This window comes from Electrophorus electricus, chromosome 4 (assembly GCF_013358815.1).
Source record: "Electrophorus electricus isolate fEleEle1 chromosome 4, fEleEle1.pri, whole genome shotgun sequence".
NCBI lineage: Eukaryota > Metazoa > Chordata > Actinopteri > Gymnotiformes > Gymnotidae > Electrophorus > Electrophorus electricus.
The window spans coordinates 21,993,060-22,097,769 of record NC_049538.1 but is presented as its reverse complement, the minus strand read 5'-3'; the positions used below and the strand labels follow the sequence as shown (position 1 = coordinate 22,097,769).

The 104,710-nt window shown below is 42.5% G+C and overlaps 8 protein-coding genes across 15 annotated transcripts; 5 read left to right on the top strand and 3 right to left on the bottom strand.

Moving 5' to 3' along the window:
* Nucleotides 1-596: 596 nt before the first annotated feature.
* klhl36 (kelch-like family member 36) lies at nucleotides 597-4,363 on the top strand. Its single transcript, XM_027009675.2, has 5 exons — nucleotides 597-698; nucleotides 1,278-1,361; nucleotides 1,468-2,541; nucleotides 2,728-2,885; nucleotides 3,045-4,363. Exons 1-5 carry the CDS (start codon nucleotides 696-698, stop codon nucleotides 3,625-3,627), a joined length of 1,902 nt encoding a protein of 633 aa, XP_026865476.2. The 5' UTR covers nucleotides 597-695; the 3' UTR covers nucleotides 3,628-4,363.
* zgc:56622 (uncharacterized protein LOC326033 homolog) lies at nucleotides 3,606-8,300 on the bottom strand. 3 transcript variants are annotated; one of them, XM_027009677.2, is made up of 10 exons: nucleotides 7,970-8,300; nucleotides 6,986-7,156; nucleotides 6,579-6,695; nucleotides 6,048-6,125; nucleotides 5,855-5,971; nucleotides 5,398-5,510; nucleotides 5,097-5,184; nucleotides 4,684-4,767; nucleotides 4,413-4,518; nucleotides 3,606-4,299 (listed from the first exon to the last, which is right to left on the bottom strand). In XM_027009677.2, the coding sequence occupies exons 1-9, from the start codon at nucleotides 8,057-8,059 to the stop codon at nucleotides 4,462-4,464; spliced, it is 915 nt and encodes a 304-aa protein (XP_026865478.1). In that variant the 5' UTR covers nucleotides 8,060-8,300; the 3' UTR covers nucleotides 3,606-4,299; nucleotides 4,413-4,461. The 3 variants fall into 3 exon arrangements, with proteins under 3 accessions (XP_026865478.1, XP_026865477.1, XP_026865479.1); XM_027009676.2 differs by having other exon boundaries at nucleotides 4,413-4,495; nucleotides 7,970-8,271; XM_027009678.2 differs by having other exon boundaries at nucleotides 4,413-4,495; nucleotides 6,986-7,131; nucleotides 7,970-8,069.
* A 1,899-nt stretch (nucleotides 8,301-10,199) lies between these two features.
* Nucleotides 10,200-15,026, bottom strand: tat (tyrosine aminotransferase). Its single transcript, XM_027009697.2, has 11 exons — nucleotides 14,759-15,026; nucleotides 14,548-14,652; nucleotides 14,341-14,408; nucleotides 14,078-14,236; nucleotides 13,002-13,140; nucleotides 12,767-12,819; nucleotides 11,132-11,284; nucleotides 10,910-11,038; nucleotides 10,736-10,819; nucleotides 10,434-10,532; nucleotides 10,200-10,340 (listed from the first exon to the last, which is right to left on the bottom strand). The coding sequence occupies exons 1-11, from the start codon at nucleotides 15,024-15,026 to the stop codon at nucleotides 10,200-10,202; spliced, it is 1,398 nt and encodes a 465-aa protein (XP_026865498.2).
* A 1,649-nt stretch (nucleotides 15,027-16,675) lies between these two features.
* LOC113577187 lies at nucleotides 16,676-22,539 on the bottom strand. 3 transcript variants are annotated; one of them, XM_027009688.2, is made up of 7 exons: nucleotides 22,033-22,539; nucleotides 21,187-21,410; nucleotides 20,012-20,110; nucleotides 19,770-19,871; nucleotides 19,520-19,633; nucleotides 19,307-19,415; nucleotides 16,676-19,218 (listed from the first exon to the last, which is right to left on the bottom strand). In XM_027009688.2, exons 1-7 carry the CDS (start codon nucleotides 22,184-22,186, stop codon nucleotides 17,879-17,881), a joined length of 2,142 nt encoding a protein of 713 aa, XP_026865489.2. In that variant the 5' UTR covers nucleotides 22,187-22,539; the 3' UTR covers nucleotides 16,676-17,878. The 3 variants fall into 3 exon arrangements, with proteins under 3 accessions (XP_026865489.2, XP_026865491.2, XP_026865490.2); XM_027009690.2 differs by having other exon boundaries at nucleotides 22,182-22,539; XM_027009689.2 differs by lacking the exon at nucleotides 20,012-20,110.
* Nucleotides 22,540-23,283: 744 nt separating this feature from the next.
* On the top strand, nucleotides 23,284-24,615 carry zgc:112052 (protein C19orf12 homolog). Its single transcript, XM_027009699.2, has 3 exons — nucleotides 23,284-23,459; nucleotides 23,689-23,881; nucleotides 23,969-24,615. Exons 2-3 carry the CDS (start codon nucleotides 23,722-23,724, stop codon nucleotides 24,232-24,234), a joined length of 426 nt encoding a protein of 141 aa, XP_026865500.1. The 5' UTR covers nucleotides 23,284-23,459; nucleotides 23,689-23,721; the 3' UTR covers nucleotides 24,235-24,615.
* Nucleotides 24,616-24,993: 378 nt separating this feature from the next.
* On the top strand, nucleotides 24,994-28,146 carry rxylt1 (ribitol xylosyltransferase 1). Its single transcript, XM_027009698.2, has 6 exons — nucleotides 24,994-25,298; nucleotides 25,757-25,927; nucleotides 26,212-26,314; nucleotides 26,561-26,875; nucleotides 27,125-27,295; nucleotides 27,463-28,146. The coding sequence occupies exons 1-6, from the start codon at nucleotides 25,154-25,156 to the stop codon at nucleotides 27,863-27,865; spliced, it is 1,308 nt and encodes a 435-aa protein (XP_026865499.1). The 5' UTR covers nucleotides 24,994-25,153; the 3' UTR covers nucleotides 27,866-28,146.
* Nucleotides 28,147-28,743: 597 nt separating this feature from the next.
* Nucleotides 28,744-91,981, top strand: srgap1a (SLIT-ROBO Rho GTPase activating protein 1a). 4 transcript variants are annotated; one of them, XM_035525295.1, is made up of 23 exons: nucleotides 28,744-29,329; nucleotides 47,177-47,372; nucleotides 52,951-53,113; nucleotides 57,306-57,368; nucleotides 59,596-59,664; nucleotides 59,851-60,033; nucleotides 60,878-61,006; nucleotides 63,233-63,454; nucleotides 64,263-64,364; nucleotides 68,708-68,905; nucleotides 69,177-69,261; nucleotides 69,831-69,858; nucleotides 71,722-71,755; nucleotides 72,929-72,989; nucleotides 73,671-73,748; nucleotides 74,140-74,274; nucleotides 76,816-76,921; nucleotides 77,542-77,766; nucleotides 79,561-79,640; nucleotides 84,063-84,243; nucleotides 85,810-85,944; nucleotides 87,803-88,157; nucleotides 89,069-91,981. In XM_035525295.1, the coding sequence occupies exons 1-23, from the start codon at nucleotides 29,260-29,262 to the stop codon at nucleotides 89,462-89,464; spliced, it is 3,294 nt and encodes a 1,097-aa protein (XP_035381188.1). In that variant the 5' UTR covers nucleotides 28,744-29,259; the 3' UTR covers nucleotides 89,465-91,981. The 4 variants fall into 4 exon arrangements, with proteins under 4 accessions (XP_035381188.1, XP_035381186.1, XP_026865483.2 ...); XM_035525293.1 differs by lacking the exon at nucleotides 71,722-71,755 and adding an exon at nucleotides 71,187-71,289; XM_027009682.2 differs by lacking the exon at nucleotides 59,596-59,664.
* A 992-nt stretch (nucleotides 91,982-92,973) lies between these two features.
* Nucleotides 92,974-99,590, top strand: LOC113577193 (protein mono-ADP-ribosyltransferase PARP12-like; the record flags this gene model as incomplete). Its single annotated transcript, XM_035525718.1, has 12 exons — nucleotides 92,974-93,287; nucleotides 93,383-93,518; nucleotides 93,617-93,914; nucleotides 94,023-94,124; nucleotides 94,449-94,581; nucleotides 94,676-94,844; nucleotides 94,955-95,075; nucleotides 95,188-95,284; nucleotides 97,378-97,450; nucleotides 97,611-97,741; nucleotides 98,113-98,264; nucleotides 98,673-99,590. Coding segments are annotated over 12 exons (2,004 nt in total), but the record flags the coding sequence as incomplete, so codon positions are not given.
* Nucleotides 99,591-104,710: the final 5,120 nt, after the last annotated feature.

Here is a 104,710-nt window from a genome sequence, read left to right as displayed (position 1 = left end):
TAGAGCGGAAAAGAGCTATGCATTATTGCCTTCCACTTATTTTGTCATGTGCCATAGTTTTCCTATCATACTCACTCCACTGAATAATTAAGCATGTCAAATTTGAATCTGAATGCACAATTGTGCTATTGAGGCCAAAACTGATTCTGATGCTATTGAACCATGGAACTCATGGCTGATGCAGATATTTAGCTGATGTAGAGACTTACAACCAAGGACTACCAGTTAAGCAAAGAAAGGTGAAAATAGAGGGGATTCAGTGTATGCCTTTTACTTACCATTAGTTTTGTGTGGTATAACCTTTATGTTTTTCATTGACCCTTTGTCTCAACCCTATTCCTCACCATGATTGTAAGACTTTATGCGCTGTGTTTGGAACTGACAGTAGAAGATTGAATATACAAAGACTAAAGATTTTTACATTTTGCCCAAAGTCAAATAAAACAAGTTTTATTTCTGTGAGTTTTATTATTAATTGAACAGTTATTGATGCAATTTCTTGGTCATTTATATGTCCATAGTGAATTTACATTCCAAGTATTATACTGATTTAACTTGGCCTTTTATTTTGAAAATAGGACATACTGTAGGTCACTCATTGACGTAAACTTCGTTTACTTTACACTCCATATTATTAATGCCATAATAATTATAAGGATTTAAAACAATAATTTCCACACGAACAATATGGCAGAATGGTACTGTGATTACTTTTCTTTTATGCTTTTATTGTCTTCAATGTGGTAGAGAAAACATCACCAGGTCTCTTCTATCTAGCTACCTAGCTAGCTGTTGAATTAGCTTGGTTACCTATTGTGACAGCTAGCTAACACCACTATACTAGCTTAGCTAGCTCGCTAATAATCTAAATAGTTAACTACATTTTGTTACGGTTATGGCTTGTCATTATTGTTTTTGCCTTAAGGTTGTGTATGATTAAACTATTTGCAATTGCCAGTTCGTTTGCTTCCAGGCTTCCTTACACCTCTAGCTGTTAGTTAGGTATCTAGCCAGCTAGCTCGGTACTTAACTCTATCTTGACTTTACAGAAAGCATGTTAAATGGCTATCTTAGCATAGTTAGCTTAGCTAGGCTAAATAAGTAGGTTAGCTCTTTAGTTGCAGGATTTGTAGCCTGCTAAATTAACGACAAACTTGAAGAGCATATTTGAGAACCATATAGAGCTATTTAAGTAGTATGTATAAAATATGTGTGTGTATATATGCATATGTGGTCAGTGCGTTTCAAACTTTTGGAATAATCCCATCATTTTATAGATAGTATTAGAGGGAGATGACACAATGGACGGTGGGAAGCAGGCCCGTCTTTCACGCCCACACCGAATCAGCGAGTCTTCAAAGGTATGCATTTATCCGCAAGGAGACAATGTTCAAACACCCGACGTTTAATTTAACAGTTATTTTCAAAAGGTATGCACCACCAGTATCACCCCTTTGCTTGTGGCAGGTATATCGATGGGCAGACCAAGCAAGCTACCTTCTGCAGGGTTTGAATGAACAGAGAGAGTGTGGTCAGCTATGTGATGTAATCTTGGTGGCTAACGAGCAGCGTGTACTTGCGCACCGGGCCCTACTAGCGGTCTCCAGCCCTTATTTCCAGGCCATGTTTACTTTGGGCATGCGAGAGGAGCGTCAGACTGAGGTGGAGCTGGTGGGCGCCTCCTACGTTGGTGTGAAAGCAGTTGTGGATTTCCTGTATAGTGGTGAGCTGCCTCTGGATGGCGGAAACATCGACTCCGTGCTGGAAACTGCTCACCTGTTGCAGATGTGGCGGGCTGTGGATTTCTGCTGCCAGTACTTGGAGAAGGAGGTGAATGAAGAGAACTACCTGTATCTGCAGGAGCTGGCCCTACTTTACAGCCTGGATAGGCTGGATACCTTCATAGATCGCTTCATCCTGGAGCGATTTGCCACACTCTCTTTCACGCCTGAGTTCATGAGGGCCATGCGCTTGTCTAAGCTGTGCTCTTATCTGTCAAGTGAGCATGTGCAGCATGAGAGCGAACAGACCCTGCTGCAGGCTGCACTGCAGTGGCTGAGCCACATACACGAGCGGCTGGCATTCGCCCACCAGCTCCTCTCCAATGTCCGTTTCGCCCTGATCCCACCAGAGGACCTGGCGGAACGTGTATTGCCGGCTATGCGTGCACTGCTGCCATTGGACTCCAGCTGTGAGGCCCTTGTGGAGGAGGCGCTGGGCTACCACGCCCGCATCAGTGCCCAGCCCGTGCTGCAGACTGTCCTCTCTGGCCTGAGAGGAGGAGTGGAGCGCCTCCTGCTGGTTGGAGGGGAGGTGTATGAACGCGGGGAGGAGCTGAGCACCGAAGTGTGCTGGCTGGACGCAGAAGCGGGTGCATGGTTGGTGGAGACCCAGCTGCCGGCTCAGAGGAGCCACCACTGTGTGACTGTGCTGGGAGGGTTCATCTTCATCGCTGGGGGAAGCTCTTCACGGGACAATGGGGGAGGGGCTGCAAGTAACCTTCTCTACAGATATGACCCCCGAAACAACACGTGGGTTAAGGTAATTGGTTCCTGACAGTCTCACAAGACATTCAGTTTAAATTGTCACAACAAAATGGGCAAGGTAGTACAAGATAGATACCTGCATGAAGAAGGTTTAAGATTTTGCTATAAAATGTCTAGCTGTTATTTGATTTCTAGAGTACATTACTTCAGTGTATAAGTCTTGTAAGTTCTTTTTCCATAGGGTGCTCCTATGAATCAGCGGCGGGTGGATTTCTATCTTGGCACCATGGGGCAGTTTCTGATTGCTGTTGGGGGCCGCAATGACAGTGGGGCACTGTCCTCTGTTGAAGTCTACCATCCTGTTGAGGATTACTGGACCTATGTAGCAGGATTGCCCAGGTTATCTCATTTTAAAATCATTGGTGAAAGCTCATTGAAAGAAACATAACAACCTAATAATAATTATTGTTGTTAATAGCATTTAATGATTGGACATTAATGACTGCATTTCCTTTGCAGCTATTACACAATTACACTCCGATTTTTTTGTCTCTTTAGATTCACATATGGCCATGCAGGTACCATGCACAAAGGTGTAGTGTATATCTCAGGAGGCCATGACTATCAGATCGGCCCTTACCGGCGTGACATGCTAAGTTATGATCCCAGTGCTGGGGACTCGTGGACAGAGAGGCAGGCCATGACCCTGGCTCGAGGGTGGCACTGCATGGCCTCACTACAGGACAAAATCTATGCTATTGGGGGCAGTGACGACCACGAGGACAGTATGGAACGCTTCGACGTGCTAGAGGTGGAGGCCTTTGACCCACAGACGGAGCAGTGGAGCAGGGTGGCCCCGCTGCGCATTCCCAACAGCGAGGCAGCGGTAGCGGTATGTGGCGGGAAGATCTATGTGATGGGAGGCTACACCTGGGAGCACATGGACTTCTCAGAGGACACTCAAGTGTTCATTCCAGAAAAGGGCCAGTGGGTGATTGGGCCTTGCCTGCCCAGGTACATTGCAGGGGCCTCAGCTTGTGTGTGCACTGTTCGGCCTCAGCAGTCCTGCAGCCCAGAACAGGACAGGACAAGACCGAAGGGGGGTGACAAGCAGAATGCCAGTCAAGGACAGGACAGGTGACTATAGGAGGACATTGGTATTTCATAAAGTGCCCTAAGGGTAGGTGTGTTTATCTACTCAACATGCAGATTGCAACAGTAAGGGCATAAGCTGACCAGTGTCTGTGAACTGCTGATTGAGAAGGTGGAATGGCTCAGAGTGCTATATTCAGTGATTTCTGAATGTACTGGCTGCAGTAATATACAGATCATCTCAATATGCAGCCATGTCAAAGGTGCCTTTCCAGTCCTTTAAAAGAGTACGGTGAACTATCCTATCTGTACGATTAATGCTTTGTTATGCCACTCAAGCTCCTGGTGAATTTTTCATAGCACAAAATTACTAATATGTAAAATGCTTGCTTGTGCATTTAGCTTTTCAGACAACTTGTTATATATGTGGACTAACATGGTCAGTCATTTTCAGTATAGTATTAAAAATGTGACAGATTGTTGTTAGAAAGGCTTTATTCACTCAGAATTCACACAGGGTCTCCAAGAGCCTCAGCTTTTCAGTCACAATCACAGTTTAGCACTAACATTAGGTAAATAGCTCTCTTCTGTGTCACTTAATTCCTTTTATTTGCCAAGCAGATCGTTAATTTGATTGGAGCAGTAGCAGTGTATATTCCCTTGCTACCACCCAGGGCTAACAACTTTTCACTTAAACGGGTAGAAAGGATGAGACTTCACCCTGAGGAACAAAATGCACCATTGACAACTATGTAAATAAACATGCTTTGCTCCTTTGGGCCACACTGTGGAAGTGGTTTAACTGCTGCATGTGTGAGAAGTGCATGCTCTTACTGTTCTAAGGTACAGGCCTTCCAGTCACGATTGAGTGACCTGAGAGCATTCATATCCTCCTCATCCAGGACGAAGTCAAAGATCTGCATTCATGCCATACATTACTCTGGACCAAAATGCAGGAGCTCACCAATACGTTTATTATGAACGTACCATGTAGTTAGCAGGGTGCTGTGGAAATAGTCTTACTGTACACAGTTATCTTTAGCCACATTACAGTACTCCGGGCTTTTTAATTTTCTGTGTTAATATAAAAGGGAAAATGAGTTACCTTGGTGTTTTCCAAAATGTGATTGGGTTTAACACTTTTGGGAATCACTGCAATATTCTGTTCAATATGATACCTCAGTAAAACCTGGAAACAAAACCCAAGGTTCAAGATATTTAGTCACTATTATGTGTACACTGGAATCCATATAGACATTAATACACCCAAACACATATCTTCTGTCTTTATGTTAGAGGCGATATGACCTGAACACTGGAATATGGAAATATGGAAATATGAAATATGGAAGGAAAAAAAAAGCATTTTATGTCTTCTTTCTGCCTTGACTGCTTGAGCTATATAGTATTCTTGACACTAACCTACTTAAGCCAGCATGAGGATATGTTTATGGTAGAGACTACAGAGCACCTCTGTAAGTCATTCTAGACAACGGCTGAATACCGTAAATGTATGACCTGGGCGGGAGTTCGCCTGTGTTTTACAGCAATCTCCCCAACCACAGGATCTGCCAGGAGCTTTTCAGGATCTTTGTCTCCTTTATGACTGCACGAAGGGGATTAGATAAGAGTTTGATTACTACAGAACCAGATCAGTGTGCAACGGTCATTATGCGTAAAGGTTATTAAGAAGATTCCAGCTTTACTGTTTGATAAGGTGGAGTGTGACATCGTGCAGCATCTTTCATCTTAGCCTTTATGATCAAATATCAATTCATATCAAATAATCAAGCCAATTGTTGTTAAATAATGAACTCACAGGTCTTGAGGTCTTCCTGGTGAGCCAAAGGGACTGTATGCTGTGAGGGAAATGTTCTTCGACTTACAGTATTTAATCAGGTCAGACTGCACGAGGTAAGGATGAAGTTCTACCTACAGATGAAACAATTCTACTGAAAGTTGAATTGGGCTGGTGTGGATAGTCATTGGTTATATATTGCATGGAAAAAAGATTTGCATATCATGCATGGACAATTTAAGAACAGCATCTTTTGCTAAAAAAAGAATTGTCTTAAAACACACAGTTGGTAGAGGTATAACACTCAGCTACTCTGACCAGCAATAAGTCTAGATTCTGTTTTAAATTTACATGTCATTTATAAAATGCATGACACCTATTGTTATTTGACATGTTCATACCAGTAGTTTTCATAAAAGGAAATTTGGACCCGTATGTGAGCCACAATAGTTTATTGTTCTCTAAAATGTTTTAGTACCTGATTTACGGCTGGCGGAACTTTAGCCACAGACAACAGCCTCTCAAGCTGTTGGACTGAGAAGTTGGACACACCAATACTCTTCACTTTTCCAGAGGCCTTCAGAGCCTCCATCCCCTGAAGTAAACATGCAGTCATTCTTAATGATTTATAAGCAGTTTGAGTTTTACTGTTTACAGGTACATCTTCTTACCTTCCACACATCCACGTAGTCAATGTCAGACATGACAATCTCTCCATCCTTCATTGGAAAAAGCTCATTACCAACTTTCTATGGGTGGAAAAAGAGCAAGCTAACCATTAACAACTTTATTCTAGTGTTTGAAGTAAACATGGTCACAAGCCATGGATTAACCTCTGGATAACAAATTATTTGTTACATATACATACACAGAAAGTTGAAGCGTTGATGCTCAACAATTAAACAAAGACTTTGTGACTACTGTTTATCTTGGGGTCAACCAATCACGAAGATTGATTTGTATTTGCAAACTTTATAATTAGAATGTTGCTGTGGTATTACTACAGATTGTTGGTAGAGTTCTTTAACACAAATTTAAATATTTGACCATTTTGAACTGAAATAAAATGTTGACATTTGGTATTCTTCCATCTATTGCTCCCATTCAGCTTGACGCAAAACATAAGGTTCTACCTAATAATGCTTTGCACTTAGTGATTTGCACTTGACCTCAGGTGATTGCATGCAGTGCTACTGTGTAACCTGGAGTCCCACAGGGAAGTGCACTAGGTACAGGTCCAGGTAGTCCAGCTGTAGATCACTGAGAGATTTATTCAGGCACAGAGGGATGTCCTCAGGGGCATGATGAGTGCACCACAGCTTCATGAAACAAAGTGGAGATTCTTCGTTAGTCTGCCTGCTTAGATGCTCCAGCTTTTACCAGGGGTCTCAAGGAGATATCAGGGATAATCAGACATTAATAACCCCGTGACTCACTCAGGATGCCAAAGGAGCAAGCAGTGTCTTGGTCGACTAGGTCAAAGGTGGTGCAGAGAGATATTTTTTCTAAGGTTTTTCTAATGTTAGGTGTGCTTTATCAACTCGGGCCTCCTTGGACTATAATAGGCATAGTATAGCCACCACAGCAGACCATTGGGAGGCTACCTCACCTTACTCACGATGAACATGTCCTGCCGGCGAATAATGCCCTGCTGCATCTTGGAGTGTAGGGCCCTACCCAGTTCCAGCTCGTTCTGATAGCTGTAGGCTGTGTCCAGGAGACGGTAGCCAGCCGCTATGGCTGTCTCAGCTGCTCCTTGACACAGATCGGAACTTGTGTTCTGATCATCATGCAATAAAACAGTGAGAGCCTCAGTTTCACTCTACATAGTAAGATATGGAGAGGAGCAAACTTCTATTACAGACTCGTACTTATATACTTCAAAGGTTACTTTGAGAATATACTCACTTACATAGCTACTCTACATACATTACTTATATTTTGAGTGACTAAAGCTCAACTGAATTTTTTCTTGGTACATGATGTGCATATTCAAAAACCTGTTTCTTTATCTATTAATTGGATTACTTGTCTTCAACATCAAACAAAACAACAGTTGTCATCTGTTGTTGCACAGACCAGAGGGAGTCCAGCAAGTGAATCCTTCAGGTTAGTCTATAATCCACTATTATATTTGACCAAAATGTTGTCTATATTCATGTCTGCATTCTTTCTCAAGTCACTTAGGGATAAGGGATAGTCTTACAGACTTATAAAAATAAGGAATATTACTTGATATGTACTTTTTTTCTGTTTACTTTTTCTACCATGACTTTCCCACAATTTTAGATTTTACTTTTCTAACTAAGGATGATCATTCACTTGCTTGTCACCAGGTGGGTAAAGTCCTTCAAGGTGGATTTTAAATGCCTTAGAGTTAGAGAGGTTTGCAAACTCATAAACTGCCCAGTTTGATGGATAACCGTGTATTGGCAAAACCATCGGCACACTCTGTTCTAAGAACAGAACCATCCACCAAGTTGAAAAACTAAATGAACTACATTACAGCAAGAATAGCAGAGATACATGATGGTTTGACATTAAATGTAAATGCAGAGTCTCGTAGAAAGAGGTTAGAAAAATGCAGTGTTACCTTTCCCCTCCATGTCCCCAGCCCCAGAAGAGGCATAAAGCTGCCATCATTTAGCTCTATTTTCCTGGGCTGTTCGCTGCGATAATCCATGTGGGAACGATTTTTGTAACTTCGAACAAATGCCAAATCAGTAGGCTGGCTTGTCCTTCCTATGTTTCCTCCAATATGTTTCTTTCTGTCTTTCACTTTCTTGCTCTTCTCTGCTTCACTGCACCTCCCTGCTGCCTAATCTTTCTTTATCTTTACAGTTAATCATTGAACCTTACTGTGTGCGTGAGCGTGTGTGTGCGCACCTATGTGCACTTGCATATGCATGTGTATTCCTGTGGGTACACGCATTCGTGTATGTGCAAGAGCCTGTGTGTTGTTTACCACTATTGTGGTATCGTCTGTTGATAAAACAGAGGAAAGTGACCTTAACATCAAAGCTCGTGTGACAAACACCCCCATTTCCTCAAAACAATAGTAAAATCAGGAAGTTAAGTTTTCTCTCTCTTTTTCTCTCACTCTCTCCAAAAACATATTTCAGCACAATTGTATGATTATTGCCAAAGACAAAATCTTAATCTTCTTAATCAAAACCCTTCCCATGTTTAAAACCCTCAGGTCTATTCTTTCTTTGCACAATTCCTAAATTAGTCAGCAGAGGGCACCAGAGTTCTTTGAAGTCACATGTTTTCTCTAATTTCAAAAACCAATGCCATATTTTGTCTTGTATGATACCATAACAAGAGACTTTATTGCAAAAATGTTTTGCCTAGAAAAGACACCGGCCATATTCTGGTTTAGTGATTTACAGCAGCTAGATCAAAATGTTTTAGACTAGACCTCTAGCAGCACAGCATGGCAATGCTGATCTAGTATACCTGTAACAACTACAAGACCATTGCATTTTCAGAAATCCAGGTTTTTCCTTTTACTGACTTGACAGAACTTCCAGACAGGTGCACACACAAATCACAAACTTATTAACTTCACTGAAAAGGTTACTGGCCACAAAGCCAAGTGCATCTGACTGCAGGGCATAGGGAATATGGGTAGAAGCCTTACATAATGATTTGTCAGCAAGTAGGTATATAGATGTTTTCAAGGCTGGGTGTCAGGTTAGCCTGAACATGTCAGAACCTAGTTAGTGATTCAAGGGATACATTTTTAATTAAGGAGAAATCTCAGTTGAAGATTTCTAACCCTTCCTGTTCATTGGCATATCCCTGATCATTTTTGATTGCCTTTACGTGTGTAGAATATACATGTGTACACTTACTGTCCTCAAGGATCCCAGGAGATTGGAACTTCCTAAATATTTACATTCTTGAGTAATTTAGGAGTAGTATTTGGGTTTTTTGCAAGAATATACAAATCCCAGATGTAATTATATATAATAAACCCATAATTAAAATAGATAAACATAATTACTATTAATATAAAGTTTCCAGCCAACCAAATATATGTATCATTGGTAATTGTGCATAATATCTGATATAGTAGCATAAAATATAACATAATAGTATCTAGTTATTCTGTGCTCAGATCTGCTTGTGTTCTCTCACAGTAGCACTTAAAATGACAGCAAAGACTTGATCCATTACTAAGGATTTCTCTTACAAAAACTTTATTTAAATAGTTGGTATATAATTATATAATTCCAGTATGTAGGTTATTTTATATATATATATATATATATATATATATATATAATTAATTCATACACACGCATGCACACTGGAATTGAACTGACTACAAAAGGCTGTTGTTATATGACTGAGCATGCAAAGAAAGTTATTACACTAATAATAATTTCAGTAAGTAATGTTCATAGAATCAGGTATAGGCACTCTGCATTGTAGAGGATATAGATAACACTATATCAAAACTAAAATCCAACAGGCGTGTTTGTAGCTTCCAGTGAGCTAACACAGTGACCGACTTTGAGTGCCATGTGTCCTCTCAGAATGGATTTGAAGCAACATAATGCTATATACAAGATAAATCAGCATAGTTTACAATGATTATAACAAGTTTTACACTAGATACTTTAACTGACCCATGCAAATATAAATATTGCCAAAAACATTCCTTAAAAGAAGGGATAACAATTCAAACCATCCTTAGGTTCTTCTCCCCTTTCTACATAAAACTTTGGTTTCTGTAAACACCCATGTTAACACCTAAATCTGTCCTCTTTCATTTTGCTTTTTTGTGGGGGTTGTTTGTTTGTTTATGTGTTTGTTCACTGGTCCAGGTCATTGCTGCCTTGGCTCAGATGTCTGTAGTGGTGCACACAGAACTCCTTGATTCGGCCACACGCCTCCAAAAGCATTTCCTCTGGAACAGTCACCACTATCCGGAAGAAGTTTGGGTATTCAAATGCCTGATGATGTAAGAGATATACATCATGTATATGAACAGACATCAAACTGATGGTAGTTTAGATAAATGTAGAACAGACTATGAAACGAGGTACCGTGGCAGGTAAGCAGAACACAGACTCCTCTGTGACCAGCCGCTCGGTAAATTCCACATCATTTTGGAATTCTGGAAAGTGTTCCATTTCAATTCCAACCTAAAGTTGGGCACAGATGCATACCATTAAGCTGCAAAGCACAAGTCGCTGTAAAACTGACAAGCTAACAATATGTAGAAATGAAATATAACTGATGACCAAGGTCAGTTTCACAGCCTTCTATAAATGGCTTAATTTTTATTCCCCAATTGTTAAGAAATTTATATTACCATTTACTGGAACACAAAGAATACAAAGCTTACCATGAGGTACATTGCTCCAGATGGCATCACTGGTGTCAGTCCAGGAATGGTTGACAACTCATAGAAACAAATCTCTGAGTTGGACTAGAGGAGGGGACAGTTGGACTATTAGAAAGCCATGTTCACACCTCAACACATCACCCATCTTCCAGTGAGACACATTGATTTTCATACCTTTAGAAAGCTGATGGTATTTTGGTAGAACTCTGCTGGGGTACTGTTTAATATGCTTTCTAGGGCCCCCTGGACAACAGTGCAGGCACCCAAAATGCGTTGGCTGAGCCTCACAAGAGCTTCTCGGATCTTAGGAGACAATCAGGTGGAAATATGGAAGGTGAAATTAGAATGCCATGTCTTTACTGTGACCAAATAAGGAAGTGGTGTGGATTAGCGTACCTCTGGTCCAAAGACATTATTACGATCATGGATGAGGATCCAGCCCATCCTCCAACCAGGCACAAGCCAGCGCTTAGCGAGCCCTCCACAGGACAGTATTGGCACATCTCTGGTCAGAGGGGCCAGAGAATGGAACTCACAATCAGGAAAGACCTGAGTGATTATAAAAACACATCATAGACATGTTCACTACAATATTTTGCAATACACATATCAGCATGCTTCTTGTCATAAGAAATGGACATCATATTACACAATATTAATAGAGAATATAACACTTTGTAATAAAAAAGCAATATGTAGCTAAATTTAAAATAAAAGAAACAATGTAACAACCTTTAGTTAGAGGAGAACACTTTTTTATTCAGAAAAAAATTATAGTCAAGATTTTAAAGGTTAATATTTTGTGGTCCCTTATCTACACTCATGGGTTTGCCATAGATGCAATAAGTGAGATATAATAAATAACAGAAGAGGAAAAGGGACACAGACAGAATGAGGAAAGGTAGCGAGAGAGAGAAGGCAACACATGGTTCATTCTTTTCATTCAGGCTTAATATAGTTTAAATAGTCCTGTTGATCTGTTAAGCAGAGAGAGAGGACCCTCAGCAGTACTGCATTATCACAGCATAACACTGGCAGTCATGGCACAGCATTCTGCAGCTTCGAGGCTGTGTACATGTGCACATGCGTCTGTGTTTCTGTGTCGTATATATTTGAGGTATGTATATGAGAAAGAGATATGTGCCTGCAGCTGTCTGCCTGGCTCTCATTAAAGCTGGACTTGATGTTGGGCGTGAGGATCGGCCCCACATCTCATTGGCTGAGACACCACAATTGCAGTTTTGGCAAGCTTCCTCCTCACATATGTGCTAATCACAAACATACGCAATGAAAACTGCACTGCCATTGTGGGAGGAAACTATAGGTTTCACAACAACAACAAATGGCCCCTGCTCTCCATGTTAAGCAGACCTGGATCAGAAATGTAAAAATATGGTAATAATTGTGCCTTCCTTTATTCTGAGCCTTCAAGAGCTCGAAAGCTGAACATGGCCACATAATTGAAGCTTATACATTTTACTGAGACTCACTGTAGTTAATACATTTGATTCAAGGTTAATAGGTGATGTTACTCAATATACTCCATCCCACCAGGATTTGATACAGGACTTGATGCCATAAATGTATATTTTAGGAACTCTCCTGTGCTTCTTTACTGAGGCACCAATAAGCTTTTCTCCAGTTTCCTGTGCTTTTTTTCATTCATTATTTTCCTGAAACCAAGACGTTAAGAGTGTCACAGGGAACGACCACATTCCTCTGACTCCTGGAGATACAGAGATGTTTATGCAGCCAGTGTTTCTACACTGTGGTGGGCAGAGCTAATGGCTGTCCACTATAGACCTGAGCACCTGGCCCTCTTCTAGCTCCCTTTCTCTGTCACTAAGAATAGGCCATGCTGGTATTATATGGTACTTGTGATGGCAGCACCTTGCAGCTCAGCCCTGAAGTTCCCACCTTACAAGTCAACTGATAGCCTACTGACTATGTATAAATGACAACAGTTACAAAGCAAACTAACACAAAGACTTAAAAATCCTATTGTAGTCAGTGTTTATGTGGATATCTCACCATGTCTCCATAAATCTCATCTGCAAGGATTGGGATGCAGTGTCTTGAGGCAACTAGACCACAGAGGAAATAAATGTGTTAGTATTATAGGACACATACTGTATATACATACTGTACATACAAATAAATACATCAATAGAGATGAGTACAAATACAAAGTGAGTTGCATAATCATATTGATTGAGTTGTAACAAAATGAACTGAACTGAATTGAACAGAATTGCATTGCACACACCGGAGAGAATATTACACAGGTGTGTTTTGGTAAATACAGAGCCGCAGGGGTTTGAAGGGTTGTTCATTATCAGGCAAGTTGTCTTGTCATCAATCAGACTCTCCAACTGCTGCAGATCAGTCTCCCAGGACTTCTCTGGCTAAAGGCACACAGAGGTACACAGAGTCATTCTAAAATGTATTTGATGTTTGAGATCATGTATAACACACCACACCTGATGTTAACCTGAATGTTCACTGTTAGATCACATTTTTACCATTCAGCACATTGTAGACATCTCTATTTACTTATAGAACACATTGTGTTTTAGCAAACTGCTATGATGTAACAGCGCTTTTCACACTACCTATTTATCCATGTCTTATAATTGACGTCAGTGCATACCCTATATGTGAAATATCACTGTTAACTGTGGTAAACTTTTGGAGATTGTGGTTTACCTCACAGAAAAACAACTGTCTAAAAAGCAAACTGGAGCTTACACGTAAGGTTAGTAAAAGAAAATAGCAGCACTCTTCTATAGGAACATCTGTTATCTTAAAACAGTACATTAAAAGGTATTGTTCCATTTCTATTTCATTGATTTAAAGAAAAATCTCAAATTAACCAAGTTGTATCTTATAATGAGGTATGTTGGCATAGCAACTCCATCACTTCCTGTTAGTACAAAGTGAAGTAGTATATATTTTATGTACTAAGCTGCCAAATCCTTACTATTTAGATTTGTGTGTGTGTGTACAATTGGGATACACCCATTACGTTCAGTATGGCTTTGTAGACTGGAATGTTCTTAATGACAATGACTCATAAACCTCAGAGTTTTCACATTGACATGCACACACTGGCCTTTATGAACCCTGCCTAACATGACCCCTCCAGCATTCATTTCCTAGAATTAAAGGCATAAAGTATTAGTGCAGAAAGACAAGCTCCCTGACTGAATATTGCTAAACATTTTTACTTCTTCCCCAATGTACACCATGGTCCTTTTCATCACTTTGCTTCTTCTGTCCAACCCTCTGCAAAATTCATCTGCAGTTAAACACTCCAGGATTTTGTCATTTGGAGTTACTCACCAGGAGGTTGTACAGCTTGACATGGATGCCCATAGACACTGCCATGGTTTTGTAGAGGGAGAATCCAGGGCAAGGAACCAGGATGTTGTCTCCTGGGTTACATAATGCACTAATGGCCAGCTCTATAGCCTGGCTACAGCCACTGGTCAAGACCACATCCTGTAGTTGATACAAGACAGAATTAGGAACAGTTTTGTATTTGTTGACACTTTGATAAATATACATCCAAATAATAGCCAATTAGACTGGCACAGGGAGTTCACCTTAGCCTCCAGAGGAGCACCTGGTTGGCTGTAGAAGTTTGCCACAGCCTCTCTGCTTTTCTGGTAACCTGATCAATGTTTAGACGGGAGATATTACCAATAGCATTTTGCCATGTTAGCAGCCTACTATAATATTTGGGTTTCTGAACTGCTTGGCTATTTATATAATGAATCCATCCTGTGGCTGATCAAGTTGTATTGTCTCACCTACTGAGGGGGCATATCCATTATATTTATGGGAATCTATAGCATCCTTCATTGCTTGTAGAACACTTTCACTTGTAGGCAAGTTTCCAAATACAGTAGGATCACCTGGTGGCCAAAAAATACGGGAGAAACACATATAAGAAATGACAGACGAGTAATTAACCTTATTTTATCACTTTCTATTCAGTGGGAGTGTATTACGCGGTTATACCAATGGATAGGGCGATCATGGATTTGTGAGGGTTTGGAGTTAGTTTCATGCCATCGACAATAGCACGGATGGGATTAAGCGTGTTCTTCGACATTTCGGAGGGTCTGACGTTCCATCGCTGCCTGCGAGACTTTAGCTTTGTAGGGCTGACAGAAGGCTGTGCGCTGATGAGATGGACAGCGTTCAGATTTACACCGTTCTCACTGACTGCGTGCGCGTTGGCGGAATCTTCATAAAAGTCATTGCTCAGAACCCCGTTGCCAGTCATCTTAACGACTTTTCTTTTGGTAAAAGCGAATAAAAATACAAATTAATGATTAAACAAACATTACACACAACATAAAATAAACACATAAAGCACCGAATAAATAACTGGTACTATTAAAATATTTACAATAATCCCAAAGATTTTCTAATAATTTTGTTTTCATCAAATTATTCTGCACTTCTGTGGATCGTTATGACACAAACAAATGGCAAAATAGAAAGCTAAAAAAATTGAAAAAGGACCGTTTTCTATGTACAAAAGATGAACAGATTTGACGCATGCTGAGTCCAGCCACGCCAGTCAAATCATAGAGAGGTCATAGGGGCTTCAAAATCTACTGTACAGGCGTAACTTGAAGAATATCTTATATTAACTTCCGTAAAACTATAATAATAATAATAATAATAATAATAATAATAATAATAATAATAATAATAATGAAACTCAAATATAATCATTCAATAGTACGATAAAATGAGAACTAATTGAAAGGAATGAAGTGTAAAAATATCAATCATTTCAAAAGAACATTAAAATATACAGTACTAAATGCTAATGTCAAAAACGAACGAGCCTACCTATTGCATCAGAAAACACTATTTTGTCTAAAAGTTAATCTAAAAATATTAAATTGTTCTATATTTTTATCATTGATAAATGTATCAAAAGTGACTGTGAATAACCAGAATAGATAAATACCTCTACAAGTGGCTGAAAAGAATTTCACCTTGCAAAGGCACGGATTTGTATATACAAAATTTGCACTAAAATGTGTGCCTAAGCCGGCTTTATAGTGAGACCCCAAAATGGGTGTCGATCTCTGCACTTTTTTCCATTGGTGGAGCCTGAGGGCTGCCCCAACCCAGTTACATCACGTTCAAAAATCACGTCTTCAAACAGCACCTGGGCAAGTAACGCTTTTCAGCCTTCTGATTTTGTGCGTAAAAGCCCACAACCCCCCTCGCTAATATGGTGGAGACTGACTTCTCTTGTTGAAACGAGTGAGATTAAAACAAGTATCTTGTGGGGCAGCAGCTCTTCCATCAATCTCAATACACCATTTCTTACATGGCATATTAATAAATCCCCACACTTTATTTTTATAATTCCCATTGTCCAAGTTGAACAGACTATTTCAAGCAGTAAGCAATAACTGATCATTCAATAGTAATGTTTGCTATTTTACACTTTTTAGTATGTCCGATGAGCATTCATTAAACTGAGTCTAAACAAACAATCTGATGCCAAATCTTTTATTTCTGGATTAAGTGAACAAAATAGAGATGATCCAAGGCAGATGTGTAGATATTATGCTGATCTGTGCAGTGAAGAGTGAATGTCTTGAGCACCACTTCACACAATGTCAGTGATAACTGTCAGAGAACAAGAGACAGAGACAAAAGGTTAACTGTGGGGCTCATCCAGCACTACAAATACAAAACATCTGCCCTGCATGAGCAACACTTACGTCAGCTGATGTTATGTTCTACGGAATTACGGATGCTATACCCATGTAAACAGTGCAGTTCTTGTATCTTACACAGATAAAACCTTGGGTTAGGTGCTTGTATGAAGGCCAACTTAAAACACTCAACCTGGCAAACACATTTAAAAAACACAGGACAAAATAGTGAAAGTACCAAATAAAATACAAATAAAGCATTTTATTATTTCTATCACAGAATGAAAGTGTTTCAATTGTGATTGCTAAAATCAGAATTTTCTGCAATTAAGGGGAATAGTGGTTGAAAGTGGAATTGAAGTTGAAGATAAAAAATAAATAAAAGCAGTGAATGGTGAGAGAACTCAATTTATTAAAGTTACTGAGTGTTTAAAGGCTGTTTCCAATCTGGGATATGTGCTATTTATTATAACCATTGTTTAAAAATAATACTCATCAAATAATTACTCATCAAATTTTCATTAAAAGAAACAGCTATATTAGGGAGTAAATATATATGAATGATGCAGCACCTAACGAGAATTGCATCATGCCCTTCATCAGAATACATTAGAATAAAAGTTTGCTCTAAAAGCAGATAAGTGAACATCAAAATAACACTGCTTTAGAGATCCAACACACCCAAATAACCTTTACCATTCTGTCCTACACACTCCCATTCAAACACACTAACCCTTTCCTTGTTTATTCTGGCTTGATTAAAGGTTGACAAAATAACATCCACAAGTCAACATCACACATCAAATGACCAAATCTGAAATTGGTTAAGATGTGAAACTGTAACATTCAATATAAACTTTTACTATGTTTCATTGGGTCACATAATTTCTCTTCCTGCCATGAAGATATTCACATAATGCACGCCACTAATAGAACAATGACAACATGACACATGGATTATGTGGTGACTTTCTGTCACCTAAAGACAAATGTACACATCACTAAACTGGCAGCAAATAGGCTCCAGCATAGGATGCGTGCAGTTTGCTCACAATGTTGACACGGTGCTACCAGAGTACATACATGCTGAACCATGACTTAGCAAAAAAGGTAGAACCATGTCAGTAAGAAGTCAATACAAATGAGCCAGGTACAACAGGGTTTCAGCCCTTTCCTCCGAAGAGTTAACCAGATAAAATTTCAGTAAAGTATCCTAAAATCTGCACTGCCTTGTCAGCTTGCCTTCATATTATCTTGTTAAAATTGTAATGTTTGAACATGACATACAACTTAATGTGCAATGTAATCTAAACTATAACTTAAGTCTACTGTCTGTGGAATAGTACGGAAAGCTGGTAGAACCACAAACTTGTGGTTAATATTTAACCTGATCTCAGCTTGTTACATAACTGCACGTGTCATGCACCAAGGTCTCTTTCTGGCAGTCAACCTATGCCTTGAGTCTCTTGGATGGAACATAATCCGGATCATCTGAGTCATGCGTGTCCGATTCAGAGTAAGAGTCCGAATACAGTAAATTCATATCAAACGACACATTTTCCTCCCCTTCTTCCTCCTCTATGTCCAGCTCACGCAGGTTGGACACCTGGCCCATGGCTGTCCTTGCTAACAAGACTGAGGCGCACTCCTCTTGGCTTAGTCTACAGAGTCGCACGTGTGGCTGCAACCATCTGCACAACAGGAGGATGGCCTGTGTCTCAGAGGACAGCTTCAGCTCCCCAACCAAGACTCGGCTCGGCTCCGAGACAATGGCCATGTCCGAAGAATGAAGCACTGCACCTCGTGCCTGTTCTGCGCTGGCTGCTGCCAATGAACCTGAGAAAGAGGACGATGATGAGCAGGGCTCAGGACCTAAGGATGGTGGTGAACCGATGTGATGGAAGGAAAATGTCGAGGAGGAAGACTGAGGATAGACTGAGGACTGAGACGTTGCTGAAGGTGAGATGTGATGGGCTGTGATCTGCTTCGCTGGAATTACTGAAGGGCAGGCTGAAGATGAAGACTGTACAGAAGCTGGGATTTGTGGGCTTGAAATTGCTGAAGATGGAGAGACCTGACAGGGTGAAAACGACAATGCTGATGACACATTGGGCTGTGGGACTGGGGATGTTCTAGAAGTATTTTGCTGCACCGAGGAAGAACCCAGGTCTGGTAAGGATGCTTGTGAAAGGCTGGCCTGATTGGCTTCAGCCCCTGAGAGATTTGTGGTGGGGGAGTCTGGGTGTGAAGAAAAGGATATGTTTTTAGATGACGAGTCTGGGAATATAGATGCAGAGGCCTGTGTCAGCCTGTGTGGCGTGGACTGGAGAAGAGGTGTGGGAGGCGCCAGAGGAGTACATTCTGCCTGTGTAACAGGAGTGTACCTATCCTGAGCCTGAAGCTCCTCAGAACATTCCAGAAGGATGCTCTTCATTCTTTTGCCATGTCTGGAGCACAAGTGCTCTGCTGAGTCATCCTCAGCTTCCTGCTGTTGTGAAGCCTGTCCATTGGCCACCTCCTGAGGAGCCTCCTCTTCTGGCACACATGGATACATTGTTTGGTCTATTTCCGCCCTCAGACTTGGCTTCTGCCTCAACCTTATAACCGGTCCATCTAAATAGGTCTCTGAGCTTTTCTGCAGCAATGAGCATCTATCCAGCCATGTGCCCTGGAGGTTTGCCTTTGACAGAGTCTCATTTTCTGGCATTTCTTGAGATAGCCTAAAAGCTATGGAGAAAGGCTCAAGGCCTGGTCTCACAACTCTGGCACTACTGAAGTAGTCTGTCATGGCTGGAAGAAGGGGAAAATGATTAATTCATCGTGTCTTAAGATTCTCTAGTTTATTTGTCACATACTATAGTAAGACCTAATACCTTACCACATCTCAGTAGTCTCTTTAAAGATGTGTGTATTGATGCAGTGTTACAGGTAAGCAATTGCTGCAGTAATTCCTCTTTCTCCCCCAGTGCCCATGGCTGCTTTAGAACCTATGTGGGTATCATACACAAAAGAACATGTAAATAGATAGACTGAAAACAATGCAATCTCTTACTATGTGCTCACAAATACATATGTTAACACATGCACCTACCTTCTCAATATAAGTGGGTTGTGGAAGGGCTTTGTCCAATTCTTGAAGATAATGAAATAATCTCTCCTCCAACTTTAGGGCATAGCACTCACCATACTGCTCTTCCATTAAATCCTTTAAAACATGATAACACACACAAAAAAAAAAAACCTTACAAATTTACTAATAAAAATCCATCTTTATTTTAGGACAAAGAAAAAAGACCTAAGAATACATTGCATTTAGAACAAGGAAGACATTTTCCACTTACTCTAATATAGACTTTGCGCATGTCTGGGTTGCTGGCCAGAGACTGAGCAAAATTCCTAAAGTCCTGGTGAGTCCTTTGCATCAGCTCCATATGTCTGTGACTCTAAGCAATGCAAAAAAAGAACTGATTTAATGTTTTCTATATAACAGACATTGAAGGTGTGTAGTATTTTTGCCTACCATCCTTGTTTTTCTCTGTAGATTTAGTGCCCCCTAGAGGAGCGAGTTTCAACCTTTACTTACACTTCTGTAATACTGCGGGAGGCTGTCAGGAAAGAATTTTATAATCTTGTCAATGATGCTAGCCACATCCTGGTCACCCCACAACATCCACATAATAACCTGAGACACACATGGTTGTGCAAAGTTCAGAAGTACACTGGATAAGCCTTAACATAATGCTATGAGCTGGTTCAACGTCTACAGTCACCTTGTCAGTAATGAGCAATGCCAATATTTATCATAAGAGTCAGTTCATATAGTGCAGATAGTAACTAAATAGTAACATATTTGTAATTGTTTTGGCTAGGTACACTTGTTTTGAAATCAAACAATGAATGAGGGTAATGTGCAGAGTGTCATTTGGATTAGAGTATATACGTCAACACTGGGTATGTCACTTAGGAATCTTATGGCCATGAAAAGCATATTTGCTTTAATAATTGCACACTTCAGACTGTCCCACTGCAATAAAAAAGTGCCTCCCTATGACATTTTAAGCAAACTGGTCACACTGACTAGTACAGATGCCTCTGTTCACTTTATATTTTATTATACTGGTTTTGGATTGTGAGCAATTCATTTTCTCTACACATTCCTCATTCCATCACACTTATACGGGTTAATCTTTGTCTTAGAATGTATTTTCAGGAAAACAAGATTTTATGTTCATGACGTTTAACACTCTGCACCTTGTGTAAATGTCATGTAGGTGCACTCTTCTCTTTATTGTAGTTTTTGACATATCTAAGCCTACTTGTAGAGTTATTGATCTGATCAAAAGTTTCTTCCTCACTGAAAATACTGAAAGTAGTGGGTTTTGGTCAACTCACTAGTCTGGTCTTCCATCATGTGCCACGATGTTTGCACATAAGCCCTTTCTTGCTTTTGACATCATTATTTTCAAATATAGTTCTGATTGTTTATTCTGTTTGTTTCAGTCTCATTCATTTTCTAGAATTCTTGTAGAATTACTCTGAACATGAATATACAAATTCACCCCATCAAAGCTGACTGAAAATGTATTTTAGCTTTAAAATCATGGTTTTAACTTAAAATCTAATATTCTAGAACACAAAGCCAAAGCAATATCTCTGTATCAGAGAATTCAGGTTCTGCACTGCACATATAGAGTAGACTGAATGTATATTAACCACCTCGTGCCTCCCTAACCTAATCAGAGTCCCAAAATGTCTTACCAAAGTCTTCAGGCCAAACATTATCTTCATGTGTTTAATTGAGGTCACTAGGTGAGGCAGTAAAATCTGAGTGACATCCAGGAACTCCATCAGTCTTTCAAAGTGTTTGATATCTCTGGTCTGTATGACCATCCAGGCTTCAGCTGACACCGCACGGATGCTGCATGGATCCTGAAGAGTCAGGAGGCCCAAGTCCCCCTCAAACCACAGAGGGGGGCCTAAAACTTTGACAAGTCACAACAATAAGGCTTAAGGACTGCAGGAGCATTAGTCTTCCTTAACCAAAAGTGTCTAAATCTTCAACATCACAAAGACATACCCCACACCAATTTCGTAAAATGAATACCGACGGAGTACAGTGTCTGTACTCAATGAATAGTGATAACTAATAGCAAATGAAGCAGTGTATATCATTAGCTGTTATTCATAGTAAAGTATCACATCATACAAATAAAGTAAATTAAACATGGATTGGTTTTGACAACAACAAAAAAAACCTTGTCACATATATTAGTGTGTCTTATAAGCTAATCATTTAGTTAGAATATAGCCAATAAAGTAGCGCAAGAATAATTTTGTTTTCAATAATGGAACCACTTTATAACATCTTAACAACACATGACATAACACAATAGGTGAAACGGAGCCTAACTGGTGTAATGCTGTATTTACATAGCTGTTAGGTTAGCTATCTAACTAGCTTAGCTAGCACAGCACCTTTGTGAGAAAGTAATATTAGTATGAAACTTTCGTGAGGCCATGAAGAAACAGTAAAGAAAAACAGGTCCACGGGTTAAAACGGCTAAAAAAGAAATAGAAAAGGAAATAAAACAGACATGATGTTACCTTCTAAAACGTCCACCATTCTTTTACTCCAAGCATATTCAATTATCCATAAGGGTAAAGCTGATATTGGGTTGGAGGTATTTTCGGACAACAAACTTTCTTCCATATCAAAGAAAAGCTCAAACTTGGCTTTTAAGGTTACTTCATACCTCATTTGTCGGATCCTAGCTTCGTGTCATCATTTGGTATGATGACACTCAAAGGAAATCTGGTGCAGTAGGGTAGTAAATGTAGGTTTGGGTCTACCATTCTTAAACGACATTTCGGGAAATATGTTCTGGCAAGTTTAACCAGTTGAGTCAAAAGAACGATACCCAAAATTAGCTACGAAAATTATACAGGGTTAGCTAAGATACCTAGGTTAGTTCATTTATCTTTCACCAAAACGATTTCTAATTTGTTCGAACTTATTCTGCGTGCCCTACTCGCTACTTGAGCTCAGAAACAGTATCTTTAAATGATATTTCAGAGCGAAACTGGTAGCTAGCTAACTAGCATTAACCAGCTTTAAATAGATTTAAATATGACTTTTTAGAAATGGCCACCAATGACGTAGCGAAAAGCCTTTTCACCGTAAAAGTATCTTAAATGGCATTTAGAAATTAAGTACTATTAAAGAAAAGTTTTAAGAACTGATACGAGTTGGTGAGTCAAATAAACTTTAATAAAATGTTATGAAATTATATAAGTTCAAGAATTCAAGTATGGTATTTCATGTTATCTATCTATCTATCTATCTATCTATCTATCTATCTATCTATCTATCTATCTATCTATCTATCTATCTATCTATCTATGTCTTTCTGTCTGTCTGTCTGTCTGTCTGTCTCTCTGTCCTTACCTTTTTAATAATAAAAACAAAACAAAAGCAAAAGGACAAACAAAGACAGAAAACAGTAATCTATACCCCAGCTACATTACTCTCAGAAATAGCTGCCTCTTTAATAAATGTAACAATGGCGCAAATAGGAAGGGAAGCCACTACATTTTTACTGTATGACTATTGGATGAAGAAAACAAGATATTTTTATTTAAAGAGAGGGAAAATCATTAGAGATATCATCTTATGGTCTTTTACCCAATCCTATGGGAGGACTTTAATACTTTTCAAAAACTACATTTCACTCAAGCTTTCGTAATAATTATGATTACTTTTTAAATCTTAGCTACTGAGAAAACTTAATGTTTTAATGCACTTGAAGGGGGGCGGGACACGACTTTTATTTTGACTTTTATATTGCCTCGTCACTGTCGCCATACCTTTATATGGACATCATGCTATTGGGCTTATATACTTGTTTATCTTATTTCTAGTACACCACTATTTCTAGTTTTTTGATGTATCTAGCTTAACGGAATGGATGTAACGGTTACTCCCTTGCCCATTTAACGCTCTACAGATCTAGGTCTGAAGTTTGAATTCTAAAGTGAGTAGGCTATTTTTGTGTTATGCTATGTAACAATGAATTGCTTATACGATGGGCCAACAATACATCCAATACAGTAGAAATCATGTTGAGTCACATTGCCCTGTATATATTTTTAAATGACCTATTTACTTGTTAAGCTTTAGGATTTAATTTAATGATATATAATGTTTATAATGGTTTATAACTTTCAGTGCATATCACTCACTGGCCGTCTTTTCCACAACAGAAAGCAAAATATCAAGGACATTGATTGTCCAAAATGTCACCACGCATTGATGATGTGATGAAGCTGTGCTGTGAACTGTCTGCAAATCAACAAATAAAGACTACAGTGAAGCATTCTGGGAAGGGGGCATTAACGGCCGGAGGACTTGCTTTTGCAGGAGGATTAGTAGGGGGACCGTTGGGTATTGCTGTAGGTAAATATCCTTATTGGAAAATTGCAGAAATACAAAACATCTCACAGCTGTTTATGAATTCATATGTGTTCTATACCTCATTGAAAGGTGGGGCTGTTGGAGGACTTCTGGGATGCTGGATGACAAGTGGTCAGTTTAAACCACTGCCTCAGGTTATCATGGAAATGACAACAGAACAACAGCAACACCTCTATGAGGAGATCATGGTCATCTTGGGTTCAATAAATTGGACTGATGCAGTTCAAATAACTGCCATAGTAATGGGGGATGCATCACTACAGAAGCAGGTGACTGCTGCTTTACTGAACTATGTTCATAGAGAGCTTCAAGCTGAGGTACATTATGTGGATTGACATCAGAATTTAAAAAAAACGTATCGAGACTATTTTACAGAGATGTATAAGAATTGTTATTCAGAACTGTTTAAGGTCAAATAAGCCTAGGGAAAATGCTGCATTTCTAGTCTGGACCGATAAAGGAATGGATCACAGGAACAGAGAATTGATCTGTTTCTATTTAAAATGCTCTGTACTAGCCATTCTGAGAATATGAGGAATGCCTGTGGATTATAATACTGATTGTGAGGATAAATAAAATGAATTACTGGATATTTGAAAGATAAATGTATTTTGTTAGGTGTTTTTAAAGCCTCTAAACTGATCTCAACATGAGTTCACCTGTGACATTATGTGGATTAAACAGTTTTACTGTGAAATTAACCAAAGTGATATCAGTTGTTCACTATACACAAAGGGAAATGATATATATTCTGATTCACTGTTTTGTAATATTTGACTAGACAATGAGTAGCTTGTATTTGAAACTTCCCCTACTTCCAAACATTTCCTCCAGTTTTGTGGAAATTGGGGCTAAACACCTCTCTGAATCATTTTCTTGAGAAATCAGATTTATCGCATATATTATGCGATATATGGCCCAAAAATGTCACGTTTGATTGGTTAACAACAATCGGGAGGGGACACTGCTGGCTCCGACACATTTTGGAGCAGACTATGGTAGGGCTGGATCATATTTTGGCATAAAATGCACATTAAATAATTCACTATTTGGATTGTATATATAATTGTAACTATAAACATTATTGAGAATAATTATGTGACCTATAGCCAGCAAACGATAAACCTATAGAGAATTTCCGGTTCTGATAGCTGTTTGACTTTTGTTTCCGGGTTCTGTTTCAATACATGTAAACAGTCGTACTAATATTACGCAAAAGTCTGCAAAGAATGGGTGCGCAACTGATATTTAATAATGAGATTAATCCGTAAAAAAATAGCGATAGTTGTTGTGTTGGTTTATGTGTTCTTTTCACTGTATGCTGCATACAATGTGTTTTTTAATAAGAAGGTTATTTCTCGCGTACACCGAGTGGTGAAAAAGGGTTCTGCAACTTCAGGTACGATAGCCAATATTAGCTAGCAAGCGTTCTGGCTAGTTAACTGCTAGCTAGTTGGCTAGCTAGCATGTTTAACGTCGACCTGTGATCTGTGGCTTATATGATTTGTTAAAAAAGCTTGGCTACTAAGTCGAAATCAAGCCAGTGAATGCAAGAATGTAGCTAGCGTCCTTTAACAAATGTTTCATATAGCGATAAAGATTGATACAGCAAAACTTTCTGGGTGCTTGATAACTCATTTTTTGTATTCCACACATTACATATTCATAAACTCAGTTGTAAGTTAGTTTGCCAACGATGTGTTCCAGAGGGAGGAGTCCACTGCATGCTAGATGAAAATGTGTAGAAAAGTAACGTGCCTGTCTAGTTAATTGCAGGTATGATTATTGTATTATTGACTTCCCAGGAATTTGTTCGCACGATGTTTTACGTTTGTTTAATATTTTGCATATTTCTAGACAGTGCCAACGTGGCAGAGGAGGAATGGAACCCATGGGAGGAGGATGAGCGAGTAGATTCTATCAATGTGCTGCAGAAACGAAGAGAGGCTTATAGATCATATCAAGAGCACATTGCTAAAAGTAGGCCCAAAAGATACAAAGTTCAGATCTGGGGCAAAGCAGCTATAGGTAAGTGCCTACCTATCTTACTGACCTTTCTATGGTAGAGGTTACTAGTACTGTGTGATTGTTCAACAGTTAATTCAATAGAGTAAATGTTTCTGAAGCAATCTGATTTAGACTACATAAAGTGACTGTTTCAGTCATTGACATGTTTTGATTTTAATCTGAAGATTAGCCCATGATGAATAACATTTCTGTTTCTGGGTCTATAAGAAATGTATTTAAGATGAAGTGAAAAAAGTTTTCTTCAATCCATAACAGATATGTGATCTCTATTTTCTTGCTTTTAGGACTTTACTTGTGGGAACACATTTTAGAGGGGCCTCTGAACCCTACTGTCAAAACAGGACATTGGAGAGAAGGAGAGATCCAGTCAGGGAAGATTAATTTCAGGTATCAGCTGTCAGCTATTTACTTAACAAGGTTGTTTCCAAATAGAATAACCATCTACCATCTATTAAGTTTGTGCTTCCATAACTCAACAGGAATTGGACTGAAGAACTCTAAGTTTGGTTCTTTCTTTATGAAGCATCTTTCCTCAGTTGAAATGTCAATGATTGATACCACATTTGTAAGCATCCTGATATTTAGAGCAATGTTTAAAAACATCCATCAACCTAAGATAATCTTTTCTTACAGTTTCTACACAGGGCCAGCTGTGGTGCAGGGTCATGTTCCCCTGGACACAGACAGTGTAGTTTTGGTGTTGAATGGACGTGAACAGCAGAAGATCTCCTACTCTCTCCAGTGGTTACAGCATGCACAGGCTCTAGTGCAGGCTCACACAATCTCTAGAGTGGCTGTAGTCTTGCTGGGCAGTGAGCAGTGCACAAATGACTGGATTAGTCCATATCTGAAGAGACAGGGGGGATTTGTGGATCTCCTTTTTCTTGTGTATGATAGCCCCTGGGTCAATGACAAGGATGTCTTCCAGTGGCCACTTGGTGTAGCCACGTAAGATCCTTTCATACATTTTTCAGTTATAAATTGTTTGGTCTTGCTAATTAATTCATACTGTTTTACTTCACTAATTCCTCAAATTACTTTAATACCAGACAAAATGAGGGATATTATTAGCATATTTTATAGTCAATTTATAATGACATTAGAGATTAGCTAAATGATGAAAAAAATCATACTATTAATTCCCTTCCTTTTTTGTAACAAATGATGATTAAACAGGCTTTTTTTCTTGGCTATCAGGTACAGGGACTTCCCAGTTGTAACACCTAACACACAGATGGTAAGCTCTGCAAGACCCTATGTTTGCAACTTCTTGGGTACGGTCTATAAGAACTCCTCTCGGGAAATTCTCATGGGCATCCTGAAGCAAAATGACATGGAAAAACAATGTCTCACAAATGCTAGAGAGAAGTATGCATATTTTTTTTCTTTCTTTCATGATCAAAATAGAAGGCTTATGAAGCATACCAGTCAAAATAGTACTATAATAATGTTTCCTAGCTCATTAAACATATACTTATTAGCTTTCTATGGCTTTATGCTAGGTGATCTGATTTTGATCTGTCTCTTGTGTTTAGGTGGCTTCCTCAAGAGACAGCAGAAACTTCCAGACAGTACCACACAGCTCTGGCTCAGAGTGACCTGACCTTGTGCCCGGTTGGAGTCAATAGCGAGTGCTACCGCATCTATGAGGCCTGTGCCTATGGCTCTGTACCCGTGGTGGAGGATGTCCTGACTCCAGGGTCCTGTGCAGATGGCCGCAGTTCCCCTCTCCGCCTGCTCAAAGATGCGGGGGCACCCTTCATCTTCCTCAAGGATTGGAACGAGCTGCCTGCTCTCTTGAAGAAGGAGCATGTAATGACCCAGGCAGAGAAAACTGAGAGGAGAATGAGGCTGCTAGAGTGGTACGCTGGGTTCCGTCAACAGATGAAGGACAAGTTCACGGAAGTCCTGGAGGAGGGCTTCTTTAAACTGAGCTAAGGAGAGAGAAATAATCTAGGACAAAAAAAGAGATCGGTCAACAGAAATACTTGATTTTGTGACTAGGTATGTTGGTCACTGATTTAAGTGTGTCATGCCAACTTGCTGCTTGTTCACAGAATTTTATTTATTTAGATGGTAAATACATATTTGTGTTGTTATGTAAGATGCTGCCTACTAATTGCTAATGTGCAATAATGCCTCTTTATGGTGTTTTTTTTTTCACTTTGTACACTGATCTATCAAGGTGCTGTGGAATTAAAGTAATTTTATGAAAAGTTCTTATTTGTATCTGGGTTATTTGAAATAAATGAATAAATAAACAATTATCATGTTTTTATATATATATATATATATATATGTGTGTAAAGAAAAAAGTTAATTATAACACCAATGACAAAGTAAACGGAGCTCTGCACACATTTGTTCCAGTAGATGTCCGATTGTGCCCACATGCAAGGTCGTCACCAGGGGTCGTAACGAGTTAAAAGATACGATTCACGCGGGTGTATCAGTGCATGAGAATAGTAGAGATGAGTGACTTCAGAAAATTGAATTTGAATTTTTATATATCTTGGGATTTTCTTGGTCTATTCGCTTATACTGGAAATAATCTCTAACGATTAATTTAGTTAAGTGAAATTCTATACATTTGTAAGGTTACTTTTTCTTCGTAGAAATATATTTAAAGGCATTTTATTAAGCGGTTCCCTATCTATAACTGACATTATCCAAAGACTTGTAGGTAAAAGTTGTAAAGTAGCTAGCTAGTTTGCTGCTTTGGGTTTTCGGACGACTAATCGTGTAAGTTGTCGATCCGTTCAGCATTTCCGCTCCGGAGCCCTTCGATCCCTCCCATTCCCAACGAGTCGCTCCAACAGCTGCGCTGCGCTCAAATCTGGGAATGAACTAGAAGTCGAGGCAAAGCAGTGTGCTAGCTATTACGCCGATACCGCTAAAATGATATTTTAATCGTCTTTTTTCTAATAGGTTGCTGATGAGGATGTTCGAATGGTTTGTACTACCTAAACCAACTGTAAATTTTTGCCAGTAGCTAAGTTGGCTAACCATAGCTAGGTCACTTACGGGCGATTCGTATGTTGTTTCGTGGTTGGAAACAACATTTCTGGCACATAGAACCTCAAACGTTTTTCAGGGGTCTCATTGGACGCAGATCCCCTTCGATTTGAACCGCTTACGTTATTTCAGTTGGAGCTGCAGCACCGCAAGTGTATTTGCAGTTTTCTGCTCTCCCGATTTCAGTCAGAATACGTGAAAATCTACGGGATGCTTCGGCTGTAGGCGAACTTCGGACGGACTGAGCAGTTTACAAATAAACCAGTTAACTGCTGGACTACAAGTAAATCATCATCTATCCGGAGGACGAGCCGAAGATGTCGCATCCTCCATCGAAGTTTAAAAAGGATAAAGAGATTATCGCAGAGTATGAGAGTCAAGTGAAAGGTAAGCAACAAATGCAAGAGCGGAAACCTTTCACTCTCCGAGTTTAAACAGATCTGTCAGCGAGCAGCGTCTGAAGAATCCCTTGCTTCTTCTTCTTATTATACGTAGCCTATAGCGCTGTAGTTCTACAGCGCCAAACAATTAAAGTTGTTTTAGAGTGCTGTTTTTGTGTTCAGCCTGGTGTGCGTGGTGTCTTAAAAATTTGGAACACATTTTTTTAGCAAGGCAAACGCATAATTTCAGGCTCTCATTATCTCTTTAGAACATTTCTTTCCCGGTGTGTCGCGTGCGATCATGACCCACAGTCCAAGTCCCACATGCGCACACTTTCAAATCATCTTCCACGAGTGCTCTGGTCTTTGGCTGATATCGTAAAACCCGGCATTGCTGACGCATCAGAAAACTGGATTTTGCAAGTGGCTAGATTATTCAGATATAGCTGGAGAACATGGTTATCAAAAGTTTCCCCAGCATTCTGTCCTACTTCCTTGCAAACCGAGGTGCCTGTTTCTTTCTTTTCTCCCTCTGTGGCTAGCACAGGAAAGAGGCAGCTGCTACACTGTAGTAACCATGGGGATTTGGCCACAGGCCAGAGGCTGCGTTCTCTGTGGCTGTTTGCAGGATGAAATCCGTATTATTCATGTTTCTATAGAAGGAAAGAGAGAGACACGGAGGAAGAAAGGGGGAGATGTATAGTCATGACTTGTTGTTTGCTCAGCAGTCATGTACCAGATATGTGCTGCCCCCTTTTCCGGTGATGACTAAGGCCTTTAATAGTAGCGTCATGCATTCAGAAATTCATTATCCATACACTGCCAGCGAAATAAAAGCATGACACTTTGTAGATGGACATAACATTCTACATAGCTGCAGTACATAACTACTGTGTAAAAAATAAAAGGGTTGTAACAACATGTGCTTTCTAAGTGTAGATGAAGCCTGATTATTATCCAAGTATCCAATTAAGATACTGATTTTGTCCAAATGAGGCTGTATTGATTAGTTATTTGTTAACACCTCTTTTTTGGACAACGTTAAACTGCTCTGTTAACAGCATTGTAAATAATCTCTAACATCTTCACTGTAGCTTTTGTTCAGTTTATTTACTTTGTGTCCCATAATCATCTATTTCTCGACATGTACTGGGAAAGGGACTGATACTGAGTGTGTCTGTAACACTGTGGCAATACACAAGTATTATACAGCTATACAGCACAGTAAGGGCAGCCAAGGGGATGAATGGAATCTGGCTTTATCAGCTTATGTACAACCAAGATTGGCCTGAGAGCTGTGAGGGGGGGTTGGACTTCAGTTGCTATGCGCACACTCTCACTGGTCTCCTTGCTCTGGTCATGGCCTAGTTATGGCCTTAGTTCAAGAAGCTTGACACGTCTCTTTATGCGTGTTTTTGATTTTGCATGGTGGAGCTATCCTCTGAGATGAACATCCTAGCCTTATCAGTGCACAATATGATAAAGGGACAGGTGGTCATGTGTTTCCAGATGCTTCAGAAAGGTCATTGCATGCCTGCTGCTCATATTGTCCTGGAATACTATTATTTCCCACTGTCTCATCATGATGAATTTAAAATGGAGACATATAATTTTAGAATCTGTCCCTAAGGTCTCTGTCCAGTAAAAGGTGGGACTTGTGCAGACATTGACTGTATGGTAAGAAACAACTCAGTACTCTTGCCGGACATGGCAGTGTTATGTTTGACTTGCTCGCAAGGGGTACAATTCCGTCCCAGGACGGCACACGGCATAGTGGCCACATATGAGCCTGGGCTCCTGGAGTGTCCCAGCCCAGTGCACTGAGCTGCAGAAGGATCCAGGCACCCCACCTCTCCAGCACAGCGCCTTGCCGTCCCAATCACCCGCGTTCTGCACAGCATCCACCGCAACCGGTCACTCTAGAGAAAAGTAAAGGGAAAAAAAGGCTATTTTGAGTGCTTGCTTACCACTTCAAATTGATTGTGTGTGAATAAATGAATGAGTGAATACATATGAATGCATATGCAATTAGCTAGTCTAATTCTGCATCCTTGTGCAAAATAAAAGTGTAGTTTGTAGTCATGCTGTTCCTTTTAACATAAAGTTCAGAGAGGGTAGTGTTAGGGTGAAGAAGAGTAGACTGAAGCACAGCATGCCTCATGCCTAAAACAAGTGAGAGAGAATTACTCCATATTGGCTATGAACAAAATGTCCCTGCAGCTCTATGGGATGGTAAGTTCTGATTCATCAAAGCCTTATACATTATTTTTCTAAACAATGATAAAATCAAAATTTGCATGATTAAATCTTTTTGCCCATTGGAAAAGCTGTTCTAATGAGTTATTCCGTTCACGCTGAGAGCTACTTGCATCATCACCCAGGAAGGTTTCACCTTTCGTTGAGCGTGGTCGCTTTCCACTGCAGCATGTGCATAAGTGGGGGAAGCGTGTGGTGCGGTAGGCTGCCTGGGCCCGCCTGTGTTTTGTCTTGGCCGGGCGCCGGCTTGGATTTCACCATGGTGGCATTCCATTTGTGACCGGGGGTCATGGTTTGCTGGCTTGCCCCTACCAGCCTGTCTGCTGACAGGGGAGGAGCCCCCAGCTGTGACGGGACCGGCCCAACCCCGAAGTGTACTTGATGCTTGCTTCTGCAGGTTGCTGGAAAGCTTCACCCACAGGCAGGTTCGAACCCTGGTTTTATTTTGCTGACTTCCAGGAATTGCAGATGTTTTTGCACTTAATGCAATAATTGGAGATAGAGGAGTCTTATGTTCAGAATAACCTGATATGTGTGGGAGCTTTCCCTGCCAGGATGGTAGCAAACTGAACTTTCAGGGCATGTCACCAGCTACTCCTGGGCCTCATCATTCTGAAGTGAGCCACTCTGAATCATGACCATATCATGAGTGCTTTCTTTAAATATGGCTCAAGATGTGTACCAGATAAGGGGATCCACTCTGTGCACATTAGTCATTGGTGATGCGTCTGTTCTGATATAATTTTATTTGCAGTGTCTCTGCAGGGTTCAGATCATTGTCACATCATTATCGTGGCATGTTAGTAATTTGTAGTCCTACTATATCGACGCCCTCCCCAAATTTCTTCATTGCATGGAAGCCTTCAAAGATGCGTCTTCTTTGCCACTGTGTAGACACACAGCTAAAAAGTAGGTAACTATGAAAATGTCAAAATGCAACAATACAGTTTTTTGTATGTTTTAATGCTGCTGATTTCACCTACCACTGTCTTATCATTGGGATTATCTTACCTACAGGTGAAGACTTACTATGATGTAATAATTCACATGATAAATTTTTATGCATATGCTGAGCAACTGTTAATTTGCATATTTTATCCTGTGAATATTATTGTCAAATTATGATATGAATTGGACAACGTTAGAAACTTAAAATGCAGTCATTTATTTCACATGGAAAATACACTGAGGGAGACATAATGTGCAATCCTGAGGTATAATAAAACCTAAACACAAACACACTGTCTTACCTTCAGGCTAAATTTGGAATACTCTGATCTGTCAGTAACCTAATTAGAAGCAATTAGGCTGATGTTTGACTGACATCACTTCTTGACAACTGTCTTCATCATTCATTAATTTCAGCTCCCAAGTGCTCTGGAGTCTCTCTCTCTCTCTCTCTCTCTCTCTCTGTCTCTCTCTCTCCCTTTCTCATCAGCTCAATAATTCCTGCTGTTGACACTTTAGATTGCAACTCTCTGCTGTCACACAAACACACACAAACACACACACACATGCACGCAGCTACCTACCATCTGCCCTAGTCAAGCCCCTTAGCTTTCACGCTACACTCAAGTACTCTCAGGGTGTGTCTATGTATGTGTGCATATTCCCTCCTGGTGGCATTGTGAAGGGTTTGGGGTTTATTGACGGCACCATCTGGGACCCCTGTCGCTCTGTGGTGTTTGATGGACTAGGCTGAGCTCATGCTTGGCTTTGCTGTGCACACTGGCATTTTAACCCAGCTAATAAAGCTGAGTCACCTCCATAACCCAAAGCCAGACAATAGCAGTATCATTTAGGTAGCATTGTTACAGGATGCTGACACTAACCTACATACAAACCTTTGTTGACAATGCAGCTGGCACTACATTTAAAATGTTCTGCATGTAGTAAGTCTTGGAGGTAATAAATTAAGCGACTGTATTATCTGAGTATACATAGTATACAGTGGTTATGTCCTCAGAGTGTCATCTGTAAGTATAAATCGCATTGTATCAGGTGTAGTTACAAATAAATAAACTTTGAATATGTTTTTCCACTTCTTTCAGCTTTATATATTGCTTGGTTGATGCATAGTGGACCTGAACTGCTGGAGGTTTGCACTTTTGGATTCTGCAGTGAGGACAAAGATGTGTTAATGGAATTGGCCCACATTGTGATTGGGTGCAGGTGTCTTCTTCTCTGCATCCTGTGAACGGTGGTACCTCCTAGTATTTTCTACTGAGAGGGACAGCAGAGAGAGCTTGGAAGTGAGAGGTTTCTCCTGGGGGCACCGAGAGGGCTGCTTACTGCTCTAGTTTCAGCTGCCTTTCTTTAATCTCCCATGTCCTCTGTTCTTCAGCCAAGCAAGCTCTTCCTGTGAAGTTGAGGTATTTGTGTGTTATGTGGTGGAGGGCTTCTTTAAAAGTTTGACTGCACGCAGTCTGAAAGTGTAGGCCTTCCTGATTTCCTCCATTTTTTTAAACAATGTGACATCTGCCACGTTGGCTTCCTTTTCCATTTTTAAAGCCTGACTGACCACTACAGTATGTCCCCAAGCTGTTACTCTTCCATCCAGGTAGGCAGTCGTACAGTCTGCAAGGTTTTACCTAAAAGGAAAGGCAGTTTACAAGAAAACCATGAGGCTGTCTAAAAGAAAATTATGTCTAAAGATCTTATACCTTTTGGACACTTAAGTTTCAGTGTGGTCAGAATGTCATGGTGAAGTTATATTGGTGGTAGAGTTGCAGTGTTAATCATACACACCAAGAGTCCAGCCTTTAAAAATACTTTTTTGTTGCTATGCTTCAGAACTCTCTGGTTTTGCTGAACACTCAGGGAAGTCACAGGCTGTCTGAGAGAATCATGCATCATGCCTGTGTATTGAAAAGTGCTAATCACCAAATCGATTAATAATCACTGTCACAGAATTGCTCAGTATATTCCTTCTCACTATTTGCAAAATGGTGTGGCCCCAATTGCTATTTATGTAATTATCACAGTAAAATACATGCTGTGACTCTAAACACATGATTAAAGGTGATGTTGCATTACATTTGTACATTTGTCTGGCTACACAAGTATCTTTTTCTTTCCAGACATATCTCTTTTAGGGAATATCTGAGACTAGTTCATCTGCTTTCTATATATGAAATTAATGAGACTTTAATTAATGAGAATGCTTTGAAGTTGCTGGTATGATCTATCACTGTATGAAATGTTTAAATCAGCATTGTGATGTTTTATTTCCCCCATTGTGCATTATGCTTTCCTCATGCTTTATGCAGTCCCACATTTGTATTTACGAGGAATCTGACAGACGTAACCATCTTGACATTGACAAAATGCACCCCCCCATATACCATCAACATGAAGGGTGTTTCAATAAGATAAAAATTTACAACTGATTGAGTCACTCACACTCTAACTGTGTGTCATTTATACGATGTACTGTTTGATATAAATGAGTCATTGGTTTTGATCATCTTTGATTAGCTAAATTATTCGCCATTATGACGAGCAGTGGAGAGTCAGCCTAATCTGGGTGCTTTATTAGGTTTGGCAAACACACTTCCTACCACTGACCACCCCATGTCTCCCTCTCTCCATGGCACAGAAGCAGGTGCTTATGGTTGTGAACATTCCTACCTGTGCTGATCCTGCCCCCAGCACAAAATGATTAGATGACACTGGTGTTTGAAGGTTCTTTCCTTTAGAAGGTATTTTTACTTGTTTGTGCAAACATATGTCCTTCGGTGTAGTTGTCAGTCAGTGCAGTGTCAGTGTGTGAGTCAGCCAACTCCACTTACCTTGCTGTGCTTCCAGTCTCCTGGCATTCTGCCCAGTCTGCCTCTGTCTATTCCTCTGACACAGTAAGTAAATGGGATTTCAAACAGTCCAACAGTTGGCAGAGACAGTGGCCTGGCAGGTTTTATTGTGCTAACATTACTGCCTTTATCAAATAGCTGGTCATATTTCGTCTGTGACAGTCAGGCTGAGGACACACTGAATTCTCAAGCAGTTTGCACTTTTTATTGCTTTAACATTCAAATGAGACTTCCAGAGGACTCACTTGCATCACCCAGAGTTGATTAAAACCAGGCACTGAAAATAGCAGTTTTGTTTCTCCTTTGAAATATAGTCAAACCTGCTGAGACACAGGAGTTTACAGTAGGGTGACTGTAAAATATATTTTTTCCACAGTTACATCTGATCTCTGCCTCCTTGATTGATATATCCAATATCCATCTTTCCAGTTTCAAATTTCCACTGTATTTCATTCTGCTGCCTTTTTGAAGAAACTCTTTGCTTTTATGTGGATTTGGGTAACCAGGGAAAGTCCCACTGATTTAAACAGAGATGTATATTTTTTTGTCATGAAGGTATTGTGCCGGTGCTGCTATTTTTCTCCTCAGTTTATGAATTGAAACGTAGCATAAATCATATGAATAAAGCATTGTACAAAAGGCAAAAATAATTGGAAGTGTTTGGATCTGTGTGCAGTGGTTAGGCGTGTTTCCCAAGAACCTTAGAATGTCCTGGTCCAGGCTAAGAGTTCCCTTCAGATGCAACTCCCATGATTAATCTTTGCCCCTGGGACAACTCTGACCCCCCTCCCCTTTCTCCTACCTTGACCTTTTGAACCTTAAAGGGGGCAGTGCGCTTAGGTCCAGCATAATCAATAGCCGAAGGCCATCCATTCAGCATGATTGCCTTTAGAAGACGTTAGTGGCCAGTGCACTGGGTAAATGGCGGAGCGGATCTTTTCAAATGCAGTGGTCAGTGAAATGGCAGGCCAGTGTCCCTTCCCCCGACATCTCCCTTTGTCTGTTTTAGGCCTGATTGATTGTGACCAGAGGCAGAGGTGTGGCCCTGGCCGTTATATATGCACACCGGACAATATGGCGCTGCCCCTGGGTAGCCAGCAGTAAGTCCCCCATGTTTCCAGTGGCTGCCTTCGCCTGCGGTGATGTGGCGAAGTGTTGGCCATGGGATCTCTCTATTTTACGCACAACAAAGCGTTTCTTTGTGGTCCTGGGTTGGGGGGTAGCCACAGTGTTTGGCTGAGATCGGCTACACCCTCGCCACAGGCCAAAAGCGGAGCTGGAGTTCGGTTTCAGCTGCAAACATAAGGGGCACTCCCATATAAGCGCCCATTATAAAGGCCCATTTGCAGATAGAGATCAGCGCCCCATGCTCATATCCTCAGTGCTACATCCAGCAGGGCCACATATGGAGCTTTAATGTGGTGTCTCTGTTTTCCATTGTTTTCTTGTCTTTTTTAATATAAGAAAAAACCTGCCTATTTCAGAATTCTTAACTTTTATTTAGGATGTGCCGCTGTCAATTTGGAATAGTTATTTTTGAAGTCATTTTGGAATATGGAGAATGTTAGGTTGTTGGTTATCCTTAATTCCCAGGAGGTTCCTATTAGAGATGTATCTTTACAATTCCAGTCCTCCATAGACAGAGCCAGTCCTCCTATAGTCTACTCTGAGCTGCAGATGGCCCATCCAGCCTCCTGCCATTAGACGGATTGGTAATCTGTCCCCATAACTAGGAATCCAGGAAAGTCCACACAAGAGGCCAAGCACAAAGAGCCAGATCACGATCATATTTTAAATGTTGGAGTCTCTCCTAGTCTGCAAAATTGAGTCAATTTTTCCATGATGCCTTCAGTGGATTCCCCCCATCAATTTGAACCTGCTGACTTTGCTTATTCTTAAATAAGTGAGATTTTTTGGCTGCCTAACAATGAATTCTCCTTTCAATAACTGCATGCAAAAAAGCTTTGTCTAGCTTTCAGCCTCATTGCACTTTGTACTTTTCATTTCTTCACTATTTATTTGGAACTAGAAATCTAAAATGACCAACTAGGCACAAGATTATCATTTGCTTTGCTATGTTCTTCCCACAAGCAGTCAAACTTCTCGGTTTTCTAGGGTCCAACTCAGAGGTTTTTTATGCCACTGCTCAGTCTGGAGTGCATTTTAGTTCAAATGCAGTTTGCTTTGTCTCCAGACATAATTATGACTGGAATGGGAACTGTATAATTCAGTAATGTCTTGTCTACAACCATGTAGTACCTTTGTCCTTATTTCACTCTGGTTCAGTTTCCCTCAGGCTGGCTGTCCATTGCTGTGGTTGTTATGTTTGCCTCCTGCTCCATGGGTGCGGCCTCGGGCATGGACAGCTGTTACTTTGGATATCTTGTGGCCGTTCCCATGTATTATTTATCCTTTACATCAGGTTTGGCACTTATCCCATAAGTGCAAGAAATTCCTGCTTTCTCCCAAGCCTTTGGTCAGGAAAGTTCCGCAGGAAGCTATCAGACGGCCTCCCTAATCATCGCTTTCCCCCCTTCGTCTCCTTTTCTGCTGATTGAAGGGTAAAACAACCCGGAGCACCCCCCCCCCCGGCAGCACGAGGAGCAGAAGTGGGCAGGCGCTACTCGTAGCTCCAGTGTCTTCTCTGTGTTTATGTAGGTCTGCACTTACCAGGTCTGTGCAGCTCCTTCCTGCCAGTGTTCCCAGAAGGCACAAGTCATATCTGTAATAGTTTTGAGGCGTGCGGGTGAGGGCAGCGGCGGGGCAGCGCGCACCAAAAATAGAGCGCGCTTGACACCGAGCTTGCCGTTAACACGTGGTGCTCCTGCTGCTGGCCTGGGACTCGAGTGCTGCTCCTTTTAGCTGGAGGAGAGCCTCTTGAGAAGGAGCTAGTAGAGACACTCTGCAGCTCACGCTCCTCCTCAGATAAGGGCTCGAGAAACATGCTGCGCTTTGTGAACTGTGGCTTGTTTTAGATCATTTTTATCAATTGTATCTTCACTGGGCCTGTCTTCTGGGCCCCTACCCGTCTTGAATTTGGCCATTTTGCTCTTTCAGTATCAGACTTTGTAGACACAATGGTTTTGCTTACAGCACCCGCACCTGAATGTGTGTGTGTGTGTGTGTGTGTGTGTGTGTGTGTGTGTGTGTGTGTGTGTGTGTGTGTGTGTGTGTGTGTGTGTGTGTGTGTGTGTGTGTGTGTGTATGTTTTGCTGCTATGTGAAACACGTCTCTGTCTGTCACGTCATGTGATGTCAACGAAGCAACGTCTCTGTCCAAGCTTGGCTAATTTGCGGTATTTAATGATGTCAGTTGATGAATGGTCCTCACACCTGGTGGCACATATATGACCACATAGTACAAGTCTGGCACATGAGAGAGACAGTGGACAGTCTTGTTAATTGTTAAATCTGTATGGCTCCCACCTACAGAACAGGCCCAAACACTGTCTTCAGCATGACAAAACCCTACACTATACCTTTCTCTTCAACCCATCTCCAAAACACATGCCCGATGCTGCTTTAGGTTTACTTTAGGGGTGAAACATACCCAGCAAGTATGCTTGCAAAGTAATTTGCATACCATTTGAAGTAGAATTAACCACAGATTACATTTTCTTATACTTTGATGTAGTATGTATGTATAGAAAAAAAAAACTTCTATTAAAATATTATAGTAGTAGTGTATTAATTATAGGTGCAATAAATGGAGGTAGTGTACCTTAAATGAGTCAAGGCAGTCAATTTCCTAATAGCATGAGGGTACTAAAAGCCTGAGCCTGCAGATCAGGGTCCTCGAGTCCTGCAGATCTCTAGGAAAGAGGGGGGCAGGCAACAGAGGCAGCAAACATCCCCAAGGCCACTGTTGCTCCAGAGCAGGAGGATGTGGCTTTTCTGTCACTTCTTTCATATTGCTTTCCACTGTAATTACCTGGGAAACCGGTCGCTCTGAGACCTGGCCTCTGCAGATTCCTGGAGCCTGATTGGTGGAAGAGAGGGGTTGGTGGTGGGGTTATGGTAACCATTTATAGCCTAGGAAGGCCGGTCAACACAGTGCAGTCAAGTTTGTGGTTTCAAATTCTATCTGTGGATTCTCACCACACACTCTGGTTTAACAGAGGGAGATGACCCCCGACAGTCCAGTTGACTGTTGGTCAACAGTGTGTAAAAGAGCAGTTAGCATGCCCTGATGTTTTTATCATGTTTATTTGGTTTTGGGAAGCTTGCTGGCCCAATCTTTTCTAACCAGTCAGAAATATGCTGAACTCTTCCATCAGACAGAGCATCACATCCAGCATTGTTGCACTATGGGGTGTGTGTGTGTGTGTGTGTGTGTGTGTGTGTGTGTGTGTGTGTGTGTCTGCCTGTGGCTCGTCTTCCAGCTGCTCCTATGAGATAAGAGAGTTTCATTCACATCGGCCTGACCTCTGTAAAAGCCCTGTCCTGCAAGCCCAGCCTCTCTTCCTTAACCAAGGCTCAAAGATGAAGTTTTTCTGTACTTGGTGTGTGTGGTGTGTGGCACGATGTTTTTGGAATAGTCTGTCCTTTTTGTTAGCTCTACTAGGCTTTACAGCGATTAGAAATGCCTCCTAATGGTAAAACTATCCACAAACATGACATAAGGTGATGACTCTTTCTCTTTGGCTAATCATGTCTACTGCTTCCTCTGATGGAGAGCTTTAACTCTCAGGAAACAGCCACGTCTTCTACGGCAGGTATCATTAGATCCTGCTTACTGTTTGGATCAATTTGACAAGATCTCCAGAAGAATCCTGTGGGCTTCCTTCAGTCTTCTGCACTTGTGAGGTTGCATTAGTGCAGCATGGTGGATCCTCTGACACTACTGCATGCTTCTCCAGTATAGACGCTGCCCTTCCAGGCTTGCTCTGTTTCTCATGTGGCCCATTCAAAGACATGCTCTTCTTCATCCTCTTTTTTTCTTTTCTTTTTTTGCGGGCAGTAGTGTGAAAGGAGGTGAGGATTATGGAGATAGGGAGAGGGGGTGGGTGGGCCAGGGCTGTTTCTAGGTAGGTCTATGGGAAATGTCCTGAGGTAATGGCTGGGTAATGCCCCCTATGTGGCCTGTAGGTATTCAAGTCCCATTGTTTGCCCTTGAAGTCTGTAACAGAGAACAGCAGTGTGCGGTTTTGAGGTTGTCTTCTTGGCCCACATGCTGTTCTGCTGTGCATATTTTTGGGTAAATAGCTGCAGTCCATCTCTGGTTCATGTGCAGTTCTTTGCCTTGCAGTGCTTCTAGATGCTGCTTCTCAGTTCGGCATTATTTGCATAATTTGTAAGTTGTCAGTCATGTCTGTTCATGGTTTTAAACTATAACATCAGTTCATATTCAGTCAAAAATAATATAAAATAAAGATTTCATGCACACAAAGCAACATACAAACAAATGACTCAGGCTGATGTCTTTAGGTGACATAATGCTAGATAGACATTTCAGTAAGGACCATTGTTCTGCTATCTTTTTCATTCTACAAAGAGGCAAGCTGCAGGACCCATCCCGTACCAAGGGACAAAGGACCGCAGATCTTTACCAAGACAGAGCGTGGAAGAAGTGTGATAAGATGTAATATTTAGTTGCTTTAGAGCAGAGGGAATTAAGTTTCAAGTTGGGTTTATTCGTCACATTACTCTCTAGCATTAAAGAACTCTGGCAGGCGTGATCTGATTAGACCAGCCACTGTCCTAATGTTGAACAATACGCAACCTGCTCTGTGATGGTCAGTGAGCTTTACCTCTATAAGGGCCTGAAACAGAGAATGATGGGAATCAGGGAGGGGCTGTTCAATCTAATCAGCTCAAATGGATGATCGTTTGCTACTCTGAAGTGATTAGCCTGGTTAGAGAATGGATGCATGGGCAGTCTCTGTTTTACTTTTCATAACTTCAGATGTACTGGATATGTTTAAATGGGTAGCTAAAATAGTTAGACTTTTATTCAAACACTGTGTAAATCTGTTCCAATGAATAATGTTATGCTTTTTGGTGCAGCCCATCATTAGGGTGGTGATTCTCAGCCATTGCCCTATTAAAATCTATTAAGAGTAGTGCTTTGAATAAGAAGTGCTCAAGTTGCTATCTGTCTAATCTTCAGGGCATGCTGGGCTCACTGTAAGCTCCATTGAGCCTGGCACAAAGAATATGACCTCTCTGCTGTGTCAGCGCTTTGGCTCCAGGGCTCCTGGGAGCATCAGTGTTTGGTGGTGTTAGGTCAAGCCATGGGACTCTGTGTCTCTCTTTGTCCATTCCTGCCTAGACTGGTGATGGGTGTGGGGGGTTGTGGTGGACTGAAATTCTTTGCTTATATCAGAGTCCACAAACATGCTTTCTCCAGATTGGCAGAGGAGGAAATGAAAAAAAAACAAAGGAGCCGCTTGTGGAGTCTCAGGAGAGCCCACTGACTGGACACCTTCAAGCCAATAACAGGCTGTATGTGGCGGAGAGCATGTACAGCACATTTAGAGTACTAGCTGGCTTTAGAAAACCCCAGGCTGATTGATTTTGTTTTGGGGCAGGCTCTAACTCCATGGATCAGAGCATCAGACCCCAGCACATTGCAGGGCTATCTTTCAGATGCTGGGAAAAATTCCCTGATGATTTGTCCTAAATAAAAATTATTAAAACAGAGTGGAATAAATTTCGATCTTTGGTCAGACTTAGTTTGGGTTGCCTAAGGCTACCCTGTGTGAGATCCCTTGGTCCTGCTAGGCCTCTGACTTCTTTCATCGGTAGGTTACAGGGTGTTTTCTAAAGATTTTTCTCACTTTGAATAATCTCTGATTTTTTTAGGAGCTGCATGAATGGTTTCTTAATTACCAATAAAGGGGTCTGTTTAAGAGCATCTTTTTTCCTGTCAGACCTCATTTTGATCTCAGGAGTTTGGCTAGGTACATGAGTTTTAAGAATGGGAGTAATCTTTTGGATTTGTTTGTAATGCGTTCTGGTTTTTAGATGCCAAGGAGGGAAAACCTAACTAATTAAAGGAGAGCAGCCAGTTTTTCTCTTCAGATGGGTTTAGCTCATAAAGTCCAGGACTTGCCCTGGCAGGTTCTGGCATCAGTCCGGCCAGCAAGCAGTTTTCCTCGGGAGGCAATCTGATATTCATCCCCCTAATCTAGCCCTCCTTGTAACTGTTGATAGATGTACCTATGAAGCTAAAATAACCTCCTGGTGATGGAGATCATCGGAGTGTCACTGTGAGATCCAATTTTATGCGAGCTTTGGCAAGTTGTTTGATGGTCTTCGGTTGTTATTAAAATATAAAGCACAATGTGAGGTAGAACTGCTCTGGAGTTAAGTAGTCTGTAAACCCAGTTTTTCCTCTGTGCATGTATGCTCATGAGAATGTGTGTATATGCACATGCATGGGTATGTGTGCGTGTGCTTGCAGACGTTTCAGGAATCAGTAATGGCCTAATAGCCGCGAACACTCTCCTGAGTGTCGGCCCTGCTGATCTGCGTGAAGTGGCTTAGCAGACGTGCTGTACTGTGGTAGGAAGTCTAGACTTAAAAAAGAATCCAGGCCTCATGGTTATTTTTGTTACAAACCATCACAGCCACCAAGAAACACACTTTAAATTGGATATTTTTAGAGTCTCTCCTGGTGACCTATTGTTCATAATAAAGCTGTAGTGAAGCGTGGCAGGGTGAGCGCTGGGTCTCTTGGAGAGCTCTGGGGTTTGACACTCTTGTACTTCCCAGTCTGTAATGGCAGCATGTGATAACTGTTTCCATATCTTACTTAAATCAAAGCACCCTGACTGTCCTTTCTTGTTTCTTTTTTTTATTGAGTAAAAGTCTCACGACTCCAAACCCAGTCATTATCAGGAAGCTGCTTTGGGCAAAATTCCCACAGTTTTATAAAGTGGTTTTCTTTCTTTCGCTCATTCTTTCTTTCTAATTAGATTACTCTACCCACCTGAACACCCACTTACCGCCAATAACTGCTTTTAGGCAACCAGATTGAATAAAGGTTAAAAGAATGGCATTTCCTGATGACATCATAGGCATTTCAGATGGTAGATGTGATATTACTCATTCCCTTTGGGTCCAGTAGATAATGGAAGAGTGGAAGAGCTGACTCCTCTATGAGCGAGTGTGTTAGGCTTCACATGCCAAAGTCATGATTGCAGTTCGTTTGACCACACTGAGTCATTTATGACTCTCTATTACTATCACTAGCTTTACTTAGGCCGTAAGCTCTGGGCAAATGTGGCCCAAACTGCATTCTTCGCTCAGTCTCCCAGTGGAAAGCAGGATAAATCAGGGTGGTGTTCTAAGGCCCCTGCTGCATGCTCAGAGAGGCACTCTCCAGGCAGGGTTAGAGAGGCTTTCCCCAGTGCGGGGGTGCCCGGGGCAGGACAGTGTGGTCATGTCTGTTCCTCGAGATGTAAAGGCTTGCATGGTGATGGATGGCCTGGGAAAGGAACAGAGAGCTTGTGGATATGAGCCATGGGGTGGGTCAGCACCCAGTCTCTGGCACCCAGGCTACTTAGAATGGGCCCATGTTGTTAGCTGGGGCTTCAGCTGCCCGTCTACCTGTTGTTCTCGCAACCGAAAACAACTATGGGTTATGTTCAGTTTTGTGCTTTTTGTTGTAGTGCTTTTACTTCCTTTCCACACTTGAATCAAAAGTTGTTTTTTTTACTTGTCTTTGTAACCTGAATACTGCTGATGTGTGTGTGTGTGTGTATGTGTGTGTATGTGTGTGTATGTGTGTGTATGTGTGTGTATGTGTGTGTATGTGTGTGTATGTGTGTGTATGTGTGTGTGTGTGTATGTGTGTGTGTGTATGTGTGTGGGGGCTGTTGCCCCAGGCAGCATTGTTAAGCAGATGGTGGTGTCTTGCTGGGTGGCGCTCTGTCTTAACTGTGCCGTGCTGACAACTGTTGCTATTTCAGGTGTCACTGATGGGACTCTCCATCACAGGGCTTTGTGGTACAGCAAAGCCCACTCTGTCACTGTTCCGCACTCAGAGCCTCCCACAGCCAGCACAGAGTGTGCTGCTAACCCCCACCAAACCCCACCCACCCACCATCAACAGCTGGGAAGGGGAGCTTCTCCAGGACCTGCATCCTGCCATGAGACTACAATTGTGAAGCAATCTGACATTACAAATGCATTCTGATGGTTCTACATTGTCATTCTTCCCAACTGCATGTTCCAGGGTCCTTGGCAAAAAAGCAGAGAAAGTGCAGCTTTTCTTTCCTGACTTTTAATGTTTGAGAAATCCGCCATCAGTGGATCAGGAGAGTGGCCACTCTGGCCCACTGCCCATAATGAAAGAGGTAGTACTAAGATTCCTTTTGTTTAGGGTGTTCTTTAAAGGGATGTCTAGTCAGCAGAACAAAAGGCCTTTTGGTTGAGCATCAGTTGTAGATTTGGTGTCCACTAAACAGACGTGGTCTTGGGTGGATGGTTCTTGTAACTACACCCCATCATTTCTGACAGTGTCTCTGATGTCTCATGGGATGGGCTGTATCCCCATGCCAATCTCCAAGCTGTTGGCTCATCCGGTTATGCCCCGCCCCCACGCTCTCCTTCATGTTCAGCTCTTCTCCTGCATGGCGTATCAGTGTAGCTCTGATTACTAACTTCAGAGCCAGAGGGATAACAGCTCATTTGTCTGGGCTACTCTGGGCTACACTCTTCTTACATGTCTTGTTTGTATAAGATGGGACTGGTGCACAGGTGTTTTCATCTGTGTCTGCGTTTGAAGTAGATCACAGGGGGCTTTGATCATAATCACACACACACACACACACACACACACACACACACCCGCCCAAACCCACCCAAACCCACACACTCAGATCCCTAAGCAGTATGGCTTTGCACAGATGTTTACCATACAAATGACTTCATGGGTTGAGGAATGCACTATGTAATCACAAAGGGTCACTTGATAGCAAGAGGTGATGAAGGAAGTGGGGACCAAGTAAACTTTACACCAGCACTTTGAAGTACTTCAATATATTGTATACATAAACAAGAACATTCTCATCCCCACATACTCAGACTGCCTACTAGTTTTAGTAGTTTTTGTTTAACCTTGTCACCTCTTTCAGGTCTGTGGTGTGATTTGAACAGTTGACTATAAGAGCCATCTGGACAAACTTGCTTGTACTTCAGTGACTTGGTAACTGGAGTGGACACTGAATATCAGATCTGCTGCTTGAATGTTCTCTGATTCCAAAACTTCCTGCATTCGACACTGTTTGGTCACAGTGTTTTTAACAGAAATTGACTTGTGTTGGATGCCAACCATTTTGAACATTTGATTGGAAAGTGGTCCCACATGAGTGTCCTCCATGGCAGCACATCCCTCTGGTTTCGCTAGAATAGTTTGTGATCAAGGTTTCTTTTCAGAGCCCAGGTGATATCTGAAGCAGAGTAATTTGACTAATGTCATGGATTGTGTACTTTGTGTCATCAGTTTAGTGGTTTATTAAGAAGCTCATGGCAGTTCCTGGGTTAAATCCTCACTGTTGTCGACTAAATTTAGCAACTGGTGTTCCGTTACAGTAATCTGCCTAAAAGCTTTGAATGAAGTCACTTTCTTTTTCCCTTTTATCTGAAAGTATGTACCCTCAGATCATCCCATTAATCTATTACCTCCCATAGTGGAAATGTCAGGAGCAGATATCCTACATTATGAGAAATACATTAAACATGGCATGCCTCTGGAAGAAGGGAGGGGCTGTTGTGACAAGAAGTGTTCTTAGTGTATGGTGTACAGTATAGAAGACCTGCTGCAGCTTTTAATGAGCTTTGTTTTTTATGAAAGATGGTGGTTTGGCTGAAAAAGCTCACATTGAAATGTAGCCAGACCCAAGCCTGAGCATAGCCATCCATCCTGGAATCACAAACAAGCAGGCACACAAGCACATACATTCATACCTACATTTACAGCATTTAGCACTCTTAGCCAGAATGACTTTTGAAGGTGATTTTGTTGTTTCTTCACATGGCCAAGTTGCTTCTTTATTCCGACTGCTGATGTTGCTCACAAATGTCAACATCAGTTCCCGATACCCTTTGTAAATAGCTAGCTACATGCCCACAAACTTTTCTCAACCCACCGCATTCAGGTATTAATAAAGGTCTCACAGACTAGTCGATATGTTTTAGGACACAATGTGACTCCCTGTGAACTATAAAAGTGAGTAAAATTTAACAGCTACAGGCAGTGATCTCGATGAGGTTTGAACAGGCTTTTTGAACAGAGTTTGTAGACATGTAGGGTTAGCTAGCTAGCTAACTACCAATGCTATTATCATTGCTTTTGACTTCCAGCATTTGTTAGTATCGTTGGTGGCTTTTGTCCTAAACTAAAGAGGCAAAATTTGAACTCCAAACATGTCTCGACTGATTGACTTCATCTGGAGCAGGTACATTTTAATTTTCCCAGACCTATTGCTTTATGATTCAGTCAGGTAAATACTGATCATAGTGGAACCGGATTTCGGTACCCAGCCCTAGTCAACAAACAGGCAAGGCTGCTGCTCTGGGAGGCTAATGAGTATCACTGCTGGCTACAAAGGTGCTCAGTGACAATAAACGAGTGCACAGGGTTGCAGCTGTCCAGCTGCTGCATACTACACCTGTAGAGCCCCGGCACCCTGCGGCCAGCTCCACAGACAACATAGTTTTCACTCATAGGTGTGTACTACAGGAGTACTGAGTCTCAGTGGCTACCTTTTATAACAGTTTTGACTGAAGCGGGTCATCCTCGTGTGTGTGTGTGTGTGTGTGTGTGTGTGTGTGTGCGTGCAGAGATCCGAGCTCAGCTGGTGGAGCAGCAGAAATGTCTGGAGCAACAGACAGACATGCGGGTGCAGCTGCTGCAGGACCTGCAGGACTTCTTCAGGAAGAAGGCTGAGATTGAGACGGAGTACTCCCGCAACCTAGAGAAGCTCGCAGAACGCTTCATGGCCAAGACCAGGAGCACCAAGGACCACCAGCAATACAAGTAAGTGCTCTGTCAGTGCTTGACACACTCTGTTGATGGTTACTTTTCTGCTCAGTTTGTGTAACTATCTCTTTCTACCACAGTATTTTTAATTAACTAATTGTGCACTTCCTGATTCACTAGCAACAGGTACTTCTGCATATGGATTAGAAACGTTACTGAAATGTGTACAACATGCTTATTGTCAATCTCTGCCTTGGCTTAGGAATGTTCATTTCATTTAAAGACTAAGGATGGATATGTAATATGATTCTACTTGTCATCTGTTATCCATTTACTAAATGACACCCCCAGAAAATTGCATTTTGAAAATTGCATTTGATGCCACACTGTTCATTTCCTTGTCTGACCTGGCTGAAATGGATTTTTCACACCAGTTTAAAAAATGTATTTATTCCTTTATGAATAAATAAATGCAGGGGAAATGAGGTGCAATATCGTGGGAGGACAGGCATGACTGTTGGGCCTCACACTATGAATCCATATTCATGCTTTCCTCAGCCCTTTTTAACAGGTCTTTTTGTTTTTTGTATTTTCTTCTCAAAGAGACAAAAATCAACATGAAAAATGGATTGTTCTTCATCTTGACTTTTCATTATTGCCCTTTGCCTCTCCATTCTAAAGCTTATGTACTCTAAAATGAAGGATTGTATGTTTCTAGTGAAGACCACTATAAAGGTAGTGAAGGTTCTGTTTCCATATTAGTCCTTTGATTTATGTGGTTATTACTGGGTATAGCAAGCATGGGCACATAACTGAACATTAGTGTGGATATTGCAATGACTCAAACCATTGTTTTGGAGACTGGAAACATTTCTGGATTACAAGAAAAAACAAAAATCAGTTGTGACTCCACTCAATCCTGTCTTCTCTCAGCATTAGACTGTAAGAATCTTTACATGTTTTACGCTGAACCAGTATATTTCTTTTCAGTTCATAAATATCCTTCAGTTGACTGTAAATTAATGTACGTTTTAGAAGCAAGTGTTTGTTGACAGTAAAAAAGCCCTTCCCATATGGGAAATATTGGAGCCTGACGCTGCTGGACTGTAGCAGTTCATTTCTCCCTTGGAGGTTTTCTGATGCTGCTGGACTCCAGCTGTTCATTTCTCCCCTGGACTTTTTCTGCGGGTGGTACAGCAGTCAGCCCCAGCTCCAGGGCGCCAGACCCGCTGGAAAGTCGACATGCATTAAAAGCGAGCCTGCGGTCTCATTTCCTTTCCAGAGTCCGCCGCTGCCGAGAAGACGGGACCTTATTCTCGCTGAATTTGAGCTAGCAGCAGGGGGAAAACTCCAATGCGTGTTTGCCCTGTGGCATGTGTAAATAGAGCGGGTGGCTTACTATCCACCCTGACAAGTCCAGCCCGTTGCCCTGTGCCTGGTCTGAGACGCGGCAGTGCAATGGATCCCCAGAACATGGGCATTCTGTCCGTTTCACTGCCTGCTCTTCAAAGGCTTGCAGAGGCTGTTAGTTGCTTGGTGAGGGCTAAAACACCCAGCAGTGCTCTTGGTGAGAGGGTGAATTAGCATTAAAATGAGTGAGCAGATTGGATGGTAATTAGGTGGAATTTCTGCAGCAGAGCAGTGAGAGCTGAGGCGAGAGTAGCTCAGAAGTTTTTAAAGGATTACACTGCCTTACAATAGACTTGCCTCAAAAGGGCATCTTTCTTGAGAATCAAATGAAATAATATTAACAAAAATAGCAAATCTTTCTCACAGTCTGAAGGATAGACCTCTTGCCATGACTTATAACCACATACAAAGGTTACCATGTAACCCAGGTCGCTGTACTGGGGGAAGGATATTCTTAAGGTTGAGCCTTGATGTATTGTTTAAATGCACACGTCCATATCTGTAATCTGCAGTCTGCACCACTGCTTGCCTCTGAGCTGCATGTGGGGACTTAACACGGGTGCCTGCTGTTTACATCTGAACCTCACGAATCACATGTGCGGATGTGCAGAAAGCAGCTTGAGGAAGCATGGTAGAGAGTTCAAATACACTGGCCTAGCTCCTCCACAGCACTTTGCGCTGGGAGTAGTGCACAACATGGTCTCCTGTGAGTGCGTGTTTATGCAGGCGCCTAGTCACGTATCCCCAGCGCGCGCACACACAAACACCACACACAGACGCAAATGCGAACATGCACACAGACCAATAGAAAAGAGCTGGTTGGATCAGCAGAGCTTTTCTGCTCGGTGGTTTGTTTTCTCCTGTCACCGTGACGATGCGGTGGTCTGCTCCAGGGAGAGAGGGAAAAGAGCCAGACAGAGAAAAGGACAGAGAGAGAAAAGGATGGGGTGGGGGAGAGAGAGACACAGAGAGAGACAGCGAGAGGGATAGAGAGAGAGGGACAGAGAGGCTGGCTCAGAGGCACTGTTTGCTGAACTAACACATCAGGCTCTGTTTGTTCGCAGAGGTACACAGGGACAGCAACAGCGACGCTCTGATTATGTCTAAAATCTTCCTCCCACAGCGAGTGGCTCTCCCCCAGAGAGACCAGATTTTGTTTGCCTGGAGTAGAACATGTGCCAGGGCTTTGCACTGCTGCGGCACCAATGCAGTATAGGGGTGTTTTGGGGCATGTCAACTTTGTCCAGATCAAATGCCACCGGCTGCTTCCTCAATAGCTGCTATTATACGTATGATACTGTATTTATCAACGTGGTGTCTTTTATGGTCTTGCTGAGTCTTGATTGACTTTGGGCAGTCAGCATCAGAGAAGCATCAGATTTGGGAAAGACCCTATCATGAAAAATGCTCTGTGCTGCACTGGGGCAAAACCGCTTTTCCAAACTAAGGGATAGTCATCTTTAATCAGCAATGTCCAGTGTTAATTTTGCTCCTTTGTTCATGTAAGACTGTCAGAAAGTTTGAATTTGCATAGTCTTAGTTTCACACAAGCTTCCACCATCAGGTTAGACCTTTGACGGCATCGTATTTGTTCTGTTTTACTTGTGTGTCACTGAAGGATTTAGGAAACGAGTTTTTTTCCATCCTTTGCATGACATTGTGAACACCACAAACCCATATCCCTGTAGGTCAATGCTGTGTGGATGTGGAACACTTTTCATTGATGCAGACGCGCACTGGGAACATTCAGTAGCTTCTGGTATCGAGGCTAACCCTAGCACAGTTTGGGTGCTTGACCCATAAATGCTGTAGTTGTCAAAAAGAGAGGTCATTTAAATGATGATCCAGGAAACTGGGAGTTCAGATTTTGTGGCGTGTCATGTGACGTTGTTGTTGTTCCTGGCTGACCTTTCTCCAGCCTTGCAGGGCTGTGTGGCTGCATGTGTGAGATGTGCCAGCATATCCTGTGTGAGATGCAGCCGGGGCATCATGGGCTGCCCCCTGTCTCTGTGCCACTCTGGCAGGGCCGAATTGCTGTCCTCAATCTCGGTTGCTTCGACCTGTTATTTCTCCAGCAGTGGAAAGCACAGAGCAGCACTTCTTTGGCTTCCCCAGACTGGGTGCTAGCTGATGCAATCTGACTGTACATCTACCGCCGTACCTGCCTCTCTGCTCCACAATCCCCCAAACCCACTCACCACAGCTGAGCACTGAACTCATTTAGTCATCATTTTAGTCATTTAAAGTCTTTGATCAGCTGTCTTGCATGTTGAGTAAAGCGGTGGCTCATGCAGATTGTGCCATTGGTGGTTTGAAAGACAAAGACAGGAGAAATGTGTGCAGTATTTCAGAAGCTTTAGTTGGTTTGCGTTTTTCAGTGCTTGTCTATGTTCATAGAGTTGGAAATAAAACACTAGTATCCTCGATTTAAATGCTGTGGGGTGTAAAATGTATTTGTTGTTTCTTCTGTCACCTTGTTTTTCTTGTGGTGAGCTGCATTAGTAGGCTGTCCATCTTTCACTGCCTAATATAGGTTAGATAGAGCTTCATCTGACTGCCATGTCTCCTCTTTAGCTCTCACCAGCAGTGCTTAACTTTGCTCCATGCTCTCCATACCTTCCTCTGCCTGATGGGCTAAGAACAGTATGCCTGCCCAAGAGGCTGGTGCAGCATTGGGCAGAGATTTATGCAGCCTTCAATCCAGCTGGGCATGTACACGCTCCCATAACTCACACTGCAATCTGAAAATGCAGTGGCAGCAGTCATGTTGTGAGCCAACTTTTCTGGGCTTTTAGCTCAATTAGGTTATCCGTTTGATCCCGCCTGGCATGACTGACACTGCCCCCGTCCTGAATTCTTAGTTTTGTCAATGGCCCAGGAATGTTTCTCACCTCTGCCGCTTTACGTGTTTGGTTGTTCCACTCTAGAGGATTGCTTCCTGTTCCTGTTTTTCAGGGAATGGTGTGATTTGCAAAAGCATGCTAACATTTTTCCTTGGCTACTCAGGAAACAGGTTCCAGTCTCTCTCTCCCTCTCTGTCTCGCACTCTTTCATGCTCTTGCCCTGTCTCTCACACTGTTGCTCTCTATCTCTCTTTCTTACTCAGTCTCTCACTTTCTGTCTGTCTGTCTCTCTCTCTCTCTGTCTCATTCTTTCACACTGTTTGCAAGGCATGTGGATGTCCGTGTCATGCAGTTCAGGGCTGGGCCACGGATTGGCCAGTGGGCCCTCAGCTGCTGTGTTGACACGTACTGCCTGTTTTACAGGCCGATGTAAAGGGAGACAGCAGCAGAGAGGCAATAGAGAGGGACAGCTTATAGGCAGTAAAAAGGACAGCAGAGCCCCAGGCTGCTTCCTGTCCCTCCAAGCCAGCCTCCTTCCTCAGTACTGCCATATTAAAGTTCTGCTTTACATTACCCTGTGGAAGTGGCCCTAGACCCAGAGCACGTATCACACAACTGCTGCACCTCGACCTCTAAGGTAGACCAGCTTTAAACTGTAGTGTGAGCTTTTATCTTTTATTTTTGGATGTTACTTTTGGCTTTTCCTTGCCTTCAGTATAACCAGTGACTTCTCAAGTTCAACCAGTGACTACCTTCAGTTCAAAGGACAACAAAACTTTGTTTTCTAATTATGTCCTGGTCTTGACTTGACTTAAAATTGCTTTATAGAGCACTTAGGCAAGGGAAGGCGAGGCAAGATTATTTGTATAGCACTTTTCATACACATAGGCAATTCAAAGTGATTTACATAAACATATGAAATTAAAATACTGAAGAACTGACACCACAGAAAGGTTTTTGCCCAAATAAAAAAAGAAATAAAAGGTTACACTAAAAGGTATTTAAATGGAATCTAAACTATATAAATATAGTTGATTTAAATATGAATTAATTCGACTTAAAAAAAGGATTTAAAAGAGGGGAAAAAAATGATGAGGTTATATTTAACACTTAAATGGAGGAGTTGAAAGTGCCTGTGAAATACTGGCAGATCTACTTGAAGCTCTCATAAAACCTTAGGATGGATGAGGAAAGGTGCACAGAGAACTCCATCAGAACTGTCAGTGGGCTCCTTCCACCTACAGGAACACCACAGATCCTAATCTCGATACACAGACAGACCTGTCTGCCTGCAGGAGCACTAACACCACAGCCTTTGACAGTGGGATCTAATTTACTGATGTTTTTTACTTTTTCTTTCTCTCTCTCTCTCTCTTTGACAGGAAAGACCAGAACCTTCTGTCCCCTGTGAATTGTTGGTATCTGCTGCTGAACCAGGTGCGGCGTGAGAGCAAAGACCATGCCACACTCAGTGACATCTACCTGAACAATGTCATCATGCGCTTCATGCAGATCAGCGAGGACTCCACCCGCCTGCTCAAGAAGGTTGGGCCCACCTCCCCTCCACCTCTTCTCGCCTCTTCCTCACGCTCTGCCCTTGGCCAGATCAGAGACATGTAAAAACCTTGTGCTTCTTTGAGGACTTTCTGTTTCTTGGAAATCATTGGTCGTCAAATCTGCTCTCAAATGTCCAAATATGGCCTCGTGTGCCCTGGGACAGGCGTCCGCTGCAATTTGTTCCCACTGTAATTCCTCCTTTTGTTTGTGTGGTTTTTTTTTTTGTTTTTGTTTTTTTAAGTAATTCTCACCATATCCCTCTGTGTGCTCTATAGCCAGCCCCATGCCAGCTCCATGCAGGGCACAGCTGCCCTCTCTGCAGTCATCCCTGTCTAAAGCCCAGCGTGGGGCCGACTGGGGGTTCTGGGGTATGCGCAGTCTCCACGCCTCTCCAGACCCACAGGGTGGATCCGGCCAAATGGCATGCTGTGGTCGTACTCCATAGGGCCCCTGGAGGGAAGCCCTAATGTCAGGCCACTCAGACCTTTTGATCCTTGCAGCATGCTGGTTGAGGCGGCGTGGCCCTGTGTGGGCAGGGGGCGGGTGGAGACTCCCACACTGAGCACACCCTCTCACACAGCCCAGTTGCCCTAGGCCACCTAAGAGCTAAATTACAAGGCCTAGATGTCAGAGGGAGATGGCTGTTCTCAGGCGAGGCTAACTGAGGGGTTCCTCTGGGGCGTTCTCCTGTGAGGCCCTGAATTTGGAGGGGTGGCTATCTTGGGAATGTAAAAATGGTACCACCCGTGCAGGCGTTCCGCTTCTGCTACAGGTTCACACATGATGGGACAGTGGTTATTACTGTGTATGCTGAACGACCTGCTATGACAGAGCAGCAGATGTGCCGTGTGTGTTGCACAGCTGTTCTTCAGCACTGTGAGTGCCTGATACTGGAGCCCCAATAAAGGAGAGCTCTCAGGCTCCTCATGACTCATGAGTCATGACACTAACCCACAATGTTTGTTGACTGTTGACTTCTAGACTGATGTCTCTCTCTCTCTCTCTCTCGCTCTCTTTTTCTCTCTCTCTCCCCACTCTCTGGGTTATACCCCTGAAGGTTTTGCCTGTGAGGGTCAGTCATTCCTAGCGGGGTTAATGTGCCGTGGTCTGTAATCAGTGACATTGTACCTTTGATCGTGACGTGGTTTCAGTTATGAGCCCCACCCACATACCCTTCTTCTCACCCCCACACGTCCTCCACGCTCACACACGAGTGCTAATATTCTAAGCATTAAAGGCAACATTGTTGTCAGAGATTCTAAGTAGGTGTTTTGTAACTTGCTGTGTGCTGAGTGGTGTATAAGCACAATAAAGGGTTTTGAGGATGTTGCAAATTGGCAAACAAATTTTATTCATCCTTTTATTTATTTTTGCCCTTTATTTTACAATTTTACCTTTTCCTCTGAAAAGGTTCCTCTCTAAAAGTTGTTTTTGATTGTGTAGTGGCCAACACACAAAACAAAAGCTGCTTCTGATTTGAGAAGTAGAGATCAACCCCAAAGGTACATACTAGTGCTGTCAGACATTTAGTGTACTGTGCTATATAGTAGTATATAGTATACTGCGCTATACAGTCACTGAGGTGATAGAAAGTTATGCGTCCCAGTATGCATACAAAAGGTAAATTCTGTATTCCTTAATTCAGCCTCAAATGGAGCTTGACATTTCTGGAATGCGCAACCCTGGCAGAAGCACATTTCCAGTGTGAAATTCCTTCTTGGTTGGACAGGGAGCATTTGGTGTTCATTAATTATTCGACTAGCATTCTCCACACTGGTGGGTGATTTATGAAAGCAGTGTTCCAGTGGGAACTGAAGGTGAATTTTCCTCAGTTTCCCAAGCCCAACAAAGAGCTGATTTAGAACTGAGTCGAAAAAACAGCAAAAACACTTTTTAAATCCAAATTGTTTTTGCAGATTAATTTCCAGTAGCCTTGTTTCAGCAAATAATATTTAGTCATTGTAATCACTGATTACATGTGGGTTTTGTGGCTGTAAATTGCTATGAGGAGGTAAGATAGTAATTGGTATCATGTACATTTCAAGCACAAATGCAAGCAAATATGAACAAGAAAGTTCTTCTGTTGTTGTTGTTGTTTGTTTGTTTGTTCCTTTTTTTTTTGTTGCAGTATGACACTAAAAAGGCATTGGGTACAATAGATTTTAGGAAGCACTTAAGCAGTACCAGTGGTTGAACACCTCATTTGTAAAATGGCTCTCCAGTATATAGGCCATTCCCTGCTTGAGGAAGTGACTGTGTGCTGAACATTTGACCTGCACTGATTTGTGATTGGCTATGTGATTTGTGATTCTGGCTTAGCATCTGCCCCCGTTAGCACTTTGCTGCTGTATTATGTAGACATTTAGGATGAAGCTTGCCAGCCTTTGCTGGAGAATTGTCCAGAATCGTCTTTGCTCTGGTCCTGCTTTTAAAAGCATAGTAAACCATTGTGTCTTCTTGGTAAGTGCTGACCCATCAACTTTTTTTGCAGTCCATTAGTCAAGGGTGGTGCATGGTGTGTTCGCTGACTTCATAGTCAGCTTCACACCAGGAGCTCCATCCAGTAGCTTGCAGGACGCGCGTGCAACAGCCCAGCCCTTCGCCACCCCTGCCCCTGCTTCCACAGCTGGGATGCATGACCACTTAAATAGGCTCAGCCACCTTGGTCTGCTGCACACCCCTCACTCGCTGCGTGCCACTGGCTGGCCGACAGGGGAGGTGGAGGGAGGGCAGGTAGGTGCCTGATCTGGGGTCAGGCCGAGGAAACGCGGGGGCCCTGGCGCAGAACTGTGATTAAGCTCCTCCCACTCCTGACTTTGCCAACATGCTTGCATGAGGTATATGATGTCATTGAGAGGAAGTGTCAGGCTATTGCATGGCTGAGTGCTTGGAGCTGACAGACGCTTCACACCCAACACTCACCTGCACACAGGTAAACCTGAGAAACTGAGGGCGAGAGCTGCATGAGGAGGGGTGCAGATATTTACGTGGATTGGACTTCTGACCTCCATGTGACACGTGGTACCCGCAGTATGCTTATGTTCTGAAACCCTAGCTTTAAATTACAGAGTTTGCCGAGGTGCCTGACATAGACCAAACCTTCACAACACAGCTGTGTTTAAAAAAAGATAATTAGTCATGGAACAAACGGAGGATCATTCGAGTTTACCCATGTTATTAGAAGGGTCTGGCCTGGAGATATATTCATGACAGTAGAGGAGCAACTGACATGCTGACTCCTTCACCATTTGCTGGGAAAGGCTGTAATCAGAATTGGCTGAGTGTAGCTCTTGATAGGGTTAGTGAGAGACTGGAGTACGGTGTAAAGCAGGAAGACCTCCCTGCAGCACTGCTCAGACACACCAGCTGATGTTTGGTGCAGCAAATCTCCAAAACCAGTGTAAGCCTGAGCACCTGTGCTTGAATGATGTTTCATAATAGTGTTGTAGTTTGAAGTTCATTGTGACTTGTTCAGTATGTTTTTGTTTTTTTGCTTTGTCATTCTCTCCTTTGACTTGCTTATTAGGTATATAGACCTGGCTCTTGTAAAGCTGCTTTGAGACTGTAGCTGTTAACAGCACTATGACTAAAACTGAACTGAACTGAATTAAATTTTCAGTAGTGGGCTCCTGGCATGTACAGGTGTTTTAGTTTGTTTCTGTGTTGAAGGCATGTGGCTGGTGGCTGTACTCATTTGTTTTGTAGTGTTTTATTTCTGTCAGAATATGCACTGTTGAGTTATAAATCAGATTTCAATTTCAATTCATACTAGCACATGCCAATTAGATAAGTGCTCCTTGTGGAGTGAAAATTAATCCCTGGGACAAACAGCAAAGCCTGGCTTCACTGTTTTAACTGATTTATTGTTATAATGAATGTAGAAATGTTCTACATTTATCAGTTCTGCTGATTGAATATGTGTACTTGCATCAGTTGGACCGGGTGATACAGGTCATTGTTTGTCTCATTAAGCACCTTCCGTGAGAACACACACACACACACACACACACACACACACACACACACACACAAACCATGTTGAGAGCTTTGTTCTGTTTGATTTACCAAGGACAAAGCAGCTGTATCAAACCTTCTGTCAGTTGCTGTGAAGAGGGCTGATAACAAATTCTTTTATTTTCTCTCCTTCTCTTTCCATGTCTCTGACTCCCCCTCTTTCTAGAGTAAAGAAATAACCTTTCAGCTGCAGGAGGATCTGATGAAAGTCCTCAATGAGCTCTACACGGTGAGTGTTACGATAGCTTCCACCACTGTCTCACTACTAACCTGCTTGTCACAACCGCCCGTGCTCTGCATCTGTTTCTAAGAACACATACTTGCCATTCAGACGTTTATAGTTGGCAAGGCAACAGTCCACGTAAGCCAGCAGATGAGATCATACTCCTTTCTGCGTAGGGATGGCCGTGATGACCGCCAGCCTTACCTGCCCCTCTCAACAGAGCTGGTGTGGTCTTAGGACCCAGCTGGCTCTAACCCCAGGCTATGAGCAGCTATGAGCATTAATAACTGCATCCCTCTCTGCACCATAAAAAGACATGTATCTCTGTCCCTCTCTCCCTACCAGATGCGCTTGCATGCTAACGTTCTTATAAGGCACTTGTGCACAGACGAACAGGCCCCCGTGTTTGTTGGCCTGTAACGTTGACAGCTGTACAATTACGTGATGCTGGCTTATTATTCCGGCAACGCTCAGACGTCCGTGTCCCTCCCTGAGTGCTGGCTTTAAGGAATCCAAGCCCAGCCTTTTGTTTATACGCCACTTGACTGTAATTCACTGTTAAATGAGCGCCATAATTTGAAAGGATCCATTTACCTGCGGTTGCAGCTTACACCGCAGCCATTGGGCTGCACTCTACCGCCTCTGTATCTGACCCAGCTCACAGACGTCCACAGTCAAGTAATGCGCAGCAATAAATCAGTATCACGGCTGTTGAGCAGAGCAGATAAAGTGCTTCCTGTGACCTTGTAGCTTTGGATATTGTTCCTCTGGCCTTGAATGGCCCGCCTGTGTTGTCACCATAGACGTGTTGCCTTGGTGTACGGGCTTTGTTTCCTTCACTCTCAGGGACTTCATAATTTTCCTTCACATGAGGCCGTTCTGCTCAGTTATCTTAACTGCCGGTGGAAGATTGCAAGAACACTGCAGCACCTCAGTTGTTACATGGAAGCTTCCTTCATGTTGTGCTTCTTTGAGTGCATTGCTTGCATTACTATTGCTTTTGCAGTCATTTTGGAGGGCCTTGGTTTTCGAGTAGCGTGACATCTCCTCTTTGACCTGTCTTAACCTTTTGGAAAGGAAGCACTCCCCTGGGGCTGTTGCATCAGAAACCCTTCCCCCTCAATTCAGGCACAGCCACAGCTAGTTAAATAACAGGTCTTGCCATCGCTAAAATTGGTCATTCTAAAATGAGAAATATAAACACAGTTCCAGTACAGTAAGTGGAGAGTGAGGCACAAGGTTTGGTCAGCCACCATGTTTCCAATTACACAGCTCTGGACAAGAGAGGCAGTAAAGATGTCTGCTGTAGATGTCTACTGAGCGGGTTTGTTTTGATGGCCCTTTTATAGGTAGGCTGTGTTTTGAGTCTGCTTGAGGGTTTAGTGTAGCATGTATTATGATTATGGTGATTCGGTGCAGTGGTTTTGACACGGCCTGACCCTCTCTGACCCTTCACTGCTCTTGGGTCAATACCTTTATGGAGACAGAGCAGAAGACCTGAAAGCTCATCAACACAGCCAACGTTAAACTTAATATTTAATCTAAACTAAGTTAAAAATCTTTGACATTTCTCGCCTTCAGCCTTTTCAGATAATTTTTCAGGTTCTTTTGTCCTGTAATATATTCCCCATACTCTTAGCTTTCATAAAATGTTTTTTATTATTTTTAAAGCGTCATTATGGCAATTAAACACACCGTCTGTCTGAATGCCTGTCACATATCATTCTTGGTTCCATTTAAAGCTACTTACATTGGCATAATTAACTTCTTGATACCTGCTTCATACTCTCTGAGTCATATCCTAATGCATGTTATTGAAGTCATTCTAGCATTGCTAATAGCCCACTAACAATAACAATGACTCACACAGTAGGAAACAGCTTTGGGAGCACATTGTGACTATGACCATATGGCTTTGTATGTGTGGGATCTCCCTTCATCCCTGAGATCCTGAAGGCAGTATCATCAGTCAGATTGGTGACATGTTGCCTCTTCTCTGCTTGAGATGCCTGGGGTGATGGCATGGCTGAGAGGGAAATGAGGAGTCCCTCTGTGGCTCGTTAGGGATATACTGTTTCTCATATGGCTGGAGGGGGAAATAGGAATGAAATGGGAATATCAGTCTGTGTATGGTTACAGTAACTCTACACTGTATAGTAATTCTATGCATGGCATTTCTCTCATCCCCCCCGCCCCCCCCCCCCCCCCCCCCCCCCCCCCCCCCCCCCCCAAGCTGACTGTGATGGCACTTGAAGGTCAGGCAAACATGTGGTTTGGTGATCTTCAAGGAGTGTTTAAGAATGTAAGCTGTCATACACACGCTCGCACTCATACAAACATGCCTGCAGCTGTAGAGGCAGGACAGTTAAAAGTGTGAGAAGTGCACCGTCAAATACGCATCAGCTCGAAGGCAATAAATTGTGGCACTCGAGTGTGGATGACCTGGCTTAAACTTTGACCTCTGACTCCCACCCCTCACCCTCTCAAGGTGATGAAAACCTACCACATGTACCACACGGAGAGCATCAGTGCGGAGAGCAAGCTGAAGGAGTTTGAGAGACAGGAGGAACGGCAGGGCATCCGCTCTGGAGACCCCGTGCTCAGCATGCGATCCGAGGACAAGCACCAGAGGCGCAGCTCTGTAAAGAAGATTGAGAAGATGAAGGAGAAGGTACTGGTCGCCAGCACGCCTCACTCCAGACTTCCCCACGCTCTCCTGGGGGCTCATCTGGCCTTGGCTTCCCCCACTCTGATTGGCCCAATCCCTGTTGAGGATGACCTCAACAGGGATTGGGCCAATAAGGTTTAGAGAACTTTAGAATTTAGAACTGTATAAATATCCTCACACTATACAGTTTGAACATCATATAGCAGTATTTAGAGGATACATCAAAACCAAAACCGCCTCAGTGCTTAGTTGATACATTTTTTTTTAACCCTTTAGTAATAACAAATTTTTTTCTCTTACCACAACTAAATATATGAATGCTATTCATGTTCTTCTCGTCTCCTTCGTTGATGTCACTGAGGCTAGACTTGTTTTAGATGGCAGGCCTTGTCCTCCACAAAACCAGCGTTTCAGTGAGAAGGCAATGCTTCAAGCTGGCCTGCATTCCCTTAGACCCTGTGACTAATGGCTGTATAGCCCTGGCAAGAAGTGTGCTTTTATTTCTTTCTTTGACTCCTCCTGGAATGCGGGACTGTGGACTAGTGAAAATATGGAAGTCACGGTCTATTACTCAGTCCAATGCCGTTCCATGACTAAGTCACTATTACCGCTGGGTGGTGAGAAAACCCAGGAAACAGCAACACACCAGAATAGTACCGGAATAGTATCAGAAAATATTTGTTAACGTTTTGATGTCTTACTTCTGACTCCTGGTTTGTTGTATTTCCTGAAGGAACCATCCGCCAGTTACCTTGGTCCAGAACTGAAAGCATGCAGTATGCAGGACTTTGCTTAATATGCACTTTTCCAATCTATGTGTTCTCTCTCTGTTTTTCTCGCCCATCAGAGGCAGGCCAAGTACTCTGAAAACAAGCTGAAATCGATCAAAGCTCGGAATGAGTATCTGCTGACGCTGGAAGCCACTAATTCTTCTGTCTTCAAATATTATATTCATGACCTGTCTGACTTAATAGATGTAAGTACTGAGCCAGTGCAACCATTGTAACGTCTACATTAAAACGTGCTGTGCTTGACATGTAGAGCAGTTTAAAATAGAGCTCCAGAAAGAACAGCCATGTGGCTGCTGTTTTTACTGCAGCCAGCTGGGGTAAATCTACATCTGTTTGTTTTCCTTTTGCATTCACTTTGATCCCAGTATATGCTTCAGAGCTGTGTCAGGCTGTTTAAAACTGAAGCTCATAATACTTTCACTTGCACTTTCATACACAGCAAAAGGAGTCTTCACAAACATTTCACATGAAATTGCATTTTGTTTAAGGTTCTCTTCCTCAGAGAGCAGTACAGACCTGTTATTGAAAGGCAGTCCCCGGAGGCTTTGGAGATTTTAATATGTGTGCTGGGAAGGAGTGATGAGTTTAACAGTGTCTCTGTGAAATGAGTCGAGGGAGAGGGGAGAGAGTTCAAATTCAGGGAACAAGTGACACTCACTTCCCAAGAAAGAAGCAGTGAGGTTGCAGTACTGTGGGTGGACAGTGCTAAGAATCGCATACACTCCATATTGCTTCTGTGATTTTGATCTTCTTCTTATTATCATCCACAGGCCTTTTAGAAGGGCTGTAATTACAATTCTGTGACATGCTCAGTTATAAAACTAATAAATACTTTATAGTTGTCTGCAAAGTATTCGTGCATGACGATTTTTAATTTTTTTTTGTCTGTGTGGACAGAAAATGTCTGTCCTTTAAACCCAATTTTTGTGAATTACTTGAGCTTCTCTTTTAGGTCACATGAGACCCCGTCGAACATTTTCCTGGCACTGTTTCTCTCTATTCCCAGTACTGCAGCCTGAGACCCAACTGGCCAAATCAGTTATTTATAATCCAAGCATTGGTCAAATATTATTTTTCACCTGCAAAGCAAATGCGTCCCTGTGGGAGTCTGAGAGGAAGTAGCGCTTTTGGGTGACACGTTTGCATTCGGCTTTCAGGCCATGGCAGTGTGACCTTGCTTCGATGCCTAGCAGTGGTCGGTCAAACGCCCCCCAGCCCCCAACTCCACCTGGCCAGCCAGAACCAAGCTCTGCTTGGCCCGTTCACTTCGGATGCCTCTAGGATATTGCTGCTTTGCCTGAGAGGGAGAGCGAGGGGGGAGAGTAAAGGGGAGGGAAAGTAAGAAGGTGGGAGATACTTAAAAGGAGAGGGAAGATTAAATTCAGCCATCAGGCCTGAGGGGAAGTGTCTGCATGACTCAACTGCCTGTTCCACTGAAAGCATGTGCTGCTAAACCACATCAGCAGGCTGATCTCAGTCTTGTACATGCACACGCGCACAAACACATACACGCACACGGATGCCACACACATGCATGAGTGCACACAAACTCCCTCCAGTGTAATCGGTGACACAATCAGTTTAAACAAGATATAAGCACAAAGCCTATTATTATAACTCTAATGAGCAAATTTAACTCAGAATAAAAATATGTAACCTGTCACTGACAAAAAAACTTAATGGGGTGCTGGTCGTGATACTCGGACAGGCTTTTTAATTCCTGTCATGTTACTCAGTGTAAGTGCACTTGTGTCTTTCTTGGTTTCAGTCCCGATTGCAGTGGCTTGCTCTGGGTCTTCAGGATTCTGCTCTGCCTGAATCAGAGACAAAATATGATGAATATTGCCTCCCAGGCCAGACCAGTGTGTCTGTAGACCAATCACCCTTCAAGGCCAAGTGAAGTCTGTGCATGCAGTGTAGATCTCTCACCCAGGATGAAGTCATCTGATGCTGGGTTAAAGGCAGGGACCTGATTACTGTCAAGGCCACTAAGACTGAGTCATACAGCCCTGCTTGGCGCATACCTAATGCTTTAAAAATGTCCGCTAGCTGTGCCCAAACTTGCGTTGATAATTCAGATGTGGTGGGGGGATGCTAGTGCTTCAATTTATAGAGCCATATACCTTGTGATGACAGTGGAGTGCAAATTATGTTATGGAGTGTTATGGAGACTTTTTGTGTACTAAATGCACAATAAGTTCCCAGGTAATTAGCACGTTTGAAATGTGAATGCTGTTTGAGTACAGTGTGTGCGCATGTGCATGTGTGTGCGCATGTGTGTGTGTGTGTGTGTGTGTGTGTGTGTGTGTGTGTGTGTGTGTGTGTGTGTGTGTGTGTGTGTGTGTGTGTGTAACTGAATGTCTGATGTCGCTTCTGGTTTATTCTATGCCATGTGTGTGTGGAATGAGCAGTGCTGTGATCTGGGCTACCACGCCTCCCTGAACCGGGCCCTTCGGACCTACCTCTCAGCCGAATACAACCTGGAGACTTCGCGTCATGAGGGGCTGGACATAATTGAGAATGCAGTGGACAGCTTGGATCCTCGCAGTGACCGCCAGCGCTTCATGGAGATGTACCCCACTGCCTTCTGCCCTCCAGCCAAATTTGAGTTCCAGCCACACATGGGAGATGAGGTTGGAAGCTCTATCTCTCACTCATGCATATTCAAATGTGCACACACACATTGTATGAAACACCTAAGGCTGGTTTTTGTGTATTACACAGTCCTGTTTATACTTCATATACTGGAAAATGCTGTAAATGAGCATACTTTCATATGGCACACCATAATAACAGCCCTTTTACCTTAAACAAGCCTACAGATTTTAAAATCACAGTAACCAAAGCATCTCCCTTAGGGTTATAAGACACTGAAAAGGTTTTTAAATGATTAAATTCAGTGTTGTGCTTTTCTTAAACTCTGGCGACACAGTGAGGAAAAAGTTATGTTAGTGAGAAGCTAGAGTAGGCATGGTTACACTTTTCCAGTTTCAATATAGAATACACAGAGCCACATTCGCACAGAGAGCTGAGAACGAGTCGCACTGTACTTCTATCCTAAGGGTGTGTACTTGTTTATTGCAATTCTGTTATATTTTTCCTTCCTAATTGGCCATTGATACCATGCCTGTTCATGTTTACAACCAACTGGTCTATGGTGGTAGAGTACTTGAGCGGCAGTAGAGAATGAGTAGCATCAGATTGGATTAAGTAAGTGTTTTTAGTAGGTGCCTCTTGTCCTTTCACGACAAGCAGCCCTGCAGCCAGCAGCACCAGGACTCGTTCAGATGGGCTTGAAGCCCTACTGCTTCCAGGCATAAGGGCTGGGCTCGCTAGCCAGAGCAGGGGATGCTGGCCTTCCTCCAAGCAGGACACTGATGTGTCTATCTCTCTCTCTCTATCTATCTATCTCTCTCCGTCTCTCTCTCTCCCCCTCCCCAGGTGTGTCAGATCACGGCCCAGCCCCCCGTGCAAGCCGAGCTGGTGCTCCGCCTCCAGCAGCTACAGTCCCGCCTGGCCACACTGAACATCGAGAATGAGGAGGTGAGCCAGGCAGAAAGCCTCTCCTTCCCCATGCTTGGAAAACAGTTCTATTCTATAACATTAGCACCTAGCAACACCACTGGCCTCGGCTCTGTGCATGATGTGCACTGCATGCCCTTGCATTACCGAGCTTTCGTGGAGATACCAGAAGCGAAGGCACACGCAATAGCTTCCTGTTGCGTTAGGCCGAGGCAGCATTGCACTAGATTTCTCTGCCTAATTGAGCACTAATTGAACATGTGGCTTAGGAGGGCTTGGCAGAGGTTGGTTGTGTAACTATAGAGTTTCTGCAGTCCTCTGATGCCCAGCTCTCTCTCCTCCACTCTCATCCCCAAACATTGCCTGGAAGTTCTTCTATTCCCACACCGTTACCGGGAGCTCGTCTCAGGAGCGGCTGCCTTCTTATCACCTGCCATGCCACGTTTCCAGGCGCCTGCTGAAAATCCAGTAGGCCTCTGCCTGGTTGTTACAGGCGAGCGCCTGCTGCTCTCTCCTCTGTTCTTCGTCACTCCATCCCTCCGCTCACTGTTCCTTCAGTGTTGTCTCTCTGCACCTTTGTGGGAATGGTGAATGTGATGGAGCGTATGCATTCTTGCATATATTTGTGGTGTATTGGCAAACACACACACATAGAAGGCTGCGTCATCCCCCTGCTGCTGTGTGCCTAGGAGGCTGTTCACTGCGGATTCTGTCTCACCTGTTTCTGAGAGCTTCATGACATTAGGATCCTGGCAGCCTCTTCCAGGATGGGCCTTTGAAATGTTTTGCTTTGAAGGACTGGTGGCCTGAGCTGGTGTCAGCGTTTACGTGTTGACCAGGGCTTCGTGCAGGATGAAAAGCACAAAGGGCTGACTGCAGACTAGTGTAGCAATAGCCCAGAGGGACATGGCTTAAGAGCTGGGCATGTCCTGGGGTGCTGACATGGCTGAGGGGAGTCTCCACAGTCGAGATTTCCTTTCTTCTGCTCACAGTGCTGTCAGTACTGGTGGAAAAGCTTCGACAGCCAGGGGACGCGTATACCGTGCATCCCTGACACAGGGCAAGGTCTTCCCCTGCCCCGACACTGTTGCTGTTCAGTTGAGTTGGGGTGCAGCTGTTTCCTAAAGGCCACACTGCACTACAAAGCTCATGAAGAGACAGAGGGTGAATGCTTTAATGGATTTACTGACTCCATGACTCTGAATCCATCACACACATGGGCAAAGAAAGCACTGAGGACTCTATCATTTCAGCTTCTTTCTGAAGTCATTCTTTATCCCCTACAGAGCTAATAATTTGATAAGATACACATAGTGTTTGCTAGAGACCTCAATGAGAGTGAAGATTTTCCACATCTTTTCCATTTCTTTCTTTCTTTCTCCTCGTTTTACCACTTGCTTTTCTGTTACTTGGTCTCACCCTCTCACTCTTCATTTTTCTAGAAGTTCTTCTTGTGCCTTATGCGGAGTCCACTCCGGCCCCCTGCCGCGGAGGGAAGTATCTGTTTGTTTTGTGGAGATAAACCTCGGGGAGGCACATCAAAGCCAGGCAGCTGAGTGCACTGCACGCATAGCCGTGTGAAACATCTGATTGCTGATAGCTCGTCTAACGGGCCGCCTTCTGCTGTTTAACATCCCATCCCAGCCATGCTGAAGGAGTGCTCACTGATCTGGTTGGCCTAGGGGCTTCAGCTCCCACATCAAATGAACTTACGGGAGAAAAGAACAGAAATAAAAGCCCATGTGTAAATGGTGCAATCTAGATGCCCGCAGAGGTAACTGGTATTTTAATGAATAATAGATCAAATCTAATGTTTTTTAAGCTGGGAGAGTTTCTCTCTTCGGTGATCATTACAGTTCTTGTGAATAAGTAGGCACTGTTTTACACACACACACACACACACACACACACACACACACACACACACACAAAAAAAAAACCCTGAATGAAGTGTGTCAAACATGAAAACACTATTAAAGTTAATGACAGTTAAAGTTGTTTTCACACAGACTTCAAACTCATGCCAGGGCTTCTTCATTCTTCATATCAATGTTTTTTGTCCCCTAATGGATTTGCATGAGAAACACTGCCAGAGGCTCCACACTTAGAGATGTAATTGATGGAGTTTGAACTCCTTCTTATCTAACAGCACCTCTTCGAGGTCCTTTAATTTGACACTGCTCTACTTTTTCCTTGTGCAGTTCTGCCTGCTGTGACTTGCTGAAGTTTGGCTCTCTGTGTTGGGAGGTCTGAGGCATGCCTGGCCTCCCTTTGACTTCCCCATGCACATCCATCCAAAATGTGTACATTTACAGGTGTGGTAACTATGGTGGAGCCTACTACTGAAACTGCACTACCCAGAGGTGAAAGGAACAGCATTTTTCCTTTGTGGTTGGCTTTCTGTTCAGGTTGAAACAAAAGAGACTGAGTCATGCAGCCTAATGGTAGCTGGAGAAAACACAGCAATGTTTGAGATGGGACAAAGCTACTGGTTGCAGTTAGTCATCTACCATTTTGAGGTCACCTGCCATTGATTGGTGCAGGAGGAGGAGGCTTTACGGCAAGGCTTAGCCTGACCCGCCCAAGTTAATGAGTATGAGCCCACTGTACCAGTATACAGTTATATAAGCTATGGTCTTATATTGGCAGAAAAATGGTAATGCCCATAAGTGATGGTAATGACCACGGAGGTTACTTAGTCTCTCTCTCTTTCTGTGTGTGTATGTGTGTGTGTAATGTGTGTGTGTGTATCCTTGAGAGCTTGGATTTTATTAGTTTTCCCCTGAGACAAGAAAGGCTTGTAAGGCATATGAGCTTGATAGAGCTTGATTTTAATACTATTTATATACACTGAATGGCCTCTTTTTATTAGTGACACCTGCCCTTTCATGATTGGAGTTTCCTTGTATGGAAATTAGACATGGGACCCCGCAGTGCAGCATAAAATCAGACGATCAAGTTTTCCGGGGATCAGCTTCAATGTGAATTCATAGTAGAATGGGAAAATCGGGCAATCTGAGCAAGTTCGAACAAGATAATCAGTGCTGGACTAGCCAGGGCCAGTATGTCAAAAACCTTGTGGCATTTTCTTGTGCAATGGTGTTGAAAGTATACTGAGAATGGTGTGATCGAGGATAAACATTCAGTGAAAGGGGATCCTTTCCAAACAACTCTTCGATGAAAGGGTTCAGGGTAGGATGTCAACAATCGCTCTGATGAACATGTGGTGCACAGTCAAGCAAATTGTAGCCAAATACAAAGCTGGTGCGCGAATGTACAACACATCTTTTCTTAGCACCAACAGGCTAAGACAGTAGACAACCAATTCAAGAGCCATTGCTGTTTAAGGGTAAAAGTGGGCAAACAACTGCATAAATTGGATTACTGATTCATCACCTGGTCAGATAAATCCAGATTTATTTTGCACCATGTTGATGGGAGGGTCAGAATTTGGCACAAGGAGCATGAATAAGCCCTTCCTGTGAGGTGTCAACAGTTCAGGCTGGTGGAGGTGGAATAGTGAGGTGGGGAGTGTTTTCTTCACACACCCTGGATACCACATCCTCTGATACCTCTATTTGGGCATTTGGACAGTAGGCCTTACCTCTACATTGTGACCGACCAAGTTCGACTCATAGCAGCTGTTTACCCTTTGGCAAAAGGGCACTTTCAGCAGGACAATGCACCATGCCCCAAGGGTCATATACAGTGAGTATAGCGAGTTTTCCTTGCTTCTCTGGCCTTCACAGTCCCCAGATCTTAATCCTATAGAGCATCTCTGCTGAGATAGAATGAGCTGTGCAGAGAATGTCAGTACCTCCATCTAATTTGCGGCAACCGTGAGATGCTATCATTTCTGCATGAGCCAAGATTCCTACAAAGCGATTTCAACAGTGGAATCTATGCAATTATGAATTACTGTGGTTCTGAAAGCCAAAGAGGTCCAGTGTGCTAACTGATGTGTGTCTCTAATGAAGTGGCCATTCTGTGTGTGTGTGTGTGTGTGTGTGTGTGTGTGTGTGTGTGTGTGTGTGTGTGTGTGTATCAGATTTTTTTTTCTCTCTCCTGGGTCAGGAAATACCACGTTACTATTGAGCATGCCATTCTTGCTTCTCGCTTCTCTCTCTCCCTCTCTCTCTCTCTTTCATTCTCCACATATCCCTCCTTCACCCTCATCCTTTGGTTATGAGCATGTGCGTCCCTACCTCCTTATTTTTTTGTTTTTTTGCATTTGAACAGCACAAGCTTGTGTTGGTGAACCCAGACCTAGTTTGATGCCTGACATGCTCAAACCTGCACTGTCCTCTATGGCTCCACATGGATTTCTAATTGTCTAACTAAGCTGAATCTTGGGCTGCTTGTAGGTCAAGAAGACCTCTGAGGCCACACTGACCACCATACAGGACATGGTGACTATTGAGGATTATGATGTCTCCGAGTGTTTCCATCACAGCCGCTCCACAGAGTCAGTCAAGTCCACTGTGTCTGAGACATACCTGAGCAAACCCAGCATTGCCAAGAGACGCGCCAACCAACAGGAGACAGAGCAGTTCTACTTCATGGTGAGAACTAATTCCCTCATCCAATTAGAGCTCAGTTTATTAGTCAGCTGACCAAGACAATGATCATTAAACTCAAAGCTGTTTCCAACTGTCACTCAGAATTTGCCACTTGGAGGAGTTTGGAGAGTAAAGCTGAGAGACTGTGTTAAACGACAGGGCTTGTTGGTCCCTTGTCTTTCTTCACCCCATGATATTGCTGGCTAATGTCTCCATCCAGTCAACAGCCTAATTCCAGTGGTGTCATGCTGCTCTTCCTCTGGTGTCTCTGCAGAAATTCCGTGAGTTTCTAGAGGGCAGCAATCTCATTGCCAAACTCCAGGCAAAGCATGACTTACTGAAGAGAGCCCTAGGAGAAGGTAACCATCAGACATACTGCAACTGATGAATTCTGCACGTGCTTATATCTTGTGGTTTTCGAATGAACATTTTATGCATTTTGAGTGACGCCAAACACTAATCACAACACTACTCCATGGCTGGACCACGTGAGCTCTGTAGCTGGACTGCATGAGCTCTGTGCAGCCCATGCATAAACGGTCTTGAAGTTGTCAATCAGACTAAGGGGCAAAATTTCCCAAGCAATGCCAGGTGCATTGGGAGATAGACGTTTAAGACCTGCCAGTTTAAAAGCTCCAGAGAGGGGCAAAAATGGTAGTTTGAAAAGTTTTTGATGTGTGTTAACAAGCCTTAAATGTCGAATGTGTGTGTGCCCAAAACTGAAGCAGATGGTTGCCTGCATATGCTTTACTGAGCATGTGCATGGGCCACTGCAGAGGCTCTGACAACTGAGTCATCCTATCACAGCACTGACATCTCTTCGTTCTCTCTCTCTCTCTCTCTCTCTCTCTCTCTCTCTCTCTCTCTCTCTCTCTCTCTCTCTCTCTCTCTCTCTCTCTTCTCCCTCCCACTGTCTACCCCTGTCTAGGGCACCGAGCAGAGTACATGACCACAAGGTAAAACTCATTCTCTACCCTGTTCAAGCTTTTAAGGCTAGTCTTTTCAAGAACAGATTAACAGTAGGTCAGAGATCAGGTGAGGCTGTGTTGGGAAAACACAGTTTTTCAGAAGACCTGCTGTCTGCTTCTCAGTCGAAAGCTCTACATCGTTTTTCATTAGCATTATTGACTTCCACTTCCTTGGAAATCTAAAAAAGCACCCTAAAAAGTTTAGTATTTGTGTGGATTTATGTTGTTGTTGTTTTTGTTGTTCAGTAATGGCCCAAAGTGGCAGGCTGAAGCAGTATTTTGCTCTCCAGGGTGCAACCTTTCTGCACTGCGCCAACAGAGCTTTTTAGATTTAATTTCACTCAGAACTAGAGAAAGCCTGCAGGACACTCTTTGCAAGTGGATCAAAGTGCTCTCTGCCTGAGGCAGGGAGAGTGTAGCTCTGTTGTTTTACACGTGGAAGGTGACCCAAAGAAATGGCTCTAATGGCGCTGGCTGGATGGCATTCACACAAGAGAAATAGTTTCTCCTTCGATGCACTCTCGAGTTGCCTTTGTGCTGCCAGTGTCCAGGAAGCACTGCCAGATCTAGTCTCTTTCAGTCACTGTAGAATACATTCAAGTGAAAGCCATGGGGAATCATCAATTAAGCTCTGAGAGAAAGGTTTAACAGCAGATGTTAGCAGATAATACAGATAACTTGGGTTAGGGTGCTTTGTAGTGTTTTGCGCTTGGGTATTGGCACCACTTTTTGGTAGGATACAGCAATATTCTGGCGTTCTGGACAAATTCTGACATCAATGAAAATCCAATATAAATGGGACCCATCAATGCCCCCAGCCACATGACACCTCAGCAATGAGCACCCATGCCTAGGGCCTCGTTAGCGCACATGACGCCTCTCACCGGTCACCACTCCCACACTCCCAGCGGGTTAGTGTGGCCATGGCCATGATGTCGCATGGCAATCAGGTGTATGCCCACATGCAGCAGGCTGAGCTGGGTTGCCTCCACCCTGGCAAGCCCTCCCACGCATGCCCAGCTCTCTTTAAGGGCCAGGAGATGAGGGCCCTCCTCTGTTTGGCTCATGGTGGTGCTTTCTGAATCTAGCTGCAGAACTGAGTCCTGTCAGTGGCAGCTCTTTAGGGAGTCAGCAGACAAATTACATGCTACCACATAGTGTGTTCAGAGTAGAAACATATGCTAGAATAAATAATGTTTTGCTAATAAATGTCCATATGCTTTTTTTGTGTGTGAAACTTTTATGAAGAAAGTAAGAAAGTATTAAAAGCAAAGTAAATGACACTCCATGTATGTGACCCTCTCTCCATGTGTTAGGCCTCCAAATCTTCCACCTAAACCATTTGGCACAAGGAGGTCCAGACCTCGGTCGCTTTTTAACGTTAAGCTATTTAATGGCAATTTGGAGGCCTTTATTAAGGTACTACGTGTAGCAGTTGCAGTAATATGTTTGCCTACTCTCTGTGTCCTACTGTGCCCCAGGCATCCTGCTTTATCCTCACCTTTTCCTGAGATCATTATGGTCTGGCCATTTGGTCTATGAACGCAGAGTCTTGAAACCCAGGAGCAACATGGGGCTGTGTGTGGCTGTGTGTGTGTGTGGCTGTGTGTGTGTGTGTGTGTGTGTGTGTGTGTGTGTGTGTGTGTATGTTTGTGTGTGTGGTGAAAGGTCAGGTCTGCCCCCCTGTGTTTTTCTTTTGGAAGACTGACTCTGCTAGTGCCTTTGGCAGACTGATGATAGCTTCATAGGCTGCTATTGGTGGCTTGTAGTGCTGGGACAAAATAACTCGGATTTTGCTTCTTTCTGTCTCCTCCTTCCTCCCTGTTCTTGCTTACTCTTCTGTGCTTGTAGCCGTGGACGGCGGAACTCTCATACCAGGCATCAGGTAGAGACTCTGTCATGCTCTGATTGGCTCATGCTGCCTGTTTGTCTCAACCAATCCCATTGCCTTGCCCTGCCCCTTAACGTTTCCTCTGTGTGTGCATGTGCATGTGCATGAGGTTTTACAGACCCAGATATGCCTTGCTCATTTTACTTTAATATGAGCAGTTAAGCAGTAGCATAGGTTTTTGCTTTCCAGTTCCTAAGGTCTTACAGTTTAAATATGTATGAGAGTTTTGTTATTAATATTTATAATTTGATTTGATCTTTTTTCATGCTAATCATGCTATTTATTATTACATTTTAGTTACATAAGAAGCATCAGTGAGCAGCGTCCCATATTCACTAGGTCCCTGTGAGCGTCATATTAAAATAAAACCAGTCACACTGTTCCTCTACTGCTCAGAGCATTCAGAGCTGCAGCCTAGGCCATCTAGGTCAGAGCTGTAAAAATCTCACTACAGTTAGAGCAAAGGTGTCATTTAAAAATCAGTGGAAGACCCCTGAGTATTTCTGCCTGTTCCAGGCCAGAATGCTATGGATGAGGAGCTGGGAGTCTGATGCTTGGCCCAGGGGCTACGCTTGACCAGTACACCGGCCTCACACTCCCTGGGCTGAAAGCAGATCACAGCATTATTAAAAGCATGTAAGGGAGAGACTGGCCAAGCCTAGAACAAACAGGCCTGGCTTTGCCAAGAGGCAATCCGATCATGATGCTCCTGCAGTTCGAGGGGGTGAGCAACAGTAGTGCCCAGCTGGGTAAAGGACGTGGCGGTGGACACTGTGTTTCTGCTTGTTAGTACAACTGCTGTGTCATTGGGTTGTGTAGCCCAAGCTATTAAATATGATTAAATATGACTCATTAGATATGTCTAGGAATAAAATAGACACATTAGAATGAAAGCTTGATTTTGAGCTTAAATGATTTTTCTCTGGGTCTGTAATCCCTCTGCCTTATGTAGTGTTCTCTCAACTAATAAGTGTCAAAATGCACAGCATGTGTTATGGTTTAAGGGGAATGCAAACTGTCGCAAACTGTTTCTAACATGATCTAAAAAATAATAATGCTCTAAAATATAATAACAATGCTAAAATATAATAATGATGCTAAAATCAAAGTAATGTTATACTTTAGTGAGTGTTCAGACACTTCACCCGTGGACTTCTTTTTTTGCAGGACTCTGGGCAAGCTATCCCACGTGTGGTAGAAAGCTGCATTCGATTCATCAATCTTTACGGTAAGCTGTACTCCAGTTCAACTCTTACTGTGTCTTTTTGCACCCACACAACGTACATGGCACAAGCTCTGGCCCCAGAGCAGCTCTGAGGGGAATCTGATCATAGTGCTCCTGTTCTGGTGTCTCTCTTGGTGACGGTCCTAAGCTCACTGCCACCTGTCCTTTCTCCAGGCCAGCTGGCTCTCGGCTCCAGGTTGAGGGCTAGCCAGTGCTCACCCTCCCCTGCTGGGGCATGGGACAAACCTCTTAGATCTGAAGGCCTGTGTGTACCACAGAAATAAGGATCCCACATAGGCCTTTTCTGTTGCATGCATGGTTGTAAAGAGTTGATGCTCCATGTGTGGCCAGACCTGCAAATGAGATGAAGGAGATGATGTGACTAATCTCAGAAAACCTGGACTGCGTTGCTTATTAAACGCTAATCCAGGCCTTAGCAGCCTCTCTCTGCCTCAATGATGATCTTTGATTTGCAAGCGGGAGCTCTTCTAACGTGAATAAGAGGCCTTTTCACATCACATTTCACGCTCCCTCCCGTGAATCAGCTCACTGAACGGACATATATACTCAACTAGGCACGAGTACTCACTTTTCTCTCATCTCTCTTGCTCTCTGTCTATCTCTTTCTGTTTCTTTCTCTCTATTAATTTCTCTTTCTCTCTCTCTCTCTTTCTCTCGCCACAGGCCTCCAGCATCAAGGCATATTCCGTGTCTCAGGATCTCAAGTTGAAGTCAATGACATTAAGAACTCATTCGAGAGAGGTGGGTGGTAAAGTGTCGCCCACGTGTCGAGTTTTCCACCAGCTTACATGGCACGTGAAGCGCCAACTCTTCCAGCAAAGTAATAAATTGCTTCCTTAAGCGCCCATACCTGCTGCTGCCACTACACTGGTGTTGTCTGCTTTCTGGACCATCCACCAGGTGTTCTGGGTTCTATTAACATGCATTATTGTATGTACCAATAGCAGTCGCCTTTGTTTTTTCCATTTCTGCTTGTGACAGTATGAAAAGGGAATGTCATTCTTCCGTGGTAGATTATGTACTTGATCAGCACCGCACAGCACCAGTGGTTATGTTTTGGGGCTGTTTATCTCAGTATAAACAATCTGAGTGGAGAGTAATGTATCATATTAAAACCTGTTGTGTCTCCTAGGTAACGACCCTCTGACGGACGACGAGAGCAACCATGACATTAACTCAGTGGCAGGTGTTCTCAAACTGTATTTCCGGGGTCTGGAGAACCCCCTCTTCCCAAAGGAGAGGTTTAATGACCTCATCTCCTGTGTCAGTAAGTGCATACATTTCACCCTGCAGGTTTACATGGCTACGAAACTTAAAGGTGAAGCTCATGAGACATGCGTGAGACATAAGTAATTTAGGCATAAGTTTGACAATTTGTTGATCAATCCCTGCTTACTTACTCATTGTTCACTATGTTTTTGTGTGCTTCCGTTACGGCTTGCTTACATGTGTTATAAAGGCTTATTCATTCCTGGTCATCAGTCTTTGTGCTGTGCTGGTGCTCTCATTCTAAAGGCCTCCAGTAAATAAAGAGCAGGCAGTCATTAGCTCTTCACCCTGGCCATAACAGTGGTTGCCTTCACTGTCGTTGTGAAGCACTCCACTGCTCCAGGCTAACACTTGCAGCTTCACACACACAGTGCTCTGTGCAGCATCAGCTAGGCTTTGTGCTGGCGTGAATAGCACATTGTCAGGTTGCTCAATTGGAAGGACATAGTGATTGCTGTACATCAGTGGGATCAGGGAGGGTTTTATGCTCTGCTGATTGATTTCAGCATTAGTGTAATGGAAACTGTGTTGCAGAATGGGACATCACTGGACAAAGAGGGAGAGAGTTAATGGCTACTGTTGTGCGTGTGCGTGTGCGTGTGTGTGTGTGTGTGTGTGTGTGTGTGTGTGTGTGTGAGACTAAGAGAAATATATGGGTTGGTGTGTGCGTGTCTGGGTTTGTGACAGGCACGTGGGTCCAACTGGGGAAGCCGGTCAGTGTAACTGATGGAAATGTCTTAGACTTTTCATTCCCCCACTTGCATCCCCTCATAGGCTCAACTTGCAAGCACTGTTACTATGGCCACTGGGGATCATCTGAGCTACAGTGGCAGATATGTATGGATCACCGTGTGTGGGTGGGTGCACACGTGTGCCTGTGGCTATGTGTGTTCATGCTTTTGGGCAAAGGTTGTGCCACTATTCTCTGTCTGACAAGTACTGAACTATCAGACAGGATCAGAGCTGAATGTTGTGGCTCTTTTTGCCTTACACCTGTAGCACAGATTAGAGTGGCAGCAGGAGAGGAGGCTGGAAAGGGCAAATGCAGAGCAAACAGTGTACAGGAACACCCAGAGTAACACCCCATGCACTGAAGAGCTGTTCGTAGATATTTGGGGACCCAGTTGACTTGAAAACTCAAAGCTGCAGTAAAAAATTAAGTTCATTAAGTTTCCTGCCTCGCCTCATTCCCTGCTCTGTTAATCAGCTTTATTAATGCCATAGGGGAGCTGTGGGTGCAGTCGCTGGTATAATTAGAAACAATACCTCTGACTCGCTTAAATAAATATTCAGCTTCCTTTAAAGAGCATTTGGCTCTAGTGCTTGGCTACTCCAGTGACTGGACCCTGAGATAAAAAGACTATAACTTAGTGCTTGGTGTTGCATGATGATGGTGTTACTACATCTGTGCACCTCTCCAGTATGTGAAGAAATTGCATATGTGCACAGCATGAATGTGTGAACGGCTGTTTACCAGTTGTGATTTGAAAGCAGTAATGTGGTAATCTCAAGCAACAATGAGCCTGAATCCACCCCTCCCCTTTTAGACTGGAAAAGGAAATAACATGTCTCTGAAATGATGACCACTCTCCAATGTTTTTTGTGAAAAAGTAGTTTTTTACATGCATGTTAATTGGAACCAGTCAGGATGAATTCTACCCAATCCCACAGTAAAACTGGCACATTCTGACCCCGCTTTTATCTGCAGAACTCTGGAAGGGAGCAGAACTCTTTTATGCTTAGACTGCAGTGTTGGGTCCATGTTAGCTGCGACGTAAACCCCAGTCTTAAATCAGGGCCAGAGCAGGCCAGCAGTGGACACGCTGAGATGGAGCAGGTGTAGTGAGAGATGCAGCATGCGCAAGCATGGAACACTGCACAAGGATGGGTCAACCATATCACCTGCGCTGCACGACAGGACAGAGGGACAGACAGTGACTGGTACTGGAGCGTGCATTTTGTCTGAATGCGGTATATAGCACTTCAGTGTCGGGTGGATTCATGCACGTTTCCATGCATTCCATCAAACCTGACTCGGCTGCCAAATGCTGTAGCCAGTCTCAGCACTACAGACGTACAAAGCCGAAGAGTTTTGGGCTGAGCTCAGAATTGTTTCACTGGATTTCGTAGATCTGATTACTCTAAATGTACAAGTGCCAAGATAATTTCTTGTTTTCGCTGCATCAGTTGAAATTCTTATGTGTGACAGGTATGACTGATGATTCATGTAACACCTCCATGTTTTGAGGTCTCCTGATCAGGAATGGAAAGAGCTGCCACACTCTCTGCTTTTACGCGTCACACCAAGCAGTGTGAGCCAGAAAATCCAAAGCTGCTTCTTATGAGTCAGGGTGGATCTCAGATGCAGACTTCCCTAAAGCCTCAAACTCCGCTTCTCTGCTGGGATTTCATGCTTGTTCTTTGTCAGCTCTTCAACTTCAAACAGCTTGTCTAGACTGTGCAGTGTGTGACATGTTCTTAGTGTCTCGAACTTTCTCTTTCTTTCTCCTCTCTTTGTTCTGTCTTATTTGTCTCCCAGGAATAGATAACCTGTATGAGAGAGCCCTGTATATTCGGAAGATCCTTCTGACAGTTCCCAGATCTGTACTCGTGGTCATGCGCTACCTGTTTGCTTTCCTCAACCAGTAAGTTGAAACATATGCACATGACGTGAGATGCTCCACACGCGTACGCACACCACACACACCACACACATACACACACATACACACACACACACACACACATCTATATATAGCTCTGAAAATACTGCATAAAAGACTCCACACAGTGACAGACTTTCAGAAAAATCCTTATTGCCACTCCCTTGCATAGAGGCTCTTATAGTAACAACCAGCGTAAAGGGCTGAGTGAAACGGTGCAGTGCGGCAGGTGGAGGACCCCAGCTAGGTGGCACTGGCTGCTGTGGAGTTGGTGGTACTGACTGCTGTGGCTCACACACACACAGTGCTAGCCTCGTCTGCCCAGTCGGTATGGGTCCGATCAATTCAGGTATTCATGCAATCAAATTAAAATGTAGAGAAAGACAACATCCTTAGGGTAGGCTGTATTGTCTTTTCAGTCAAACTAGTTGGTGATTACCACAGACACTGCAGGCTTCAGTGTAAGCTAAATTAAACCAAACAGGAGTAGAAAACAGCACAGTGGGGGGAATGAACATATATGTGAATTTAGATGGTGATTCTCTCTCTCTCTGTCTGTCTGTCAGTATAATTTGTGCATCACTGTGCCCTGGCTCTTGCAGTCTCTCCCAGTACAGTGACGAGAACATGATGGACCCCTACAACCTGGCCATCTGCTTTGGCCCCACCCTCATGCCCACCCCTGACACCCAGGACCAGGTGACCTGTCAGGCCCACGTTAATGAGGTCATCAAGACCATCATCATCCACCACGAGACCATCTTCCCTGATGCCAAGGAGCTGGACGGGCCTGTGTATGAGAAGTGCATGGCTGGGGGAGACTACTGGTGAGACATGGCTTAGCAGCTGAGCCACGACTGGGCTGGCCCACTGCTTTTGTGTTTGCCTGGTCTTACTGGGACTAGCGAGAAAGGAGATTAGAGCCCATAGCTGTCAGAGGGTGGCGCTTGGGCCTTGGTTGTACTATTAAAGTCATGGGCAGTGCCTGGAAGAATAAAGGACCTGTCTGACCTTGAGCCCAGTTCCTTAGTAAATTTGTGGCTTTGCTGTAAGCTGTCTACAGGACTTAGATCCAAAATTTATCAAGGGGAATAGAGTGTGCAGTTGCTGCTGATAAAGCAAGCTAACATAGGCTCAACTATAGATTACCGATTAGCAGCCCCCTTTATATGTTCTATAGTAATTTGCCTGGAACGTGCAATCCTAAGGTCAGCTGTTAGACACTCAGACAATGTTTAAGTATTTCTCAGTGCTGTGGGAATTTAGCAGTAGGCTCAGAGCCAAAGGCCTTATTATGCCTAGATTGAGAAAGCTAGGTGTGCGTGTGCATGTGCGTGTGTGTATGTATGTGCATGTGTGTGTGCATGCATGTGTAGAGTACTTGGGCTGGTTCTGGAATCAGTGTGGGTAATTAGAAGAAATGATGAGGTGTCTACAGTAAGCGCTTTTGACAGGACAGGAAGCTTTTATTGTGAGTGGTTCAGATGTCTGCCTCCAATAGGTGAGACACACTGAAACGATCATGAAAATTACAGTCATTAAGGTAAGGTAAGCTTGCCAACAAAGAGATGGTAATTCCTCTCTGTGCTGCTTAAGGAGAAGTACAGGAAAGGACTAAAGTCTTCTGCCAGCGTGCACGCGCACACACATATACACACACACACGCGCGTGCGCACACACACACACACACACACACACACACACCAAACTTATCCTTCTTTCCTGCTTTCCTACCTGCATGCATACAGCTGTGGGTGGTTGGTGGGTTATGTGTATGTGTGTGAGACAGAGAGAAAGAGAGATAGACACAGAGATTGTGTGTGTGTGTTTAGGTGTAAGTGTGGGTGTGCCTGTGTGTGAGCGGGAGAGAAGTCCATTACTCTGTCATCTCATAAAAACACCCCACCTCTGTTCTCAGCAATGCTTCATCTTTCACCTGAAGCAAGTCTCCTATGTCTCCTTGCATCTGTCCTTGAGATGTCTAGTGCTCACACACACGCATACACAAACCAGACTTATCCTTCCTGTTTTCCCTATATCTCTCCCCCTCCCCCTGTGCACACATGCGTACACACACACACACACAAACTCATTCACACTCACTCACGGATATGCATGTAACATGTACACTGATTTGTCATAATTTTCCTAATAGCATAGTGTGCAGGCAGTGTTTAGTTGGAAATGGTGCAATTATGTATCATTGGTAATCAGGTGGGATGTAAGGGGCATTAATGCCAGAGTTCATGACCAAATAGCACTGCAGAGAGCATCACAATCACCTTAACAGCACCCTGAATGCCTAGAAATGCCAAGAATATTAATGACAACCTTCCTCAAGCCCACAACTCATGCTTAAACTGTACATTTACTCAGTGGGAAATCATTTTCAACAGATGGCAAACAAAAACCAGTTAGAACTTTGATGCCCTTTACTATAAACCTCAGGCATCTGTAATCATAGTCTTTGCACCTGGTTGGGTAGTTCGAGCCATCCATTGTCCTATAGCTAGCTGCAGAAGGGCACTGAGGTTGATCATGGATCTGATGCTGTTTTTGCCATCCTAAGTGGAGGTCTCTCCAGTGATCTGAGTCTTAACCGCATGCTGATGTCTTCCCAGTGAGAGTCCCTTTAGTGAGCATGGCATTCTGGAGGAGGTGGACCAGGATGGAGGGGTTGAGACACACACCAGTGAGGATGGTAAGTTTGCTTTTAATGACCACTCAAGCAGTTGTCTGTTGGAGGCATTGACGGAGGCTAAGGTGTAGCTCCCAGTTTGTTGCTCATTCAAGCTGCATGCTGCTCCATGGCTGCAAGCTGATACCTTGCATCCCACGTGGTTGTGGAGACTTGATACAGTGCAGAATGCCTGTAGAGTGCCTGTGGAGTAGATTGTTCTTTTTCTCACTGTAATCTGACATATCCACTCCACTTGCTGAGAGGGATTCTGCAGGACTTATGTTTTTGTTTTGTGAGACAAAAGCATAAATTAAGATTCCGGGATCACGCCATTACGATCTTAGCTTTGAAACCAACTTTGTAGCTCTTCTTACCTCTGAAACTGTAAAGCACTCAAGGCTGTAATCGAGCTGACCTACATAGCTGAGTTCATGCTGCTACCTGTCTCATATGCTGTGATTCAGCAAAAATATCTGGTTTTGAATCTAAGGAGCCCACTACTACTTTTGGTAACGTGCCATTTGACCAACTTTTGGTCTCTTGGTCGAGTTCATCCACAAAGGGTATTGAAAGGGATAAGTGGAGCTCCTACTGGCCATACTGGTCCTGACATTCAGCAGTCTTAATGAAATGATATAGGAGAGGGACTAGGGAACTTGGTCATCCTTTTTTATTCTAATCCTCTGGGAGGAGAGAAACACGGGTCTAAAAACAGAAGGGCGCACACCCAGGTGTATACCAATGATTGTTCCCTTTTCTCCACAAGCTGTCTGTCAATAGTTCTGCGGTGTACACCAGATGTCCTCAGAGGATTTGTTTATTATTGCCTCATTTAAACAGAATCTTGCTGATTCCTGCTCTGTATACAGCTCTGACTTTGTGCCTAGAAAAAAAGAAGGAAAGAAATTCAAAAGCAAGCGAAGAATGCTAGAATTTTCATGAGGCCCAGAATCCAAGCTGCCTGCCAGCTGAGCTACTGTATGCAAAGCAGTTCTGGCTAGAGAGCTGCAATAAGAGTGGGACAGAGGTTAAGACTGTGTGAGGTAGTGAACTTTCAGCCAGCTCCTCTGTGTAGCCCTTCAAAGGAGCCGAGAGCAGAAGTGTGTCCGAGCAACAAACTGCATGCAATCCTACTGAAAACAGACATCTCATTTGTGGGAGCAGGAATACATTTTTTATACAGGTTTTTATTTCAGCCTTCACAAACAGACCGTGTGGGTGTACGGCTGTTTGAACATTGTTCTAAATATGGTTTTCGAATAAATTCAACTCTAAACCACTATATTAATGCACAACAGATCTGTAGTGAGTAAAGTTTCTAAATGGTACCTAGCACAGTTTATCCATTTCTCTGCAAATAAAGAATTAATGTATCTAACCTTTGCTTTGAAATGGAAGATGCTGGAATCATATTTGATGACCATTGTTGAGGGAGCTAAGGGACGTTCACATTTGCTGTTCAGCTTTATCCATGACAGGTGGCAGTGTCTATTCCCAAGGCTCCACTTTTATCATCTTTCCAATCAGTGCTTCTCCAAACACTGCAGAAAAGACAAATCCCATTCTCATGGCAACTGAAACACCCCCAAACTTGATGACATGCTATACAAGCATTTCACTTACAACCATCAGTCATCATCAGCCCCTAATTCAGTGTTTCTACACTCACATTATCTTGGCCTGTTCTCATCTCACTGCCCATCAGATCTCAGTCACCTGGTTAGCTGTATGTTTGTCAGAATTTCTATCAGCTACCACTGATGCTTGATGTAATTCACAGTCCCAGCTCATTATAAATATCCACAAGTATAAAAATCTTAATTGCCATGGTTTTGCTCCAAATATTCTTGCCCTGTTGGGTGTTCAGGAGGAGGAGGTTCGTCCTAGCTTTGGCTCTCGGTGGGACACTTGTGGCTCGTTCAGCTGACTTAGGTTCTCACCCAATTATGCCTGCACTGCTAACATTGTGTTTTGTCTGCCTTTCATAATAGGAAACTTGGGTCAGATTACTGGTATTAATTGGCAACTAATCATTTGCCTCTGGAGAATATCTGAGTTTCTTTAGTCCATGGTCTTCAGTATTTGGCAACCACTCCCAGTGGACACTTAAAGTCGGCTGGAAACTGGGTCCTGGAAGTGCCTTTCAGAACCACTGTATGACTCCTAGTGAGGAGGCAATGTGGTGGAGGAGCTGGTGCCATAGAGCCATGGAGCCAGGGGCAGAGCTACTCACGCTGTGTATGCAGTGTTGTCCTATATGTCTAAAACAAGCCTATCACTGTATGCACTCTCTGTGTCTGTTGCTAGGTACTCTATGTATCCTGCTGGTCAAGAAGGGCTGCATTTTACGTTATGCGACTTCCTGCAATGTGGCCATACACACTGAGAAATACAGGTGAAGTGGAGACCAAACAGGGCCTTTGAAGAGCATTATGTAGCTAGGGGAGGATGTTGGCCTCTGAGCAGAGAGGATGCACATGTAAGAGAGATTGAAGCAAAGGACAGAGACGGGGAGGGGACCAGTTGTCCGGCTGTGATTTTGTCTGTGTGCCTTGCCAAGCTATACATTTTTGGTGTTGGATACATTTTTGGTGTCCCATACTTGGGAAGGTTGGCCATTCCAGGACTTTTATACTTGTTGGTTCTTTACAGAGACAAAAGACCTTCAAAGGGTTGTGTTCACACTGTTCATTTGGACAGATTTAGGCCTCACTTTAGGTAACTCTCAGATCCTGAATTGCTACATAATCACTTATTTGTGTGTATATTTGTGTGTGTGTGTGTGTGTGTGTGTGTGTGTGTGTGTGTGTGTGTGTGTGTGTGTGTGTGTGTGTGTGTGTGTGTGTGTGTGTGTGTGTGTGCGCGCGCGTGAGTTCAGCAGGCCTTGATACAGCAAAAGTGGGCAGTGGATGGTGTGTATACAGCTCCATGGGTATGAGTGCTGGGAAAGCCCAGAGCCATGTGTCTTTCCTGGCACACCATTCCAGGTCTCCAGGAAGCCCATATGACCATGTGCTATGTTCGGTAGTCCAGGGGCTACACGTTATCCATGGTTGGCAGACACTGTTGAGTCATGGGCTTTAGTTTCATTGTTTTTTTCTGTTTATTTCAATTAAAATTACTCTGTGGTAATTAGAGTGTTAATCTTAGTATGTGTAATTGCAATTACTATAAGATTGAATTAGCCAAAGTTTTGTTAAATATAATCTTAGCTCTTCATTTTCTACTCTGCACTGTTGTAATCTAGGCCGAAGATAACTGTCGGTGGGGGGGGGGACATCCACTGTGCCTTTTTGTGCGTGTTTAAATCATGGATTCCATTATATGAGTATGTAAAGAGGACTGTGCTCTTTCAGAACATTCCACGCTTTATCTCCACTCTGTTAAGTCTGTGTTCTGTGTTCAGACTGCTCCTCGTCATATGTGAGCCTGTGCCAGGTGAGCAGTAATGCCTGCTTCCACAGAGCAGCCTCTTGTGCTGCGTGCTCGGCTCTGAAATCATGTGCCGTTTGGCTGCATGTGCTTCAGAGGAGACACGTGACTGGCCTCGCCCTCCCTGGTAGGCAGCTGCTGTGTGATGGGGAGAATTACCTGACGGGTGGAAATTGACTACAAAAAAAACGAAGAAAGAGATAAAGGAGCGGCAGCTATTTTTAGCTTTTCACTCACCACCTCATTGCCTGCACTGCTTCCCTGCTATACCCCTAAGCCTGTGTGCTTTTCATGGTGGCTTTTTAAAAGTGTGGTTCACCTTTTCCGTACCTTCCAAATATCTTTGTATATTTAGTGGTTGCACTCAGCATTACAAATTTAGAATTATTTCAATAAAAGCACATTATTAAGATAATACTGTAATAGTTGTGCTGTGCATCGAATGCTTTGATAGGCCACTGTTCTGCTGCACATTCCTTCTGCGAGCCATGATGTTGTGGGTTTGAATGTGGCCTCACACAGGCCAAGATATCAGCTAGGACGCATTGATAAAGCAACGGTAGGGCAGCCTCCAGTGCTGCCAGACCTGTACCTGTTTTACATGCATCGAAGCCCTCTGTCACTCTCCTGAGTTCTCCCATGGAGAGGGTCATAGCAGTGAAGGTTGGAACTGTGGCCAGTTTTTCTGGTGGTATTACTGCAGTCAAACAGTAATTTACTAAAAATGCATAATGTACAGCCGCAAAAAGCCTGCGTCCAGGCCCTGGGGTGGCATGAAATGCATGGATTCATTCCAAGTGGATTCCTTCCAAGTGGATTTTATAAATATCATATCCAGTGCTGGTTATGGTCCTACTCTTCAAGCACTTTGCTTGGTTGTAGCCACTGAAATCTCCCTGATTCTTTCCAGGATAAAGGGGTTGAAGTGGCTTAGGATCTCTGGCTGCTTATTCTTTTGAACTGTCTCTAAGGTCCCTGTCTTTCTCGTGCCTGTGTGTGTGTCCTGTGCAGAAGGTGAGCCCATCGAAGCCATAGCCAAGTTCGACTACGTGGGCCGTTCGGCACGCGAGCTGTCGTTCAAAAAGGGGGCGTCTCTGCTGCTCTACCAGCGGGCCTCAGACGACTGGTGGGAAGGCCGACACAACGGCATCGACGGACTCGTGCCACACCAGTACATCGTGGTGCAGGACATGTGAGTAGGGTTCTCTCAACAGTGCCCAAGCCTCAGACTGAAAGGTCTTCATCGCTTTGCTTGCTTCCCTTATTTACATGCAGTCAGCAAATTTTTGACAATTCCCAAATTTCGCAATGACTGAACAGAGAATTTTGCCACCTCTATGACATTTCCTCAGACCCAGTTTCAGTATCGGGTTTTCACTTAGGTAGTCCTTATTGCTGTAGCATTTCCAGAGAGAGCTCTCTCAAGGTCACTTTCTTTAGAGTAAATCGGTTTAGGAAACTTCCTATCACAACATTGTTTCTGTGGATTTAACTGGTATTGTTAACTACATGATAATAAAGAATGATCAGATATTGTCCTCTTTAAATCTGTCAGTACCTCTTTCTTTGTGTGGGGAAAAAGTGATGGTGCTGCTCAGTACGGTATCATATTCGTGACTTTTATCTGCCAATCCTTTATATCTTTTTGATATTCTAAGTTTGCCAGGTTCTCAGAGAAACAGAGCCTTGGTACCTGAGCTTAGCCTATCAGTAACAGTGGGCCATGGGATTAGATGGTAGTCTCTTGTTGGCTGTCCTTCCCTAGTTTACTCATCTTGGCAGCAGTGGGAATGCCATTTCATTATGTCACTGTAGTTCAGTCCACTGTAAACTCTTTCTTAAGCAAATACCACAGCCATGACGACTGCTGCCTAGGAAACCTGTGCAGCAAAACTGAACACATTAGATTTCTTGCTAAGAGGGCAAAGCTAATGGATCAGGCACTGGCCGGAGTGATGCCACACCCAGAGCAAAGACGTGTGTGCGTGTGTGTGCGCTTGTGTGTGTGCGCTGGTGTGCGTGCGTGGGTGCATGTATGAATAATGTATCCTGGGGCTCTTTGCTGATGTGAGCTAGGTGTGAGGTAATTCACAGGCCAGCCGGAGGGAGGTGAAGGGGCAGAGGTAGCCAGTGTCAGGCACTCAGTCCTGCAAAGAGACACATTTAGAGGGAAAGGAAGTCTGCGCAGTGACTCCCACACAGGCAGGATATCCTCCATAAGCACAGAGCCAGGAGTGTGCTGCTACAAAGCACAGTGTTTCGCTCCCACATGATACCCACAACTGATTTAGGGTACTAGAGGTCGAAACACTGCACACATCTTACAGTGATTCATTAGGTAAGTTGGGAATCGTCTCATTGATGTGTAGGCAAGCGAATGCTGGCAGGCGTTTGTGTGCACGGTGTTCCAGCCACATGTCCTGTGCTCTTAGCTGTGATTTCACTGACTGTACATGCACACACACCATCTGCGCAAAGTCCTTTTAGATGGAGACTTCTGTGCTTTCAGTCCCACAGTCTGATTCCACATTTCATTTGCCACAGGTATAATGTTGTCATGTTTGTTTGTTTTTTACTGTGGTTTTAATATAATAGTTTAAAACTAATGTGTTGTTAAGCTTTAAAGCTAGATGAGATGTGCTGCTTTGGTCAGTTATCTCTGTGTTCTAAAGCAGCGCAGTATGTAGCAGGCCAGTAGGCACTTCACTACAAGCTGACTAATGAGGTTTATTTTGTCCTCGTGTGGTTTATGTCTCAGGGATGATACCTTCTCAGACACTTTAAGCCAGAAGGCTGACAGTGAGACTAGCAGTGGCCATGGAGGAGAAGAGATGGGCTCCAGCAGGGATCGGGGGTCCCCTTCAGAAAGGCTCCCCGACTCTTATATCAGCAGGTGAGACAATGGAACCGTTTCCACAGTAACACACTGTCCGTTGAAACTCCCAACATATCACTCGGTCTGCAACTGCAGATGGTGCGTGCATCCCAAATAAATCCTTTATGGACAGTAATTCCAACTCACAGTACAAAAAACAACTCCAAACATCTACTATCAGTTGCCTTAAAGAAAGGGAGGGCCTGGTTCGTCCCCTGATCATACCCACATTTCCACATGTACTATTGTGTTTCCTTTGAAATCTTGTATAACAAACCAACTGAAGACTACCAGTTCATATGTGGTTCTTCTCATCCACATTGTTTTCACATGAGTGTAAAAGCAGAGTGAACATTTAACAGTTTATTTACATGGGTTGTTTTTAATCCGTGTTTGATCTTTCAGATCATTGGGAATGCAGGACCCACTTAACTGGCGCATAGTCTTCATCTCGTCTGTCTCCCTCTCTCCCCTCTCTTACAGCAGTGTCTCCTCACTTCTAAATCATTCATTGGATTTGTCTTTTTTTAGACATTCTCCTTGCATGAGAGCAGTTAAGAACATGCTTCCTTCAGGAGAAGGAGAGCTTCCTGTCTAATTCAGTGCAGTGCAGTAAACAGAATGAGATTATAGTGATCAAATCATAAAGTGTAGTTCTTCAGTACCAAATATACTCTTCAAGAACTATTTCTGGAAGAGAAGAGCATCACTGCTGGATAAATAAATTCAGCAGTTACATTTCATTTCAACAAAAGCTCAGCAATTTCAATATTGCACTGCCATTCAATAAACTAAATTGTTTGTCTAGTTTTTGTGATCTTAATCAGATGTGATCAAAAATCAAATGTTTAAGCATTAGGGACTTCACACAGCTTACTTTAAGATACATTGGTTACACTAGTGAAGGGGACATTTTAATCCAAAATCAAATCCCAGAATCAACTCTTACGCTACATAAGCTATTGTGGCTTGCCTCAAAGAGTCTCTGTTGGTTTGTCATTCTTGCATATTTGAACATGAATGTTTTCATGTGGTGTAGAGCACACTCTGCTGGTCAAAAAGTGCAATTGCACATTCTTTCCCTGGATCAGTGTGTTTGCCCATTATTCCAAACACAGTGAAGCTGGCCTTAGTTCCACCTGTGAATCTATGGCGTTGCACTGCTCTGCAACATGATCACGTATTTCTCAGTCAGCCTCCTGTTGCTTTTTCCCCCTGCATCTACCTATCAAATTACCTGTCTGTCATTAACTGCTAGAATCTTACAGAACATCGATCATCTTGAGCAGCCTTGCTGTATATAAACTGGTACTTCTGAAAAAGTCCTCATATTTAACTAATTTCTGTCAATTATGGAGTGTCATAATAATTCTGAAGACACAGACACTTCCCATTATCAGGGAATTAAGAGAAGATCCATTAAGGGTCAGATTAAGCGGTAATGACAGCAAATCAACTCACTAGTTTACATAAATATTCACATGGTAGTGTAAAAGAATTATTGTGTGGTGTTTAGCTGACTGTATTTAGATAAATCATTACTCTCAGCATTCAACAGCAAACAATCAGGTAACTCATTCGTATGTTGTTAGGCAATTTTGTCATGTTCAGAATATAGCCACATTGTTAAAAACTGTGTTAATGTCATAGTAAATTTTGAAAATACGTTTCAATACTAAATACTTAAACAACACATCTATAAAGGTGTGTATTGGCTGCATAAATGTGACTTTATGTCCATATGGTGTTGTACCTCCAGATTGTTAAATCAAAGAAAGACGGTCTGCTACAATGACATCATTGACTACAGATCATTATGGCACACACAACACCGTTTTGCACACCGAAACTCATGCAACCCACCTCTCCCCCGCAGCCGACAGAGGAAGAGAAGTGACCCCCCCAGCCGCAGGCCCCCAGCACGGCCTGGCGATTCCCACTGCGTGGTTCACCCCTCGCAGAGCCATGGCAGCCACAGGACGGCGGACCTGGGCTCGCCCGTACTGGGGCACTACAGCCCCCGGGAGCTCCTGCGCAGCCGGGGCCCAGTCCCCATTGACAGCCCCGATAGGCGACGGCGTGCGGGCCACGGCAGCCTGACCAACATCAGCCGCCATGAGTCCCTCAAGAAGCTGGAGAGCCCACCCATCCGTAGGTCCACATCCTCGGGTCAGTACCCAGGCTTCTCCGAGGCTCATGGCAAGGGTCTGGACCCGGAGAGCATCGCACAGGTAAGCAGCAGGCGGGTGATCACAGCCCTCACCCCATGCACTGTATGCCCCCCCCCCCGTAACATATTTAGTGACTACCTCCTGTAATGATTCACTGTTCAATACACACACACATCCCTCACATAAACAGTGTACACAAAGTCCAGGTCAAGGTGTGCAAGCGAATACTGAGATATGCAGTGACGGCTCGTATGAGGTCAGATGAAGTTCATTCCTGGATGTTTGTCCATGTTGAAATGATGCTCCTTTTATGTGCTCTTTTTTTTTTCCTAAAGCATCTGGGAAAGAGTCAGTATAGTGCTTTCCTTGTCTTTTGTGGCGTGGCATGGGAGGTTCTGCTAAACAAGAGTCCCATCTCCAGTCGTCATGACTTTTTGTCTTGCCACTGGATCCAGATGGGCTTGGGACTAGAGAGTGAGGTTGACGCTGTGCAACTCTCCCTCACTTTAATCCAAGTCAAGCGCATGTCTCAACACCACTACTACCAGTCATGTCAAGGTCCTTATCAACAGTGATCGATGAACTGTAGAACCACAAACATTCCTGTGTATGTTCCATTATATGGAACTCATGCTGTGTTATGGGCAGAGACAAGAAATACTGCATAATGAGTTCGGATTCTTGATGGGCTCTAATGAAGGAGAGATGGTGTTGATGATCATAGTGAGCATCAGGGAAGGCTTGGGTGGAACACTAATGATAACACCAAAGTTCATGTAGAGGACACTCACTAAATTCAGCTGGGAACTTGTCACCATTCTTTTTTCTTTTTTTTTTCTTTTTTTTACCTCAAATTATGGTGGTTGGAAAACTAAAGTAGAGTGATTACAATGCAGTTACCATAAATTTATACAGAGTGACTTTGTTCTTCTTCTTTATTTTCTCCATCTCCGTTCCCTCCACCTGGCTAGGACATAGAGGAGACGATGAACACGGCGCTGAACGAACTACGTGAGCTGGAGAGGCAGAGCTCAGCCAAGCATGCTCCTGACGTGGTGCTGGACACGCTGGAGCAGATGAAAAGTGCTCCAGGCCCAGTCGGGTCCAACGAGGTGCTGAGCCACCTCCCGGGCCTGCTGCTGCGGCCGACGCCAATGGCCGGCGCCGAACCACCCATGCGCCGCAGCACCAGCTCCTCCGGCGACACCCTGAGCACCTTCAAGCCCGCTGTGGCGCCGCGCATGGGCGTGCAGCTCAAACCCCCCGCCCTACGGCCCAAGCCTTCTGTACCACTGCCAAAGCTGGGCTCGGCTCAGCCTCCAGCTCCCCCGTCCCAGGAGCCTCTGGACAAGTCGTGCACCATGTGAGCCCACCATGGCAAAGCACCTGCAAGAGACCCGCAGGATGTCCTAGCAAAGGCAGAGGGCAGGACCTGCAGGGGGTGCGGTACTTTTAGTTGATTTTATTGTCTCTGAACATTCTGTCTGGCTCTCATGTGGGTATATAGCTTTCTCTATAACATTCTTTGTAGATTCATTAAATGGAGTGAAATAATACCTGTACAACCTTGTCCAATACACAAACTCTCCACTGTACAGCTCTTTTTCAGTGGTAAAACTGTATGAGCCTCACAGCTGAACTGACCCTAGACCATTGGAAAATGTAGCCCATGGGCAAAGTCTAGAGGGGTCACAGACAGGGATGTTTACGTACTGATGTAAACTATATGATAATAATAATTATACAGGTTAGTAATAAACCTTTTGTTTCTCAGCATCTACATGTACTTTTCGGCTCTTTGGTGTTCATCAATAAATGAAGAATTATTTGGTCTGATTCTTATGCAAAATAGGTGCAGTCTGTAGAAAGCAGCTAATGATGTGCATCTGATAACTTCTTGCATGTACATAGAACATCTTAGTTCTTCAGTAATTATCAGTATGAATATATAAAACTGTAACAAGATCAAGAAACTATGATACAAAAGAAAGCAACAAATCACGAAGGCTTCCTGTGTGATTAGAATAACTTGATGTTGGTAGTTTACATCCACTAGAGGACTGCTAAATGTGAATAATACAGAAACAAAGCAGGCTCTGTTGTTTCTCTGTTTACAGCCTTGGAGTTGTGGGAAAAGTAGTTTCTATGTCTTACTTGGACCTGAGCCTACAGTTGATGAGTTTATAAACAATGAATGTGGTTTACTGGTAGCAAAGCAGCACTGCCACATAAACTAATTTTGTCTTTTTCAATAAGGCTGCTAATTTCTCATTCTGAAAGGAAGTTGGATTTTTTAGGCCAAGTAAAGTAGTATGTGCAAGACCTTACCTTGAATATTATATTTTTGATAGTAATTAAAGTAATATCTGTATACTCAGTTATCCTCTATAACAAAGTTAAATAGCCTTGATTTCTCTAGAGCAGTTTCTCAGTTTAGTACTGTAATTAATTTTACTCTTGCCATGAATGGAATATAGAACATTAGTAATAAGAAATACAACTGCTGAAAAAAAAAAATCTGCTTTGCTTTTTCACAACTTTTGCCATCACTAAGAATACCAGTCTCCCCAGTCATGCATTCTGAACTGTTTTGTGAGTCAGTCTTGTGCACAAGTCAAATGCAACTCCACTCAACTTTAATAAACACCCATGCAGCCCTTTAGAGAAATGGTACAGAACGTCAGTGGCCTCACTGTCAGAAATGCTTCTCTCTCTCTCTCTCTCTGAGTTAAGGCCTCATACCTGTAGAGCATGTAGAGCAATTCTATTACTTTACTTATGCAAGTAACTTTTTAAAGTCTTTATAAAAGACTTCAAAAAGACTCAAGGCAATATTTCTATAGTTTTACCAAACAAAGGAATGATGCCAATAGCCATGGACTCACCGACTGTTACTGTAAAATTTCCATGTTATCATCAACACTAAGCTTTTTGAAAATAACATGTCTGAAGTGTATTGTAATAAAAATTTCACAATGATTCTAAAAGACACGCTGTAAATGTATAGTGTTCCTTAGACATTTATGTATGTGCATAAATTGGCCATTGTCAAGAATGGTTACCAAGTGTTAATTTGCATAGATCATATTTGACATTCGTAATTGGATATTATTGAATATTGGTAATACTAATAAAGGTAAATTTGTTAAGCACAGTGAATAAAATCAAAACACTGCTGGCATTGGTGGAGCACAAAGGAGACTGTGTGTGTGTGTGTGTGTGTGTGTGTGTGTGTGTGTGTTTGTTTGACAACCATACATTTTAGTTTATGTACAAGTGTGAATCGTCTCTTGTTGAACTAATATTGCAAGCTAGACAAGAGAAATAAAAGTAATCTTTTGCTTGCATTTCATTATGTATTTTAAACATGACTTATTTTGCCTTTTGAAATGCTATTACATTGTAATGATAACATTTTAATATAGGTTTCTTTTTGTAAGATGGTGCATTGCAGGCAGAAAAGGCTTTATTAGATTGCATATTGGTTTCAGGATTTCATATGGGCCTTAGGAAATGACGTATCCCTACGTAACTGTACTTAGTAGCAGAACCTCTACTTGACTGCTGTTCTGTCAGTGTGTCTATGTACCTCTGTTGTATGGAGTTGTGAAAGTGCCTTTAAAATCTATTTTAGAGGAACTTCAAACAAATGTTCTCTGTGCTGTTGCGTTCATGCTTCAGAACCAGTGCAGTGCTTAGGAAAAGATGGTGAATACATTATAAATTAGTAAGAAAGATCAAATTAAGAAATTGCTTATTCATAATGATGTTGCACTTTTATGTATAGGACTGTATATTTGGCATGTAACATCTAACAAGTGGTAGAGCTCTGTGGGGCCTGTTCCCTGTAGTGTGTGTTTCTAATAAAGAACATAGTTTGGTCAGTCTGTTGTTGTCATGTCATATTTTCCCAGCTCAATCCTCACAATCACATTTTAACCGGAAAATGTTTTCTCCACTAACGTGCATGCTTAAGTAAAATGAAATCATTTGGGGATATGTAAAATATCCAATAAAGGTAATAATTTCTGAACAGTTTGTTTTAATTATATCAGATGATCCTGGTGAGTAAATGCAACTGAAGTACAAAACGTTTGCAGAGAAAGTGTTTTGGACAGAATTCCTTCATCAGCTGTGCAAAGGGCTTCTAAATTTATAGGAGGAGGAACCAGTTTATATTTTACAAAATAGCCTAGCTGTTTAATTCAAAAATATTCAACCCACTGGATTCTAAAGTTCCAAGAGTGTAGATCAGTTCCTTTACTTTGAGTTTCCTAATTTTATTGCTGCAATGGCGACAAATGGGAGTACAAACATCACTGAAGCAATGTCCTTTATTATTAAAGTGCCTCGCCACTAGAAACTACAAATCCTTCGATTAGCAAGCGTTTCTGACGGCGAGGGGAGGGAGCCATATGCGAGTGCGAATACCTTGGCGTATTCTCCATCAAACAAATACAGTAGACAACTCCTGCAGTAATGCATGAGAAGGAATTAATCTTCTTAAACGTCTGCCTTCTGCATCCTGGTTGGTCAAACAACAAATGGTGAACTCTGAAGCAAAAAGACACCTTTAGCAAAGTAATCAGTTCTAAAATATATTCTTATGTATTAACCATCTCTTAGACTTTAAAAAAAATGATTGATTCAGGGTTGCCTATTTTGATCTGTGGGCCTATTAGCAGCATTAAAGAATCAAAAAGTGTAATCGATTTTTTCTCTTTGGTTTAGTTTCGTTTCTCGGGAAATTCACTGCGCTGCAATGAAACTTCCTGAGAAGGTGGGACTTATTATTATTACTGGTTTAAATACAAATAAACTACACGTCACTACATCTGTGGCCACCAGATCAGTTAAGTCTGAGTAACGTACAACGTCTCACATACTATCATCCCATGTTTTCCACATTGTTTGTCAACATCTAGGCAGTTTGGATTTTAAAAGTCTGGATCAGATTTTGCGACAGCGTTTCACGGTGGCTGATGAAGTTCTTTTGGAAGTGCTTACTGACTTCGACAAGTTCGTCGTCGTTGAAGGTAAGGAGAAAAGGGAATCTTTCCAGCTGAGTCACGACAGTATAATCGTCGCTAAAACATCCCTGCGAGTTTGTCAAACACTACCTGGGAAATGTGCTGGATGCCAGAATTTGCACCTTTGCAGATATTTTGTGTGCGGTTACTGCAGGTTCGGGTGAGTACCCTAAATTAGAGACAAAATATATATTGGTGGGTCTGACGGTGTTAATCTAAACTTAACAAGTGTGGAATTTTTTATTTTTATCTAAGGGCGAAATGTAAAAACTCTCATGGCTTTGATTCGCCTCATAACACGCTTATACTAAGAAGACTGGGACTTCAGAATCTTGGTAACTCAGAACTTTTCCAGCTGTTGCTACAGAATGATCCTTCTATACTACCAGAAGTGAGTGAGTAGAGATTACTGACACCATGGTTTTTTGTTTGTTTGTTTGTTTTTGCTGCAAGAATGCTAAGCATTCTTCTTCATCTGTTTTGGTTTAGGTTTGCTCTCACTATAATAAAGGGAATGGCGAACATGGAAGTTGTAAATATGAGACATCCTGCACCAACCTGCACCTCTGCCAGCACTTCTTACAGGATAATTGTAAATTTGGAGCTGCTTGCAAACGGGCTCATTCATTTGATGCAAATGCTATGAAAATGCTGAATGGCAGAGGAATCAGTGCAGAAAACATCACCAACGTCTGCAAGATTTACAAAAACAGATTTCTGATTTCTTCTTACAAGGAGAAAATGGCTATTTTGCCTTGTGTGGAAAGAAAACCTATTCCCAGTACAGGTTAGAACTGCAGAAAACACTGAGAGCCTCGGTCTTCAACTTGGTTCATGTTTCCTCTCCTTATCTGTTAGTAATGGTTACTTTCTTTTGCCCCTATATTGTGTACAGTAGCTGGAGAAAATTCAGGGCAAACACCCATCAGGCCAGTGAGTAAAAGTGACCCAAAGGAGATCTGCCTTTTCTTCATTCGCAAAGAATGCAGTTTTAAAGGTAAATCACTACACATATTATGGAATCTAATTCACCTCTCACAAGTACATAAAACCATTGGTTATTTTTGATGTTGCTTTACACTAGCTCTGTCAGTATTCACTTTAAGTGTGTTGGAAATGTAGATTGTATTTTTTGAATTATCTATATTTTCCAACATGTAAATGGTAGGTCAAACAACAGCAAAGACCACTGACCGAATTTATGACCTACCCTTAGTAGACGTAGGTTCTGCATTGCTCATGGTTCAGTTCTGTTTTTTTCATAATGAGATTATTTACTAGAGTAATTTCTTTGATGATTTCTGTGTTTTGTGTTTTTCAGACAAGTGTATCCGTGTTCATTACCATCTGCCTTATAAATGGCAAGTTCTAGATAAGAATGAACAGACATGGAAAGACTTGCAAAATGTAGAGGAGATAGAGAGAGCATTCTGTAACCCAGCTAACGAGATAAGGTAATAAAATGTTAACTTGAGATCAGGTAATGAAATGTTAACTTGGGTTTATTTTTTAAAGTGATTCACTTAAGAGGTAAAACTAAACTCTCAGTCCAGGGCCTCAGCAGGTCGACTTCAATACTATGATGTGTGGAGCAGCACCAGTTCGTCGTCTGTCGACAGCTTCCTCTGTTACCAAACCTCCTAATTTTATCCTGACCACCGAGTGGCTCTGGTACTGGAAGAATGAAAAAGGAGGCTGGACTGAATATGGACAAGGGGTCAGTGGCTTTTATTCTGGATTTTTGCAGGGCCTGAGCAGGGTGATTGGCTAACACTTTTTAAATTTTATCCAACTGCACATAAAACTGTACACTGTCATGATCTATAGGTGGATACGAAGCATGCAACACCTTTCAGTTCTCAAGAACTGGAAAATATTTACCAATCTAACCCGCACAGTGAGGTTTCTGTCACTTCTGAGAAGCACACATACATACTCTACATGAAAGGTACTCTAGATAAACAATGTGTCATTTTACCATGATTTTTTTATTACTTTTAAATTATAAATAGTGTGCCTATCATTACTTAATGTTGGTTAATTGAGTGTATTATTTACAGATATGTATCAACAAAATATTCACTACAAAACCAAAAGAGATATTCAGAGAAGGCCTCGATTTGTCTCTGCTTCAGAGGTCGACAGCAAAATCAAAAGGTATAGGACTAAAATGTCCAACTGAAGTGACCAATCACTACAGTGCTTTTATCAGCTTCACAACTGATGCATTTTTAATGTCATGTATCATGCATTGCCAGATAATGCTTAACAAGGATTGAGTATATTTGCCTTTTCATGCCTCTGATATTTAAGTAATATCACATGAAGGGAAGTGTTATACTGAATATCAGCTTGGCTGTGGCTCGATTGTAGGCATGAGATGGTCATAGACACAACCTCAAGTGTGATGTTTCTTTTAAACAACAGTTCTACAAGTGTCATTTATTACTTAACTGTAATAGGTGACAATAGCTTATGATATTTTTGTTCATTTAATAATTTATTTGGTTCTGCCAACACAAATGGTTCCACATCTGGGCTGGGATTGGACAGTTGCCAAGCAACACATTTTTCCGCACATTAACTTGCTACTCTATGTTAATACAGGCCAGCTACTTGTATCATGTATGTTTACAATTATTGTGCAACCAGTGAAATAAGAGTCTGTTGACAGTCTCTTTCATGGCATGTGTGATTCCAGTGAGTTAACAGCAAAGTTTGTTATGATCTAAGATAGATAATGATCATTAATGTAATTAATGGTTAATAGAAAACACCAGTAAAGCAGAGTGATACATGTATACGGTGGTGCTTGAAAGTTTGCGAATCCTTTAGAAGTGTCTGTATTTCTGCATATATTTGACTTGAAATCATCAAATTGTCACAGAAGTCCTAAAAGTAAAGAGAACTAAATCAAACAAATGAATCAAAAATATTAAACTCTGTCATTTATTTATTGAGGAAAATTATCCAATATTACATATCTGTGAATGGTAAAAGTATGTGAACCTATAGGATTGGCAAAAAATTTAAAGATGAAATTTGAGTCAGGTGTTTTCAATTAATGGGATGACAAACAGGTGTGAGTGGGCACCCTGTTTTATTTAAAGAACAGGAATCTAGCAAAGTCTGGTCTTCACAACACGTTTGTGGACGTGTATCATGGCATGAACAAAGGAGATTTCTGAGGACCTCAGAACAAGTGTTGTTGATGTCCATCAGGATGGAAAAGGTTACAAAACTATCTCTAAAGAGTTTAGATTCCACCAATCCACAGTCAGACAGCTTGTGTACAAATGAAGGAAATTCAAGACCATTATTACCCTCCCCAGGAGGACCAACATGGATCATGCCAAGAGTAAGGCATGTAATAGTTTGCAAGGTCATAAAGGAATCCAATGTAACTCCTAAGCAACACATTGTCTAAGGTTAATGTTCATGAGTCCACCATCAAAAGAATACTGAACAACAATGGTGTCAATGGCAGGGTTGCAAGAACAGCTGCTCTTTAAAAAGAACATTGCTGCCCATCTGCAGTTTGCTAAAGATCACAAGCCAGAAGGCTATTAGAACAATGTTTTGTGGATGGATGAGAGCAAAATAAATATTTTGGTTTAAATGAGAAGCAGGGGCAGTGGTAGTTAGTTCAAGGTTACTAGTTCAAGCCCTGCTGCTGTCAAGTTGCCACTGTTGGGGCCCCTGAGCAAGGTTTTGGAATGGCCATGTCAAAGTCTTGACCTTAATCCAATAGAAATGTTGGGTAAGAACCTGAAGCAAGCAGTTCATGGGAGGAAATGCACCAACATAAATGAATTGAAGCTGTTTTGTACCAAGGAATGGGCTAAAATTCCTCCAAGCCGATGTGCAGGATTAATGCTGCTCAGTGGGATCAAACCAGATGAAGGCAAATAATCTAATATTTTTGTCTCATTTGTTTGATTTAGTTCTCTTTATCTACCTTTAAGACTTGTGTGACAATCTGATGAAGAGTTAGGTCAAATTTGTGCAGAAATACAAAACTTCTAAAGGGTTCACAAACTTTCAAACCCCAATGTAGTTTAAAATGTAGTTATACTCTCAGCACTCATGCTGTGTCTTGCCCAATTAAATTACTTGGTAGGAACTAACGGTTGTGTAATATTTGATATATTTTAATGATATATATCATTTACATTTTTAATCAAGTCAGGATTAGGTTTTCCATTGTCTGGAATAAGACTCCTCTGTGTGCTTATTTCTCTCCACATGAGTGAAAGCTCCAGCTCGTCTGTGCTGGTTCCTGCACACTGGGATAGAGGTGCCCTGCCCAGCTACTCCTACAAGGTACACTGGCCTGATCATTCTATGTAACAGCCTGATCAAGGACTGAGTTCTTTTGAAATCTTCCTTGTCCCTGAGGGGATTGTGTTCTTAGCTATATTGTAGTTATATCCGTATACAAATTGCACCTTTTAACAATGCAAAATGTAATACTTGGTTGCAGCTGGTTCCATTGCCTAGGACAGACAATGAATTCCTAAGGATAGAGAAATTGTTTAAAGAGACTATGCCCCACTACACTGTTAAGAGCATTCAGAGAAATCAGAACAGTTCTCTGTGGAAGGTCTTCCAGTGGTAAGGTCAAAGTTCATCTGCTTCCTATGAATGATTATTATTGAACATTCAAGAGGGATTTCCTTGAATTCTACAAGAATGAATAAAGCAATTACTGAATTCCATTTAACGTTTGTTTAACATTTTAGCATATTTTTGTTAAAAGAAACCAGTCAGATGGGTGGCTATTTTCACTGTTATCACAAAGGAATTAAATCTAGATCATGTGAAAATATACTTAAGTGTTTACATACAATTTAGCACAGAACATTTAAATTAGGCTATCAGTGCATTATGTATACTTCACCTGAAAACATGCTCACTTATCTGTCCTGTGCTTCAAAACCCTATAAAACTCTGTGCTGGTGCTTATTTGATTCTTGTTTTACTAGGCAGAAAGAGCAGATGAAAGCGAGGAATGGAGGGCAAGAGGTGAATGAGCGTCTCTTGTTCCATGGAACTGAACAGTCTCTAATAGATGCCATCTGTGAGCATAACTTTGACTGGAGAATTTGTGGGATTCATGGCACAGTGTATGGCAAAGGTGAGAATAGCTGATTCAATAATTATTCTCATCATAGAGTAGACAAATATTAGACTAATCTTACTATATAATATTATATTATTATATACGTTTGTAAGAGTAATGTGCCTAGTGTATGAACACAGAAGGTGTAACATCTAAAATTATATTTAAAATACAGCTTGCCTTTTGTGTATAGCAAAGGTGAGAATAGATGATTCAATAATTATTCTCATCATAGACATAAATATTAGACTAATCTTACTATATAATATTATATATATTGTTTGTAAATGTAATGTGCCTAGTCTATGAACACAAAAATTGTAACATCTAAAATTATTTTTAAAATACACGCATTTGATGTTACTGAATACAATTATGTATTGTTTTTGGAAATCAATACATATTTTTTTGTTTCTTAATCAGGAAGTTATTTTGCAAGAGATGCCTCATACTCAGACCATTATTCTCAGGGTGAAAACAGCTGCAAAAGAATGTTTGTTGCACGGGTTCTGGTGGGTCACTACACCCACGGACAAAGAGACTTTGTTCGTCCTCCTAAAATATCAGCTAATGGATTTTATGACAGTTGTGTTGACAATGAAACCAACCCCAGCATTTTTGTCATTTTTGAGAAGTATCAGATCTACCCAGAATTCATCATTGAGTATGCTCCTGTGGAGTCTAAATGTCTCATTTCATGAGTGTGGGTATTTATGCTCTTACCACCAGACATTTTATTTATTGTGCTTGGTTCAAAATTTGTATTACATTGTCTTAAGAAGGCAGATAATAAGGAGCATAAATTTTTCATTGTTTTATGTAAAAAATAAATGGATAAATGGAAGGAAATAGTCAGGTAGTTCTGTTAAGAGGCTACTTGAAACAATTTTTCCTGAAAAATCAGGAACTGAGGAGAAACGAAAACCATTTATATCTTCTATGTATCTGCCTTATGATATAACTTATGTTAATCATAAATTGATGTAAATTATGTAGTTTAAATATTGTCTTAATAATCCCTACCATTATCCGTTAGCTATTCTACTTCAGAAACATTAAAATATTTTTTTTTTTTTTAAGTATTTCACTTGTCTGCAATAAGTGATAAGTGATTATCGGGATTATGCTAATAACATCCTCTAATGAGCAAGACATATTATGAACACATAATTCAGTAGTGGAGCAGGAATCTTAGACACTAAACCTCAGATATCTTTTACGCATGTAGGTGGTGCAATTATCCGTTAGCTGCCATTGTCCGTTAGCTATTCTACTTCAGAAACATTAAAAAAATGTTTTTAAGTATTTTACTTAACTGCAATAAAACGTAAGGTGATTAAATACATTGTTTACATACTCTTTTGCTCTTTAAATGTTTACAATCAAAATGAGATCTTCTTTTTCACACCTACTTCTCGGGATTATGCTAATAACACCCTCTAATGAGCAAGACATATTATGAACACATAATTCAATAGTGGAGCATGATTCTCAGACACTAAACTCATGTAGGTGGTGCAAACTAAACACATTTTGCTATGTGTCTCTCAGTACAGCTTCTTGGACTCTACACAACACTTCATCTTTTTGATCTTCTCCTCTTAGTCCATTTTAGAGTTGCGGTGGCATTAGGGTGAGCAGAGAAGCCCAGGTGTCTCTGTCCTCAGCCACATCCTCTAGTTACTATTGGGGGATCCCCAGCTGTTCCCAAGACAGCTGGGAGATGTCATGTCTTCAGCGGATTCTGAATGCACTCCGGTGCCTCCTCCCATTTGGCCATGCCTGGTATACCTGCAGCCAGAGGTGACCTGGGGCATCGGTATCAGATGCCTGAACCACCTGTGAGGATGCTCTCGATAGTGCAGGTGTAAAAGTTCCGCAGTACCTTGGAGGGCAGTCTGAAGTCTCTTAGCCGTCTGAGGTGGTAAAGACGCTGACGAGCCTTCTTTGCCAGGGAGTTGGTATGGCGGGACCAGGACAGGTCCTGCGAGATGTGAACACCAAGGTACCTGAAACTATCTACTCTCTCCACCGTGGTTCCACTGATCCTCACAGGTTGGTAGTGCCGCTCCTGCTTCTTGCTGCAATCCACAATCAGCTCCTTTGTCTTACTGACATTTAGGAGGAGATTATTTTCCTGGCACCAATTTTCCAGGTGTTTAATCTCCTCCAGGTAGGCCCTATCATCGTTGTCCGAGATCAGGCCCATGACAATGGTGTCGTCAGCAAACTTGACAATGATGGTGGAGCTGGAAGTGGCTGTGCAGTCGTAGGTGTACAGTGAGTAGAGCAGGGGGCTTAGGACACAACCCTGAGGAGCTCCAGTGCTGAGGGTGAGGGTGGATGAGGCACAGTTGCCCACCCGTACCGATTGTGGTCTGTCTGTTAGGAAGTTGGAGATCCAGTCGCACAGGGATGTATGCAGTCCTAGATCCTCCAACTTAGTAGTGAGTAGGGAGGGGATGATAGTGTTAAATGCTGAACTGTAGTCGACAAACAGCATTTTAACATAATTTCCTCTCCCTTCGTTAGGCACATTTCTTGCTTGTGAAACTCTGTGATGTGGTCCCCCTGAAAGGAACATTCATGTGTGATGTGCCAGTACGTGACGATGCCCCTGTTTGCAGTGCCTGAAGAAAATGTTGTGCCCCTTGTTCCTGATCCTTAGATGCCAGATCTCATCGCAAAAGGAGTTGGCTGTGGCTCAGAGAGTTGACAGCACCCTTTTACATTGCTTCACCCTTGCAGATAAAAAATGAGAAAAAGACACAGGATATAATACCGAGTATTATATTGAAAATGAAGTTTTAATGCAGAAGTGGTCTTTGACTGACCGCAGTGAAGAGTGAGACGCTGTGACGCGAATTGTGGCACCAGCTAAATACCATGCCCATATTTTATTTTTACCACATGATCACCTATTGTCAGGTCACCTGGGTGTGCAAAAACCACATAGCAGATTTTGAAACATTTCTTTTGGCAATCAATTCGAAAATACGTATTTAACTACTGTCAATCTTGCCATACATGCCAACTGGTTGGGAAACCAAACCAGGTTATTCCCCCTGCACCTTTGGTTCCAATTCATCTGATGGGTGAACCCATTGAATGAGTTCTCTTAGATTGTGTAGGCCCCCTGCCAAAAATGTGGGTAGGACATCATTATTTGTTGACTTTAATGTGTACCACCACTAGACACCTAGAAGCAATTCTCCTTCGTTCACCTAAATCTAAAGCTGTGATTAAAACATTGGTTAAGTTCTGTACTAATTTTGGCCTACTGAAATGTATCCAGTCCGACAGACTAATTTCACCTCAAACCTATTCGCCCAAGTAACATGTGAATTAAATCTCCAACACCACTTATCCAGTGCATATCACCCTGAGTCTCAGGGTGCGTTGGAAAGGTTCCGTCAGACTTTTAAAAACATACTGAGGTTTTACGGTGCTGAGTATGAGAACAATTGGGATGAAGATGCTCCTCTGCTCCTTTTTGCTATCCGTGACACGGTTCAAGAGTCTTTGGAGTTCAGCCATAATCCATTGCTTTTTGGACACATACTGCGCTGTCAACAGAAAGTTTTATATGACCAGTGGTTGTCATCCAGTCCGAGGACTAGTGTTACCCTTTGCGATTTCACTGCTAAATTACGTAAAAGCACTTTGTTAGACAAACAGCCAACGCAATCTTAATGACTCTCAGGCAGCTATGAAGGCAATTTATGACCGAAAAGCTGTCAGACATTCATATGAGGTAATACAATGTATTAGCCCTTCTGCCTATGTTGGGATCTTCCTTGAGTGCATGCTTTGCGGGTCCCTATGTGATTGAAAAAAGACTGATGTTTTGGCTACCCCTGATCATGGATGAAAAATGCATATGTGTCATATAAATTTGTCATAAAAGTCCTGTGTGGATTGAAATGCTCAGAAAGTGTTAGTCTCCTGTTTCATCGTCATCATCAACCCCTCGTACTTTAGCTATGGTTACAGTTGCTGCTGAGTATTCACCAGAGCAAGACTGGTTACACCTGGCTCACCACTGTCTACCGTGTGCATGTTGTGGGATTGCATAAACTAAGTGAATGCCAAGTTTACATAAATAGAGAATAATGCGCAAGATGGAATAGGATTAATGCTTGAATTAACAAAAAACTGCTGTATGTGCAGACATAATTACTGAATAACAGGAAACGCCTTGGATGTGCATATGTGCGATTGTGCAAGAAGACATGTATATGTGACAGACAGAGGTGAGGGCTGAACTGAAAAAGTACTAAGCAGAAGTGGCACAGGGCGAGAGATATAAGTATGTGTGTTGCGAAGTTGTTTTAGATCTCACTCGCACTGTGCTGAGAAGTGACATCTCCAGAGCTCTGCATTAATAAAAGGCTACAAGGTAACGCACTGTTTCCGGTCTCTTCTTTCCTGCATCAACGAATACGACAATGTCTACACAATACAGAAGCTCTACGATGTCTCCCAGAGAAGCTGTCAGACTCGTCACCTTCAGCTCAGGATGACCTGCTTGCTCTGATTAAGAAATACCCGTCACTTTTCTGATACTCTGGTTTCTTCTGTTGTTCAACATGATATAGATGTAGGCTCACACCCTCCGATAAAACATCTCTATTGAGTAAACCCCTGTAAGTGTGCTTTTTTGGAACAGGAAACAACATACCTGCTTGATAATGGTTTATTTGCAGCCCTTAGTGTTAGCCCTGTCTTCTGGTTCTGAAACCTGATGGAACCTTTCACTTTTGCACAGATTATCATAAAGTGAATAATATTACAGTGCAGGATTCATTCCCCATGCCTCACATGGACGATTGCATTGATAGGATCAGATCTGCTAATTTCGTGACTAAACGTGAACTCCTAAAGGGTTATTGGCAGGTGCCGTTTACTCGCCGCACCTCATTTCAGCTTTTGCCACCCATGACAAATTCCTGCAGTACAAGATTATGCCTTTTGGACTCAAAAATGCACATTCAACCTTTCAACATCTTATGAATATTGTGCTAGGTGAGGTCCTGAATTGTGAAGCCTACCTGGATGATGTAGTTATTTATACTCGTACATGAGAGCAGCACCTGCAGACTTTAGAAATGTTTTTTTGGAAAGTTGTAGGATGCATCGCTTGTCTTAAATCTAAACAAATGTGATTTTTGTAAGGGCGAGGTAGCAAACTGGTTAGCCATGGTATGGTTTGCCCTCTGGATGCCAAAGTCCAGGCCATTCTGTCCTTTTCTGTCCTGGACAACAAACAGAGTCTGAGATGTTTTCTAGGTTAGTGGGTTTATACAAATGTTTTTTGTAGAAGTTTTTCTGTAATTGTGACACCCTCTATCAAACCTGTTCCGTGAGAAAGTTCCTTTTGAGTGGTCCCCTATGTGCCAGGATGCTTTTGATGCTAATAAAGCATTATAATGCCATACTCCTGTTCTTGCTGCACCTTCCCCTTATATTGGAGGTTGATGCTAGTGGTGTAGGTGCTGATACTGTCCTCTTGCAGGAGGATACCTCATTTGCTCTCTTGTTAGCACTGCCGCATTTTGAAGTCTATATTTGCAGCAGTTCTCAGCCAATTATGATCATAATCCCTTGGTCTTTCTTAGTCGTATGGCGAACACAAACCAGCATCTTATGCGCTGGTTCTTCATTGTACAAGGGTTTAACTTGAATATCCTGTACAAAAAGGTAAGTGAGAATGTGGTAGCTGATGCTCTATCCCAGGCTTAGATTTATTTGGTGTTTTATAATTGTTATAGTTTATAGTTTTGTTGGGTACAGTGGTGTGAAAAAATGTTTGCCCCCTTCCTGATATCTTTTTTTTTTTTTTTTTTTTTTTTTTGCATGTTTGGCACACTTAAATGTTTCAGATCATCAAACAAATTAAGATTTTAGACAAAAATAACACAAGTAAACACAAAATGCAGTTTTTAAATGAAGGTTTTATTAAGGGGAAAAAAAATGCAAACCTACATGGCCCTGTGTGAAAAAGTGATTACCCGTTAAAACATAAATTAACTGTGGTTTATCACATCTTTGGAAAGCCGAGTTCAAGTTCTCTAGCCATACCCAGGCCTGATTACTGTCACACCTGTTCTCAATCAGGAATTCACTTAAACAGGACCTGCCTGACAAAGTGAAGTAGACCAAAAAATCCTCAAAAGCTAGACACCATGCTGTGATCCAAAAAAAAATTCAGAAAAAAAATGACAAAGTAATTGAGATCTATCAGTCTGGAAAAGGTTATAAAGCTATTTCTAAAGCTTTGGGACTCCAGCAAACCACAGTGAGAGCCATTATCCACAAATGGCAAAAACATGGAACAGTGGTGAACCTTCCCAGGAGTGGCCGGCCAACCAAAATTACCCCAAGAGCGCAGTGACGACTCATCCAAGAGGTCACAAATAACCCCACAACAACATCCAAAGAACTGCAGGCCTCACTTGCCT

What these genes read in the sequence shown, in the direction of transcription:
- zgc:56622 (XM_027009676.2), bottom strand. Translation starts at nt 8,059, where the DNA reads ATGGATTATCGCAGCGAACAGCCCAGGAAAATAGAGCTAAATGATGGC. An exon ending in ACTTCCCTGTGGGACTCCAG is followed by an intron (nt 6,126 to 6,578) that starts GTTACACAGTAG and finishes TTCCACCCATAG; the next exon opens with AAAGTTGGTAATGAGCTTTT. An exon ending in AAGGCCTGTACCTTAGAACA is followed by an intron (nt 4,300 to 4,412) that starts GTAAGAGCATGC and finishes TTTGTTCCTCAG; the next exon opens with GGTGAAGTCTCATCCTTTCT.
- srgap1a (XM_035525293.1), top strand. Translation starts at nt 29,260, where the DNA reads ATGTCGCATCCTCCATCGAAGTTTAAAAAGGATAAAGAGATTATCGCA. An exon ending in CCACCCGCCTGCTCAAGAAG is followed by an intron (nt 53,114 to 57,305) that starts GTTGGGCCCACC and finishes CCCTCTTTCTAG; the next exon opens with AGTAAAGAAATAACCTTTCA. An exon ending in TCCTCAATGAGCTCTACACG is followed by an intron (nt 57,369 to 59,595) that starts GTGAGTGTTACG and finishes CCCCCCCCCAAG; the next exon opens with CTGACTGTGATGGCACTTGA.
- klhl36 (XM_027009675.2), top strand. An exon ending in GAATCAGCGAGTCTTCAAAG is followed by an intron (nt 1,362 to 1,467) that starts GTATGCATTTAT and finishes TGCTTGTGGCAG; the next exon opens with GTATATCGATGGGCAGACCA. An exon ending in TATGTAGCAGGATTGCCCAG is followed by an intron (nt 2,886 to 3,044) that starts GTTATCTCATTT and finishes TTGTCTCTTTAG; the next exon opens with ATTCACATATGGCCATGCAG.
- rxylt1 (XM_027009698.2), top strand. Translation starts at nt 25,154, where the DNA reads ATGAGATTAATCCGTAAAAAAATAGCGATAGTTGTTGTGTTGGTTTAT. An exon ending in AAAGGGTTCTGCAACTTCAG is followed by an intron (nt 25,299 to 25,756) that starts GTACGATAGCCA and finishes GCATATTTCTAG; the next exon opens with ACAGTGCCAACGTGGCAGAG. An exon ending in TCAGGGAAGATTAATTTCAG is followed by an intron (nt 26,315 to 26,560) that starts GTATCAGCTGTC and finishes CTTTTCTTACAG; the next exon opens with TTTCTACACAGGGCCAGCTG.
- tat (XM_027009697.2), bottom strand. Translation starts at nt 15,026, where the DNA reads ATGACTGGCAACGGGGTTCTGAGCAATGACTTTTATGAAGATTCCGCC. An exon ending in ATAATGTCTTTGGACCAGAG is followed by an intron (nt 11,039 to 11,131) that starts GTACGCTAATCC and finishes TTGTCTCCTAAG; the next exon opens with ATCCGAGAAGCTCTTGTGAG. An exon ending in CTGGAGCAATGTACCTCATG is followed by an intron (nt 10,533 to 10,735) that starts GTAAGCTTTGTA and finishes GCCCAACTTTAG; the next exon opens with GTTGGAATTGAAATGGAACA.
- zgc:112052 (XM_027009699.2), top strand. Translation starts at nt 23,722, where the DNA reads ATGTCACCACGCATTGATGATGTGATGAAGCTGTGCTGTGAACTGTCT. An exon ending in ACCGTTGGGTATTGCTGTAG is followed by an intron (nt 23,882 to 23,968) that starts GTAAATATCCTT and finishes CCTCATTGAAAG; the next exon opens with GTGGGGCTGTTGGAGGACTT.
- LOC113577187 (XM_027009688.2), bottom strand. Translation starts at nt 22,186, where the DNA reads ATGAGGTATGAAGTAACCTTAAAAGCCAAGTTTGAGCTTTTCTTTGAT. An exon ending in TCCCGCAGTATTACAGAAGT is followed by an intron (nt 19,872 to 20,011) that starts GTAAGTAAAGGT and finishes TGCATTGCTTAG; the next exon opens with AGTCACAGACATATGGAGCT. An exon ending in AAAGAGACTACTGAGATGTG is followed by an intron (nt 19,219 to 19,306) that starts GTAAGGTATTAG and finishes CCCTTCTTCCAG; the next exon opens with CCATGACAGACTACTTCAGT.